The 142,631-nt window shown below is 47.3% G+C and overlaps 1 protein-coding gene across 1 annotated transcript; it reads left to right on the forward strand.

Moving 5' to 3' along the window:
• The first annotated feature begins 22,043 nt into the window (after positions 1-22,043).
• Positions 22,044-89,009, forward strand: WNT9A (Wnt family member 9A). Its single transcript, XM_071456338.1, has 4 exons — positions 22,044-22,259; positions 64,974-65,233; positions 71,840-72,102; positions 82,200-89,009. Exons 1-4 carry the CDS (start codon positions 22,165-22,167, stop codon positions 82,671-82,673), a joined length of 1,092 nt encoding a protein of 363 aa, XP_071312439.1. The 5' UTR covers positions 22,044-22,164; the 3' UTR covers positions 82,674-89,009.
• The last annotated feature ends 53,622 nt before the right edge of the window (positions 89,010-142,631 follow it).

A 142,631-nucleotide genomic window follows, 5' to 3' on the forward strand; every position in this document is an offset into this window, starting at 1 on the left:
GATGTGAGACCCCTCAGGAGGGGCCTGGTTTGGGGGGGATGGATGTGAGACCCTTCAGGAGGGGTCTGGTTTTGGGAAGGGGTGGATGTGAGACCCCTCAGGAGGGGCCTGGTTTGGGAAGGTGGATGTGAGACCCCTCAGGAGGGGCCTGGTTTGGGGGGGATGGATGTGAGACCCCTCAGGAGGGGCCTGGTTTGGGAAGGTGGATGTGAGACCCCTCAGGAGGGGCCTGGTTTTGGGAAGGGGTGGATGTGAGACCCCTCAGGAGGGGCCTGGTTTTGGGGGGGATGGATGTGAGACCCCTCAGGAGGGGCCTGGTTTGGGGAAGGGGTGGATGTGAGACCTCTCAGGAGGGGCCTGGTTTGGTGGGGATGGATGTGAGACCCCTCAGGAGGGGTCTGGTTTGGGGGGGGGGGGGTGGATGTGAGACCCCCTCAGGAGGCGTCTGGTTTTCTGGTTTTGAGGGGTGGATGTGAGACACTGGTTTGGCCTGGAGGTGGATGCAGAAAGAATGTGGGAATGGGGGAAAGAAAGGCCCTGGGCTGATAAGAAGGGGATTAAGAGCTGCAAGGTGATCGTGATGATTTTTGTGTTTTCCACCCTCGCTGCTTTTGCCTGGCTCAGGCTCACACCAACAAGCACAAGGTCTCCCAGCAGATGACCCAAAGGAGACCCCAGCACATGCTCTGGGTGTCCTGTGCCTTGGCCATGCCTCACCCACACCAATCTCAGGATTGAGAGGTGGTCCTGCAGCAGCTGAGTGCTCCAGGGGCCTCTCTGCAGGAGATTTGTGTCCTTTCCATCACTCCTTTCCAGCACTCCTTTCCAGCACTCCTTTCCAGCACTTCCCATGTCTGAGGCATCTCAGCGTGGCAAAGCTGCACCTCCTGCACCCACAGAACCCCCTGAAAATGCCCTGAGCTCCCCAGAGCCTGGCACCCCACTGCACTTGGGTGAGGAACCACCTCAGGAGGGCTGGGGCTGCTCATAAATCAGGGCATGGTGGCAGGAGATGCTTCAGTGCTCAGCCCCTGACCTGTGGCCTGCTGTGTGTGAGTGCTGACAATGATTTACAGGCCAGGAGAGCTCTGCATGCCCACACACACTCCCAGGGGCCAAAATGCCCTTGCAAACTGCAGCTACAGCCGGCACTCCATCCTCTGGGAACAGGGCAGGGGATGGGTTCTGCTTCTCAACCCAGTGCCAGCAGTGAGAGGAGAGCAGATTGCTTCCCTCGTGCTCCTCGTGGAGGTTAGAAACAACCAAAATAAGAGGGAGAAGGGAAGGGTGATGCCTCAGGTTTGGCTTTTATATTTTCAGATTCTGTGCTGCTTTAGTGTGTGGGTCTGAGCTTCACATCAGGGCATGCTGAGCTCTGTGCACAGAGCAGGGAGACAAAACAATTCCTGCTCCAGCTGGGCACCAAGGACAAATGATCCAAATCTCAGCCCCAGAGCACAAACCCCGTGGGCTGGAGAGAGAAAAACAAGCAGGGTGGGACTGCAGGGGCTAAAGCTGGAATGGGACAATGAACTGCAAGATGCAAATGGAGCAGAACTGATCCCAGGGAGAGAGCCCGGGAGCGCTGGTGCATTTTGGGGCCATTTTGGTTCATCTTGGGTGCAGCCCTGGCTGGGCTTTTGTGCTGCCCAAGGTGGATGCATGGAGGCCTTTGAATAAATCCCTGCTTTATTCTTTAGCTCTGTCCAGTCTCTGTTCTAGGTCAGCCTGCACAAGGTATCAAGGTCAATAATTCTGAGGGGTAAAAATGTGATCAAAACACTCCTGATCCTTTCAGCTGGAATGCTGAGAGCCAGGCCGAGGCCATCCCTGCTCCTCCAGGGCTCTGGATTGTGTAAATCACTGGAATAAGGAGTAGCATGGCCCTGGTTTCCACTCCTGCCCCTTCCCAATTTGTGAGTGAAGAAAAGGCCATGGGCCACTTGCAGTGTTATGGAAAACAAAAAGCAAATTACAGCAGTTTTTCACTCTTTCCATGCAAAGCAGAGCTGGATGGAGGGATATGGGGATGTTGTAAGGCTGAGTGTGTCCCCTGCTGCAGAAGGTGTGGAGCCACCAGCTTTGCCCTCTGAGATCCATCTGGGATCCCTCTGAGATCCATGGACTCAAAGCTTTGCTTATTGGGCTGCACATGTTCAATTTTCCCTCTCTAAATCTATCCCAAACTGGGCAATCTTATGGGAAAAGAATCAGCCAGGGCACCAAGGTGGTCAAAATGCAGCAGAGCCCCTTAAATCTCAACAAAGTGGAGGTTTCCCCACACCTCCCTCCCCTCAGGGATCCCCTCCCTCAACTGATTACAGGACACACAAGAAAACACTTTGAAAGTATCTCATGCAAGAAGAGAAAGGGGGGATTTTTAGGATTCTTTTTCCCCTTTCCCTCTAATTTAGGAAGCTCTAGCACCAATTCTTCACCTTTTTGCATGAAGTGACCTTGAGGTGCCTGCACAGACCTTCAGAGAATCATGGAAGTGTGAAAAGGTTGGAAGGGACCTTAAAGCTCATCCTGCCCCCCCCCCTGGATGGGCAGGGACACCTCCCAATGTCCCAGGCTGCTCCAAGCCCCAGCCTTGGAAATTTCCAGGGATCCAGGGGCAGCCACAGCTGCTCTGGGAATCCCAGCCCAGCCAGGAATTCCCAATTCCCAATCTCCCACCCATCCCTGCCCTCTGGCACTGGGAGCCATTCCCTGGCTCCTGTCCCTCCATGCCTTGTCCCCAGTCCCTCTCCAGCTCTCCTGGAGCCCCTCCAGGCCCTGCCAGGGCTCTGAGCTCTCCCTGGAGCCTTCTCCTCTCCAGGGGAACATTCCCAGCTCTCCCAGCCTGGCTCCAAAGCAGAGGGGCTCCAGCCCCTCATATCCCTCTTTTTCTCTCTTCTGGCTTCTGTTATTGTCCAATCCTTTTGTTCTGGCAACAAAACACATTTCCTTTCACTGATGTTTCCAAAAGCTGGCAATTTTTTTTTTTTTTTAAGTACCTAAAAAGGGAATTTTTTTGCCTCCTGCTTCCATGCACATCCTTCCTGAGCTGTGCTCTGCTCTTGCAAAGCTTTTCCTTCATTGCATCCATCCCATCAAAACAGCCCCTCTGAGCAAACCCAGGCAGGAATTCCTCACATGGAAATCACCTTTTGCTGGTAATTTCATGGAGAATGATGGACTTTATAGTCTGGACCAGAATGCTTTTTTAATACAATTAATCCCAGTGCAAAATCAGCTTCCTTTTGTCTTCATGGCATCCAGACACGTCAGGAATGAAGGAATTTTGTGGGGCAGAGCTCCAGGAGGGATTTTTGAGCTCTGAAGGAGCAGTGCCAAGGAAGCAGGGACTCTTCCCACCTTCAGCCTGTGCTGTAAAACCTGCATTAAGCAGCCATTATTTGAGGGACTGTGAGGACAACTGGAAAATTGTCATTTCCTTCTGAAAATCAGCTGTAAAAGACAGACCTGGGAGGGAGAAACCCCTGTGTGTGAGCTCAGCACCTCTCTGAGCTGATTCATTCTGTTCTAGAACTGAATTAATATTGAAACTCTGAGCTATTCCTGAGCTGTGGCACTCCTGGGCTCATTGGGAGAGCGACTGGAAGGGGGAAATGAAGAAATTGGGGTTGTGGGGGCAGGAATTGGGGGAGAAGAGGGAGAATCAAGGGTTCCAGGGAGGGTAAATATCCCAGTGCTGATCTATAGGGGACCTGGTCAGCTCTGCCCCTCCAGGAGCTCTTGTTTACCTCAGCTGAGGGTGACAGGAGCCCTGTGACCTGTGTCCCTCTGTCCTTAGGGTCACCCACCTCTGTCCCTCTGGGCATGGAGGCAGGGGCCAGGGAGATGCCCCAGTCAAGGCTCTTTGGCCTTGGGCATACATTAAAGCATTTAATGCAGGGTGCCTGAGAGGGGAGAGGAGAGATGAGACAGTGTGGGAGAAAAGGGAAAGGAAAAAAGGGGGAAAAAGGAGGAAAAAAGGAAATAATAAAGGAAGAAGAGGGGGAAAAAAAGGAAAGAGAAGTGGGGAAAAAAAGGAAGGAGAAGCGGAAAAGAAAAGGGGGGGAAAGAGGAAAAAAGGGAGAAGAAAAGGAAAAAAAAAGGAGAAAAGAGGAAAAAAGGGAGAAAAAAAGAAAAAAGGAAAAAAAGGGGAAAAAGAGGAAAAAAGGAAATAAAAGAGGAAAAAACAGAGAAAAAGGAAAATAAAAAGAAAAAAAGGGGGAAGGGAGGAAAAAAGGGGAAAAAGAGGAAAAATAAAAAGAAAAAAAGGGGGAAGGGAGGAAAAAAGGAAAAAAGGGAAAAGAAAAGGGAAAAAAAGAAAAAAAAGAAGAAAAGAGGAAAAAAGGGAGAAAAAGAGGAAAAAAGGGAGAAAAAAGAAAAAAAGGAAAAAAGGGGAAAAAGAGGAAAAAAGGGAGAAAAAGAGGAAAAAAGGGAGAAAAAAAGAAAAAAAGGAAAAAAAAGGGAAAAAGAGGAAAAAAGGAAAAAAAGAGGAAAAAACTGAGAAAAAGGGAAATAAAAAGAAAAAAAGGGGGAAGGGAGGAAAAAAGGAAAAAAAGGGAAAAAAGGGAGAAAAAGAGGAGAAAAGGGAGAAAAAGAGGAAAAAGGGAGAAAAAGGAAAATAAAAAGAAAAAAAGGGGGAAGGGAGGAAAAAAGGGAAAAAAGGGAAAAAAGGGGAAAAAGGAAATAAAAAGGAAGAAGAGGGGGGAAAAAGGAAGGAAAAGCAGAAAAAAAAGGGGGGGAAGAGGAAAAAAGGGAGAAGAAAAGGGAAAAAAGAAAAAAGGAAAAAAGAGGAAAAAAGGGAGAAAAAGAGGGAAAAAGGGAGAAAAAATGGAAAATAAAAAGAAAAAAAGGGGGAAAGGAGGAAAAAAGGAAAAAAGTGAAAAAAGAGGAAAAATAAAAAGAACAAAAAAGGGGAAGGGAGGAAAAAAGGGGAAAAGAGGAAAAAAGGGAGAAAAGGAGGAAAATAAAAAGAAAAAAAGGGGAAGGGAGGAAAAAAGGAAAAAAGGGGAAAAAGAGGGAAAAAAGAGGAAAAAACAAAAAAAGGAAAAAAGAGGAAAAAAGGGAGAAAAGGGAAAAAAGGAAAAAAGGGGGAAAAGGGAGAAAAAAAGAGGAAAAAACAAAAAAAAAAAAAAGGGAAAAAGAGGAAAAAAGGGAGAAAGAAAAGAAAAAAGGAGGGAAAAGTGAAAAAAAGAGTAGAAAGTGGGGAGTAGAAGCTGGAGTTCAGCTGTCCCTGGCTGTGGTCACCGCTGTCACCTTGGAGAGAGGTAACAGAAACCTCTTTAGATCTCTACAAATTCATTTCTGGTTGAAGTTTTGTAACAGTTTCCAACCATCTCCATTGTCTGGGGGTGCTGCATTCCACCATGGGTTTTGGAAATTCTTCTAATTGATTACTGCTCTGATAAAATAATTCCAGTTTAAAAATCCTCTCTCCATTGGATTCACTGGGAAGGGACATGGGATGTTTGGTCAGATTTTAACACAGCAAAGAACAAAAAATCATAAAAATAGATGAGGATGAGGAGCAGGTCTGGGCAGTGCTTTCTCTCTCTCTGTTTCTTTCTTTTTTCTTTTTTTTTTTTTTTTTTGGTTGGTTGGTTGGTTTTGGTTTGTTTGGTTGGTTGGTTTTTAGTTTGTATTTTTTTTTTTAATAGTGAATTTTCTGGGAATGGAGATTGGCAGGGGAGAGAAGATAACCAAAAAAATCCACATTGAAATTGTTTGGGGGGTACAAAAGGTGGGAGAAAATTTCTATGGGGAAAAAATGAAAGTATTCCCAATGCAGGTCCAAAACATCAACAGATTTCCTTGGATATTTGAAAATATGACCTTTTTGCCTGCAAATTACAAGCTGGCTTAAAAAAAAAATAAATCCCAGAGTGCAAAGGAAAGGCTGGAAAAGGAGGAGTGAAATGCCCTCAGAAGGGAACAAAACTGAGCTCCATGGATGTCCTGGGCTGAGCTAAAAGGACATTTGCTGTTCACTGGTTCCATTTTTTGATGGAAAACCTTGGAAAAGAAGAAAAAAAGACCAAATTCCTTTGGTGTCTGCAAACTACCTGAGCTTCCTCCTGAACCCAGGCTGGTTTTGGGTTCTGGGAGACCCCACATTGTCCAAAGCAGCTCTTGGGTGGCAGGAGTGTCCCCAGGGATGTGTCCTCCTGTGCTTCTCCATCCTGTGGGCAGCCACACTTACTGCAACAAAAATGGGAAAACTGCTGCTCCTCAGTCCCACTATTCCCAACCTGAAATTCTGGAGAAAAATGAAGCTTTTTGGCATTTTTAATGAATTGCTCTGAAGTTGTTGACAGTTGCTGTGGCTCAAAACGTTGGCATATTTCTAGGACATTTACCAGGGGAGTTATTCCCTGAGTCCACCACCCCTCCAAGCCTTGTTGGGATGAGCAATCCCATCTTATGGAATGCTGAAGGAAAAGGGATCCAGCTATAGTGGATATTTTTGCTTTTGACAAAGGAGAGGAATGAGGAGGAGGACTTCATCTTATTAGAAGGCTAATTATTATATATTATATATTATATTATATTATATTATATTATATTATATTATATTATATAGTTATATTATATAGTTATATTATATAGTTATATTATATTATATTATATTATATTATATTATATTATATTTAAATTGAATTTTCTAAGCACTTAATTGTCCTTTACTGTGCAGCATCCTGGGACTGTCAACTGACAGTCTTGATACACACACACTTGGATTTCATTGGTTAGTGAATTAAAACACTTACACTACATTTAATTACTAATTTTTTTTTTAGGTAAACAATCTTCTACAATGCATTTCCCTTGTCAACAAACACAGGCACAGCAAATAAGAATTGTTTTTTCCTTTCTCTGAGGTTCAGAGAATATGAAACCCAGAAATATTCTTGGGAAGAATCATGCCTTGCTTTTCTCTGTGAAGAGAAATGTGGCAACATCCAGCCAAGAGATCTGGCAACCCTTCAGCTGCAGAACAGCCAGAAACAAACTGAGCAGAAATATTTCTGTAGCCACAACATCAAGCCCACCCATTGAAAGTGTGTCAGGGATTTTCCAGCCCTGCTGAAAATTCCCTCTCTTTGCTTTTATTTTTGGAGGACGGGTGATGCTGGTGGTGTTATTTCACTTTTTTGGATGTTTCCTGCTAATAAAAGTGTTTTATTTCACAGTGCTCTGCTTTCTTTGAAACTGGGCTTATGATTTCCTGCTGGAACTGAGATGCCATTGTCTTGAAGGCTGTCATCTGCCTGGTCCCCAGCCAGGGGAGTCTCTGGGAGCTGGGTGTTGTCACCTGGCTTGGTTTGTGAGCACTGCCAGGTTTTGGCCAAGTTAGGAGAAGGTTCCTGTGAGTGATTCCTGCTCCTATGAGTAAAATGAGCCTTTTGAAAGAAAGCTCGAGTTCAAAAGTCCTTTTAACAAAGGCCTGGAGTGACAAGACAAGGGGGAATGGGTCCAAACTGACAGAGAGAAGGTTGAGATGGGGTACTGGGAAGGAATTCCTCCCTGGCTCAGGCTCCCAGAGCAGCTGTGGCTGCCCCTGGATCCCTGGAAGTGTCCAAGGCCAGCCTGGATGGGGCTTGGAGCACCCTGGGATAGTGGAAGGTTCCCCTGGGTAAAACTGGATGATCTTTAATATCCCTTTCAACCCAAACTGTTCTGTAATTCTGGAGTTTCTGAGCATAGAGTATTTTTCCTGCTGCTCTACCTGTTTACTGCCAGTGGTTTTGCCTTCCTGCCCAGCCAAAAATACAGAAATAATAATTTTACAAGTTCCAGTTGCTGCTCAAGTTCTTGCAAACCTCATCCCAGCCTGCTGCATCCCTGAAATCCTTTCCCAGGATTGTTTCCAGTTAAGCAGCAAAGCAAAAATTCCAGCTCCCAACAGGTAACTCCCAGCTGGGAAAATTCTGAATATCACTGGGGCCTTCTGGTTTTGCTGTCATCTGTGCAAATCTTTGACCAAACCCAGTTTGGGAGACAACCAGAAGCCCTGGAATCTTGGAGCACCCCAATTTCCGTGCCCACAGGGCTGGGTGAGCTCAGAGTCACAACAAGGCTGTGTTGTCTGGTGAGTGTTTGGGATGTGACATCACCATGGGGGGTGTGGATAGTTGGGGAGTGTTGGAACCCAGGACATTGCTCTGGCTGCCCTGGAGGACTCGAGACCCTGGCAGGGGCTCAGAGACCTTGGCACAGAGTCACAAACACCTGTGCCTTTGATTTTAGCCCATGGAAACAATTCCCAACTTTGTGTGAGGAGTTACAAGCCACAAGGGTTTGAGTAGAATGACAGTGAATTTATCACAGGGTGAAAAAGTAGAATTTTGGGGATTTAGAGTGGGGATTCAAGAGGCAAGATGGAGGAATCTGGGCATGTCCTGTCCTTCTTCTTCTTCTTGTCCTCCGTCTTCTGCTGTGGTGGTGGCACTTCTGGATTGGTTTAGAGTAGAGACAGACTGTCTAACATAGGTGATAGGTATTGGGAAATTATTGTAAATAAAGTACAGGTAGTTTTTATTACAAAAAGATAACACCACCCCAAGGGTGGTCAGTGTGCCACAACCCAACCTGCTGGACAGATCTCAGCAGGTCAGAGAAAGAATGGAATAGGTAAGAGAAAATAAACAACCTTGAAAAGCAGAGCTGAGGAACCTCAACTTCTTCTTCGGTCACGGGGCTGGGAAAAAGAGACTTTCTAATACCTTGGGAGCCATTTCAAGCACAGAAACCCAAGAGGGAAGCAGAGCAATGGGAAGCAGGGCCCATCCCCAGGGGAAAGCTGGGATGGACGTGCAGACTCCAGGGCAGGATACTCATCCTAAAGGTAAGGGGTAACTCCAGATCTGGCCCAAAATCTATCATATATTTGGTTCATCTGCCAAGGAATTTTTCAAGGAATTTTATGTGGGGAAGCAGAGATGAAGCTCAATACGTAGGAAAGTTCATCCTTATTTGTTTCAAATAAATGGTTTTTTTCAGAGTTTCAATTTGGGAAATCACAGAGTCATCAAGGCTGGAAGAGAGCTTCAAGATCATCCACTCTAACCATGAACCCAACACCAACATAACCACCCCAAAACTGGATCTCCAAGTGCCACAAAAGCAGGATTTTCACCCATTTTTCACTTTTCTTCCCAGCCTCAAAAGAAACCTTTTGTGTTCTGTTTTCATATTCACTGTACTGAAGAACCTTGGAAATCTGAGTCAAATGGAACTCCAAGAATCTCTGCCTTTGGGGCACTTCCTGTTTCAGGATTCCTGGAAAGCCTGAGGTGCATCAGGGAATGTTCCATGTACCAAATGTGCACATTGCAGAACATCCCCCCAGTCTGTATCCATGTACTAACCTGGGCAGGGGCAAAAAAAGTGGGAATCTTCCCATCACACTATCCAGTTTTTGTGTCAAATCCTGATATTCATGACATCCAGATAGAAGAATTCCTCCCTTGGTTTTATCACATCACCAGTTTTCCTTCTCTTTTGAAATCAGAGGGTTGGGAAATTCTTTTCCCTGATTTTCCAGTGGCACTCACCAAGGAGAATGTCAGGGGGTAAGTATGGGACAGCTGAGCAGGAACAGACCCAAAATAAATCATGGAACTGGATGGTCTTTAAAACACAGGAATGATGGAATTAGATGGTCATTAAAACACATTAGGTGCTCTTTAAAACACAAAAAGAGGGAGTCTGAAACACACATCTGGATGGAACTGGGTGGATTTTAAAACACAGGAGTGATGGAACTGCGTGGTTTAAGGTGTCTCAGGTCCCTTCCAACCCAAGCTCTTCAGTGATTCTGGGATGGTTTGATTGAGGATGAATCTGACAGACACAGCCAGGATGGGATGGAGCACCATAATTCCCAAAGAAGATTTAATTAGACATAATTAGCTAGAGAGAAATTATTAATTCTGTCTCGTGTTCAGCCAATGCCTCCAGATGAGTAAATCTGGCTGACTTAGTGATGCCTCAGGTTTGGCTTTTATATTTTCAGATTCTGTGCTGCTTTAGTGTGTGGGTCTGAGCTTCACATCAGGGCATGCTGAGCTCTGTGCACAGAGCAGGGAGACAAAACAATTCCTGCTCCAGCTGGGCACCAAGGACAAATGATCCAAATCTCAGCCCCGGAGCACAAACCCCGTGGGCTGGAGAGAGAAAAACAAGCAGGGTGGGACTGCAGGGGCTAAAGCTGGGATGGGACAATGAACTGCAAGATGCAAATGGAGCAGAACTGATCCCAGGGAGAGAGCCCGGGAGCGCTGGTGCATTTTGGGGCCATTTTGGTTCATCTTGGGTGCAGCCCTGGCTGGGCTCTTGTGCTGCCCAAGGTGCATCCATGGAGGCCTTTGAATAAATCCCTGCTTTATTCTTTAGCTCTGTCCAGCCTCTGTTCCTGGGCAGTCTCTCAAGGCATCATTAGGATCTCCTCCATTCCCACACAGCATTCCTGCAGCATGCAAAAGGGAGGCTGGAAAACCAGTGGCAGCTCCTAAACCTCCCAGGGTTTGATTTGGGCAAGATCAGCTTCCAAGGTCAGCACAGGGCAGATGGAAAGGTGGGGAACACGGGGCTGGCTGCGTGAGAGCCCAAACTGAGCCATTCCAAGGCAAAATCCACCGGGCTCTGTCAGAGAGGCACTTCCAGGATAGGCAGGCTGGGCTGGTTTCTGTATGGAGCCCATTGTTCAGCCCAGCTCAGGCCTTCCTCCCTGGTTAATGGCTCAGCAAAGTGTGTTGCTTTAATGGTTAATCATCTACTTACATTGTTCAGGAGGAAAAGCAGGCAGATAATGCCCCTTGGCCTGCTGCTCATGTGACAGGCTGACTTCCCAGGCAGCAGGGAAGGGATTTCACACTGGGACAAGGAGGGAGAGGGAAAACGCCAGGCTGGGAGGCTCTGGTGGTTACAAAATGAGCAAAACCACACAAAAATCCATATGTGGCTATAGATACACACATTGCTAAATCCATATGTGGCTGTAGATACACACACTGTGTGCACAAACAAAAATGTGTGTAGAGCAGAAACACACACAGATCCATGAAATGAAATGATGAAATTATTATTTCTACCTTTCACTTGCAAGCTTGGATATTTGGTCAGGGCAGTGAGATTATGATTGATGATTATGATATGATGGCTATGATGATGATGATGATGATTTTATGTTTTATTATTATCTATAGTTGTAGTTATTGGTATGACTCTTGCAGTTATGTATTTTATCATATATTGTTGTCATTATTGGTGTGATGATGATTATTGATGATGATACCAGATTATCATCACCATCTGCAGGAGCTGTGCTGTGGGCACTGCCCCACAAGCTCCTCCAGGAATGCAGAAACCTCTGGCACAAGGGCACATGCAGGAGTTCCTGTCTGGTCATTAAATTATTATTTCCTCCCCAGCTGATTTCCCAACAGTTAAATGAGCTGATGATCAGATATCACAGAATCAGAGAATGGTTTGGGTTGGAAGGGATCCTACAAATCATCTGTCCTTGGGCAGGACACCTTCCCCTAGAGCAGGTGGAATTTCACACAAATGGTTGTGAGCTTACGGGCAAACCTCACTCCAAATTCTTTTAGCAGCAAGTCAGACTGAGAGCCATCACCACTGAGGGTTTCAGGGTCTCAGGAGTTTCTCCTCTTACTCTGATTGCAAGTCCTGATCTTGCACAGCCCACCCTGCACCCTTTGCTGTCTGAATAGATCCACCAGAGTTGTCATGGAGGAGTCAGGGGGCTCAGTTCTACTCTCTGCTATCATTTTGGAGATGTTTCTTGTTTGGACATGTCTCACACAGGGAATACACCAATATTTCAGTTCCTGGAAGACCTTGGAATCACTGAGGTTGGAAAGCCAAGATCATCATCATGAGCCTGGAGAAAAGGAGACTCAGGGCTGCCCTCATCACTCTCTGCAGCTCCTGAAAGGTGCCTGTGCTCAGCTGGCCCTGGGCTCTTTCTGCAGCAGCACTGACACAACCAGAGCACACAGCCTCAAGCTGCACCAGGGGAAATACAGGTTGGATAGCAGGGAAAAGTTTTTCACAGGAAGAGTGAGAAAGTTCTGGAATGGCTGCCCAGGGAGGTGGTGGAGTCCCCATGCCTGGGTGTGTTTAACAAAGCCTGGATGTGGCACTGGGGGCCAGGGTTTGGTTGAGCTGTTGGGGCTGGGTTGGACTCGATGATCTTGGAGGTCTCTTCCAACCTGCTCATTCTGGGAATTCTGGGAATCAAGTCCAACCATTCATCCAGCACTGCCAAATCCCCCTGAATCATGTCTCCAAGCACCACATCTGCTGTGCCCCTGGGGACATCTACCTGACCACCTGGGCTCATCCACGTGAGAAATCAGTTTGTCAGTGTCAAGGAAGGAAACTCTGAGTCAAATTTTCTCCCTCAGTGTACTCAGCAAATATCAAACTTCATCATTGCATCCTGGCCTAAACATCTCTGTGTGACAGTGACAAATGTGCATTTGCACCCCAAGTGGAGGGGCAGGCACTGAGTTTTTCTCTCTGTGACAGTGACAGGACCCAGGGAATGGCATGAAGCTGTGCCAGGGGAGGGTCAGGTTGGATATCAGGGAAAGGTCCTTCTCCAGAGGGTGCTGGGCACTGCCCAGGCTCCCCAGGGAATGGGCACAGCCCCGAGGCTGCCAGAGCTCCAGGAGGGTTTGGACACTGCTCCCAGGGATGCCCAGGCTGGGAATGTTGGGGTGTCTGTGCAGGGTCAGGAGCTGGACTGGATGATCCTTGTGGATCTCTTCCAGTTCAGGAAATTCCATGATTCTATGATTCACCTTAATTTGACAGGAGTTTGATTCCACACATAATCAAAATTAGGCATCCAACTCCACTCCCTTGAGCTGGGTCCTTCCAGAGCATCTGTCCCTTCCCATAGGGAAATGATAAGAGGAAACATCACCCCCAATACACTGGGAACATGTCCTTTATTTATTATTGTTATTAATTATTATTTATTTATTATTATTTATTTTTTATTTATGTCCTTCTTATTTTTAACTTAATAACTAATCACTCATGTCTCGTAATGTGGATGTTTTTTGTCTAATTACAAAATACTCCTGAAATCCTTGAAGAAGAAGGACTAGTTACTGCTCTAAAACTTTTATCTTAGCTTTATATATATATTACTGTATTCTAAACCCTTAAACTCTGAGTTTCCCACCCTGTGATATTACACATTTCTATTCAAACTCCACACCCACAATCCCAGTTCTATCATTCCATTTTGGAAGCTTCTCCAGGGCCTCAGGTCAGTGCAGTGTTCTCTTGGGGGTCAGTGCCTGGCAGCACAGAAATCTGAAATTCTCAGCAGCCAGGGCTCCAACACTTAATAACTCCCTTGATCCATTCCCATCACCCTGAGCAGGATATAACCATTTCCCTATCTCCTAAAACACACAGCCTGGCCCCCCAAGACCAGGAAACAACACCCAGGAGGGGAAAAAAGAGACACCTGAGCCACTCAGGGCAGACAGACCAGACACAGGACTACCCTCAGCAGCCCTGGGGCCTGTGTGACTCAGCAAGGTCAACACACTTCAAGTCCACTCCAGGAACAACAACGCTGACTTTCTGTCATCATCCCAGGAGGAAAGAGGCAGGAGGAGAATGGTCTGCAAACACTTGGAGTATTTGTTCCTCCCAGGAGGACACTTGGCACTTGGGAAGTACTCCCAGCCTTCCAGGGCAGGGATGAGTAACCTTTGAAGTGCAGGTTCCCTTCCCACTTGGAGAGCTCCACAGCCTGGCTGGATTCCTGTGTCATGGAGCTGATTTTGTTGTTGTTAAGCAGTGATGTCACCCAGGATGGTGGGGACAGGTCATGGCCACCAGGCTGGAGAAGAGGATCAGCAATAGGAATTAATCCCTGTCTCCAGGGGAAAAATGTGCTGAGGGTTCTAAAAGCAGGGGGAATGGGGCAGGCTTCTCCTCAAGGGAATTTAGAGTGAGGTAAACACAGCCAGGCTGAGCTGGCAGGGATCTTTTTGGCTGGGTCCAGACAGGAACTCCTCCATGTACCCTTGTGCCAGAGATTTCTGCATTCCTGGAGGAGAGGAGCCTATGGGGCAGTGCCCACAGCACAGCTACTGCAGATGGTGATGATAATCTGGTGTCATCAATAATCATCAATCATAATCACACCAATAATGAGAATACTCTATGTGGCAGTCACATTCTCTGAAAAATCCTTTCCCCCAGGATTTTTCTCCTGGGAAGCTGAGAAACCTCAGAGAAAAAGGAAAACAATTCTGATCTCATTTGCTTCTCCTGTGTTGTGCTCACATGTGGAATGTGTTTGGAGATTGTTTACCCACAGGTGATTGTTTCATTGGATTCTGCTGTGAGTTGTTTTCACTCTTTGGCCAATCAGGGCCAAGCTGTATCAGGACTCTGGAAAGAGTCAGGAGTTTTCATTATTATCTTTTTAGCCTTCTGTCTGTATCCTTTCTGTATTCTTTAGTATAGCTTAGTAGAACATTCTTTAATATAATATAGTATCACAAAATAATAAATTAGCCTTCTGAGGACATGGAGTCAGATCCATAATTCCTCCCTTTGTCAGGGGACCCAGCAAATACAATAAATATATAATAAAACCATAACCATTATAGTCATCCTAATAACTACAACTATAGATAATAATAAAACATAAAATCATCATCATCATCATGATAGTCATCACATCATAATCATCAGTCATAATCTCTCTGCCCTGACCAAATATCCAATGAATACCAAATATCCAAAGATAACAAAGGAAATCTGACATCAAAGGGTACCAGGGATGGCTTTTCTTCTGCTCAGGGACAATAAGTCAGAGCCCTCTCCCCCCATAGTCCTGGATCTGACCTGTCTCAGGACCCCATCCTCATCCCAGCACAGGAATCCACCTGTTCTTCCCAACACAAATCCTTTCTGCTGCTCCAGGGAAGGATGTGCCCCCCTGGAGAAGGTCAGAGCTGGAGAGCTGAGATGAAAAGAGCTCTCAGTTGATGCCCTGTGAAGGGCAGTGGAGGGACAGCCAGCCTTGTTTGGTGTAGGGGACACCGAGAGGTGAGGGGGTCACTGCATCCACTGGGAATAAACTTGTGCAGAGGAGAGGGAAAACAGGCTCTGAATGCAGTGACACAGGCTGGAGTTAAACATTAGTGTGACCTGTCTGCAGGCCTGGCTGGCAGGGCTGGGGGGTGGAGGGGTCACTCAGAAATCACCAGCTTGGCTTCCAACCCCAGGAACCTCAGGACACCCAGGAAATTCACTCAGGAGCTAAAATTCACCAAGGCAAATGGTAGAATAACAAAGAGGATTTTACTCAAAGGAGCAAAGAGAAAATACCTCCTCGTCCTCAAGACAGAAATGCAAAGTAACACACAGAAAAACTTCCCCTGCACAAAAAATGAACCTATTCAGAATAAACACAGTTTATTTTAAATAGACAATAAACTGCCTGTTTGTCCCCTCTGTTTTAGCCCAGCTCCTCTCCATCCAATTCCAACAAACCCTCCATCCTTTGGGATCTCATCCCCCTGAAAGACAGCTGTGCTCTGCTTTGATTTCAAGCCTTTGCTACCAGGCTGATTTTTTTTTTTTTACTGCAGGAATCCAGGAAAAACCTGTCTGAGGAGGAGCTTAAATGCACTTTCATGCCTGGTACAAAATCCCAGGATGGTCTGGGTTGGAAGAAGTGTTGCAGATCATCCAGTTCCAACTCCCTGCCATGGGCAGGGACACCTTCCACTATCCCAGGGTGCTCCAGCCTGGCCTTGGACACTTCCAGGGATGGGGCAGCAGACGAAAATCACAGGAACTTTCTCCATTCTGGCCAGCTACATCTTTTTGAGGCCACTTTTCCCTTTCCTAAGGGCCCAAAAAATTCAGTTTCAATTCAGATCCCAACTCATTTTCTGCAGATGGCATCTACAAGCTACAGAAAACCAGTGTTTCATCCATCCATCAGTCATTTCTACATCATTCCTCCCTGCAGATCACTCTGCTGCTTCCTGAAGCCACTCTCCACTTTCCCCATCTCACTCTTTTAAAGCTTTTTTTCTTTTTTTTTTTTTTTTGTCTCCTTTTGCATTGTCCTAAAAAACAAACTGAAATTCCTGGCTGTGCAAAGGAAGAGAAAGGAGATGATCCCCAAAAAAATGCCCAACACAGACCATTGCAAACCAATAAAAGCAACCAGAAGCTCTGTCCCCAGCCAGGTTTCTCTCTCCAGCAGGTCTAAATTGTTTGCCACGCTAATTTTCTGCTAAATAAAAACTTCAGGGTTTAAATTTCCAGTCCTTTATGAAGCCATTGCTCTTGGCCACGTGATCCCTGCAAAAACAGCTTGGGTAAAACTCTTGACATTGATCCTGGGGGATTCCCCTTCTGAATGTTCCTGCAGCAAATGGTTTTATTTTATCACTTCCCAATAAAACCTGAGCTCTGGGGCTCTCAGGTGTGTGGCCAAAGGAAAATCTGGCAGCAGCCCAGGGCAACTCGTGACTATTGAGGAGACTCTTGGTGCCAGAGTTCATGCCCAAGAAAAGGATGCAGAGGGTGGAAAAGCACCCCCAGGTCCCAGTGACCACAAGTTCACCAGTTTGGCTGCTTTCTTCTCCTTCCCCACTGCCCTTAAACCTCTGCTGGCCACAGGAAGCCTTTGCATTAACCTCCAGACCTTGAAGAAGTGGGATTTGGATGCACATTGAAACATCTAAATCTTGGCATCTGCACCTTGATGGGGTTTGACCATGGGGACTTCCTGCCACCTAAAATCCCCCATGGGCTGCCCCACCTGCATGCAGACATCCAAAAGGTTTGATGGCCTGCAGGTGGATGTCCCAGGTGCCCCACAGTGTCTGAGACAACATTAAACACCCTCATTGTGTCACATTCACATTCTCTGAAAAATCCCTTCGCCCAGGATTTTTCTCCTGGGAAGCTGAGAAGCCTCAGAGAAAAAGGAAAACAATTCTGATCTCATTTGCTTCTCCTGTGTTGTGCTCACATGTGGAATGTGTTTGGAGATTGTTTACCCACAGGTGATTGTTCCATTGGATTCTGCTGTGAGTTGTTTTCACTCTTTGGCCAATCAGGGCCAAGCTGTATCGGGACTCTGGAGAGAGTCAGGAGTTTTCATTATTATCTTTTAGCATTCAGTAAATATCCTTTCTGTATTCTTTAGTATAGTTTAGTTTAGTATTTTTTAATATATTATAGTAACATAAAATAATAAATTAGCCTCTGAGAACACGGAGTCAGATTCATCATTCCTTCCTTTGTTGGGGGTCCCAGCAAATCCAATAGAAGGGGACAAACGCTTTCCCATGGGCAGGCTGCATTCCCAGTATTGTATTGTGGGGTGCCTTGTGGCAGGAAGGAATGATGGATCTGACTCCATGTTCTCAGAAGGCTAATTCATTATTTTATTATACTATATTATATTAAAGAATGCTCTACTAAAACGATACTAAAGAATACACAAAGGATACAGACAGAATGCTGAAAAGATAATAATGAAAACTCCTGACTCTCTCCAGAGTCCCGACACAGCTTGGCCCTGATTGGCCAAAGAGTGAAAACAACTCACACCAGAATCCAATGAAACAATCACCTGTGGGTAAACAATCTCCAAACACATTCCACATGTGAGCACAACACAGGAGAAGCAAATGAGATCAGAATTGTTTTCCTTTTTCTCTGAGGCTTCTCAGCTTCCCAGGAGAAAAATCCTGGGGGAAGGCATTTTTTAGAAAATGTGAATGCCACATTCCCAGCTCCTGTCTGTTATTTCAGCCTCCCTCTTGCGGGCACAGAAATGCCAGGCCCACTTCTAATTCAGGGAACTGAGGAAGGGAAATGTGAGTGGCTCCTCTCGGAGGAAACACCACCAAAGGCTTCTCAGCTATCCCGGGAACGGCCTCGGCCACCCGGCCCAGCCCCAGCCCGGTGAGGTTCCTGCCTCTCCTGCCCTGCTTGGGTTACTCCAACCTGGGAGTGGCTGCCAAATATCTGCTGGGGAATCCATGCAGGACCAGCAGTGAGGGATGAGAGAGATGAGCTCACGGGTATTTTCCTTGCCTCTCACCCTCCTGTGAGTCAGTCGCCCCGCTGAGCTGGAATGGCTGCCCTGGAGAGGCAGAGAAACCTCCATGGGCAAAATCCCCTGCTCTCCAATGGATGTTTTGGATGGTGGGTGGAAGCTGGTGTTGCACTGCAGAGAAAAACACCTGGAGCAAAGCTTTAGGGAGGGAAGGGGGTCGAGATCTCTCACTGCTCAGAGTGACCTCAAGAAAAGTTGGAAAGTCTCTTTTCCCAGCCCGGCGGTCGAAGAAGGAGTCAGAGCTCTTCATTTCTCGGTCTCAAGGTTGTTTATTGTGTCTTATCTATAAAAAATTTTCTCCTGCCCTGCCAAGGTCCATCCAGCAGGACAGACAGAGGCACTCTGCCTGCCCCCAGGGCAATGTTATGTCTTTATACTAAAAACTACCTGTACAATGTTTACAAGTCCTTTCCAATACCTATCACCTATGTTAGACACTGAGCTTCTACTCTAAACCAATCCAAAAGTGCCACCATCACAGCAGGAGATGGAGGCCAAGAAGAAGAAGGAGAAAGGCTGGACATGCCCAGTTCCCTCCATCTTGCCCCCTGAACCCCCATACCAGAAACCCTAAAATCGACTTTTCCACCCCATGATAACTTCACTAATATTCTACCTAAACTGTTGTGGCTTGCAGATCTTCATCTAAGGTTGGTAACTTGCTCCATGGGTCATAATCAAAACCACAGGGGTTTTTGGGCTCTGTGCCAGGGTCCCTGAGACCCCTGGCAGGGCTCTGGGCTGCTCAGGACAGCCAGAGGGATGTCCTGGCTCCTGACAGAAGAGAAGCCCTGGAGAAATGATGAGCTGGGATTCCTGCAAAAAACACAGAGATGGGAGCGAGGGCTCCTCTGGGATGGGGAAACCTCAGGCAGGCTCTGCTCCAGAGCTGAGTCATGGAGCAGGAAAACTTGAAATCACCCTCCAGATCCCCCTGGGAAGAGCCTGCTGGGGTGGACACAGCAGTGCTGGCTGAGACCCTGGGAGCTGAGCTGCTGTGGGATGGTGTCACCCACAGGACAGGGACACAGGGAATGGGACATTGGGACCCTTTGCAGGATGCCACACTTGGACCCTCACAGGTCACTCCCACAACTGCTTTGCCTGCAGGAGCACATTCCAAAAGCACAACGGTGGGGTTGTGGTCATTTAAAAATTCTCTACAAATCCATTTCCCACAGGGTTGGGGTCAGGGTGAGGACACAGGGTTTGTGCTGCTGCCACACCAGAGGTGACAATAACTCTGGGGCTCCTTGTCCAGCATTATCCTTGCACCTGGCATTATCTTTTGCTCCCAAAGAAAACAACTATGACCATTTGGAATTGCCGCTTACACCACCAAACTCCTCGGGTGCTTCCCCCTGGCTCTGCTGTGTCCCTTCCCTCCCGGACAGAAAAATTCCCGTTTTCCAGAGCCGTGGCACTGCTCCTATGTGGCACTGCCCTCTGCTGTCGGTGGCTGCGGGGACAGCGCCCGAGGCCACTGCTCTGAGCACAAACACCGGGATTTATGTCACCTGGAGGACCTGGAAGCCACCAAGCTGTCCCAGGAAGACGCTGCATGCGTGGTCCCCGGGCATGACAAGCAGCAAAGTCCTGGAGGAGTCTCTGCCTGCTTGGGCTTCCCTTTTTTCCCTGGCTGGAAGCAGAAGTGGGGACTATTTTTGGTGCTGCCTCGCTTTGGAAAGAGTCACACACACAGCCAGGGCATCACCCCGGGTCTGGCAGAGAAAATGAGTAACAGCAAGGGGCTCACTGCCTTTCCGTGACCCACAGCTCAACCAGGGGCTGCCTGGAGCAGCTGGAGTTTCCTTCCACGTGCTGGGATCACCAGCTTCTTGGGGATGTGCGTGGAAAATGACTCTTAAACTGCTTTTTCCACCAGAGAAACGCTCAGGAAAAGCCTCCCAGTGATAACATTGCTTGTCCTGGCCTCCACCTACAACCCTGCCTTGCCTTTTCCCAAGCTGGAAGAGCTCGGGTGGCAGGATAAGGACACTCAGCATGACCCTGGCACTGGTCCTATCTCCCAAATTCTCCTCCAGGAAAGGCCTCTAGATGGGGCTTTAATGAAATATTGCTCTGCCCTCTGCTAGATTGTGATGGCCCCATGGGGCTTCTGACCCCCAGAACCCACAGGGGACTGACTCGGTGCCACTTCCCTGGGAGAAGGAAGCTGAGATATTCCCAGATAATGGTGAATCACATGGATTTGAGGAAGCTGGAGTGGATGGGGCACCCACCCCGAGCAAGTTTCAGCCCCCACCCCAAGGGGTGCTGATGCAGAGCCACAGTGGGAGCCCCCACAGCCCATGCACGGGTGGATGTGGGAAGCTTTGAACCATGCTTTTCCACAAGGACACTTTTGTTTTGCCAAAAATGTGGTCAGGGACTGGGCTGAGATGTTTTAAACATTAAAAAATTAAAAAAAAAAATCTTTCTCCTTCTCACCCCAAAAATAAGCAGAATCCACACAGTTTGCACAAGGCTGGGAAGGCTGCAAATGCTCAGGGTGAGAATAAATTTATTGAGCTGCCAGGGAATTTTGTGCCACTCCAGGAGCTATTCCAGGACAGAAGGTTCATCCCCATGAACTGTCCCCCTGTGTGGCTCCTGAACCCGTCTGTCCACACAATCCGGGGGTCAGAAACACCAATGACCCCATTCTGAGCACCTTGCTGCTCATCATGCACCAAATGTCACCTGCTGGGCACAGCTCTGTGGGGCTGAGCTTAAACCCCCAGGGATGGTGGCTTTGGAGATGAGAGCCCAGGGCCAAGTGTCCTCCTGGCTCTGTCCCCACGGGGACACGGGCTGGCTCAGCAGTGTGACACACACATGCTCAGGAGGGGAACCTTCCCGTCCTCGGGCTCTGGAATTACCTCCAGGATGACGATGACAGTGACATCGACAGACCTGGAAAAACGCTGCCGGCCAAAAGGGTGACATTCAGGGCATTAACTGCTTCCTCCCCGGGCTGCTCGGTGTCCCTGCACTGCTCACAGCGCTGTGGGTGTGCACACGAGTGTGCAACGCCGGTGCCTTCCCACATCCAACCTCTGCACGGCTGCCCAGATGTGCCGAACCTCCCCCTTGCCCAGCTGGCACACCCAGCCCTTTCACGATTGCTGCATTCTTGCACAGCTGCCCAGATGTGGCACACCCATCCCTTGCACATCTGCACTGATCCTTGCACCGCCACCCAGCCCTGTCACCTGCAACACCCACGCCTTGCACACCCGGCCCTGCTGCCCGTGCCATGCCCAGGTGCCAATGCCTTGCACACCTGCCCAGATGTGCCAAACCTCGCCCTTGCCCAGCTGCCCACCCCTGGCACACCCAGCCCTTTCAGGACTGCTCCATTCTTGCACAGCTGCCCAGATGTGCCATACCTCCCTCTTGCCCAGCTGGCACACCCAGCCCTTTCACGACTGTTTGATTCTTGCACAGCTGCCCAGATGTGCCAAACCTCGCCCTTGCCCAGCTGCCCAACCCTGGCACACCCAGCCCTTTCAGGACTGCTCCATTCTTGCACAGCTGCCCAGATGTGCCAAACCTCCCCCTTGAACAACTTCCCCGATCCTTGCACGGCCACCCAGCCCTGTCACCTGCAACACCCACGCCTTGCACACCTGGCCCTGCCGCCCGTGCCATGCCCAAATGCCAATCCCTCGCACACCCACCCTGGCACACTCATCCCTCTCTCCCCTGCCCATCTCTCTCCCCTCCTGCCCTCTCCCCTTCCCCACCGTGTCCCGCGCTCCCCTCTCCCCGCTCCGCTGGCGCTCCCCGCTCTCTCCCCGCCCCGCCGCTCCGTGTCCCTCCTCCCGGGGCGTGTCCCCCTGTCCCAGCCCGCCTCTCCTCCGTGTCCCTCCCCCCCCGCCGGCCCCTCCCCGGCCCGCCCCGCCGCCGCTCGGGCTCTCTCCGCCGGCCGCGCTATAAGAAGCGGGGCGGGCGGCGGGGCCGTAGCGGGCGCGGCGGGGGAACGAGATGAGCAGCGCCGGCGCCGCTGCAAGATGCTGGATGGACACGTCCTGCTGGGATGGCTCTCCTCCTGCGCGCTCCTAGGGCTGCTCGCCTGCGCCCCGCGGCCCTCCGCCGCCTACTTCGGGTAGGTGCCTCCTCGCTCCTGCTCTTTAACTTTTGCCCGAGTTTGTTTTTTTGGATGCTGAAGGGGTTTTGCGCTTTGCGCGGTCCCGCCCGAGGTGGGGATGCTGCTGTTCTCCTGCGGGCACCCTCGGGGGTGCGGGCATCCCCTCCTGCAGTGACAGCCGGCCCGGGACAGGGGCAGCGACAGCGCCGTGCCCGCGGCTGTCCCGCGTCCTAGCGCCCGGAATCCCCTTGGATTTGCCAGGCGGGACCGGGCGCTCCGGGAGCTGCCGGGCTGAGTCCCGGGGCTGCGGGCAGGAGCTGCCGGCGGCGAGCGAGCGCTTCGTTCCCCCGTTCCCCGCACGGAGCGGACCAGCAGCGCGGTTGTAACCCCCGTAGCGTGGGACAGCGCGGAGAAAACTCCTTTTTCCCCGCTATTAAAGCGTGGCTTTCAACACCAGTTGCCAGCCGTGGGGTGCTGCCGGTCGGTTTTTGGGGGGATCCGCGGGTGCGGGCGCCGCATCCCCAGCGCTCACCTGTGCGCGGGGCGGGGCGCGGCCGGCAGGGGGCGCTCCCGGCCCGGCGCGCGTCGCGCAGGTGGATCCCGATCCTTTCCCTTCCCGACCCCCGATCCCGGGGATTTATCCCACTTATACCGAGGTTTTATCCCACTTATACCGAGGTTTTATCCCACTTATACCGAGGTTTTATCCCCCTCTTGTTATCCCTCTTATTCCCCTGTCCCGGCTCCGTGCGGTGAGCTGGACCAGCCAATTCAACCCGCTGCCCCGACCCCCTTCAACGCCCCCCGCAGCCGCGTCAGCTCCGTGCGGGTTTTCCCTCTGTGCTTTTTGGGGTGTCGCTGCCTCTTATCCTTAATTTTAAACCGTTTGTCGCAAAATGTTGTCGGTTTGAGAGAGGAGTTTGGCGCGACCACCTGTGTAAGAGGTTTTTGTGTAAGTTTACACGACAGTGGGGATTCTTGCTTCTTTTTTTTTTTTCCCTTTTTTTGGGGATGTTGCGTTGTGACCACTGGTAGGAGCCACTGGACCAGCCCTGGAGAATGTTTTAGCAGGCTTGAGGTTTTCCCCCCTTCTTTCCAGTAAAACAAATCCTGGTGTTGAGGCTTGTCCATTGCTTGTGGTCTGGCAAAGTTTTCCAAACAGTGCTACTTACATCTTCTGTTTCCAACTCCAGAACCGTTTCACTTCCTGCTGCTGGGGCTGGTTTTCTAAGGAAACAGCCTGTCCTGTGTGTGCAGGTTTTTAGGAAAAGCCCTTTTCTCCCTGGGCAGTGTGCAGAGGGCTGTTCCCAGCCCGCTGGCTCATGTGTCTGCCCGGGACCACCGGCACTGTGCAGCTCAATTGTGCCTTGGGGACTGACAGGCTTTGCAAGGAGCTTGGCTGTAACTCTCCTATTAATCCTTGCTGTGCTGCTATCTGCTCTAGAGCAGCAGGTAACTCATTCCAGTTCCTTCTGGGATTTCTCTCTTGGCTTGGAGAGGTTTTAGCTTTAGGAGGGACATTCTGAGCCAAGGGCAGTGTCTGCTGTCTGTCCCGACTGCTTTGGGGTTTTCTGTGTCTTGGTACAGCTGCTGTTTTTGGTTTGAGACTCTCTCCCTGGCAGTGAGGAGATGCTGCCAGATGTGCACTCCTGGGCTGCTGTGCAGTGGAGTTTGCTTATGCAAAGCCTCCTTGTCTCTGGTTAAAGCCCCAGTGAAGGAGCAGCTGATCCCCTCTTTGTTCTTCCAAGAGCAGAGGTTGCACTTGCAGAGCTGCTGGGGCCGCTGGGAATAGTCAGTGCTGAGATCCCACCTCCTGATAATCCACAAGCGTGTGGGGAAGAGCTGAGCCCTCCTCGCTGTGGGTTTCTCTCTGTTGGTAAGGAAAGAAATCCCACCTGGTAAAAAAGCTGGATGTTCCTGCAGAACTCCCCAGTTCTCCCTGCCAGTCCCTGGAAAGGCTGGTATTGATCTTCTTTTTCTTCTGCCACGTGCATGAAGGAGCTGCTCCAGGTGAGGCAGCACATCTGTTCATTCTGAGAAATCCTTGCTAACAGCTTGGCTGAATGACCTGAGCTAAACCACACCTTCCAGGCAGGGAAAGGGATGCTTCTTTTGAGTCCCAAAGCCACCTTTTGGTGGCCTGCTGGCCCCTCTGGGTGCTGGCATCCCTGCAGAGGAGGTGGTGGGGCACAGAGCGAGGCAGTGCTCAGCAGATGTCACGCTGTGGCTGCAGCTTGGCTGCTCCCTTCCTCAGCCTGGAGGGGGATGGAGACAGCTGTGGATGATCCCTTCCCCCCCAAGCCCCAATGTCTTATTTCAGGGAAAGAATTCCACGTCTCCAAATGCGTGGCCTGGTGGGGAATGAGTGCCCAGGGACAGAAACAGGGCATGGTTACAGGGTAATGAGATTGTGTCAGCATGGAGCTATGTCTGTGCCTGTCCCAGGGGGTGGCAGGAGGGGATGCTGGGCTGGGGACACCACGGCTGGAGGCTGCTGTGCTTCCTTGGAACGCTGGCTCTGGTGTTCTTGGAGGGATGCACAAGTGGCTGAGTAGGATAAATGCCCTCTGGAAGCAGAGTTTGGGGTGTGTGGGAGTTAAAGCTGTGGTGCAGGTGGGGCTCTTGCTGCTGTTCTGCTCCATCCCCAGGCTGCCTGGCTGGGAAATGTGATGGTCTGTGGAGGGAGAGAGAGAGATTTTCCCTTTTTCTGAGGGGAATTCTTGCAGCTGGGTGTTGCTGCCCTCCTCCTGGAGCAGGTGCCAGCAGGACCCGGGGTTCCTGCCCAGGGCAGCACCTGCAGTGATGCTGAGCAGAGCTGAGAGCCTGCAGGCACCTGCTCAGGAGGGGTTTTGAGGGCTTTGGCTCAGCCCTAACTCCTGGGAAGCAGCTGGAGAGCCTGGCTGCAGGCATCAGGGATGTGCTGATGCTACAGCTCCTAAACCTTGGCTGATAAGAAACTTTTTGACAGAGAGAAAAAAGCATATCTGTAAAGCTGAGCACAGCCCTGCTGGCTCTTTGTGCATTTAGAGCTGCCCCTCAGGAGGATGGTGATGATGATGGGGGTGGCTGAGTTTTGTGGGATTTTGAATATTTTGGGGGGAGGCATTGCCTGGGGCTCGGTGTCAGCCTGCTGGGATGCACTGGCTGCCCCAGGAGTGAGGCTGCTTTTGTGTCCAGCCACGGCCTCTGCAGCTGGGCTGTCTGAGCACTAATTTGCACCATATTCCATTTGCAGGCTGCTGGGGGGAGTCTGGAGCAGCCCCAGGCTGCCAGGATCCCTGAGAAAGCATTGCATTTCAGTTTTCCTCCCTGCTCTGCTTTCCCGGTGCCTGACACGCTCTGGGCGTGGGTACCTCCCCTCCCTCCCTCCCTTTCCTCTCTCCAGTGTGGCCGGGGGTGGTGGAAATGCCAGAGCAGCATCTGGGAATTGTGTTGGGACTTGCACTTCTGGGCTTTGGAGGTGGTAGGTGACAAGATTAGCCATGCTGGGGTGACAGGGTGGCTGAGGAACTTCAATCCTGCTGTGCCCTGTGCTGGTGGGAAGGGAAACCAACCCATGGGAGCTTCTGCTTTCCTGATCTGTGTGTCTGAGGTGACCCAGGCCATAAACCAACTCCTTCTATTTTCTGTTGTGATTTAGAGTCTGATTCAGTTTTGATGCATCTCTTTTAAAAAAAAAAAAAAAAAAAAATTTTTTTTAATTCTTGCTGGAAGGAATATTTTTGCTGCTGGTTGGGATTTGCTCTGCTTTCCCTCTGGGAGCAGAAGGATCCCAGCAGCTCTGCCCCCTCTGCAAACACTTGTCAAGACAGTAGTAATGTTACAAGTGGCTCATGCTTACATAGTGTTTATATTGACAGATTGCAATGTTCTGCATAAATGTAACTGATCTGTCCCCTGCACGCAGGCAACAGGAACCCTCAAATGCTCACGGGGGGAGAGGGAGGGGAAGCATAGCTTGCCCTAATTTACCAACACACCACTCACTGCGGGCTTTGCAGTGTGGGAAGTGCTGTGTATTTTTATTCCCTTTGGCAGGTGCAGGATAGGTGCTCTGCTCTGGGATAGAAACCTTGCTGTTCAGGGTGTGATTTTATTTTTTTTAGGAGAGACTTAGAAAAGAGCAGGATGTTGGACTTGAAGGGCCTGTTCAGACACCTTCAGGGTTCCTGAGTGGGGCATGAAGTCACCACGAGTTCCAGCGTCAGCTGTAGGATAGAAACCTCATCCTTCAGCGTGTGATTTTGTTAGGAGAGACTTAGAGCAGGATGTTGGACTTGAAGGGGCTGTTCAGGGTGTGATTTTGTTAGGAGGGACTTAGAAAAGAGGAGGATGTTGGATTTGAAGGGGCTGTTCATGTGCTGTGAGTGCTCTGGGGCGTGTTCCTGAGTGGGGCATGAAGTCACCACGAGTTCCAGTGTCAGCTGTAGGATAGAAACCTCATCCTTCAGGGCGTGATTTTGTTAGAAGAGACTTAGGAAAGAGCAGGATGTTAGACTTGAAGGGGCTGTTCATGTGCTGTGAGCACTCAGGTGGGTTCCTGAGCCGGGCATGAAGTCACCCCAAGTTCCAGTGTCAGCTGTAGGACAGAAACCTCATCCTTCAGGGTATGATTTTGTTAGGAGAGGCTTGGAAAAGAGGGGGATGTTGGACTTGTAGGGCTGTTCAGGTGCCGTGAGCACTCTGGAGCAGGTTCCTGAGCAGGGCGTGAAGTCACCGTGAGTTCCAGCGTCAGTTACAGCTCTGCTGTAGGAGAGAAACCTCTCTCATCCTTCAGGGTGTGATTTTGTGAAGAGAGAGTTAGAAAAAAGCAGGATGTTGGACTTGAAGGGGCTGTTCAGGGTGTGATTTTGTTAGGAGAGACTTGGAAAAGAGCAGGATGTTGGACTTGAAGGGGCTGTTCAGGTGCCTTCAGGGTTCCTGAGTGGGGCATGAAATCACTGCGAGTTCCAGTGTCAGCTGTAGGATAGAAACCTCGTCCTTCAGGGTGTGATTTTGTTAGGAGAGACTTAGAGCAGGATGTTGGACTTGAAGGGGCTGTTCAGGGTGTGATTTTGTTAAGGGAGACTTGGAAAAGAGGAGGATGTTGCACTTGAAGGGGCAGTTCAGGTGCCATGAGTACTCTGGGGCAGGTTCCTGAGCGGAGCACGAAGTCACCACGAATGTCCCCTGGAATGTCCCCTCCAGGAGAAGCAATCCCAGGGGCTCTTCCAGCTGGAATGTCCCCTCCAGGAGAAGCAATCCCATAGGCTCTCTGTCCCTGTTTTTCCAGCCCGTGGGCCGCTCTGGGCCACGGCAGGGCCCGCGTGTGTGTGGCTGTCACTGGAGGGTGGTGTGGGGCCACGTGCAGGCCGCTCCAGGCCGCGGTGGCTCCACTGGGCTCTGGCGTGTGTGAGATGGAGCAGCTGCTTCCCAGCACGACCCAAAAAAACAAACCCTGGCCTGGGCTGGCGAGGCAGGAATGCAGCAGGCAGGCAAACACAGCTGGAGTGCCCGGAAAGGACGGCTCGGCCATCCCGCCCTGAGCCGCGCGTTCTGCCGCTCCCACACGGCTCTGCGGGGTTTCAGCTGCTGCTTTTTGGGGTTTTCCTTGGAAAACTGGAAGGGTTTGCCTGGTGTGGGTGGGTGGGGTGGTTTTTTTCCCCACCCTCCCCCCCTCGCTTTTTTGGAGCAGGGTGAGTTGTCACTGCTGTGAGTCCTGCCTGGCTTGGCTCCCAAAGTTGGCCTCTCTGGGTCAACTCAAAGCAGTGTTTAACCTCCATTCCTCTGGAGAGGGAACCCCGTGCCCAGAAGCAGCATTTGCTTTGGAGGTGCCTGGAAGTGGCACTGGATTTGATAAAGTGCCACGAGCGTGGTGACAAAGCCAGGAATATTTGGAAAAATAACTGTGCCGGACCTGCATCTTCATCCCTGGGGAGCAGGATTTGTCCCAGATTGGGCTGGGAAGTGCCTGGAAGCTCCTCCTGCCTGCAGAGGATGGAGCAGCATTAACTCAAACAAGAATTAGTAATTTTTTGGCTTAAGTAGTGGATTGATCACATTGCTTGACATTTTGGAACCACTGCCTTGTGCCTCAGTTTCCCTCGCCTGGGCCTGTTCCTTTCTGAACTCAGGTTAATGATGAGCACTGCTGCAGCCTCCATGTCCAAATATTGCATTTTTCTTTTTCCCAGTGCTGTAAATGACACCTTGGAGAGGGAAGATGGGTTGTTAGGAGAATATTGAGTGGATACCTGGCAAAGCAGGAGGCTGGTGACTTCCTTTAGCCTGACTGGTGATGCAGAACCAGGGACCAGGAATCCACAGGACTCTGGTCTCCTGCTGAAAGGCCTGGTCAATGATTAACTTGATTTCTGGAAGCTGCTGACAACAATAAAAGGGAGTCCAGCCCCACAACCCCAACACAAAGAGCCCCAGAGTGTTTAATAATTAAAGGCCTTGTGCTTTATCGGGGTAATGAGAATGGCCTGAAGGCTTATTTGGTGGCAGGTAATTGAATTAGGCTGTGGGATTGGGAAGGGGAGAGCAGGTTAAGTGGAAAGTCTGGAAGACTGAATGGAGAAGCCTCTGTGATGCAGCTTAGTCTGAATCTTTCTGACCAGAGCAAGTTTTGTCAGTTTTTGCTGCTTTCTTCATTTTTCTGTCAGATTAATTCATGGTGCTGGCAGATTTGGTGTAGTTTCCTCTTGGAGAGTCATGGAATGATTTTGGGTTAGAAGAGATTTTCTAGTTTCACCTCCTGCCATGGACCTTCCACTATTCCAGGGTCTCCAAGCCTTGTCCAGCCTGGCCTTGGACACTGCCAGGGATCCAGGGGCACCCTGTGCCAGAGCCTCAGAGCCCTCACAGGGAAGGATTTCCTCCTAACACCTCCCCTAAACCTGTTTTCTTTCACTTTAAAACACTCCCACTCATCCTATCACCGTGTACCTGTGTAAAAAGCTCTCCCCAGCTCTCTTGTGGATATTCCTGGCTCAGGGATGCTCCATTCTGTTCCCGTCATTTAAGGACATGCTGACAGTGTTTTTATTTCTAATAAATGTTGATATTTAACCATTCTTTAAGGTTTTTTAGTGGAACATATGAGTCAGAAGAAACTGTGGAGGTTAAGCTGTTGTGGGGCTGGCTGGGCAGCCAGAGGAGGTGCTGGACCAGTGACCATCACTGGTGTTCCCACAGTATGAGGCATTTGTGGTCCAGAGCTGCACAGGGGTGGTGGCACATGGAAATCTTGGCTCAGGAGAGCTCAAGACTGGATTTGCCTTCCCTGTCTCCTGTTTCATCCCAGTGCCTTGATGCCTTCTAAGAGGGAGTTAGGTTTTGAAGATGTTAAATCAGAATGTCCCCACTGTGGGGACCACCAGAGGTGGGAGGACTTCTGGAGCCAGAAGCTCCATGTAGATCCCCTCTGCTCCAGTTGCATGTTCACAGAAATAATGTGGCCCCTTCAGGGCTTGTGTTCTGTGGCCACCTGAGTTCTCTAGAAGAGGAAGGGTGATGATTGAGAGGATTTGATGCATTCAAAGTGTCTTGATCTACTCCTTCTCCGTTTCTGTCCCTGTGGTTCCAGCTGCCTTGAGAGACCCCTCTGGGGTGGGATGGTGCTGAGTTCACACTGCAACCTTCTGTTAAACACAAACTTCCCAAGTTCCCAACTCCCAGGGCTGTGTTGGAGCAATCCAAGAACTCTCCTGGACCTGTTTTTCCAACCTGAAACCTTCTGAGCCTCTGGCTTCCCTCCACACTGGAGCAGCCCCTTCTCTCTGCAGCCAGAACAGCTCTCTGGTGGCTTGTGCTGTGTTCCTACACTTGGTTCCTTGACCTGAGGAGCCCTGGAGCACAGGACTTGGTGTTTGCACTCCTAAATGGTCATGGGGGGCCACTGCTCCTCCTGCAGAACGTGGCTGCTGCTTCTGGACCAGCATGATCCAGCTAGGATTTGCTTTCCTGACTTTTTCCAGAGCTCAGGTCAAGTTGAGAGGACCCAGAAATTATTAGGATTATTATTATGGAAAGGGTTAACCCTTTAGAAGCTTTTTTTTTGACGTCAAGATGCAAATTTTTTTCCTCTTCTCCTCTTTGTAACTGTGCTTTATAAGGTTCCTTCATCTGGTGGCTGTAAGTGCTAATGAGCCTTATCTCTGCAGATACTGTCATAAAACACACTTATGAAGTTTATCAGCTCAGCAAGCTTTACATTTTATTGTAATGTGTGTTTGCACTTCCCCAAGTGGAACAGGGAGTATTTTGATTCTGTGGATAAACACAGCACTTACAGGATTTGCTGGAGCTGATAGAAAAATCTATCCTGATTTTTTTTAAATTTTTTTTTTCTTTTTATTCCCTCAGCTCTTACCAGGAACTCTTGTTTCAAATGAATCAAGCAGCTCCTGATTGTGCTCTGTAGCATTCCAGTCTGTTATTATAAACCATTCTCTCAGGTGTGGGGAGCATTTTGTTAATTCAGTTGTTGGAGGATCTTGGGAGAAGGGGAAATGACAAGTTAAAAAAAAACATAAACTCTTTTTTGGGGAAGAACACAGAGGAAAACCTATTTTCTCTCTGTCTACCACAGAAAATGCAAACTCGACAATGTCTGACAGAAATGCTGAGTCTGGGATACAGCTTGGAACACCCAATTCCTGTTGATTCCCAACAGGCTGGATGGCAGTTGGCAGGAATTTCATGAGCAGATCCATTTGGCCTAGCTGGTTAAAACAGCATTAATTGCTCATGGAGTTTGGGGCAAACTTGCTCTGATTTCTGCATTTGCCACGTGCTGGGTGGAGCAATTTCCCAATTGGAGCAAAACTTTCCTTTCTTGGAAAAACTTCTTGGGGTCTCTTCCAGAGAGTGGAGCAGCAAAATTGGCCATGGAGCAGAGCAGGAGGTGGCTTTTGTGGTGTGGAGCAGCAGATGATTTCCCCCTAAATGTGAACAAAGCACTGAAAGAGAACCACAGGGACATCTGGGCTTGGCTGAAAACCTTCCCTGCTTATTGTATTTGTGGGGTGCCCTGTAGCAGGGAGGAATGATGGATGTGACTCCATGTTATCAGAAGGTTAATTTATTATTTTATGATGTTATATTATATTAAAGAATACAGAAAGGATACTTACAGAAGGCTAAAAAGATAATAATGAAAACTCGTAGCTCTCTCCAGAGTCTTGACACAGCTTGGCCCCAGTTAGCCATTGAGTCAAAACAATTCACATGAAAGCAATGCAACAATCTCCAAACACATTCTAAAGCAGCAAAACACAGGAGAGAAGCAAATGAGATAATTATTGCTTTCCCTTTTCTCTGAGGCTTCTCAGCTTTCCAGGAGAAAAATCCTGGGCAAAGGGATTTTTCCAGAAAATGAGAATGTGCCACACCTGCTGGCTGGCTGAGGCAGTCCTGGCAGGAATGGGCACAAGTTTCACCAGAACCTTGGTGTGCTGTTGAAATTCTCTGAATTTCTGTGGAGCAGCCTCCCAGCACAAAGAGGGTCAAGCCACTGCTGTTTTCAAGGCCAAATCCTTTTGGAAGAGGTCAATTGATGAGCAAAATAAATGCCAAAAATTAAGAGCCTATTTTGAAGTACCCAGGGAGGTGTGTTGAGTGTGACCCCTGGGAGGGGACACAGGTGGCAGAGATGAATTGTTCTGACTCGGAGCCCACAGCTTGGCACTGGGATTTCTGCTTCTGGATCTTTAGCACCTCTTAACTCTGGCTATGGAGAGCCCTCAGAGCTCCTTCCAGTGCTAAAGGGTCTCCAGGAGAGCTGGAGAGGGACTTGGACAAGGGATGGAGGGGCAGGACAAAGGGAAATGGCTTCTCACTGCCAGAGGGCAGGAAAAAATGGGATATTGGGAAGGAATTCCTCCCTGTGAGGGTGGTGAGGCCCTGGCACAGGGTGTGCCCAGAGGAGCTGTGGCTGCCCCTGGATCCCTGGAAGTGCCCAATGCCAGGCTGGATGGGGTTGGAGCACCCTGGGACAGTGGAAGGTGTCCCATGGCATGTTCTTCTCATGACTTGCTGGGATTTTTGTAGCCTTCCCTCACCTGATCCTAAAAGGAACAGCACAGAGGGATTGCTGTGCCCTGCTCTGCTCCTCATGGCTTTCCTACAGCTAATTCCCAGTGTAGACCTCACTGGGAGCCCCTGTTGTCAGCCCCTGCTGAGCTGGGGGCATTGTTTCTTCACTATCTTACTATAAATATTAATAGGATATAGTTATATAATTACTATAAATATCAATATAATTAACAATGTAATAAATACACTGTAAATATAATAATATAAACATAATACATAAGAATAAATATATAATATGTTATGTTATTATATATTTATTATTATATTTATTATTATATATAAATATATAATACATTATTATTACATGTAATAATAAATAATATATAATCTATATTACATGTAATAATAATATACAATCTATTAATATGTATTATATATTAATATATAATAAGAAAATATATAATATAGTATAAACATAATAAATAAGTATAAATATGCAAAAATAATTTAGTATTATTAAATATATAATTATATATAAAATAATTAACAATAAATAGAATGAATATAATTTCTCATTATCTTTTCAGATTAATGATTTTTTTTTTTTTTTAATCATGTTTGGTATTCCAGCAAAACAAAGCCAGGCAGCCCTGGTGGTGTAACTGTAGTTTTTGTAGAGATGGCAGCTGAAGCTTTTAGGTAGTGGGGAACAGTGGCTGAGGGCTCATCAGACAAGGCTTTGAAAATTACTCAGATAATCAAAGAAAATGTGTTTTCACTTGAGTTAACATTGGAAGGCTGCTGGATTTTGGTGTTTCTCAGCTTTTTTGCATCCTGGATTGAGAAGCTGGGAGCCAGCTGAGTGGCTGCACTGGGGATGAGCATCCACCTTGGACTGGATCCACTGGTGTTGGCTGCAGAGCCTCTCCCAGGGCAGTCCATGACTTCAGGGGACCTTTCCCAGCTCAGGAACATGGAGTTCAGCTGCTCCCCAGTGCTGCCCATCTCCTCTGACAAGAAACCCAATCCTGCAGCCCAAACCCCTCAGGGGACAGCTCACCAGAGCTGATACTCGATTTAAAAGAACTGACTTGTTTGGCTTAATCTTGACAAAATTCTTTTCTAGCCCTAATCCTCTCCCGGTGTAAGGTGAGATCTTGAAATACCTGGCAAACCTGGAGCTCAGCTCTCTCTCTGCATCTCTGGGCCTCTCTGCAATCAAAGGTGAGGGGGGTAGGGGCTTTTTCAGCATTTTCAGCCCCTGCCAAAGATCAATCTCCTGCTGTGGGAGCAAGCAGGGAGTTCTTTCCCAGTCTGTGGTTAACAAGTTGATCTGACAGGCCAGAGGTGAAGCAGCCACTTGAGCTGAATTACAGGGTCTGACCAAAGATCCAACACTTCCTCTGGCTCGTTAGCACAGCTGTGCTGCATCCCTGGGGACTCTTTCTATCTCCTGGCTTGCCCCATGTTGACTCTGGAAATCCAGAGGCTTAGCATGAGTTTGGAGAGAGGACTGGAGCTGAAGAGCTGCCCTTGGGAGGGTGTGAGCTGGACTGAGGAAGGCTTTGAGCAGTCCCTGTGGTCAGTGTTACGAACTGTAATGTCCAAGCTGGTTTGTGGAGCTGAGGAAAATGTGTTTTCAGGCAGATCTGCCCCTCTGCAAGGTGCAGGGCAGGCACTGGGCTAAAGGGATGGTGGTTGCAGGGTGGTGGGACCAGGCATAATCCTGGATCAGCTGAGCTTGCAGAGGGATCCCCAACCACGAAGAAACAAATCTGATGTCGTGGAGATGCCTTAGGAGTAACTGCAGTGGGATTTTGTGTTCCCAGAGCACAGACTGGGCTCACCAGGGCTGTCCCAGCCAGGGCAGGAGAAGGGCATCCTCCCTTAGCCCTGCATCCCTGGGGCTGCTCCAGGCTCATGGAAAATCTGAGAGCTGGTGCTGGGAGGGGGCAGCTGAGCTGACAGCCTGGCCTGGGCTGACTCACAGCCACAAAAACGCCTCAGTTTGGGGCTGACCCTGTGGCACCATGGCTCTGGGGCTGTTTCTGCCTGGATGTGCCCCCTCACAGACTCATGGTGAGCAGTGAGGGGTGACTCCTCTGCTCCCAGAGCCTGCAGAGAGCCAGGACTGAGCTGAGCTGCTCCCAGGGATGCTCTGCTGCTGCTGGCCACATCAGTGGCCTTGTCCAAACAGCTGCTCCTCCTGCCTGTGTGGGGCTGTTTATTCTGCTCCCAGGGCTCTCCTGTCAAGTGCTTTGGGTTGAAGGGGCTCTGGAGCTGCTGTCTGGATGTTCAGTTTTACCCCATTGTGGGTGAAGGGAGCAGAGATTGCACAGAGTCTGAGTGGCTTTGGTGCTTCAGTGTCACATTCACATTCTCTGAAAAATCCCTTCCCCCAGGATTTCTCTCCTGGGAAGCTGAGAAGCCTCAGAGAAAAGGAAAACAATTCTGATCTCATTTGCTTCTCCTGTGTTGCGCTCACATGTGGAATGTGTTTGGAGATTGTTTACCCACAGGTGATTGTTCCATTGGATTCTGCTGTGAGTTGTTTTCACTCTTTGGCCAATCAGGGCCAAGCTGTGTCAGGACTCTGGAGAGAGTCAGGAGTTTTCATTATTAACTTTTTAGCATTTTGTCTGTATCCTTTCTGTATTCTTTAGTATAGCTTAGTAAAGCATTCTTTAATATAATATAGTATTATAAAATAATAAATTAACCTTCTGAGAACATGGAGTCAGATCCATCATTCCTTCCTGCCATGGGGGTTCCAGCAAATACAATAACTTCAGCTGTGGCACAGGGCTGTTCTCACAGGGAGCAGCTCTGAGCTGAGTCAGAGATTTGGTGCACATCCTTTAAAGCCTCAAAAAGGCCTGTTAAACTATGGATTTTATTTTAAAATGCCTTCAATATGTGCCTGACAAAGCAGAACTCACTGGATTGGAGTTTCTCCTTCTGTTGCAGCAATAGAGGGGGATCCCAAGGCAAATTTATGGCGGATCCAAATTTGTAGGTGATCCAAAGACAAATTTCTAGGAATCTTCCTGCTGTGAATTGGTGAGGTCTGAAGTGTTTAAAAGCAGGAAACACCAAGCTCCAGCCCACGAGGTCTGGCTGCAGAACAAGCTGAGTGGTGCAGGCTCCACTTTGGGGGTGCAGCGTTGCACCTGCTCTCCTATCCCAGAGCCTGGCTGGGAGATGCGTGGCTGGATTTCCAGGGCAGCTGCTGCCCTTGCTTCAAGCAGCAGCCACACGTTGTTCCTGCTCCTGTCAGCTGCCCGAGCTCCTCTGTTTGTGTGTCTAAAACTTGAAGGCTGGGAGAAGGAGGAAACCTGACCAGTGCAATGGAAACCTTCAATTCCCCGCGGTCCCAGGAGGAGCGGAGCAGCTCCAGGCTGGAGCTAGCAATGAACTCCGTTTGTACACTGCCTCGCCTCTCCAGGAGGAGCAGCAGCCAGGAAAAATATCAACAGTTCCATTAAAAAGTCTGCTGCTTTGCTAAAGTAGTGGAATAAACATACCTGGAGGTAAAGCAGCCCGAACCGCACAGGAAACATTAACGGCAGCGAACACACGCAGCCTCTCCCTGTGGATGTCCCCGAGAAAAAACACTGCATCCATGGCGATGGGGACATCAAACAGCAGCTGGGGGGATTATTCTTAGCTGGGGAAGCAGTGGCTTGTGTGAAACAGGGGCTCTGTGGTTTCCTAGAAAGGCAAAACCTGGGCTGAGCCTGCCCTGTGCTGCTGGCGGCTCTGGGGAAGGGGGGAACCTGGGGTAAAAATCGAGGCAGGATGTGGTTTGGAGTGGTTGGTAGCCCTTTGTTTGGTTTTATTACCCTTCTTAGCTTTCTGATCGCTGTTTCTGTGGGAATTGTGTGGGGCTGACCTGCTTTTGCTCTAACTAAACTGGGATGAAAAGCAGTGGGAAGTGGGGAACACCCTGGGAGCTTCCAGAAGAACAGGGTGGGTGTGGTAGCACTAAATGGGGGATCCAATCACCCCCAGCCATCAGTGTGGGGTAGAGTTGGCCCCTTCCCACCTCCACAGGCCCCAAATCCATCCCCTGACCCCTTTGGGGCAGGGGGAATGGAGGGAGAGCTGTATTTGATATTTCAGTGAGGGATGGTAGCCCTTTGTTTGGTTTTTTTGCCCTTTTTAGCTTTCTCCTTGCTGTTTCTGTGGGAATTGTGTGGGGCTGACCTGCTTTTGCTCTAAGCAGTGGAGAAGCTGGGATGAAAAGCAGTGGGAAGTGGGAGCTTGCAGAAGAGTGGGGTGGGTGTGGTAGCACTATAAATGGGGGATCCAATCACCCCCAGCCATCAGTGTGGGGTAGAGTTGGCCCCTTCACAGACCCTAGATCCATCCCCTGACCCCTTTGGGGCAGGGGGAATGGAGGGAGAGCTGTATTTGATATTTCAGTGAGGGGACATCAGCATGGCTCGAGTGGGAGATGCTGCCAGCACTTGTTGGAGCAGGGAGCTGCCCATAAAACCCAACTTCCCCTTGGCCATGCCCAGCAAATATGGCCTGCCCGGAAAATCCACGTGGAAAATGCCTTTGGTTGCAACCAGGTGGCACCTGTCAGGCACCAGGAGACATTTCTATTAGTGCTCTTCTTGGAGTGGTTTGGATCCCTCCCAGGCCTGAGCTGTCCTCCCTGGGGCAGATTGATGGGATTATTGCATGCTAGAGACAGTCCCTGTGCTCCCAGGCCTCATCTGCACAGCCACTTAGCACAACTAATCTGAAGTGACTTTTAAAGTGGATTAGTTCAATTACTCTTAACTAGCCCTGGTGGAAACACTCTCCTTGGGGATTAAAGGTCCTTAATTCACTTTAACAGACTTGATTTCAATGCAAAGCAGGCTGAACTGAATTAAGGGCACTTTAGAGCCTTGTTTGGAGGAGGCACTCCAAAGCTGATGTGGTTTCACCACCCCACTTTGCATTCCTGGGCTCCATTCGTTCCAGTTGAGCATTGCTGGAGTGTCCCCTTACCGGTGACTAATGCAGGCAGCCTCTCACACACAGAGCTGCAAACTTCACCTCTGCTCATGTGTGAACCAGCTCCTCCTGCATCTCCTGAGCCACTGCTTAAAATTGGTGTTTTACAGGTGTTTACTCTCCTTAAGGGTTTTTTTTTTTTAACTTTTCCAAATATTTTTTTAAATTTTTTTCCCCCTTTAACTCTTTAACCCAAGCTCTTTTTGCTTTTTCACTTCAAAATGCAGGGCAGTGAGTTACACATCAGCTTTTCCCTGCTGTCCTGAATCTCTGGGTGAACTGGGAATACTTGACCAACAACACACTCCTCCTTTAGCTGGGGAGTTTCTCTGCAGTTGAGGGTGAGCTGTGGTTGTGAAAGACTTTTTGGCTTCGGTTTTCCTGAAGTTTTTGTGAAAAACAGTCACTCCATGTGGTGCACTGGATAATTCTTGCTTTGGAGGGAGCTGGGTGGGACAGGGCTTTTCCTCTGCATTTGAAGTGTTGGCTGATGTGGGTGTGGAGGAGAAGAGGGGAATCCTGCCAGTGCCAGGGAAGATCCCTGAGGGGAAAAATATCATGACTTTTTATTTCCTTCATGCTGATCCTAAACATTTTGACTGTGAAAGGGAGAAGATGTAGCAGTGACCCTTCTGCAGATGGGGCTCTCCACCCTTTGTCCTCATCCCACACCCCATTCTCTGACTTAATACCATCCTGACCCCTGTCAGATCCCTGCTTTGCATCCAAATTTAATCCCTGAGGAGCAGATTGTGGAGGGAATGGCTGCTGGGTGCAGCTTTGCCACCTTTCCTTTCCAAGGAAAGGAAGGGTTAAACGCAGTGACTGCAATGAGTGCCAGCATTGCTCTGGGTAAGGCTCCTCCAGCGTGCCAGAGCGAGGTTTATTTTACTAATAGCCCTGTGTAACTTCACCCTCCCCTCCTGCTCAGGATATTTCAGCTCCTCTCCTTAGTTCAGCATCCCTTCAGAACTGGGGGAGCAGTTTGGGTGGCCACAGCAGCAGCTGGCAGCTGTGTAAGGATTTTTTTTTTTTTGGGGGGGGGGGTCAGTGAACAAACCCAGAGTTTCTTTAGGTTGGGTTGTTCATGGCTCTGCTGAAGGGTCCCTGCAGGCTGTGGAGAGGGGAACAGACACTGCACACAGGCAGGACATGGATGCTGCTGCTGCTCTGATGTGCTGGGGCTCTGAGACCTCTCTGTGCTGCAGCTCAGAAATCCCTCAAAGGCCCCTCTGTGCTGCCCTGCAAGGGCTGTGTCTCGCTTACAGCTCTGCCTGAGCCCTAAGCTGATTTAATCTCATTTTCTTGCCACCAAGGAGCTCCTCCTTCCCTTTCCACAGCAGCTGAAGGACATCACCAAGCTGCTCCTCAATCCCTGGTGGCCTTCAGGCTTGGCTGGAGCTTGGCACAAACAGTGACCATGTGGCTGCTGTGGTTCTGCTCCAAGTCTGGTTTCTCTGGTGAACTTTTCTGGAGCGGTGATGGAAATCATGGCCAGATTTGGGGAGCTTATTCTTATTCTTATCATGGAATGGGTTGAGTTGGGTTGGCAGGAACCTTAAAGATCATCTTGTTCCACCCTCTTCCACTGTCCCAGGGTACTCCAAGCCCAGCCTGGCCTTGGACACTTGCAGGGACCCAGGGGCAGCCACAGCTGCTCTGGGCACCCTGTGCCAGGGCCTGCCCACTTTCACAGGGAGAAATTTCTTTCTAACATCTAATCTAAGTCTCTATTCTTGCTCAAAGAGTACCCTCAAAAAGAAATACCTTTTTTAATTTAAATTTTTAGTTATATGACATTGTTTTTAATTACCTGGGCCAAGAGCTCTTTCTCTCTAGGTTTTGGTGGCAGTGCCTGGTGTGTTTAGCACCATGAAGTGCTGGTGTTTTCTTCTTTAAGACACAAAGCCATTAACTTCATCTTTAGCAACTTTTAAGATTTTTGGGGACTTTTTGCTCTGGGAAATAAGGAAAGACTACTGAGAACACATCAATTTTGTGTAAGTGTCCAACTGAGAAACTCCAAGTGTTGCTGAGAACTCTTTCACCTCGGGGTACATTTTTATTTTGGAATGATGCTGGTTTTAAACCTCAGGATCTAGAAAGAGGTGCATTAATACATCCTTCAAAACCTTCTCCTCTCTTAGGGATACCTGGGGGTGCCCCCATCCCTGGCAGTGTCCAAGGCCAGGCTGGACAGGGCTTGGAGCAGCCTGGGATAGTGGGAGGTGTCCCTGCCATGGCAGGGGGTGGCACTGGATGACCTTTAAGGTCTTTTCCAGCCCAAACAATTCCATGGTTCTCTGTCTGTTCTAGGGTAGTTTTTTGAAGGGCTCTTTGAGGTCAGGCTCACAAAGTTTGAGTTTGAGACCATCATCTAAAGAGGGAGCCCAACAAGCTGCCTTCGAGGTGGGAGTTGATCACATCCAAGAGCAGCCCAGTGTTGTTTGCCATCCCTTGTGGCTTCCTGGGGGGATTGTAGATCTCCAGAGCTGCTCTTGTCAGTAGTCAGGAGTGCTGGAAACATAAATGCAAGACATGCTGGGTCCTGGGAGGTTTTCATTTTAGACCCATATTAAATTATTTCACTTGCGTTCCACTTCTTTCATCGTGTGTTGCTGTGACCATTGGGTGGGGGGGATAAAGGATCTGCTGGAGTGGCCCTAAAAATGAGCTTTCAGTAGGCAGAAGATACATGGCAACACCTAAACTGGATTTTTCCTCCTGTAAACTTTCAATCTGATGGATGTTGACCTGGGGCATCCATGGGATTGGTGAGGTTTTCTGTGTAAGTTGCCCCCTTCTTTCTACTCCTGCAGCTTTTCCACAGGGATAGAAACTGTTGTTTGAGGAGATCCTCAACTTCCATCTACAAAAATGAACTAAGCAGTGTCAAAAATTGGGAGTAATGGATTGGCTGAGATGTTGGTGTATGGATTTTATGGCTTTTTGTGGCTTCATGTTGGGAAGAGCAAACCTAGGAAGGTTTGAAGAGCCTAAGAACTTCATGAGTTCTTGCTGTGATCAACTGGTGGTTGGGTGGAGGAGCTGAGCAGATTTAAATCTGGAGTAGAATCACAGCCAAGTCCTGTCCCTTTGAGGATCCAAATGGGAAATTTCTTTGCCCACCAAGCTCTTGTCCAATTAGATGAAGCCAACCTCTTCCCCAGTAGTTCCAAAGAGAAAGATGATGTTCTCAAAATGACTGAAAACTCTTAAAATCACTCAAAATCTCTGCTGTGGGATTTATATACATCCTGCTTAATGGGTTCACACTGGAACACTTCTTGATCTCTTGCTGCCCTGCTTTCAGCAGCCTCTGGACAACCTGAGAGCTGTTGCATTTAGGTGCCAGGATAATTTGGTAAGGATTTGTCCTTTTTAATGGTTTCTTTCCCACCTCACTCTTTAAAGCTGCTCTAATTCCATGTTGCCCTAATTGTGATATGCAAACTTTAAAAGGAAAATCGCAGCCAATGTATTTTAAGATCCTTTTGGGCAAGCAGCCCCCTACTTAACGTGATAAATTTGGACAGCTTTTCTCACTAAGGAAAATAAAAAGCTTTCCAAATCAAGAAAATTATGTAAGCAAATCCGATGAGTGTGCTCTAAAATTAAACCTGCCTCACAAGCTTTGGGACCTTTAGTGTGGAACTAATGTTGGGGTTTTTTGGGGACTTTTTGGTTGGGTTTTTTTTTTTTTTTGGAAGCTGTAAAACCTTGCTGGGGAATGTCCAGTGGTTTCTCTCTGATTCATCCATCCACTTATTATGACCAAATGTGGAAGAACATAGAATTATCAGGGACCATCCTTGCCCCAGACCCACTTGCCATCATCCTAAATGAGCCACAGGAGGTATTGGGCCAGAAATATTCTGGAAGCAGTGGTTGCCTTGTCCTGTTCCTTCATGGATCTCCTGCCGTGCAGCATCCAAAGGCATGACTGTAGAATTCCAGAATGGTTTGGGTTGGAAGGGACCTCAAAGCCCATCTCAATCCAGTCCCCTGCCATAGACAGGGAACCTTCCACTGTCCCAGGTTGCTCCAAGCCCTGTCCAGCCTGGCCTTGGGCACTTCCAGCATGGGGAATCCACAACCTCTCTAGGAACTGCAGTGCTGTTGTAGCTGGGTATGGATTTTCTGTGCTGGAACCAAGTTGTGCTGTCTCCTCACCTGTGACCCAAATTGTCTTGTGTGAGGTTCCTAAACCTGGGGTTTGCAAACTGCTACAGACACTCTATCTAAAGGATAATTATTCCAGGATGAAGATGGGATAGAAAGGTTTTTACTGGTCACTTTTCCATAAATCCCTGTCTCCTCATTCCATGTGCATTGGGGAAGTCTCTTTTCTTGCTGCTGTCTTCATCCTCCCTCCCACAGTATCACCTAAACTCTCCTCCACTTTGTCCAAGGTGTGTTTTTCTGTGGCCAAAGTTGCTTTGGAGACCTTCATTCCCTTGGTGCAAACTCGGAAGGGCTCAGCATTATCCTCCAGGGATAGCAGTCAGCAGCTTCCTCCTGAGGGAATTGGAGGTGCAGGCTCTGTTCTCCTCTCTGTAGTTGATGCCTTGTGCAGGCTGCCCTAGAACAGAGGCTGGACAGAGCTAAAGAATAAAGCAGGGATTTATTCAAAGGCCTCCTTGTGCACCTTGGGCAGCACCAGAGCCCAGCCAGGGCTGCACCCAAGATGAACCAAAATGGCCCCAAAATGCACCAGCGCTCCCGGGCTCTCTCCCTGGGATCAGTTCTGCTCCATTTGCATCTTGCAGTTCATTGTCCCATTCCAGCTTTAGCCCCTGCAGTCCCACCCTGCTTGTTTTTCTCTCTCCAGCCCACGGGGTTTGTGCTCTTGGGCTGAGATTTGGATCATTTGTCCTTGGTGCCCAGCTGGAGCAGGAATTGTTTTGTCTCCCTGCTCTGTGCACAGAGCTCAGCATGCCCTGATGTGAAGCTCAGACCCACACACTAAAGCAGCACAGAATCTGAAAAATAGAAAAGATCAAACCTGAGGCATCATAGTGACCAGAAATAGGACCCAGAAGAACAGCAGGAAACTGTTGAGGGGTTTAGGTTGGATATCTTCTTCCCCCAGAGGGTGGTGGGGCACAGCCCTGAGGCTTCCAGACCTCCAGGAGCATTTGGACAATGCTCTCAGGGACAGGCTGGGATTGTTGGGGTATCTTTGCAGGGCTGGAGTTGGACTTGATGATCCCTGTGGGTCCCTTCCCTCTCAGGATATTCTGTGATTTGAGTGTCTCCATGAGGTTTCCCTGTTGGGACTCTGGTGCCAGATGCCCATTCAGTTTGGAATAGGAGGGAGACTCACAGTTTCTCCATGCAGAGCAGGAGTTAATTGACCTTAACATTTGTTCTGAGTCCTCTTTGGGCTGTTGATAGCCTGGGGTGACCTTTAGGGGTTCATGGCACCTTTCCTGGCCAAAGCCAGATATGAACATCTGTAAAACTTTAGCATTTCACCCTACAGAGTCTCACACTGTGCTCTTCACTTGTTGGCCCCAACAGCTGTGTCAGCTCAGCCTCCCAAGGTGTTTGCATGTGGGGAAAATCTCTCCTGATCCTGTTTTACTCCTTTATCTGCAGCCTGGGGACAGGTTTCCAGCAAACACTCGGAGCAGTTGTTAGCGTTGCTATCCCTCCCCTCTCTCGTTCTTGGCCCTTGGTCCTCCCGAGCTCGTGCAGCCAGGAGACACTGAAATCCCAACTGTGCAGGACACAGCATGGATAAACATCTTAATCTCACAGATCCTTCAATCTAAATGTTTTCTGGGGCCCTCCTTCAGGCAGGATTAGCTGGGAACGGCGTCCCAAAGGTCGCAGCCTTGCTCTGACTCGCGCCGCTGCTCAGGATGCTGAACGTGTGTGAAAGCCTCAGCAGAAAGCCTGAGATGCCATCACTGTTCTCCGAGGAGCATCTGTGTGTCCTCTTGGGCTTTGGACTCAGGTCTTGGAGCTCTGCCTGCCCCTGTTAGCCATTGTGATAGCGTTGCCTGGAGCGCCCAAATGTGACATGTAGCAACTGGCATTTTGGCTACACTTAAGTGCAAGATTTTTCCAGTGTAGGTTTATATCTGGTTTGTTTTTTTTCTTCCCCTCTTCTCTCAAGTGTGTGCATATTACTGTTACGATTTATTTTCAGGCTCTAACTTGGGTTTTATCACTTGAAATGCTTTGGAAACTTTGAGGGTTTTTTTTAAATTAGTGGCATGGCCCATTTTACCTCGGAGGAAAATTCCAGGGTGAAGAATGCTTTTGATTCACAAAGAAATTATGTTAGAAAGGTTTTCCTCTTATCTTTGTGTTCTTTGGGCATTGCTTTCCTCCTTGAAGCTGCCATTTGCTTTGCTAAACTTCACTTTGCTTCTTGACAGCTCTAGAAGGGATTAGGGTTTATTACCATGATGTCAAAGCCCTCAATGTGGACATCCTTCAGCAGAAAGTTGGGTGGGAAGTCATGATCCTGGGAAAATAGTCTTGAGTTCTTGCTTAAAGTGACACAGGGTGGAAGAAATGAATACAAAGAGTATTTTGATGATTAATAGCAATATTTTTGTGCTAGGATGGGTTATTCTTGCTCCCTTCATCCTGCGACCTGTGACAATGAAGTGAACATCTCCCAGTCATTCCCTCCCTATATCTCCATGATTTTGGTGTCATTTTTCATTGCTCCAGCTGCCTGTGAGCAATACATTTTTGGGGCACTGCTATTTTGGGGCTGGACAGGGGTAAACTGGAGGGGTTCCTTTCTCCAGCACCAGGAAAACAAATGGCAAACAAATGGCACCCAGTGGAGCGCGAAGCTCCCGCCGCTCTCATTCCCGCGGTTCAGGCCGCGGCATCGCTCGCGGGGTTTCACAGAAACGAGCTGTGGGCCATGCAGGTTGGTGTCCCTGGGGTTATGAGGGTCAGGGATGGATGCTGGACACCTCCCCAGCCTCAGGGGACGTCTGGCAGGAGGCTCTGGCAGCAGGAGCCACCGAGGCTGGGAGTGGGACAGGGCTCTTGACACGGGGCCAGCGGGAAAGTCTCGGGCTCAGACGGAGAGAGGGGCTGGGGAATGTGATCCCGGCTCCCAGGCAAGGACCTGGCCAAGTTTTGTCACAGAGCTCTTGGGTTTCAGCTGCTGCTTCAGCAACGTGGTTGTGTAGGATTTGCTGAAAGAGCTGGGAATTCTGGTTTGGTTTGTCCAAGAAACCAAAGACCGGTCTCACCCTGGGTCTGCTTAAACTCCCAAGTTTCCTTGAATCTCCTGAATTTCCTTTCAATTTACATTCATACCCTTCCTTTTAAATATGTTTTGCCACAGGATTCAGGGGAAAAATAATGACTCAGGCTAAATTGGAGTGCAAGCAGGGCTCTGACAAATTTTTCTTTTGCCCTGACTTGTCTTCATGTATTGAGTGGGCAGCTCTGGTTCTGCTTGTCCTCCCTGCTGAGGAGATTTATTCATAAGCAAGTTTTTATTTTAATTTTTAATTTGGAATATAAGTCTACTCTTTCTCCAGTATCATTATTAATGTATTTTTTTGAGATTATACTCTATAGCTGATCACCTTTGTGACACTTGGAAATGAATTGAGATCCTTCTGGTTTTATTTTTTTATATTTTTAGCTTGTTAACTCTAATTCTGATAGGCTCCATGTAGCTGTGCCCTGTATCCTCCTGGGAATAATGACTCAGTGTCCAGATCCACAGAAGTAGGTGGGATGTGGGATTTGTACAGCTAAGCCCACGTGCATTTTGGAGACAGATGGAAACTCCATTTCAGGCTGGGGCTGCTCTGGTTGTGATTAGCTCTAATGAGCATCTGTTGATGGAGTAGTTCAAGAATGGTTCTCAGTGTTCTTTATCCCTTCTCGTGTTGGAATATCAAGAGCTGAACTGAAAAGGAGGATTCAGATTGTTTGTGAAGACTTCCAGCAAAGCTGTCTCTCTTATGGAATATACCCAATGTGGGGGTTTTAATATTCATTTTAATTTTTATTTCCCTTGTTGTTGTGCTTCCATATCAGACTAATTCCACCTGCGTTGTTAAAAATATTAACTTTTTATTTATTCACACCCCAGGATTTCCCTGGTGTGTCTGTACCCTCGGGTACAGCCTGGACTCCCTGGAATTTGCTTGTCCCTTGCAGTGCTGGACACAATTCCTGGCAAATCCATGAAAAACTGAGCATAACCACCAAAGTGCATCTGCAAGTGAATCCAGATGTACTCTGTGATTCAATGCCAGCACCTCGGGTATCAGGAGACACCTTTTACTGCACAATTTCTGCTAATTAAGAGCTCAGAGTTTAATTTGGGAAGCTCCAGAGGAGTTACCTCAGTCATCCCCTCCGTGCCTGCACCCTGCCATGGAATTCTGTCCCGTGATTCCATGCGAGGTTTGTTCTGCAATCCCTCTCCCCTTGCAGTGAATGGGCAATTACTGAATATTTCTTTTCTGTTCTCATTAACTGCCTGGCCCCAGGGCTGATTTAGAACACATTATCCATGTTCTGTATTCCATGGAAAACACATTTGGGTCCTCGTGGGTGTTTTTAAGGTGCTGTCTGACACGGAGCTCAGAGAAAGCTGTCAGGAGTTCACTTACTCCAGCATTGCTCCTGATGCTGAAAATCAGATTTCTTTTCATTACTTTGGAGTACTTGGAATTATTGTAGGTCATCCTGTATTTGGTTGTCGCACCAGGGAAACCTAAAGCCTGGAAAATGAGGAATACTGATGACTTGGGAACAACTGTGAATGTTCTTTCCCTGAATTTGCCTTTTATTGTGACACTACGAGAATGAATTTTAATTCTCAAAAATGAGTTTGCTCCTCCCATTGCCCACTGCCTCCTTCCCCTTTAGTTGTCCTTTGGGAATTAAGAAAAGATGGGAATGTGGAAAAGGATTCTGCTGCCTTGCAGAGTATGGCCATTTTTCTATTATTTTTAGTAGAATTGATTTCCTACTGCATACATAGAATTATGCTGATGTTTCCTGGCCCTTGAGTGGCTCAAATTCAGGTAATTTGCCTGTAATGATTTTGTTCCTTTTGCTTCTTCCACTCCTAGTTCCCAAAGGAATTCACGAGGAGTAATTTAGACCCCAAACTTTCAAATCTCTTCATCTCTTTCACAGATGGATTCTGTAGCATTCTGGGTGTTTTCAGAGGAATTTAGGGATGCAGATAATTGTTTCAAATGAGATGTCAGCTCTGAATATTTAGAAAACTGATTGTCCAGGCCTGGGTTGGGAATGGATCCCGTGTTTTCAACACAAGCACTTTGTGTTGTGAGGCAGAACATCCTCCTGGGTCAGTGCTCTGTGCAGAAATTGCACTTGGCTTTTCCCAGATGTGTCAATTATTGGGGTCTCTCTCAGCTGGGACTTCTGGCCTCGCTGTAGCTTCTCACAGATGAAACCCAATGCCTTCCATTCAGCTGAAACCCAGCAATCTTTCCAAAGGAAAAGATTCAAACCCTGTACTGGAGATGGGTTGGGGAATAGACCCCCTCAAATCCCCCATTTCTGAGGCCTAAAGAGTAAAACTCTTTAGACTCAAAGGGAAATCATAGAATCACTCAATAGTTTGGATTAGAAGGGTAAAGGAGAAATCATCTCATGCTGTTGGAAGCCTGGTTACTGAAAATTTTAGACTTTCTGCACTGACAGCACCAAGAGAACGCTGCATTTGACCTGAGGCTGTAGAAAAGCTTCCCAAATTAAATGATAAAACTAAAATTATGAGTGTATAGTTCGAATTAATGTGTATAATATCACATAATGGAGAAGTTAGAATTTAAAATATTAGAATGTAGTAATATATATAAAACAAAATAGAAGTTTTAAAACAGAAATTAATCCTTCTTTTTCATGAGTTTAAGTAGTAGTATAAGATTAGATAAAAAAGTCCACATTGTGAAACATGACTAGTTAGTTATTAAGTTAAAAGTGAAAATAGTTCAAGTATCATTTCTTAATTAGACAATTTGTCCTTAAAAAGCCTTATAGAGAAAAAAAAACATAAAAACTCAACATCATGGCACTATCCTGCTGTGGGCAGGGGACACCTCCCACTGTCCCAGGCTGCTCCAAGCCCCATCCAGCCTGGCCTTGGGCACTTGCAGGCATCCAGGGGCAGCCACAGCTGCTCTGGGCACCCTGTGCCAGTTCCTCCCCACCCTCCCAGCCAGGAATTCCCAATTCCCAATCTCCCATCCATCCCTGCCCTCTGGCACTGGGAGCCATTCCCCGTGTCCTGTCCCTCCATCCCTTGTCCCCAGTCCCTCTCCAGCTCTCTTGGAGGGTACCAGAAACATTTCCCTTTTTCCTCAAGTTCTTTGGGACTTGGAAATGCCCAGTGTGGGATATTGAAAGGACCCAGTGCTGAAAAGACCCAGGATCTCAGTTCTGTTCAGCAGGTGAAGATAAAACCTCATTTTTCTGCATAACCCATGATTTAGGAACTGCCTTTCTGCTCTGCTGCTTTTCTGAGCTTTTGATGGCTGTTCTAGGAAATGGGAACTCACACAGGTTGATTGAAGGTGTTCTGGATGATGTTTACCTGCTGGGATAACTCTAAACCTGTGGACACTCTTCCCGTGAGGGTTTTTCCTCAGGATACCTCCTATCATGTTTCCTTGCACTTTTTAATTAGAATTGAAAATGATTTTCCCTTTAACTGAAGGGATGCAGAGGATTGGCAGAGGAATAACATTTTCCTTCACTTTTTAATTAGAATTGAAAATATTTTTCCCTTTAACTGCAGGGATGCAGAGGAATAACGTTTTCTTGCATTTCTTAATTATAACTGAAAATGTTTTTCCCTTTAAGTGCAGGAGGGCAGAGGAATAACACAGTGTAGCTCTGCTTTTGTTGGGACTTCTTTCTCCAACACCCCCAGCTTGCAAATCAAATGGTTTCTTTACCTGCTCTGCTGCTCCTGAGGTCACCTTTTTTAGGCAGTGGTTGTAACTCGAGGCTTGCTCCGAGCTGCTTCTTGGAATTGGAGTGGAACAGCCCCAGTTTGATGAAGGATGAGTCTCACAGAGCTGGGCAGCAGCTCTCAGCTCCATGAATATGGATGCAGCTGTGGCATCCCACAACTTCGCATCCAGCCCTAAAGCCGGGCTCTGTCCCCCCAACAGTGACCCAAAATCTCCCAAAACCCAGTGAGGAACAGCTGCCACATTCAGTGGGGATTGGGCTGGGGTGGCACACGGTGACATAATGTGTCCTTGCCCTCTGTAATCTTTTACCCCTTCCACCATCCAGGCACACAAGAGCCGATTCAATTCTTAATCTTGGTGTAACGAAACCACCTCGTGGTTTTGTGTGTTTGAGTTGATCTAAATTGGGATGGCAGGGGCTCCTGAATCCGACAGCTTTAGGCTATTTTAGGTGGTGAAAATCTGCCATTGGCACTATGGGAGGCATTTATAAGCAACAAGCTAATTATGTAAAATGCACACTGTCCACTTGTTAAGATCTTCTTAAAGTTTCATAATCTAATCAGAATTTGCTATGTATAACACTTGGCTTGTTGTCCTCCCCTCTCTGCCTTTTTAATGCCACTTTGTGGGGTAGGTGGGTGATCAATACAGGAAGGAAATGCTTTCCTTAATACTGGTTGGTGGAGTGTGCCCCACGTGCTGCTTTAATGCACAAAGGATTTGCCTTTCAATTACTGAGCACAAATGCATTGCTTTGGAGTGGATCAGCAAACCAGAGCTTGGGTTGGGTTGGGTTGGGTTGGGTTGGAAGGGGCTTTAAAATTCCACCCTCTGCCATGGGCAGGGACACCTCCTGCTGTCCCAGGTTCCTCCAAGCCTCACCCAGCCTGGCCTTGGACACTTCCAGGTGTGTGGTGCCTTGCAGGGAAGAATTTCTTCCCTGTATCTAATCAAAATATCTCCTCTTTTAGTTTAAAACTCTTTCTGCTTTTCCTATCACTGTATTAAAAAAAAAAAAAAAAGGCTCTCCCTCTTTTTCCCATTTTTTATGGATGCTGTGCAGTCCACAGAATAAAACTGTATCTTTCCCTGGCCTGGGGTATTTTGGCTAATGTGGCTCTTTGTTCAGACAGACTTTTTGTAGTATTAAAAAAACCCAGGTATGTGCTGAACTCAGCAAGGATCCTGAGGGTGTTCACCTGAAGTGTTGGCCAGGGTAGCTCTGGCTGAGGTCCTTGCCAGTGTTCTGTAGTCAAGTCACACTGGAAAGGGAGCTGGGGTCTGTTAAAAACATCAATATTGATCTGTTTGTCCCCTCTGATTAACCCCAGTCCCAGCCTCTGCTTCCCTTCCCCAGAGCTGGGCCTGGATGCAGCCCTTGGAGGAAGGTGGTGAAGGAACATCAGGAGGCTGGGGGCAGATGCTCACCCTGTTTGTTCTTGAGCAGTGCTCAGGGTGGGTGGAAGGTGGGGAAGGAAGGACCACACAGTGCCCCTGAGTCTGGAGCAGAGCTTGGTTCCTGGTGTTGGTAACAGAATGGAGCAACAAGAACATTCCCCTGCATTGATGGCTCGTCCTTACCTGAGTTTGAAACCTTTGCCAGGGCTGCTTTGTTTAGCTGAGGTTTGACCACTAAAGCCCCATTTGAAGCCTCAGGGCTGCAGGGCTCCTCCAAGAAGTCATTCACAAGACACCTTTGGGCATGGGATGAGTTTCCTGCAAGAGCCTTTGAGTGTCTTCCTGTTGGGTTTTGTAAGGAATCAACCTCTGTGCTCACAAGGGATTCCCACAACCTGTGCTGGGCCTCAGGATGAGGATAAACTTCCACCACCCCATCACCCCAAAGCCTCTGGTGCATCCTGCTCTGTGCAGTGCCCTGAATGTTTGTTTTTTCACCTGTTTAGTTTTGAAACCTGCCACGAGGATAATGTGACATTAGAGTGGAAAAGCTATCGGGGCTGTGCAGGGGAGGAATTGCAGACCCGTAAACTGCTCCCAAAATAGCTGAGATGATGTGTCAAACCGCCCAACCATCCCAATCCTCCATGAGCTGACCTCCCAGGGATATCTAATAGGGGCTGGTAACGTTGGGAGGGGAGGGGGAGCTGACACCCCTCCTCCCTGAACCCACATGCTTGTTTCTAGAAGTTGTCATTTATCCAGAAGTTGACCAAGAGCCAGTCCCTGCTTCCAGCTGGGACCTCCAGGTCCTGGATGTAAAGCTAGGGCTGGGCAAGGAGGAAGAAGCTCATTCTCCAGTTGTTTTTCTGTCCAAATGAACTCGATGAGCTCTTTGCACTCAAAGGTTTAATTTCATTTATGTTGTCTGGCGAGTAAACTTGATTTTCTCTTTAGCTGCTGTGCTGCTGGAGCGTGTGTGTGTGCACAGGGAAGCTGCTGCCTTGGCTCCAAGGAGTTTCTTGCCTGGCTGCCAGGCTCTGTGGTCTGGGCAAGGGCAGCTCTGTGGCTGCAGCATGGGCTGGGAACAGACCAGGCAGTGTTGGGGATGGACGGCACCATTTATCCCCCAGATGGGACAAGGCAGGGACAGCCCCAGCCAGACCCTGCTGCTGCAGAGCCGGGCAGCCTTCACCCCCTGTCACAGGCATCTTTTATGGAAAATCCTTTCTTTAGGATTTTTCCTCCTGAGAAGCTGAGAGGCCTCAGGAACAAAATGTAACCAATGGTTATCTGCTGCTGTGGAATGCAACAGGTGCATCTGGGATTGGCCCATGTTGGATGTTTCTAATTAATGGCCAATCACAGCCCAGCTGGCTCAGACAGAGAGAGCCCGAGCCACAAACCTTTGTTATCATTCCTTCTTATTCTATTCTTAGCCAGCCTTCTGATGAAATCCTTTCTTCTATTCTTTTAGTATAGTTTTAATGTAATATATACCATAAAATAATAAATCAGCCTTCTGAAACATGGAGTCAGATCCTCATCTCTTCCCTCATCCTCAGACCCCTGTGAACACGGTCACAACCCCCCAAAGTGGACAGAAGGGCTGGCTGAGGTGTGAGGGAGACAAGCAGGAATTCAGTGGGAAGTCAGATGCATTCCCTGGCAGGGGGAGACTGACACTGACACATGGCTGTGGGAGCTGTGCCCACAGCCCAGCGTGCCCGGGGCTGCCGTGGGTGGGAGCCCTGCTGGGATTGCTCCCAGCCCCATCCAGCCTGGCCTTGGACACTTCCAGGGGTGGGGCAGCCACAGCTTCTCTGGACAACCTGGTTTTCACCAGCCAAGAATTTTTTGTAGCACCTCATCTAAATATCTTTATTTAAAGCCATTCCCCATTTGTCCTGTTCCTGTTGGAGCCCTGGCTGCTGAGAATTTCAGATTTCTGTGCTGCCAGGCACTGACCCCCAAGAGAACACTGCACTGACCTGAGGCCCTGGAGAAGCTTCCAAAATGGAATGACAGAACTGGGATTGTGGGTGTGGAGTTTGGATAGAAGTGTGTGAGATCACAGGGTGGGAAACTCAGAGTTTAAGGGTTTAGAATACAGGAATGGATATAAAGCAAGATGGAGGTTTTGGGGTGGAGGCTGATTCTTCTTCTTCCCCTTCTTCTTCCCCTTCTCCTTCTCCTCCTTCTCCTTCTCCTTTCTCCATGGGTTTGGGTGGTTTTGTGTAATTGGATAAAAAGTCCCCATTGCAGCCATGGGTGGTTGGTTATTGGGTTAAAAATGAAAATAATTTCAGTGTCATTTCTGAATTGGACAGTTGATCCTTCAAAGGCCTTGCAGAGAGAGAGATGGGCTCCATTTTTAGTTTGTTGGAGTGAAGCGCTGCAGAACTCAGGGTTTGTGAGAGTGTGACAGAGATAAGAACTGATAAACATCTGAGTGCCAACAAGAAATTCCATCTCACACATTTTAATCCTGACCCTGGCAAAAAAGAAGATGAGATTTGACTTATTCCTTTATTATTATCTGTAAAAAGTCTCTCTCTCTCTCTCTCTTTTATCAGACTCCTTTAAGCCCTGGAAGGCCCCAGTTGGTAAAATATCAGTGTGCTGTGTGCTTGACACCTCTGGGGCCATTCCTGCTGCCATCCAAAGGGTTCCAGAGTGCAGATGGGTTCAGTGTTAAATGTCCAAATGCTGTGACTGCAGCAAGAAGCATCTTGCAGGTGGTTGGGAACACAACAGCTGCCATTTGGGGTCAAATCAAAGGTTTCTCCAACCACTTGTGGATCTCTGGGGGTTCCAAGGAGAGCTGGGAGCAGTGATGTGGCTCCTGACGTGTCCTGCTGGCTGCCTGTGGTTTAAAGGCTTCCTGAGCCCTCGTGTTTCATCACCCAGCTGCCTGAACCTCCCTTTCCTGAGTTTGTTTAATCCATTTTGGAGTCTGTTCATCGTTCTGGGCTCCACAACATCCGGTGGCAGCGAGCCTTGACGTTTAATGATGTGCACTTTGGAAAAACCGCTCCCTTCTCAATGGCTGCCATTTATTATTATTATTATTATTTTATTATTTTTTAATGCTGTGCCTGGTCTGAGTCAAAAGGTCTGATCCCTGCACTGGCCTGAGCCGAGCTCTCCCTGTGGAGCTTCCTGCCCTGGCTGGATCTGCAGGATTTGGTTCTTCTTCTCCTCCTCCTCCTCCTTCTCCTTCTTTCGTCTCCTTCTTTCCCTTCTCCTCCATGGGTTTGGGTGGTTTTGTGTAATTGGATAAAAAAGTCCCCATTGCAGGGCATGGGTGGTTGGTTATTGGGTTAAAGGTAAAAATAATTGAGGTGTCATTTCTTAATTGGACAGTTGATCCTTCAAAGAAGGATGGGCAGGAGGTGTTTTGAGAGCTGGAATTACCCTTTTGAAGGAATGTCCTTACCCCCTGCGTGGTGCTTTCTGATTCCTTCTTGGTAAAATAAATTAAAAAAAAGCAGCATCAGTGCAAGAAGCACAGGGAACAAACATTTATGGGGCTTTTGGGCCTCTTTGTTTAGATTTCAAATGCCAAATATCATTTATTCTGTGCAACTCTTCCCAGATGAGGGAAGCTGGTGAGAAAGATCATGAACTTGGATTTTCTTTGCTTGGAACAGAAAATCAAAGCTGTTTCTGAAGCATTTTGGCCTTTAGGAATTTGGGATTTGTGGTAGGAGCAGATAGGTTTCCATGGGGCTCAAGACCACTGAGCCCCTGGGCCACCTCCTTTGGTCTCCTGTCTTTAAAATCTTGTATAAAATCTTTTGCTGTGTTCTGTCGTGTGATCCATGACATTTGTTGTCCTTTTCTGGTCCTGAATCCCACCAAAAACTGCTGAAAAGCAAGGCAGGGTGATGATTCTTATCTTCTGTAAGTGGCACCTAGAAATGTCCTTTGTCTTCTATGTCATTTTTGGCCCAATTTTAGATTAAAAATCATGAAATATCTTGAGTTGGAAGGGACCTGCAAGGATTGAGTCCAGCTCCTGGCCCTGCACAGGACACCTCAACAATCTCAGCCTGTGCTTGAGAGCGTGAATTTCTCTAACCCTGTGTCAGGGATGGAGCTGAGATCCTGGGATGAGAGGATATTCAGTAGTGTTAAAAAAAACCCAAAACCCACAAAATATTCCCCCCTCCCCCCAAAAAACCCCAACAAAAGCCCCAATATTTTAAAAATCTGTCCCTTTTTGGGCTTTTGATTTTTTTTTCCTCCCCTCTAGACCGCGTGGAGTTAATGGGTTAAAATAAACCTTTTATTTTCTTCTCTGGGTTAATTCTTCATCTTCCATTGCACTTTTCCTGCTTCCCTGCATCAAACTCCCAACTCCTCATTGCCTATGCTGCAGCAGGCTACAGGCCAAAAGAAATTATGTTAGGCTAAAAAATTAAAATAAATAAAATAAAAAAATCAAATAAATAAATTAAAATAAATTAAATACAAATGATCAGTGGCTGGCCAAGGAGCAGGGGTTTGGACTGGGGCTCCAGGAGCTGTCCAGCCAAGGAGGGGATGGTGTGGGGGGATAATTCCTGGCACAGGCTGCCAGGGGCAGAGCTAATGCCTCTTAACTCAGCACTGAAAGCCCCTGTTGCCGCCTGGCCCGTGCATTCCACTGGCACCGTTGGGTTGAAAATCCTTTGTAAATCTCCCTGATTGCTGTTTCATTCTTGAGAGGATGAAGGGGAGAGGAAACAACCTTTCCCTCCCCGCCCTCTTTCTCTGCTTCTGCTTGTTTGTGGACAGAATGGGTCCTTCCATGGCAATTATGTCTTGGGGCTGAGGTTTTTACCTAAAATCAAATTGTCTTTTGCTCTGATGGGCTGGAAACTTCCTGAGGAAGGTTTGGTGTAAGGAGAGGAGGGGGGAAAGAGGAGAAATTCTTCAGCCTTGTGGTTCAGGTGCGCCACCAAAGAGCCAAAATTGATTCTTTCCTCTGCTGAGTTTGTTCCCCCTCACTGGGGAAGGGAAGGCAAACCCTCCCTTCAGTGAGTTTTAATTCATAACCTGTGCAGCCTTCCTGCTTTGCAGGAGAGGGGAGTGCTGCAGCAGCTTGGAGGAGCTCCTTGTGGTTCTCCAGTGGAGCTGTTCCTCAAGGCACCTCCATCCCATGAAGTCCTCTGCAGGAATGGGAGCATCTCCAGCCCTCCACAGCTGAGCTCTGTCACATCTCTACCCTGCTCATCCACTGAGAGCTTTTTTCCTTTATATGTCACATGCCAGACTTTTTGGTAATTTGTCCAGGGGAAGGTGAGGACCTGTTTTGGCAGGAAGTTGGATGAAAGTTTATGTATACACGCAGCAACTGTCCTGTATCTGGCAGAAAACCATCCATGTTTTGTCCCATTCCCAAGGAAATCCCTTCTGAACTGGTTTAAAAACCTGCTGGTGGTTGGAGTCCAGTGTTCTCCCCAGTGCAGGCCTGGAGAAATCTCCCAACTTCCATATGAGCTTCATCTACATCTGAAATAGGAAACTCTGTGGTAGCACCCAAAAAGAACTTTGGGATCAGAGTGGCAGCTGAGTGCTGGAGGCCATCAGGAGAGCTGTGCTGGAGAGGGCCAAGCAGGAGGTTTGCACCATTGGTTTACTTTGTCCAGAAGCAGCTGTTGTTTTCCCTTTTTGCTGGATGCTGGAATAACTCTGGGTAGGACCTGAGGTTTTGGATCCTTCCATGTCCACGTGTCCATCCTGAGATGGCTCAGAGGAAGCCACTGCATGGATCTATCCAGGCATGGTTGAAGAGAGCTTGAATGATTGAAACCTACAAGAATCTGCACCTTTTCTCCCTAAAAAAAAACCCCAAAAATCTGTTTGAGCAGATTCCATGAGGAGACTGGTGCTTCCTTCCCTGGTGAGTGGGATCTCCTGGGTTGGAAGTTCCCCTGTGCTGTTGCTTTTATCTTCTTTCCTCCTCCTCCCCATTGCTCAGAAGCTGATCCAAGGACCTTAGAGGATTTCCCTCTATCCCCAAACCCCAGAAACCTCCACTAGAAAAACCCATCAAGCACATGCTCTCCTTTGGAGCAGGGCTGTGGGGTTTGGCTGCTTCCCACCTTGATGCTGTGAGCTTGGAAGGGCCTCTCACCCCTACTTGGTGTTTTTGGGAGTGTGTAATGTTGTAGTAAGCCCTGTGAGGAAGCCCTGAGGGAGCTGGGGGTGCTCAGCCTGGAGCAAAGGAGACTCAGGGCTGCCCCCATCACTCTCTGCAGCTCCTGAAAGGTGCCTGTGCTCAGCTGGCCCTGGGCTCTTTCTGCAGCAGCACTGACACAACCAGAGCACACAGCCCCGAGCTGCACCAGGGGAAATACAGGCTGGATAGCAGGGAAAAGTTTTTCACAGAAAGAGTGATAAAGTTCTGGAATGGCTGCCTGTGGGAACCCAGGAAATTCCTCTGGCTGCCCTGCAGGACTCGAGCCCCTGCCCAGGGGGCTCAGAGACCCTGGCACAGAGCCCAGACCCCCCTGTGCCTTTGACTGAGCCCTTGGAAAAAACAATTGCCAACTTTTATATGCAGAATTACAAGCCATGAAAGTTTAAGTAGAATGATAGTGAATTTATCACAGAGTGGAAAAATAGATTTTTGGGGTTTTTAGACTGGGGGTTCAGGGAGCAAGACGGAGGAATCTGGGCATGTCCAGCCTTTCTCCTTCTTCTTCTTGGCCTCCATCTTCTGCTCTGATGGTGGCACTTTTGAATTGGTTTAGAGCAGAAGCTCAGTGTCTAACAAAGGTGATAGGTATTGGGAAGTAATTGTAAATATTGTACATGTAGTTCTTAGTATAAAAAGATAACACCGCCCTGGGGGCAGGCAGAGTGCCTCTGTCTGTCCTGCTGAGCGGACCTCAGCTGGACAGGAGAAAGAATTTTATAGATAAGGAACAATAAACAACCTTGAGACTGAGAACTGAAGAGCTCTGACTCCTTCTTCGAGCGCTGGTCTGGGAAAAGAGACTTTCTAACACATCTCAGGGTCACTGTGAGCAGCAAGAGACCCCGAGAGCTGCCCAGGGAGGTGGTGGAGTCCCCATCCCTGGGTGTGTTTAACAAAGCCTGGATGTGGCACTGGGGGCCAGGGTTTGGTTGAGCTGTTGGGGCTGGGTTGGACTCGATGACCTTGAAGGTCTCTTCCAGCCTGGTCATTCTGGGAATTCTGTGTCTCCAGTAGCCTCTGTGTTGGGGCTGTGACTCCTGTAGAAGCTGCAACTGAGATTTGGGGACTGCTGGCTAAGGAGGAAGTGACATTTGAGAGGTTGTCACCTAAAGAAAGCTCTGGCCACGCTGTTGAGAGGAAGATAAGGATCAAAACAGCCATTGAGGCGCAATTGTGATGGGAATTTCTGTGCTCTTTGCTGGAGTTTATAATTGCTTTATTTCGTGGTCTCCCACAGCCAGGCCCCATTGTTTGGGGACAATGACAGGGAGAGGTGAGCCCAGGGCAGAGCTGGCTGGGAATGGACCTGAGGGAGGAGAACTGGCACGGCCATGAGGGACGGTGGAACTCGCAAAGATGAGTTTTAGCAAAGCTGGGTTCGGTTCCTGGCTGGGGTTCAGCTCTGTCCTGTAAAGGCCTGTGTGGTTTGGATTCCCTCAGGCTGGGAGTAACGCTTTTCCTCCTGTCACCTTCCTCGACCCTCGCAATGTCGCAGCATCTTGTCAGGGGATCACTGGGAAAATTACACCGGGAAAGGGGTGAGGTGGAAGTGGGGAATTCTGACAGAACAACCTTTGTGGACACTTGCTGAGATTTCATTTTGGAAGCCTGAGGTTTGGAGAATCCATAACCTTATTTTTATGGATTAACCTTATTTTAATCTAAGGAGATCTGGGATATTTTAGAGTTCACGTGGACACTTAAAACTGTAAACATTTAAAAGCCCGAACAGTGCAGAATGTGGTGGTTGAGCCTTCCATGTCCAGCTCTTCCAAATATCAAATCTTCACTACTTACCTTGAAATTCAGATTATTTTCTTGGACTTCTGGGTTTTTATACTTCAAATATTCCATAGCCTTTGTGGGAGGATGAGTGTGATAAATCAATTTAGGAAAGATTCACGGAGTAGGAATGTGATGAAAGGAGAGAAAGAGAGCAACTGGAGGTTATTTGGTACAAAATAAAATAATATAGGCCTGGTATTCAGCATAACTCAGACTCCTTGAGCTATGCAATCATTAATTTAGGTGTTGTGGTGAAGACTCGTGGTCAAGCTGTCAATTTTCCAGAAGATTTTTTAATTATGAAAGGAAAAGTGGTGGAAAGAGAAGAAAAAGGGCTGAAAATGTGGCAATTCCACAGGAAAAAATTAGTGTGGAAAGTGGAATTAGAATTAATCCAGTCATTGTACTGATGGACCAAAGAGAAATTTCCTAATCCAGGAGGAAGTGGGGTAGGAATGCAGAATTTCAGCAGCCCTGTCATTCCAGGTGGGAGCAGCAGAGGAAACAGCTCCAGTGGCACTTGCAAAGGAAACTCTGGAGCACCTCAAAACTGAGGGTGCCCTCACAGGTCTGTGTAGGTGCCTTAAATCTGCCTCATCCTGCTCCAATCCCCGGCAGGAAAGTCCCCACTTCAACAAGGGAAAATCCAGGGGCACTGATGGAAGTGTGAGCTGATGAGGCCATAAAATCTCTTGACCCCTGAGATGAGTGGGAAGCAGGATCTGTCTTGAGTTGCCTCTTGGAAGGTCAGTAATTCCATGATGTCACAGATAAAACCTGGCCTGTGTAGTAGAGCCAGGGCTCTGCTTGGGATCTCTCCCAAATCCTTGGGTGATTGAACTCCAGGAAAAAAAAAAAAAGTAATTAGCAATGTTTGAGATGAAGTTCACGACCAAGGAAGTGACAGGAATAGAGTGTGTGCAAACCAGATGGGTCTTGCTTTTTACATCAATTCATGATAAATATGGAAAGTGGAACTAGAATTAATCCAGGCATTGTACAGATGGACCGAAGAGAAATTTCCTAACAGAGGAGGAAGTGGGATGGAAATGCAGAATTTCAGCAGCCCTGTCATTGCAGGTGGACACAGCAGAGCAAACAGCTCATCTTGGATCCCAGCTCCAGTGGCACTTGATTTAATTATAAACCTTCTGATTTCCTGGCTTCAGACTGGTGGAACTGGAATGGGAATAGCACAAAGGATGCTGCAATGGTTCCTCTCAGGGTGCTGGGGCAGCCAGGTCCTTCCTGATTTTTGGATCTTGCACTCAGAGCAGAAATTGGAGAAGATTAGGTCAAAACCCACAGAATATCCTGAGTTGGAAGGGACCCACAAGGTGCAAAATTCTGCAGCAGAAATTTAGAATCCTGAATTCTATGAGCAGTCTCTTGACTCTGGAGGTTGATGTTGCTCTCAGAGTCAAATTCCAGAGGGGTAAATCTTCCTGGGTTGTGTGCAATGAGCTGTTTGCTCTCTCTCCAGGTTCCTGGTGGACACACACACAGAACCCTTTGGAATCTTGGAATCTAGCTTAAAACAGTTTGGCTTAGAACAGCTGGTTCTCAGCTTAGAACCAGCTAAGTTTGGCTTAGATGGTCTTGGCTTTAAGACCATCCAGTTCCTACCTTTTTCCACTTAGAGGTGTCCACTCCATCTCCCACTCAGCCCCTTCTTGGAGCAAAATTACACAATCACAGGGTTCTGGCTGGCACTTTAATTGTAACAGCCATGGCTTGGGTGTGTAAAAAACAAAAAAAAAACATAGACACACACAGCCCCTGAAAGATTTCCTTGGCAGGAACAGCTTGGCCTTTGTGAGGAGCTGAGAAAGCGTCCGACTGACACCGTTGCCTTACAGGACCTCGCTCAGCTGAGGTTGCATAAAAGGGCTTTATGGGATTAGAAGGGCTCCATGCAGCAGCGTGTCAGGTGGGGCAGCTCTCCCTGCCTCTGCCTGGCCTTTGTTATTGATGCCACGCTCTGCAAAGTGCCACCTCACCCCTGTCCCCAGGGCCTCTGGAATGTGCGTGCGGAGCCGAGGGCCCCCGAAGGGAAAACGTGTGTGTGGGTCTGTGTGTGTGGCTTCTGCTCTTCACCTGGCAGGGTTTCTGTGTGCTGGTCAGGGAAAACCCCTTTTCCCCCTCAATTTACTCCTTGGCTTGTTCCAGGGGTGCTTCTGAGTAGTAATGGGTGCATCTCTGTAAATCGTGGTGTCACCCAGGTTGTTCTTCTACCAGATGTGGGAGAGTTGTGGCACTGTGAAGAACCTTGAATCCCATTTCCTGCCATCTGCTGGTTTCTGGATCTTTAGTTTGTGTGTGTTTAGGTGACTTTTGTCACTTAAACACCATTGCTATCAGCCAGTTTTCTGGCCAGTTGATCTGTGAGAAACTGGACTTTGAAATATCCCAAAGCCAAGCTTCTGCTCTTCACCTGGCAGGGTTTCTACATGCTGGTCAGGGAAAACCCCTTTTCCCCCTCAATTTACTCCTTGGCTTGTTCCAGGGGTGCTTCTGAGCAGCAATGCAGGCAGTGATGGGATCTCTGTTCATTGTGGTTTTACATGGGTTGTTCTTCTGCCAGTAGTGGCACTGTGAAGCACCATGAATCCCATTTCCTGACATCTGCTGGTCCCTGGATCTTTATTTTGTGTGTTTAGGTGACTTTTGTCACCTAAACACCATTGCTATCAGCCAGTTTTCTGGCCAGTTGGATCTGTGAGAAACTGGACTTTGAAATATCCCAAAACCAAGCTTCTGCTCTTCATCTGGCAGGGTTTCTGTGTGCTGGTGAGGGAAAACCCCTTTTCCCCCTCATTTTAGTCCTTGGCTTGTTCCAGGAATGCTTCTGAGTAGTAATGGGTGGATCTCTGTAAATCGTGGTGTCACCCAGGTTGTTCTTCTGCCAGTTGTGGCACTGTGAATCTCTATGAATCCCATTTCCTGCCATCTGCTGGTCTCTGGATCTTTATTTTGTGTGTGTTTAGGTGACTTTTGTTGGAGATACACACCATTGCTATCAGCCAGTTTAGGAAGGCTGATCTGTGGGAAAGTGTAATTTAAAGTATCCCAAAGCCAAGCAGCTGAGGGGGAAAGGTGGGAAGAGGGTGGGAATCACCAATTGCTCTGCAGAATTCTTGGCTGCAGCATCAATTCACATCTCCCTCCTCACTCCAAGAGAATCTGCTACAGCATCCTTGGAGCTTTTTCCCAGACCATTTAGGTGAACAACCCCTGCTCAGCTGGAAAGAAAAAAATGGGGAGAGGGAGCTTGGGAAATGTTTGGATGCCTCCCTCCCTCTGCTTTGCCAGGTGAGGGACTCTGGTGCCAGCCATCAAAGTTTGCAGGAGTGAATCTTTAGGGTACCAGGAAAGCCAGGAATTAACGTCCTGGAGATCTTGTTACAGATCTTTGCTGCAGTGGAGCTCAGGCTGAGGCACCTCTCTCCTGAATGAGCCTCCTGGGAGCTTTGGCTGAGTTTTGGGAGGCACCAGGGCTGGGTGATGTCCTCTTCTCCTTGGGGAGGAGCTGGGACAGGCCAGGAATGAAAGGGTTAAAATATGCTTCAAACAGACCTTGCTGTTTGGCCTTTCAGATTTTACAACAACAACAACAACAACAACAACAACAATAATAAATTATTATATATTATATATTATATATTATATGTTATTATATTATTATAATATAATAATAAAGACAATATAAAATTATATAAATATATTATATAATAATATAATAATAGATACAATATTATTCTAGATTATTATTATTATTATTATTATTATTATTATTATTATTATTATTATTATTATTATTATTATTATTTTGGGGGGAGCAAAACTTGAGGGAAGATATTTTTCCATGTTTCCCACCAGTCCCTCTGTGCTTTTATCACTGCAGGGTTTTTCTGGAGATATCAACACCTTTGAGTGTAACTGAAGGAGAACATTTTCCTGCCCACCTTTGTCTTAAAAGTCCCACCTCAGCCATTTTTGCTCCCTCCCTGAGATATATCTGATATTAAATCACCTCATCAATGCCTCAGTAATGACTGGATCTGTACTGGATGTGCCTGGCTGGGACTCAGGGCAGGATTTTGTGCCCATTGTGCACCAAGGTTTGGGAGTTAAAGCATCCTGAGCCCCTGTGCTGCTGGCAGGATGCATCCCATTAATTAGAGAGAAATACTCATTAAAACCAGCAAATCACTGCTCCTGTCTTGGGTTTTTAGTGGTTGAAATGGCTTTTGAGGTATTAAAGAGTCTTTTTTTCTAGCCCTGCATCTGAAGAAGTTGAGATGCTTTGGTTTTTAAGGTTGTTTATTTATTTTTTTATCTATTACATTTTTTTCTGACTCGCTGGGGTTTGTTTGGTGGGTCTGTTTGTGGCACACTGACTGTCTTTGGGGTGGTGTTAGTTTTTTATACTAAGAACTATGTGTACTTTATTTGCAATAATTTAAAAATACTTATCACTTATGTTAGACAGTCTGTCTCTAATTTAGAAGTGTCACTATTAGAGCAGAAGATGGAGGACAAGAATAATAAGAAGAAGGACAGGACACACTTAGATCTCTCTATCTTGCTTTTTGAAGTTTTATTCTAAATCTTTAAAATCCTACTTTTTTCACTTTGTGACAAATTAACTGTCATTCTGCTTAAACTCTTGTGGCTTGTACATCTTCACACAAAGCTGGCAATTTTCTCTGTGGGCTAAAATCTCTTTTTAACCTCTTTGCCAGGGTCTTGAGCCTTCCAGGGCAGTCAGGGGAATGCCCTGGGTTCCCACACTCCTGCAGGACAGGTGGGGCTTTAAGGGGTTTCCAGCATTTCAGCAAATTGGGTGAAGGAGCTCCTTTCTCATTCCCATCACCCCATTTTTCCCAGTGCCATTAATTAGAGAGAAATACTCATTAAAACCAGCCAATCACTGCTCCTGCAGGACGGGTGGGGCTTTAAGGGGTTTCCAGCATCTCAGCAAAGAGGGGTGAGGGAGCTCCCTTCCCATTGCCATCACCCCATTTTTCCCAGTGCTCCTGCAGCACTGGAGATGTCCCAGCAGCACTGGAGATGTGCCCAACCTTCCCCAGTGCAGGACTGCAGCATTCCAGTGTGTTCCCAGCCCTGGATTCCCAGATTTTCCCAGCCATCTTTTCCTTTCTGGCTGTGGAATGTGTCTGCAGGTGCTGTGTGAGCCATTCCTCCCATTGCCATCACCCCATTTTTCCCAGTGCTCCTGCAGCACTGGAGATGTCCCCAACCTTCCCCAGTGCAGGACTGCAACATTCCAGCGTGTTCCCAGCTCTGGATTCCCAGATTTTCCCAGCCATTTTTTTCATTTCTGGCTGTGGAATGTGTCTGCAGGTGCTGTGTGAGCCCTGGTGGTGCTTCCCATGGACTGTGGGACTGGCACCTGGCCGGAGCAGGGCACAGCCAGCACTGTGGGGCACAGCAGCCTGGCCAGCAGAGCTCTCCTGAGCCCAGCAGATGTTCCTGCAGCCTCCCTGCTCCTGGGGACCATGCCAGCCTGGTCCTTTGCCAGCAGCTGTCACTTGACACCAGGAACAGTCCCCTGGCATCTTTTGTTGCCCACTGTTGAGTCAAGAACCTTGTGCTGGTGGAGGGAGGGGACGAGGCAAAGGGACATGAATTTCTTGGGGTTATGGGATTTTTTTTTTTAGGTTTTGAGCTTGTTCTGTCCTGTAAAAGCTTTTGGCAGCATCTCCTGGGAAGTGTGTCCTGCTCTCCAGCCTCGGGCTGTGGCTTGCTGGGTTTTGTGTCAGGATCTCCTCTGCTGAGGGCAGGGTGGCTTTCTGTGCATTCTCAGGGTGTCTCTTGGGCTCTGATGGGACAAATCATCCTCTGTGCCTTCCCCAGCTGGGTTCTGGCTCTGCTTGGTGTGCTAAAATGATTTTTTGTTTATGCCCAGGACAGTGACAGTGGTGTTCATGTATTTTTGCCAGTTCCCCAAGTTCATGCAGTGAGGCACCTGAAATGATTTCTTTCCACTTTCAGTTTTAAACACAGTCCTGTGGTGGAGGTGGCCAAGGGTTTATGCCCAAACAAGCTCTGTGAGATCTGCTAGGGAGCATAAATCCAAATATTTCCTCTTAGCTTTTTCCTGCTGCCACCTTGCACACACACTGCGAGGAGCCTCACTGTAAATCAAATCCACAGGGATGCTCAGCCAGGAGATCCTGATCCCGCCAGTGACCCCATTTCTATCACTGCATTTCATGGAATCCCAGAATGGTTTGGGTTGGAAGGACCCTAAAGACCATCTAGATCCAAGCCCCTGCCCTGGCTGGGGATGCACTCACTAGATCAGCGTCCAGCCTGGCCTTGGACACTTCCAGGGATGGTGCAACCACAGCCTCTCTAAGCAGCCTGTGCCAGGGCCTCACCACCTTCATGGGGGAGAATTTCTGAGCTGGGGGTGCTCAGCCTGGAGCAAAGGAGACTCAGGGCTGCCCCCATCACTCTCTGCAGCTCCTGAAAGGGGCCTGTGCTCAGCTGGGCCTGGGCTCTTTCTGCAGCAGCACTGACACAACCAGAGCACACAGCCTCAAGGGAAATACAGGCTGGAAATTAGGAAAAAGTTTTTCACAGAAAGAGTGATAAAGTTCTGGAATGGCTGCCCAGGGAGGTGGTGGAGTCCCCATGCCTGGTTGTATTTAACTGGCTAGGGTGTTGGGTGATTGGTTCAGGGGCCAGGGCCCCACCCGCAACTATCTCCCGTTGGCTATTTACTATTGTCAGTCTTCAATGTATCTTCTGTACCCCTCTCCTGATTTGTTGTTCCAAATCCCGCCCTTTCCCTATATAACCTGAGGCTTTTCCCTGCCTTGGGCTCCGACTTCAGCTCCCCGTCGGCCCGTGATGTTAAATTCATGCAGCAGAGGCCCTCAAACTCCTCACAATGATGGTTGTGCAGGAGCAGCATTTAACAAAGCCTGTATGTGGCACTGGGTGCCAGGGTTGAGTTGAGCTGTTGGGGCTGGGTTGGACTCGATGGTCTTGAAGGTCTCTTCCAACCTTGTGTGATTCTGTGATTCTGTAATAAAGTAGGGATTTATTAAAAAGCCTCAATGATGGTCTTGAAGGTCTCTTCCAGCCTGGTCATTGTGGCAGTTCTGGGAATTCTGTGGAAGGAAGGGGCTTTAATGGCAGGGCAGAAGCACTGGCCAGAGCACACAGGTCTCCTCCCCGTGCCCAGCCAAGGCTGCAGCAGGAGTGTCCCCAGCCCAAAAGGTCTCTCTTAACCCATCTCTGCTTTGCTGTCTCTGCCAGCCTTGTGATTCTGTGAACCCTTGCAGCAATTTTTTGTTTCCCCTGCCCTCACCATGGTGTCCCTGTGTTTCTCTGCAGGCTGACGGGGAACGAACCCCTGACCATCCTCCCTCTGACCTCAGAAATGGAGGAGGCGGCCGTCAAGGCCCACTACAAGGTGTGTGACCGCCTGAAGCTGGAGAAGAAGCAGCGCCGGATGTGCCGGCGCGACCCCGGCGTGGCCGAAACGCTGATGGAGGCCATCAGCATGAGCGCCCTGGAGTGCCAGTACCAGTTCCGCTTCGAGCGCTGGAACTGCACCCTGGAGGGCCGCTACCGCGCCAGCCTGCTCAAGAGAGGTGGGGCTGGGGGCGTCTGGGGTGTCCTCAGGGGAGGGGAGTCTGGGGGATTGGGGGGGTCCTCAGGGGAGGGGAGTCTGGGGCCACCTCAAGAGAAATGAGTCTGAGGGGGCCTCCTCAAGGGAGGTCTGGAGGGGAGGCCTCTTCAAGAGAGGTGTGTTTGGGGCCTCCTCAAGGGAGGGGAGTCTGGGGGTCTGGGGGCTCCTGAAGAGAAATGAATCTTGGGGCTCCTCAAGGGATGTGAGTCTGGGGTTGTGAGGGGTTTCCTCAAGGGAGGTGAATCTGGGGGCCTTCAGGGGGCTCCTAAAGAGAAATGAGTCTGGGGGGCTCCTCAAGGGAGGCGAGTCTGGGGGGCTCCTCAAGACAGGTGAGTCTGGAGGGCTCCTCAAGGCAGGTGAGTCTGGGGGGATTCAGGAGGCTCCTAAAGAGAAATGAGTCTGGGTGCTCATCAAGGGAGGTGAGTCTGGGGGGTCTTCAAGGGAGGTGAGTCTGGGGGGGTCTCAGGGGTCTCCTCATGAGAAGTGAGACTGGGGGCTCCTCAAGGGAGGGGAGTCTGGGGGGGTCTCTGGGGGCTCCTAAAGAGAAATGAGTCTGAGGGGTCTCCTCAAGAGAAGTGAGCCTGAGGGGTTCCTCAAGAGAGGGGGGTCTGGGGGGGCCTCCTCAAGAGAAATGATTCTGGGGGGCTCCTCAAGAGAGGGGGGTTTGGGGGGCCTCCTCAAGAGAAATGATTCTGGGGGGCTCCTCAAGAGAGGTGAGTCTGGGGGGGCTTCAGGGCCTCCTCAAGAGAAATGAATCTGGGGGGCTTCCTGAAGGGAGGTGAGTCTGGGGGGTTCTGGAAGAGAGGTGAGGCTGGGGGTCTTCTCAAGAAAGGTGAGTCTGGGGCTGCTCAAGAGAGATCTGGAGGGGAGGCCTCCTCAAGAAAGGTGAGTCTGGGAGACTCCTCATGGAGGTGAGTCTGGGGGATGAGTCTGTGGGGCCTCCTCAAGGGAGGTGAGTCTGGGGGATGTCAAGGTCTCCTCAAGAGAGGGGAGTCTGGGGGGCTCCTCAAGGGAGGTGAGTCTGGGGAGTCTTGGGGGTCTTCTCAAGACAGGTGAGTCTGAGGGGTCTCGGGGCTCTCTGCTCTCATCTCCTGCCCTGATGGCCAATCTGGGCCATCCTTTGCTGGTGGTTCTTCCCCTGAGGTCCACCAAGAGCTCTGTGCAAGGCCTGAGCTCATCCCTGGAAGTGCAGGGCAGGCAGAGAATGTGCTAATGGGGGTAATTTATGGGCTTGCCCTCTCTGCTTCCCACTGCTGGCCCTGGCTGCTCCCCTTGGAGGCTGGAGGTGTTTGTGCAGGTCTCTGCAGTTCCATTTTCTGCCCATTTCTGCTGGAAACTGAGCTGCTGCTGGAGGAGAGCATTGGGAAGCTCTCAGAGCTGTCCCCTCTTTCTTTATTATTTCTCCTGTTTATTTCTCCTATTTATTTCTCCTGTTTATCATTGCCAGTCTCTCAGGAAAGAAGTTGAGAACATGCCTTTTTTAAGGAAATAAGGCAAACCAGACTGTTCTGTGCTGTCCTGTTAGAGGGGACAAGGGAAGCCCTGTCACAGTGCAGGGCAAAAGTGGCTGTGTGCTGTTACTGCCATGGATGTGAGCAGTGAGTAATTAATTCACCTCTTCCCAGCAGCTCAGGTGGAGATGGCCAGAAATTAGGATTATTGGAGGAGAAAGTGATATTTTTAGTTCTTTTCTTTGTACCACCACATATAATCCAGTTTCTTCCACCCTCCCAGTAAAATCCAGTTGTTATTTCCAGGCTGCAGCACCATTTTACAGACAGCATTCGAGGGGCTCCAGGGCTTTGGTGACTTCCAGAAAACCCCACGCTCAGCAATGGGCCTGGACCTGGAAAAGCCAGGGTGTGAAAGGCTTTAAAGATAAGAGCAGAGGTTTGCAGGGCTAATTAGTGAGGAGGAGTAATTCAGAAGCACCGGGGCTTAACTAATGCACTGTCACTGACTGGTGGAAACAAGGAAAGTCCTTATGAAACCCAAGAGGTCCGGGCCAGAGCTGCAAGACATTTAAAAATATCCCTGCATGCCAGAGGAGTCCCTGGATTAGTGGTGCCTTGGGGAAGCCAAGCACTTTCTCATGCTGACACCTGGAGGCCACAGCTCGTTCCTTCAGACCTGCCTGTCCCCTGGGCAGGGCAGCCTGGAGTTAAAACCCCACAGAGACCCCCCCATCTCAGCCCTTGTCAGGGATCTGGGTGATAAATGAGAGCTCTGAGGGCTGCGGGGCTCTGCTGCTGTCTCATTCTGCCGTGGTTTATATCCCTGCAGCATCTCTGCCCTGCCCCGCTGCTGTAAATCCTTCAGGTGGTGTTCCTGAGCAGTAACACAGTGCTCTGTAAATCTTCCTCCTCCTCCTCCTCCTCCTCCTCTGCGGGAGCTGCTGGTTCCTGGCTCAGCATTGCAGCAAGTGGTACCCCAGGGCAAAGGCTGGCATGTATCACCCACTAGGACACAGCTTTCCAAATCCATCACTGAGGGCTTGTTTCTCCTCCTCGTCCAGGGAGAAAGGAAAAAAAGGGGAAAAAAACCACACTTTTTTCACTTAAAAGCAGAAACTTTTTTTACACTTTGGTCACCAGACCAGCCCTGGCTGCTGGTTTGCAGCTTGGGCTGATGCAGCCCCCGTTTCTTAAAATAACAGGGGATTGTTTAAGGGACTCGTTATCCTCTTTGGATACTCGTGCACAATTTTGGAAATGGCTGAAACTGGATAGCCAGGCCCGGCAGACTGTCAATGCACCGGGGCTTAGAATGCCTGCATTGATTTAAAGCTCATTATCTTGTTACAAAATATCTTGGTGCAATCAAATAGTGCGTGGTGGAGATGGCTTTAAAATCTGGCCAGAGCCAAATGTCACATGGAGCTCGTTGGGAGCTGTGAGATGATCCCCGTGCTGATGGGCACAGGGAATCTGGGAAGCTCTCAGTGCTGGAGAAGGGGAGGAGTGGAGAGAAAGCTGGTGCAAGGGGAGAAGCTGGCAGATGAGCTGCTCCTGCTGGCTTTCTGTCAGGTCTGGAATGCGTCGTGGTCGCACGGCGCTGACTTTCTGCTGGGATTCCACAACTGCTCTGGATTCAGCAGGGTGGAGAGCTGGGCTGCCCAGTTCAGCAGTTCAGGCTGGTGGCTGGGAGCTGAGTGTGCAAGGCCAGCTTGGATGGGGTTTGGAGCGACCTGGCATAGTGGGAGGTGTCCCTGCCCAGGACAGGATGGATCTCAGTGTCCCTTCCAACCCAAACCACAGGCTCAGAGCTCCAGGGCAGGGTTTGCACACCCCATCCCAATGAGGATTCTCTGTTTGACATTGGTGCCTCTTCATTCTGTCTAGCTGGGCAAGAATTCTCCAATCCAGGAGCACAGCTCTCTTTGGTAGTGGCATCCCTCTGGCAGGCATGTGGGCAGTCTGACCTGGGGTGTAACCTAGAAAAAATCCAAAGTATTTTAGTGAAAAATCATGGTTACAAAGAATGAGAGATGCTTAGAAGGCTGATGGCTGGTAGTTAAGTGTGCAAGGCCAGCTTGGATGGGCTTTGAGGTGACCTGGGATAGTGGGAGGTGTCCCTGCCCAGGACAGGATGGATCTCAGGGTCCCTCCAACCCAAACCATGCCATGATTGCAGGCTCAGAGCTCCAGGTCAGGGTTTGCACACCCCATGCCAATGAGGATTCTCTGTTTGACACTGGTGCCTCTTCATTCTGTCTAGCTGGGCAAGAATTCTCCAATCCAGGAGCACAGCTCTCTTTGGTAGTGGCATCCCTCTGGCAGGCATGTGGGCAGTCTGACCTGGGGTGTAACCTAGAAAAAATCCAAAGTATTTTAGTGAAAAATCATGGTTACAAAGAATGAGAGATGCTTAGAAGGCTGATGGCTGGTAGTTAAGTGTGCAAGGCCAGCTTGGATGGGCTTTGAGGTGACCTGGGATAGTGGGAGGTGTCCCTGCCCAGGACAGGATGGATCTCAGGGTCCCTCCAACCCAAACCATGCCATGATTGCAGGCTCAGAGCTCCAGGTCAGGGTTTGCACACCCCATGCCAATGAGGATTCTCTGTTTGACACTGGTGCCTCTTCATTCTGTCTAGCTGGGCAAGAATTCTCCAATCCAGGAGCACAGCTCTCTTTGGTAGTGGCATCCCTCTGGCAGGCATGTGGGCAGTCTGACCTGGGGTGTAACCTAGAAAAACCAAAGGATTTTAGTGAAAAATCATAGTTTACAAAGGATGAGAGATGCTTAGAAGGCATTTTCTACCCAGGGGAGTCATCTGGGTACCCATGAGTTTTTGTTGTTGTGTGAATTGAGAATTCTCTCACTACCTCCAATGGAGTATTTGCAGTGCTGCAGGTGTTTCTGGGCTGTCAGAATATTAAAATAACAAAATTTGTTATTTTAACCCTCACCACTCTTTGCGGTGTCCTCAGTGAGTGTAGAGCTGAATCTTCTTTATTTTAGTGTCGTTTCTTGTGAGGAAAAGGTTCCTGTTCTCCTTTTCCAGGTGAGGAGTAGAATGATTGGATAATTCCTACCACAGTCTGGGAGGAAGTGGAACCTCAGAACCCTTGGAAGGACCAAGCCTCAGTCTCCTGGGGTGGATTTTCCTCAGTCTTCCTGCTCCTGGGAGTGTTTTGGGAAGGCAGACTCTGGGAATGGACACATGAGTTTGCTTGGAGTGTCATAAACCTCCCAAGGAACAGTTCCAAAAATGACCTGGCAGTGTCTCTGCATGTCCTTGGTTGACACACCAGCTCACAGATATATCCACTACTGTCACCATCCACTTGTGTTATTTTTGAGTGGGGGATTTCTTGAGTCCCATCCAAAGCTGTTCTGGAATTGCATCTCAAATATGCAGTCGTTTACAGCTTCCATAGCTGGGGAATGGGCAGCTATAAATACTGCCATGTTTGCTTTTTATTTCTGGCTTTTATAATTTGGATTGAAACCGTGGCTCCCTCTGGGTGTCATTTGCCTGTTGGGAGTGTGGATGCTGTCACATCCCTGTAGGTGAGTGTGGAGGTGTAAAGAAAGGCCGTGCATGGGAGGTTTGAGGTGTAAACTGGGTTTTTTTGAGTGAGGTGCTGTGTTAGGTGACACATCTCCTGCTTCCCAGCCCTCAGGTGTCATCTGTCAACAATTCTGCCAGTCTGGAGTAGGACCCAGTGATTCAGGAGGAGAGGGAAGAGTGAGGAGGACTGGAAGCCTCTGCTGGGCTCCTGCAGTTTGGTGTCCCCTTAGTAGCAGCAGTGGTACCTCCATGTCCTGTCCAACACTTCATGGAGTCAAAGCTTTGGCTTTGAGGGGACCTTAAAGCTCATCCAGTTCCACCCCCTGCCATGGGGAGGGACACATTCCAGTAGACCAGGTTGCTCCAGGCCCTGCCCAGCCTGGTCTTGGATGCTTCCAAGGATGGGGCAACTCTTGCTTAACTCTTTCCATTTTCAGGCAGAGACTGTGAGTGACACAGAGTGACAGCCACCGAGCTGGCCAGATTCCATGTGTGTTCCTGAATCCTTGTGCCACCTCTGTCCGTCATTCCTTGCCCTCCCCCGTGCCCTCTCCACCATCAGTGATGCAAATAGAGCTTCCCATGCTGTGAGGGAGTCAGGAGGGCACAGCCCAGGCTTTTCCCAGAGGTGCCCAGCAGTGCCACAGGAGGAACAGGCAGGAACGGGTGCCCAGGGAATTCTACCTGAACTTGAGGAAGAACTTCTTTCCTGGGCAGTGACTGAACACTGGTGTGGAGTCTCCCTCACTGGAGATATTCCAGAGCAGTCTGGATGTAATCCTGAGCCCTGTGCTGTGGGATGGCCCTGTTGGAGCAGGGAGGTGCCACCAGGTGCCCCACCATGGTCCCTTCTGTCACCGGCTGGGGGCTGTGTACAAATCACGAACAGGACGGGGCTGCTGTGGAACGTGCCTTGAGCTGTTTTATTTTCCAGCATCAGTCTCATTCCTTGATTATGACAATGGGAAGATGCCACCAGCTCACATCCCAAGCAGCAGACCAAGAACTTAATGATACAACTCACTTTTTAAGTTTTTTGACCAATCACACAAAGCAAAAGCACATTGACAGTAGTTCCATCCAACCACTGTAAGCACAGGTACCTTTGGTTAACCAGTGCTTGCTTATTTCAAATACAATACCTGCTGGTAAGCCTTAAAACACGATGCACAGAGCTCCATTATTAAGCTTCAAACTTCCTAATATCTCGCTAGATAAACTTTTCTGCAGCTTAGAGAGTTATTCTAGACAAGCATTAATACACAGACCGTTGTTCTATTTGTCTTTGCTTTTCTACAGTTTAAATAATTTTTCTGCTGACCTATCTCATGGCTGCTGCTTAGCTCCAATCACAGTTCTACTGCCTCTGAGGTCTGCTTTTTGCAGCTTTCCCAAAACCCTCTGATTTTGTGAATTCCCACACCTTCCAACCTTACCACTCTCTTACTCCATGACGCAACTCACGCTCTTCTCCCGATAGGTTTTACCTCCATTTCCTGGGTGTTTTTCCTTTCTTTAAGCTGAAATTAGAGCCTGTCCCTGCTGTCCCTGCAGGTTTCAAGGAGACAGCCTTCCTGTACGCCATCTCCTCGGCAGGGCTGACCCACGCCATGGCCAAGGCGTGCAGCGCGGGGCGCATGGAGCGCTGCACCTGCGACGAGGCCCCCGACCTGGAGAACAGGGAGGCCTGGCAGTGGGGAGGCTGTGGGGACAACCTCAAGTACAGCAACAAGTTCGTCAAGGAGTTCCTGGGGAGGAAGCCCAACAAGGACCTGCGAGCCAGGGTGGACTTCCACAACAACCTGGTGGGCATGAAGGTGCGTTGAAGGCGCCGCGGGGTGGTGGTGGTGGTGGGGGAGGTCAGGCTGCTGTGGGGTTTTGGGGGGAATGATGCTGGTTTTGGGTGTGGAATAGGAGTGTTGGAGGTGAAATGGATGGAGTGGTGCTCCTTCTGGAGGAGAGAAGGCTGAGCTGTGGGATCATGCCCTGGTTTTCACTGTGCAAAACCGTCAGAGAGAGACCAGAGGGAAATAAATGGGACTGGCCAGGTTTAGGAAGTATGAGGCGGAGACAAAGATTGCTGGTTTCCCACAGGAAGGAGAGGGTTTCACACCACAAAGGGATGGAAAGACAGGTTTCTCAGGCTTACATGAGGCAGAACATGGAGGAAAGGTTTTATGCTGCTACAACATGTCCTTGAGGGACGCTTCTCTTGCAGCAGTTCAGTAGAGCACAGAGAGTGTAGTATCTCCTTGGCCAGGTTTCTTTAAAACTGGCTGGAGAAACAGCTGGCAGGGAACCAGGGTGGAGAGATTAATTTCTGGCTGACCTCAGACCTAATGGTCCCTTCAGTTTTGCCTTCTGGCAGAAACCTTCTGTGTCACCTAGAGCACAGAAACCTCCTGTGTCACCTAGAGCGGGAGACGGTGCTTGGTTGTAGAGTCCCTTTTTTCTTTTCCCATCTTTATCCTCTCTTCCTGCTCTTTACACCTCCTCTGAGGCTGCCTAGGGGCCTCCCTGCAGGACTGCCAGAGTTCAGGAAGCATTTGGACAATGCTCTGGGGCACATGGTGTGATTTTTGAGTTTGTCCCATGCAGGGCTGGGATTTGGACTCGATGATCCCTGTGGGTCCCTTTCCAGCTCAGCATTTTCCGTGACAGATGTAAAGGACAAAGTGTCTGTGAGTGCTGGGTCATCCCAGCACGGGGAAAAGGAAGAGGCTTTCCACCTTCTCCCATAAAATGCTTGGCTGTACCTAGCCTAGAGTTGCTCCAACACGAAAATCCCTCAGATTGGCCAGCACAGGTGCTTAGGATCAGTGTTTCATTGCACCAACCTCCAAGGGGGACATACTGCAAGGCCAGAAATAGCCCTCGAGCCTTGTTATTGTCTGTGTGATTGGATGCAGGCTTGGGGCTGGGATGGGGGACCTGGGTCTCCAGTTTCCCAGGCAAATGCAGCCCAGCCAGTTGTGCATTCTAGGAATGGCCACCCCAGCTCAGTTGTTGCTGTGTCTATGTATAAAATGTCATTCCTCGCAACGGAATTGGGGCATCGGGGAATGCCACCAGCCAGGGCTGGCCAGCAGAGAGTCTCCCCCTCTCCCCACTACCAGATGCTCCTAGACAGCGCTGAGATCAGGATTAGAAATATCCTGGATTTAGCTGGTGTCTGGTTTTGGCTGACAGCTTTCCTGCTCTGGATTAAAGGGCTCAGTGTCTCTGAACTCCTGTGGCAGCTCTTTGACGTGTCAAACAGGCTTTGCAGGGAACTTGTCTCAACCCTGGTGTTGGTTGCTCTGTCCCATCTTTTGCAGTTGAGTGTGTAGCAGATGGGATGGCAGTGGAGAAGGCGGCCCTTGGAGGCTGTGTTTCCATGCTGGATGTTTCTGTGAGATGTCCTGGCTCTCCTCTCATTGTCCTTCCATTCCCATCTTTTGCAGTTGAGCGTGTAGCAGATGGGATAGCAGTGGAGAAGGTGGCCCTTGAAAGCTGTGTTTCCATGCTGGATGTTTCTGTGAGATGTCCTGGCTCTCCTCTCATTCCAGAGTCACACAATACAGTCTCATCAAAACCTCCAAGGATGAGACTTTGGCTGCCACTGGCACATCCTTGTAGCTCCAGGGATATCCACCAACAGTGGCAGGGCTAAAAACCTCCCAGATGGGTTTGGCCCAACTCCCAGTGTTCCCAACCCCAGGAGCTGCAGTCAGGATGTCCATATGGCTGAGGCCACTCTTGGATTTAGGATTTGTGTCCTTAATTATCATCTGTGCTCTGCACTGCACGACTCTGAGCTAAACAAACTCCAAGGATGAGCGGGAGAGGTTGAACATTCCCCTCCGTGTCCTGATCCTTGCGAGTTAGCTCCCAGGGGAAGATGCAGGACTCTCCAGCATCCTCTGCCTCCACTCCCCTTGGCACAGTGGGACTGTGGCCACTGGCAGTGGTTTCTCAGTGTGGTATCTGCAGCTGAACAGCTGAGTAACAGTTGTGACGGTTGTCCAGACACCCAGAGCCCTCCTGGCAACCCAAGTCACAGACCTCTGCTGCAGGTCAGTGATCCACTGCTCCTATTTTTGTCCACCCACAACGTCCCTGTCGAGTTGGGATTGCTGTGTGACAGCTTTCCTTTGCCTGTTTGCAGCAGCAGTTGAAATGATTTCTCTGTTTGTGCTGCTGGATATAATAATTCATCGGGCCGTGGCGTGGTTGAAAGCCAAGCCAAGCAGCCCAGCAGGCTCACAGCTCCACCATGGAGCCAGGCAGAGAGGGAGGGAATGTTGAGGAGGAAGCTTTCAGGAGGGTGGTGGTGGAAGATCAGGAGAACACATCTGTACGGTTGGGATACGTGGCCCTAAACCCCTGGCACAATTCAGTGTCACTAAGATGATGATCAGAGATAAGGACCCAGGCTGGCTTTGTGACTACAAAGTCAAAACTTGCAGTGCTTGGTTCAGATTCCAGAATATTGAAACCAGTTTGACCCTCTTGATGTGGTGGATGGATTATCTTTGGCACTGCTTGCTCTCAGGTGTGGATTAATACCAGGTTTGATCTCTGTTCCTCCTCCTGTTCCCACTGCAAGTGCAGGGATGAGAGGATGGAGGCTGAGGGCACTACTGCATTCCTTGCTGAGTTTGTGGATATTTTCCTTGAGGAAGGTAGTGAGTTAAAGACGATTCTCAGCACATTTTCTGTGCCTTTAAAGAAGCTGCCCACCAACCAACTCCTGCCATAAAGACTTTGCCACTATCAAGCAGGGTTTGCTCACCCAGTGACTGCAGCAGTCTGAAACCCCTTTGGACTCACCTAGTGTAGTTATTGGAACAATAACCAATCTAGATTTGATTTTGGGTGGATCAGAGGCAGTAGAGGGGTGCAGACAGCCTTGATTTTTGTGCCATTTTGGAGCTGAGCAGTTTGGAGCTGGAGTTCTTGCAGCGTGTGGATGTGTGTGTTCACTGAGGGAGTGGAGAAGTCTCTATGAGTGATACAGCACAAGCTTGGTGGTCTCTCACTGATTCTTTACGTGTCATTTCTCCCATCTAATTACTCCCCACCATGGCAAAACATACAAATAGTCCCTTGAGACCCAGCAAAAAAAAAGGACCTGTGCTGGACTGACTAATTTGGCAAGCAACCCTCTCCCCTCCTGGTCACCACACCAGTTTCTCCATGGTGTCACACCAGCAAACAATCCCTGTATTTCTGCAAGGGTGACATGATCCTATCCCGCCTAGTTTTAGTGTCTCTTGGTAGACGTTCTCATTTAATTATGAATTTACTTCTGCTTTTTTACAACCTTGATGGGCTGCCTGTAATTTTGCTGCCACCAGTGAAATAATCACTGAACATGTTGTGCCCATGGTGGCTCACCAAGTTATATGATATGACCTCAGTGGTTAATGAAAGGGTGAGCTTGTCTAGTGTGAGGATGAGGTAATTAGACCAGGACTTCTCCAGCCTTCTCTTTATTGAAAAGCGGGAGTTCTGAATAGACCACTTATTAAAAAAGCAATTTCCCTTCCTTTGCCAGATCTACTCTCCCTCATTCAGCCATTCTTTCCGAGGGGTCTTGGGTGGAGAGGGTTTTTTGGGGGGAGATGTGTGTGTGGAGGGGATGGGGGAGAAGTCAACTGTATTAAAGCTCCGTGGCCAGCAATGAAGTTTCTGAGTTATATTAAATGAAGCCCAGGCAGCCTTGCTAAAGCTCTCATCTTCTCTCCATCCTCCCCCCTTTTCCCCCTTGTACACACAAGTGCAGCCCTCTTTTGTAACCCATTAATGAAAAGGCGGAATATTAGAGCACTCAATTAGTTCCACTGGGCTTGAGTAAGTGATGTTTTAATTAAATTTGCCCAGTTTCTCAGCCAAGTATCATTAAACATGACTTTCCAACTCCCTCTCTGGAGCGTTGCTAAGTTTCTTAATCCCAGGAGTGCTGACCTCTTCCTGAGGTATGTCTGGTCAAGCATGTCTTACAGATCCAAGGGGCACAATTAAAAGGGGCTGCTGTTACCCTAGGAAAAAAAATTATCATGTTCTCACTGCCTTTTCCCTTCATCCTTCCACAAACCTTTGCCTGAAGTCCATGTATAACCACAGTTGTCTTGAGTGTTTAATACAAAATTATGGGGATGTAGAGATGGAGAAGAAGAAAAGGTCTCTCTTCCAGCAGTTTTCCTGCTTTGAAACTGGTTCCTTTCATGAGGCTTCATTGTTTTTTGCACAAGATGCTTTGGTGTGTGCAGAGCAAGTGTTTCTGAAGGATCACAGAATCCTGGAACGGCTTGGGTTGGAAGGGACCTTAAAGGTCGCCTTGTCCCAAGCCCCTGTCATGGTCCTTGTCACCCTTGTGGGCTTCAAGTCCAGCCCCACCCTGAGACAGCTACACCTGGAACCATCTGGGATGCTCTGGAGAGGATAGTGGGAGGTGCCTGGACTCTCCCTTGCTGTTGACTTGCTTATTTTGGAATTCCATCTGAGGAATGGCTTTTCCCCCCCAGGCAGCACTGGCAGGGATCTCTCTGGAGGGCTGGAGATGCACTCTCCATATCAGGGAGATGTTTGCCCAGCTATCATCTGTCTGAGGAACTTCATGAGCTATCACATAACACGTTATCAGAGCATGCCACCCTCTTCATTTCTGGAGCTCTGTTGGGCAGAGGGGGGAAATTGAGACCCAGAAAGATTAAGTGACTCACTAAAGGTCACACACAGGCGGAGTGAGGCACAACTCTCCCGTTGCAGGGACAGTGTTTACAAGCACTGACCATCCATTCTCACACAGTTCCTGCTCATTAACACAGTTCCAGTCCAACTCCAGCTTTTGCTGCACCCTCATGATGTATAATAATTGCTATTTTGGAGTTTAATCCACTTGGTGCATGCAAAAAACCAAAAGACATAAAGCATCCTTCTTGGCTGTTTTTTAGGGATGTGTTTGCAGTGAGAAATGGGGCATCACATGTTTACCAAGGTACAAATCAAACCCAGCAAATAACAGCCTGAGAAGAGCTCTTAATGTACAGATCAGTTTTCAGGGCCACCACTGGTATTAATTGCTGCAGGTTATGACAGGTAGGAATGCCCAGGCGTGCTCTCTGGATTTTCCACTTCTTTCAGGCTGAGAATGGCTCAGCCAAAGCCTTTCTTAGGCCTGGAAATCAATACTCTGGAAAAAAAATTGCTTGCTGTGTCCCATAAGTGATTGCAGTTGGTTGTTTATGTGGAGCTTTTTTAGCATGGGAAGCATGCTAGGAATACTGAGCATGGGGAAAATACTTCTGAAGTTCTCAGTTTTAAGTAGGGTTATGTTGTTCTATGCTTAAATGTTTGTGTTTTAATACCTATGTCACAGAAATATGAATGTTCCCATTTTTTAAAGAGGGAAGGCTGGTGGGAGGGGAAAACTGTTCTGAAACAGCAGGTTGAGAATAGCCTGAAAAGAAGGGGATTTTTTTAACAAGGTAGAAGAAAAAAGAAAGGACAACTTCTAGCAATCTGTGAAAGTTTTATAGTTCAGCCAGTGGCATTGGCCAGTGTGAAGGGACAAGTCTGGTCCACTGCTTGTGTGTGGGGACCGTGGCTGCTGTCCAAACAAACGTTAATACTTGAGCTGGGAGAATGACTAAGCCTATTTAAATTGGAGAGGGCTCCGTGTACGGGGCGACGGAGGGGATTGGATTTGTGGGGAAGCATCCCAAAGCCCTTCCCAAAGCCAGGCAAGGCTTTTCCCTGGATGAGCTGCCTGCGAGGAGGGTTTGCTGCCTCCTCTCCCCCAAACCATAGCGAATGGTTTGAAGCCCTGGAGCCGCAGCCCAGCCATGACGACAGCGGAGCAATGAGTGCGGAATTCCCACGGCCGGGTGTCCGCCCTGGGCTGCTGCTGCCCAGACAAGAGTTGTCTGAAAAAAAAAAAAAAACCAAAAAAAAAAACCCCACTGCCAGAGCCCCGTGACCCAGCTGGGAATGAATGGGAATCCTGTCCTCGGCGTTTCAGCTAAAACACTGAGAAATTGTGTGTTGCAGCATGTCTGAGACTGATCATGACGGGGGCACTCAGTCTGAGCTTCGCGGCGCACCATTGTTGGGAGGAAGGATTACATGTTGCATAGCAATGCTCTGCTGTGATCCCTTTGCCCCATGTAAAGCCAGTTGGGAAGGCAGTCCAGCAGAGCTATCTGGTTTCCTCCGAGCAGGAAAACCCCAGGAAAAAACGGTTCTGTCTTGCTTTGTGTTTCCCTCATTCTGTGTTGGTCAGTATTGGGTGTTCTCACGGCAAGGTCAGTGGGAATTTGTGTTCCTAAGTCAAGCTAAAAATCCTTATTTTCCTCCCAAACTGTTCTGTTTGATACTGCCATACCAGGTGGTTGTTCAGAGAAGAGTGGGAGGACAGAATTCCCATGTGTGATGCCACCCCTGACCCACCACTTATCTTTGTTTGGCTTTGTTTTCATGGTAGGAGCTCTCTAGAGCACACAGTACAAAAATGATGCTCCTTCTTGCTGCTACTCCTGAGTTACTACAACACTGCTGCTGTCTGGTATCTGTGGAGTTGGGGCCATGGGGAGCATGAAATATTTTGTGCCTTGGATGGAAGCTGAGCCAGTCTGCTTCACATCTGTGACAAAGGTGCAGGTGGCCACCCTTGGTGTGGATGAAGTGATTATTCAGTGGTGAGCTCAGAACAGGTTCAGGTCTGTGTAGGATGGAGGTAAATCAGGCTCTGAACTGTGATGAGCCCTGAAAAGAAAGCAGGAGCTGCTACAGCTCTTGAAATATGATTTTATATGGTAAAACCTTATTCTTCCTCATCTAACCAAGACTTTTTTGGGAAAAAAAAAACCTGTGTTTTTCTATCCTGGAAGAAGGATAGAAGACCTTCAGGTTTGAAAGCATGATCCAGACATTTGTCCTAGGATCCAGCCAGCAAAGCTTTCTCCAAGCAACCTGCTGACTTGGATCAGTCTTGCTCTGCTTCCTGAAGAAATGAGGTGGATTTAAGTGTCTCTGACAGGAGCTTGCAACAAGAGGAGGAAAGGTCGTTGTGGAAGCTGGGGAGCGGGACGGGAACCTGAAGGGCTTTGCCAAGATTCATTTTGGCTCGTGGGTGGCTGGGGCTGCAGGCAGCAGTTCCCCATCACGCAGCGCCTCGAGGAGCTGCAGCGTGACTGACAGCAGCAGGGGAGGCTGCCTGGGCAGGGAATTTTTCTAGGATTTTCACTCTTGCTGCCTCGTAACATTCTTGAGCCCTTCCCGGTCCTTCCAGGAGAAGCTTTACGGGGCGGTTGGGAGGCACCGCGCTTGCACGGCAGCCACAGGAAAATCCACGCTGAATTTCATAAACTGCTGCATTCATGGGGACATGGGCAATGGAAACCTTTCATGCTTTGGTCCAGCAGAGCTGTCCCAGCCACTGCTTAACAAGGAGCTAGAAGCGAGTCAGGAAAATCCACACTGGGGCTCATGTGGAACTTTGTTTGAGCCCAGATGAGAATAAAATTAATCTACCCAAATACACTAATTAGTACCCCTTGAGGGACCTTTATGCTGCTGGAGGGACAGCTGGCGTGAGGAGAATGTTTTAAAGCACCTCAGTTAGTGCTAGGTAGAGATATTTAAACACCCGAGTTTGGCCCAAAGGGCAGGATTCTGCTCACAGACTCCCCTGAACTGAGGTGCCTCTGTGTGGGCTGGGTCCCCAGGCTCCTGTTGGTGATAGAGATGTGTTCAGCTGTCAGTGGGAGCCTGGAGAGCTGTTCAGTGGAGCAGGTGTTTGCCTCGCTGCAGGGTCCTGCCCTGCTTTGGCTGCCCCGACTGCGATGAGAGTTCTGAGGTGTTTCTCGAACTGAGGTGTTTAAACTCGAGTGTTTGCCTCGGTGAGGTCAACCCTGGCTGGCTGGTGCAATTCAAGTGCCTAAACCTACATGCTTACACCTGACTGAGGGTCCTGTGCCATCAGCCAGCTGCCAGTCCGTCAGGATCAGGTTTTCCAACACGTGTTGGGCTGTATCCACCAGCCCCACGTGGACGCCTTGGCTGCAGTGCTCCTGCAACGTCAGCACTCCCGCAGAGCTCCAGAGAGGTGGCTCCTGACAAGAACAGCCCCGACTCCAGGTTCCCTTCCTGAGTTTCATGACCCTGTCTTGTTCAATCAGCTCCAAGCCCAGGAGCAGGACTACAAGCTGAGCCAGTTCCTGTTGGTTTCTTGCTTTCCCAACTTCTGGGCAATGGGGGTTGTCTCCTTTTCCAGGTGGAGCAGATGCAAATGCTCTGGGGGAGGAGGAAAGGTTGAGGAAAGCCTGAAGTGATGAATGACTGCAGTGTGCAGCCCTTTCCCAAGTATCCCAGCAATTTCTGCCCGGTTTGCTGATGGTGTGGGCGTGAAATCAGGTGGAGGAGCTTTGTTTCACACGAACTCAGCTCTCACTTCTGGACAAGCAGTGAAACGGGACTTTACACGAGGGAGGGGACGGGTGAGGGTTGGGGTTTTCCCCCCTCCCCCTCGGTGTTGAAATGTGTTCTGCACGCTCTTGTCTGACATTGTGGGATTTCTTGTGGACTTGGCGAGACACTTTGGCACACAAAGCGTGACAGCCCTTACCCAAGCCATCCCAGCTGAGCGCTATAACCAGCAACACATCTCCCCCTGTAACCCGCCACCGCTCTGAATGCTACTGTGTATTATTGGATTGCACTTGCAAAGGTCTTTGGCTGTCACAGGAATGAAGTGTGACCATTGGACAGGCTCTGCTGAAGGCTGCATTATGCATATTGTCTTTCTAAAAATGTTTCTGGAATATCACAATTGGGCCAGGCCCCAATTCCGAGTCCATGACCTATTGCACGGTTGCACATGGGGCTCAGCAGGATTTGTGCAGCCAAATAATTAAGAACCGGATGGTCAGGAAATGGACTGCAGCCAGTCCTCTGCTGTCAGGAGGCCACAGCAGAGCCAGATGCCATCATGGGCACGGGGGGAGGTTGTTTTCTTCTTTTTTAGGTACCGTAGATGCCCAAAGGAAGGGCACTTTCAACAGTACTTTGGTGCCTTGTCAGGACCCAGCTCTGTCAAACAAACTCTGTCCTCACCTGCTGTTTTAAGGGGTGGTTGTACCTTACCCATTTAAAGTCAACAGAACCTAATTTTGGGGAAGGGGCAGGGTGAGAGAATTAGAAATACAAATTTGTGTTTATAATCTGTGGGCAAAATGTGGGGTATCTGTGGCTGTCCAAATAACATCTCTGCTCATGTGTTGCCCATGGAGGTGCTCCAGGTGTAAATCTCTCTCTGGAGAAGGGGAGCTGGAACATTACAATGCTGCTTCTACGTAGATGGATGTGGTTTTGTGCTGTGAAACTTCTTTATTGGAGTTGATTTGAAAAGAATGGGATCCTTTGTTTAGCATCAGTCAGCGGATGGTGCTAAACTAAGATTGCTTCTTGTACTTGGGTTTGGGGTCCTGTGGTATGGAGAAGGTTCCTATCATCCACATTTCTGTTCTGGAGCATGTGCCACCCCACCTCTTTCCATTTCTTCCACTTTTATATCTTACCTACTTATTATTGACAAAGATAAATAGGTGTTAAAATATGTATTAATCTCTTAGTTGTATCACAATTTCAGATCTCTATCTACACGATGAGTGGCAGCACTGGACAATCTTTGTGCACCTTTTCGATATCTTTAATTAGCCAATTAAGCAAAGTTTTTGCAGGTGAATGTCATAGTCTGGGAACTGAGACCTCTTGAAGTATATCCTGTAGGATGCGTTTTCTGTCTGCTTCCAACAGATATTTTTTGGTATTGTCTTCAACTTGGTGTCCCTGAAGCGTCTTCTAGAAAATGTCATGTTTTACTTGATGCTTTGATGACTGATTCTCTTTGGGGCCGTGTGTGTGTCTGCAGGTCATCAAAGCCGGCGTGGAGACCACCTGCAAATGCCACGGCGTGTCCGGCTCCTGCACCGTCCGGACGTGCTGGAGGCAGCTCTCCCCCTTCCACGAGATCGGCAAGCAGCTGAAGCAGAAGTACGAGACCTCGCTCAAGGTGGGCAGCACCACCAACGAGGCCACGGGGGAAGGCGACATTTCCCCCCCTAAAAAATCCATCCCCGGCCACAGCGATCAAATCCCAAGGACTACGGATCTCGTCTACATTGACGACTCCCCGAGCTTCTGCCTGATGAGTCGCTATTCCCCCGGCACCTCGGGACGGAAGTGTTACAAGGACAAGAACTGCGACAGCATCTGCTGCGGCCGGGGCCACAACACGCAGAGCCGGGTGGTGACGCGCCCGTGCCAGTGCCAGGTGCGTTGGTGCTGCTACGTGGAGTGCAAGCAGTGCACCCAGAGGGAGGAGGTTTACACCTGCAAGGACTGACATGACCCGCGGCGCCTGCTGCACGGGCCAGCTTGGAGAACTGCCTATGGAGACAAACAGGGTTTGATTGACCTTCTGGCATCTGGAAGCTATGTTGAGACATAAGCACTTTGTAGGGTACAGGTGACCCAGCTGTGTTGCTGTTTTGTTTTGGGGTTTTTTTTGTTTTGGTTTCTTTGTTTTGTTTATCCTGTAGACTGAATTTTCATGAGGTCCAACCATGTGGAAATAAGTGCCTGTCACACTGGGGTTAGACACCAGTTGACCTTCACCTTCGTCGTCTACGTAGTTTGACGGATCATTTCTCCTTGGAACATTGTTTCAGCCATCCTCCATGAACTCCTGGGCTAAGAGATTCCCTTTGGCATGAATATCCTGTACTTCTTTATTCCTGGAGCTCACCCAGCTGCTTAGAGAGCTGACACAAAAGATCTTTCCGCTTTGAGTGCGGTGGTGCCGGAAGCGGACATTTATTTCTCCTAAAACTGGAGAGGGATTTGTAGGGGTTGATGCGTTCTTCCAGTGGAGTTTCTGCACATGGAGCAAACCAGGCTCTGACAAAGAGACCCACGGGAGCATCAGCTCTTTAATGACAGCTCCGTGTCCGCATCGTGCATTGGCACCACGTACAGCTCGGAAACGTTGGGTCCACCACGCTGCAGACAGAAATAGATCCAAGAAAGAGGTTGGGAAGACAGCAGAACACCAGATGTGCCTGTCCCCTTCAGTCCAATCCCCTTCTTTATTTAAAACACTTCACCCAAATGCAGGCTCTTTAGCACTATTGCTGTCTTAAATTGAATTCACCTTTTTTTTTTTTTTTTTAAACCACTAGATACTTTTGTTTCATTTTCACTTCGCGCATGATTTATTTTTCTCTCCTCTTCCCACCTCTTGCTGATGGAGGTCAACCTGTGGTAACTGCTTCAGAAATCCCAACTGAAACTCGTTGAGTTGAATTTGGACGTGTTTCTCTTGAGTAGGACAAGAGGAATCCGAGTGCCTCTTGGAACCCGGGGCTGTCTTGCCTTGTGGAGCAGCCGTTTTGGCCTGGATCAGACCTCTGGAGGAGTTGACTTTTCTTTCCTAGGTCATCATTCCATTTACTCTAAACCATGGCAGTGGTACATGACACAAGCTGTATGTAAACCCTATGACCTTAAGATGATTTTGGTTTTTGTTTTTTTTTTTTAACCACTAGATCGAGAACTGTACTTTAAAAACACACCTGCTAAATCCTAACAAACTCATGGATTTGGAATAACCGATCGACACAGAGACAACCTGAGAGAAGCCAGAAATTTGACTGCAGGGGTTGATCACTCCAAGGCTGTGAAACACATGACAACCTCCAGCATTTCTTTTTTGCTTGGAAGAGGAGATTTACAATCCAGGACTTGGCGTGCCAATATTCTTCGTATAAAAGTGGATTGGAGGCAGCCAGTGAATTGCCTGAATGAAGCTTTCTAAGGAAAAAATGGGGAGCAGAGGGTGTTTTGTTTGATTTTTGGTAGCAATTTTTGATTGTCCAGTAGTAGCAATTTCCACCGAGTTTATATAAGCCATTGATCTGGTGTTCAAAAGAGGAGATTCTCAAGCATTAGTAAAAATCAGTAAAAAAAAAAAGAGAGCAATTTCCCAAGATGAACCGTTATTTTTCAAAGTATTTTTTTCCTTATTTTTATTTAATTTTAATTTTTCCCCCCCTAATTGTAGCCACTAATATTTAAGCTGTTCATATTCATCTACTGGGAAGAGAAAAGATAGATTTGGGGTTTTCTTAGTAACAAATACCTGCAGTCCAGCCTGGCTCATTGGCATCAAATCTTGAGGAGGGGGCAGGGGGGAGGGACAGGGTGTTGCTGTTTAATAGCACCATGGCTCTGCAGAGGGAAGCAAAATGTCTCTTTTTTGGTGTTTCCTTATTTGCTGTACAATTCTGGAGGTTGGGATAATGCTGGAGGAGTGAAGGTGGAATCCACATGTGGAATTCCCACCTTCCACCCCAGCAAAGCACCAGGAAGGTCTCACAGCTTTTGGGAAAGTCACCCCTGAGCAGTTTATCTAATGGTTTAAAAAAATAAACCACCTAGAAACCTATTATTCAGTGTGTATATATAGATATATGTGCACACCTTGACACATAAATATATATATATATATAAATATTGAACATTTATTTATTGTAAAGCCCTTCAGAAGGACCTTCTTATGGTTTCAATGTGGTATTATGTTAAATTCTCTTTCTCCCTTTGTCTCTCTCTCTCACACATATGTGCAAACTCACTGTTACATTTTTGTGTGTTCTAGAATAGCTCTTCCCCTTCAAAGTAAAGCCAGATCCAAACCTGCTCAAAACAGGAACTTTGGGGTCTGAATTACTATTTCTGGCTCCATTCTTTCTTTTTTTCTAATCTGTTCTTAATTAAAGGATGGGCTGCAATTTATGTGCATTATTATTATTATTATTAATTATTATTATTATTATTATTATTATTATATTTAAACCATGGGCCTCATTTTCCTCCTTTCACTGGTGTCTCTGTCTCCATTGACCTCGCTGGAGTAACTCCACATTGCACTGGTGTGAGAGGAGAATGAGTCCCTAGAAGCAGAAGAGAGGGGAGTGTTGGCATGGATATCCTGGCCAGAAAAATGCTGGGATGGGATGGGATGGGGTAGGGAAGCTTGGTGCATTCAGCAGTGTGGGGGAGAGAGAGATGGGTGGGAAATCAGGCAGATTGTCCAAGCTTGTCTAGAAGGAAGCAGCAAAGAGTGAATGAACTACTGAGTGAAAGAGCTCTTCTGTGTATTATAACTCACGCACTGAAGCCTGGATGCTTTCTGTAAGTATTTAAAAAAAAAAAAAAAAAAGACAAAAAAGAAAAAAAAAAGACAAAAAGAATTACAAAAAAATGAATAACAAGAAAAAAAAAAAACCACCACAAATTGTATTTATGTTCATGTGGATATAGTACTTGCCTGTTATATATTGTAAATAGCAAGGTTTATTCTCCTGTGGTTAAAAAAAAATTATAAATAACTAAATAGTAGCGAGGCACATGTGTTAAATGTATAGGCAGTGTATAAAATATACTAACACTCTGAAATCAGGAGAACTTGTCTTCTTGGCCTTTTGACCTAGGGTGGTAAAACAAATGTGGGTTATTTTTCTTCTGCCCCCTGCACCACGCTGTGGGTGTGTTTTGGGTGGGGGGTCTTTAGTTCCAGCGTTTTCCAATGTTTGCCTTATCGTTGAAGAAGGAATTGGGGCAAAAGCCTCCTTTTGGAAAAATCCAGTGGAGCTTAAGTCAGAGCTGGGAGAGAATCTGTCAAACCATCCCAAATCCCTTTGGAGTGCTAGGCCTGGGTTTTCTGATGGTGAGAGATGCGTTGGAGTTGAATTAACTCATGGAGCACGAGTGCTACTCCATCCACAAGAGTGGGAATTCCTGTATAAAACACTGGGGAGTGTCCTGTAAAACCCTTTTTGTCCCAGCTGGATTAAACTGGATTTTTCCAGAGAGGCTGATCCTGCCACCACACCATTGGATCTCCAGTGCAATTCAGTGAAATTGCTTGGTTTTGTAAAACTACTTCAGCGGTGGCTTTGGGTCCCTGAACTTTTTCATGGTGTCATTTCATATATATATATATAAATATTAAAAAAAAGTGCAAAGCAACTTTCCCCCTTTTTCTTATCCCCAGAGAAATAGGATTTTGCTCAGATGTAACTGGAGAAGGACAGATGGGTGGAGGGGACATCTCTGGTTCCTGACCCCCTTTCACGCCCTGTCCCCCCAAAAGTGTCAAAGTGTTGGTTCTCCTAAGCTGATCCAGCCAGATCAGTTTTGGGGTGGGGGGGTGCAACCATTATTTATATAACTTTTTTATTAATTTTTTTAAAAAGAGAAGTTAGCTGATGGAAGAATATTTTTATTGAATAGTGCATTTTAGTTATGTCAGAAATATAAAAAAAAATATATATAATATTTTTGTAAACAAGGCAAACTGAAAACGTTTGCTGTTTTATATTAGAATTTTCTATTAAAAGAAATAAAAACCCACAGAAATAATTGTTGCACCCGTCATCTGTTTTTTAACAAGCTTCTATTCTGTGTGACTGACTCATTTATGCCGGATGTGGAGAAATGCAAAACAAGTCCTAAACATTATGTTCTCCTTATCTTCCAGTTATCAAAAACTCCAGTTGGTGAAACAAGCAGTGCTTAATCAAAGGGGATTTTTAATTATTATCATTATTAATGCTAAAAATGAGTTATGAAAAATGAGTAGCTTATAATGGAAAGATAAAAAAATCTACCCCAAAATTTCAAGTTTACCCTTTTTTAGCTGAACATCCTGCTTTTGAAATGGGTCTGGATGGAGGAAATCCCAAATCTATTTGCAGTTATTGGGGATTTGCCATTGAGCTCAGTTGGCTGGGGAAGAACAGCTCTTAAAAAGGTGGTTGGGGAAAATAAAATCAAAATCTGAGTACATTGGAAGGTTAAATGAAGAGGACCAAATTCCAGGCTTGATCCAACACAAGCAACTTTTATCTATTTGAATGGGGCAGTATAAAACTGGGGAGCTAGGGATTTGCTCTACTGTGACTCAGGAAGTTTGTCCATCACCTTGGGAAGCAGGGAATGATTTATGGACCCCCTGTTTTCTTAAGAACTTTTGTGATTGCTAGTTTGGAGACCTGAGCAGGGGCTGAAATAATTTCTGAGGAGATTTTGTTGTCAAGCAGCTCGTTGACATCTGCCTTCCTTCAGGCCAGGTCTGGAATTCCTTTGTCCGCGGTTTTTCAGCTGCCCTGTTTTAGGGAACATACAGTTGGGTGTTTTGGCTGGGGTAGGGTTGGATGAGACCCCAGATGAAGGGACAGATTTCTCAAGGGTACTTTCATGGAGTAGATGCTGCTTAAGGTGATTTTCTGGTGGATTATGGTGCCTGTGAAAAATTCCTCAGTTGATGCTGCAGTAAAATCCAGTCTGTTCTGTACCCTGTGGAACAGGTGCAGTAAAGCTCCTCATTCCCAGTTTATCCAGCTCTGTGGGCACATCTGTTGGGTTGAGTCTGGCTTCCGTGGCCAGCTCACCCTGGATTTCAGTTTTTAGGGTGCTAATTAGGTGATGACTTTTAGAAAGTGACGTTTTCCCACAAGAAATACAAGATGTGGCCTTTCTGGACCGAATCACTTAGTACGGCACAGGATCAGGTCCAGGGGAATCATGGAATGTTTGGGGTTGGAGGGGGGTCTTTAAGATCCATCTCATTCCAACCTCCTGGTTAGATCTGATCAACCCCCCTGAAGAAGCCAGGTCATGGGTATTGCCACTGAATAGCTTTTAGATCTATTTTTCACCAACTAACATTGGATTTAACCAAATTATTCGCAAACAGAGTATTTCTGTACAGAGGAAATAAAAGAAAAAAAGGGAATCGTGAGGCTTTGTGGGTGGGGAGGAAAGGAAAATGGATTTGGCAGCACAGTTTTACTCTGGCTTCCTGTAACTACAATTCCTCAGGTGCAGGGAGGGAGTGGGGAGTGAGGCCAGGAATTGTACAGACACATCGAATCCACCTGTCAGGGGAAACATCAGAATTTTGCCTTTCTCTCAGTTGTTGCTGAGTGTTTTCAGAAATGGGATAAAACCCTTCTTAGCACTGGGCGAGATGACCCAAGAGGCCAGGAGATGACTTCCCTCAGGAGTGTTGGGAGAGGTGTTGGCACTGATGTGGGTCTGGAATCATCCCCCTGGGGAAAGGAGCCCCTGGTCTGCAGGTCTGGGGCACCTCTGGAAGGTGCTTGGCCCATCTGGAGGTGCCCGTTTTCCCTGCTGACAGTCGAAGGGGATAAAGACATCCAGGTTAGTAGAGGTGAGATTGAAATCAGGAAAATCAGGAGATGTGTGGATAATCCTTCCAGCTCCCCTTGAGCATGGATCCATCTGAAACACCAATCACCAAATCAGCCCAGGAATTTCCCTTGGACCACCCCACCTTTAATAATTTGAAGCAGGAATGTAAAGTCTAGGATTTGTTTTGCACACCTGGGATGGCATTTCCTTTTAAAGGGAGGTGGGAATACTAACATGAAGGATTAGTATTTTTCTTGTTTTTCTTTTTGTTTTGTTTTGTTTATTTTCCAATGTCTTATGGGAGCCTAAGTTATTTTTCTCTACCTCATATGTACAGCTTGTAGGTATAAATCTGATTCTGAGTGACTGTTGAGAATGTATTTAAGTTATTTAACATCTTTGTATAACAAAAAAAAAAGAAAAAAAAGCAAGAACAAATGAAACAATAAATGTATTTTAAATTATACTTGAAGCGTGCTCCTCTTTCTTCACTTCTGTTGGAAAAGTCTTTGTACAGTGGTTGTGGGAGATCCTTCCTTCAGCCTTATTCATGAACATAAGCCTGGCCTTGGGGCCAATTTAAGCCCCAAAAGTGGTACCCTGAACTGGAGAAATGCCTCTCCATCCATTGCAAATGACATCATTAAAAAAGCTCCAGAGGCTGAGGGACTCCAGCAGCTTCCCATGGGATTCCATGGTCATCATACTTTGCTGGAGAAGTCAGGATACCTTGGCAGAGTGTCCCTGTCAGGATGTGATTCCAAAACAACTGGCTGGAGCTCAGAATAGGTTGGACGTGGCCAAATTTAGTCTGGGGGAATGACAACAATTAAAAAAACCGTTGTTATCCCAGGCTTTGACTTGCTTGACCCGTTGATGTCAATGTGTCCTTGCCTGGCACATTGTCTTGCTTGATCAAATCCTTTTCTTCACAATGGACCTCTGGAGCTGTTCAGTTCCTCATTGCAGCTGAGCTTTAAATACCCAGAGTTGGGAGAGACCCACGAGGATCCTCCAGTCTAACAATCCCACCCTGGGCATCCCTGAGAGGATTTTCCAAACTCTCCTGGAGCTCTGGCAGCCTTGGGAATGTGCCCATTCCCTGGGGAGCCTGGGCAGTGCCCAGCACCCTCTGGGGGAAGAACATTTCCCTGATACCCAACCTAAACCTTGGAACAAGATCATTTTTAAAACCCCTCCAACCCAGACCATTGTATGATTCTGTTACTTTGAGAACTCTCACTTGTGTCTCCAAAGGGTTTCCAAAGTCCCTTTGGTTTTCCAACTCTCTCCTTCCCATGCACACAAAATTCTTGCATTTATTCCTTTATTTTAGCTTCCAGTCTCATTTCCTGCTGTGGGAAAAGCACCCAGGCTTTTAATCCACCCCTTCAGAGCTGGTTCCTTTACACAGAATCAGCGCTGCCATCCTCAGACAGAAATGCTGGAGCTTTACCCAGATTGTGCTGGTGTTGGGATGGTGTCCCAGTGCTGTTCTCCTCACAGATGATTATTCACCCAAGGAATTGTTTGCTAAATCAGTGAAAACTCTGCTCAACCAATGCTCCTCCTGCTTTTGCTTTGCTTTGTCCTTTCTTGTGGTGAGAAACATCAGCTTGAAGCTCTGAGGAACCAGGCAAACACTCTGAGCCAGGTATTTTCCATACCATCATGGAATGGGTTGGTGTTGGAATTCAGGACATCCCTCTGGCTGTCCTGGATTGCCCAAACCCCTGCCAGGGGGCTCAGAGACCCTGGCACAGAGCCCAACACGCCTGTGACTTTGATTATGAGCCATGGAAAAAATTACCAACCTTATATGAAGTCCTGCAAGACACAAAAGTCTAATTAGAATAATAATTAGTTTCTCACGGGGTGAAAAATAGATTTTTGGAGTTTATAGAATGCGGGTTCAAGGGGCAAGATGGAGGGATCTGGGCATGTCCAGCCTTTCTCCTTCTTCTTCTTGGCCTCCATCTTCTGCTGTGATGGTGGCACTTTTGGGTTGGTTTAGAGTAGAAGCTCAGTGTCTAACATAGGTGATGGGTATTGGGAAGTTATGGTAAATAATGTACATGTAGTTTTTAGTATAAAAAGATAACACAGCCCTGAGGCAGGCAGAGTGCCTCTGTCTGTGCTGCTGAGCAGACCTGGGCTGGACAGGAGAAAGAATTTTATAGATAAGGAACAATAAACAACCTTGAGACCGAGAAATTAAAAGCTCTGACTCCTTCTCTGAGCACTGGGCTGGGAAAAGAGACTTTCTAACATATCTCAGGGTCACTGTGAGCAGCAGAAGTCCAAGAGGTTGGGTTGGAAGGGAGCTCAAGGATTACCTAATTCCCATCCCCCTGCCCATGGGCACCTCCCACTAACCCGGGCTGCTCAGCTTTGGAACCAGAAGAGTGAACAACTGGAGATGCTGGGATGGGAGATGGATCTACCTCGGCTTTGCTTCCCACCAAACCCTGCAGGGCAACCCCCTGCCTTCTTCAGCTTCCCACCCGGCCTCCCATTTGCACTTCCTGGCAGCTGGGTAATGGGAACTGGCAGGTTTGGAACCTCACAGGCAGCCCCTTAAGGAGCTGCTAATGGGAGTTGTAAAGCCGCAGGAGCCCGAGGATGTGGCAGGGTTTTGACAGCTGTTCCCGCAGAGGAAGTGGGTGACTCAGAATGCATTGTAAGAATCTGGGATTAAAACAAGGATCAGATGAGAGATTTCACCTCCAGAAAAATAAAATAGGTTTCTTCTCCCTTTTCTCTCCTGTTGTTTCCCGTGGTGTCACTGAGATGCCTTGAAGGTGGTTTCAGGCTGCAGCTGGGGATGTGCTGAGCAGGAGGGGAGCATGAGAAGTAAAATCCAGTAAAAACAGAGCTGCCTTTAGCTTAGAAAGAAGTTATGACTTGCCTGAATCTCTTAAAAGCTTCAGGTACACTGAGGGATGTGTTTTGTGTGGAATTTTGTGTAAGCCAGCTGGGGAACCAGAGATGGAGCACAGATGAGTGGAGAAGAGCATGTGAGGAAAAACACAGAATGAAGAGAAAGAGAGAGAAAAAACAATGAGAGGGCAAATTTTATACTAAGCTTCCTCTTAAACAGGCATGAAAGACTAAAATTTGACTGTTATTTAGAGAAAAATAAAATTAATCACCAAGAGATGAGATGAAAGAGTCAGGTCCCAAATCACAGAATGGTTTGGGTTGGAAAGGACCCTAAAGTTCCTCTCATTCCACCTCACTGCCGTGGGCATGGACACTTTCCACTACACCACGTTGCTCCAGCCTGGCCTTGAACACTGGATATTGATTCATCATCATCATCATAATCATCATTAACATCATTAGCCCCATTAACATAGCTCAAGCTGTGTAGTGGTTTTGAACATCTCCTTTTTAGGTTCTAATTGAGCTGCTTAAGGGATAGAAGCAATGCCTAAACTTTTTTAGTCTAAACAGAATGACAAACAGAGGGCCAGAGAGATCAAAGAGGGCCAGAAATGAGACATGACTTGGCCAAGCTCATCCCTTAATCTCTCTGAGAGCTGGGGCCAGGTCATGGGGAGTGGCCTCAAAGCTGTTTGAGATGTGGAGGCACCACAGGTGAGCAGGGCAGAGCCCCAGGCTGGGCCACATTTCAGAGCTCACCTCCTGCTCTGTGCTGTGGGATGTGGGTGGGAGAGCAGCAGGGTTTTCCTGCTTCCCAAGGGATTTATTTCAAGCTGTGCCCTCCATTTCTGCAGTGGGGAACCAAAGCTGGAGGTGATGGGGAAGGTGCGACTCCCTCGTGTGCTGGTGGCTCCAGGGTGTAACTGCTGCCAAATGCAAAATGGGGAATTTCCCTCAGGATCTGGGATATCCAGGGGGTGGGAAGCTGCTTGGAAAAGAGGAGGAGCCATCCAGCCTTCCTCATCCTCTCCCAGGCCATCTCTGCTCCCGTTTCCAGGACTTATTGTCGGTACAGGGAGTGGATTGGACTTTTTGGCTACAGCTCCATGAATTAATTAAACACAGCCCTCCTGCTGATGCCACCTGGCCTAAACCAGCCCACATCCAACCTGTGACATGTCCTGGCCTTCCAGAACAAGGTGGCTCCATCCAGAATGTCTCCTGGGAATGGCCCTTGGCCCGTGCCAAGGAATTGCTTGGGAGCGTGCTTGTACCTGAGCCAGCAGCACGCCAGGGATTTTCTAATATTTTAACAATATATTTGAGTGAGTTCCACTGCCCAGGAATGTTCCTTGCCACTTTTTAAATGGGCTAAAATTGATGTAGAAATTCAAGTGCTCTGCAAATAACCCTCACAAGCCAAGCCTGAAGTGTTTTGGGTTGGTTCTTTGATTCTGCTGGTGGAGAAATCACATTTCTGGAAGGATGACCCTCCTGGTTGGACTTAAAGAATTAACTAAAGGAATTAAAGCAAGGAACAAGTCCACGGAGCTGCTCCAGCACATCAGCCTCTAGGTACCCCTGAAGTAATAATGAGTATAATTGGACCTTACAAAACTCATAATATTTTGTACAAAACATGGCCAGACCTTGAAAAAAGCCTCATATCACATGACAAAGTGGGGGTGATCCATTTGGGGGCTCATCAGTGTTTGTGGGCCCTTAAAACCCTTCCATGGCTTTATTCCACATCCTCAAGGACTGAACAGCCACAGCTTCCCTCAATTATTTACATGAGGTCCTATCTAAGGAATGCAGGGGTGCCACCTCCACCTGGGGTTAATGGGGGACAATCAGTGGGATTTAGAGGGAGGTGGTGCCTTTCATCCTCCTCTTCCTCCACTCTTTGTGCCTTGGGTTGTTGGTGTGTCTGGCCTCACACTCATTTATTTCTTTTTTGTTTGAATTCCCCGAAATTGGTAAAAAAAAGCGTGGCTGTGGCACTTGGGGTGTGGTTAAATGGTGAATATGGTGGTGCTGGGTTCAGTTGGACTCGGTGATCTTAAAGGTCTTTTCCATCCTAAATGATTCCCATTAATGATTTACATTCCCATATCCTACAAAGTTAAAGGCTGGCAGCATTCCCTGCAGAATTCCAAACTCAGCGATTGGTACAAAAACCTTGAGTCAACAGACAGACCCTGATGGCCCCTGACCAGACCAGAATCCCAGATCCACATAACTAATACCAGAATGTCAATTATGAACATCAGAATGTCAATTATAAATACCAGAATATCAATTATAAATACCAGAATATCAATTATAAATATTAGAATATCGATTATAAATATTAAAATTCAAGTCCAGAGCCTGCTTTTTAAACCATTTCCCACCTCTCCTTCGAGGATGAACTCCCCAGAATGGCATTCCTGTCCTGGCTTCTCTTTCATTCCTGCCCTTCTCAGCTTCCCAGGGCAGTGTTAATTTGCAAGGTGCTAATTACGAGGGCACTCAGCCTAAATTAACACTCGTTTCTCCCTCTCACTTGCAGGGAAGAATCTCTCAAAGGATTAGGACAGGTTGGATGGGGCTTGGAGCAGCTTGGTCTGGCAGGAGCTGTCCCTGCCCAGGGGACAGGGATGATCTTTAAGGTCCTTTCCAACCCAAACCAAGCTGGCATTCTCCTTTTTTAAAGTAAATTCTACTTTAAAGCTTTTCAGGCTCTCCCTGAGTGATGTCCCAGGAGAACTGGGCAGCCTTTTGGGAGGCCCGAGGGGAGAAAATGAAAATAAAGTGTTTGGGCCCTGAGGTGTTGACCAAAGGGATCTCCAGCCTAAAGAAACCCCCCAAAACCTGCTGGGAAATTCTACCAGTTAACCCTGCTTGGTGAAGCCTCTGCGTGTCTGAAATTTCACTTATTTTTGTGAGAATTAAGGATGAAAAAAATGGGGTTTGATACTTCTAAGGTAGCATAAAATTATCATGGTCAGAGCTTAAAAAAAGGCATAAAGAACACATTTTGGACATTTTGTCTGATTTGGTGTTTTGGTTATGAAGGGCCAAATGTCCCAAACATCAAGGCTGGTGTGGAATCATGTTTTCCATGAGCCACCCCTCTCTTGTTCCTCTATTTGTTGTCTCCTGAGGCAAGGAAACTCCAATAAAACCGAAGTTTTCCCCTCCTCAGGTGGGAATGACCTCACTTGTGCCTGTTTTCCTTTGTAATTCCTTGTGACAGTCACTGGGACACAAACCCAGCTCCAAAACTACAGGGCCACAGTGAGGAGGGGGTTTGCTTGCAACTGAGTTTTATTTCTGGATTGCATTTGCCTTTAACTTTGAATTTTCTCTCTTAAAAATCCTACTTCAGCTAAAAATCCTCTCTATCAGCTACCATTTGGGGAAAAAAAAAAAACAACCCAAAGAAGCCATTCCTGACTTTTTTTTGGATGCTCTGGGCTGGTGGTGACCTTGCCCAAACCATGTTTGGTTGAGTCTTCCTCAGTTTATTGTGGCAATAAATTGGATTTTGAGTTGAAAGTGGGATCTGCAGTGGGAGGGCTTTGCTGGGGAGAAGCTGGGCTGAAGGTTTCCTCTTTCAGCCATGGTTTGAGGCTACAAAGGTGGGAGAAGCAGGCACAGGTGAATTTTTCTGAAGCTTTGGCAAGGTTTGGTGACAGGAAATGAGCTGGAGCAGGTTATTTCAACAGCATAAACACAACCCAGGTGAGAGTGGCTGCTGTGGATTGGATAATGTTTTGGGTTGATTTCTTTTTATCTGTGGAAAAAAACCAATTTTTTTTTGATTGAAAAACTGAGGAAATAATTAGAAATTCAGCTCTGACGCCTCAAAAATCAGAGTTCAATGATTTCTATTCCCCCTTTCCCCAATGGATTGGTCTCCTGAACACAACAGATTATCCTGATGCATGAAATGTCCTCTCCACGGGAGATGAATTGGCCAGGAAGTTTGGGCTGTGTCTTAGCAGTGAAGAGATATTTGTGTTTTAATTCTCATTTAAAAAAAAATAGTACTTTCAGTGCATTGAAGTACAAAGGAAAGGACAGCAGGGAGGAAATCTAATGAAAAAGCAATATTTTTTCATGAAAATCAGAATATATTTTATAAAAAAAGGTAGCTCCACTGCAAGAATTTATGGGAAATTTTAGGTTTTTCTGCAGATGAGAGGATTCTCAGAGATCATCAGGACAATCCTGAAGATTCCTGATCCAATTTCTTGGCTCCCAAGGCCAAACTCACCCAAACCACCCCAGTTTTACCTCTCACTCTTCTGAAATCACATCTGAGATGTGCTGCAGCACTGTCAGGGGGGGAAGGTTGTTTACGTAAATCCATATTTCATTTTTATTTTTGGATTCTGTGTTGGGAATTTCTGAGAAATCCAGAGCCAGTTCTAGCAGGCTAAACACACTCAAAATGCAAAACAAGCAGCTGTGTGGGAGGCCTGATAATTTAAGTATTCAGGAGTTATAGAACTGAAAATACGGTTCATAATTTAATTATTGTTCATTTTAGATTAGTTGTTTTTAAAATTCCTGTAATTTTCTGTACAAATGATCCTTCTGGAATATTCTTGCTTTACACAGGGTTTTTAATTCCCTGTTTAAAGTATCTGTGTGAAACATTTGCTGTAGGAATCACCAGTGGAAGGAATATGATAAGAGTTATTCCTGATTATTTTGAGGAAAGAAAAGCATAAAATGGGAGTAGTATCTGAATTATTTATTTACTTAAAACCTTTTTTGCTGGATGCCCTCCCCAGCTCTCTGTCCAGCCTGGCTCCCATTGGACACCCACCTCAACTGGAATGGAAATTATGATGACACCTGTCAAATATCCTTGGGAATCAGTCAGCAATTCCTGACTTCCCTGTGGTTATTCCCAAGCATTTTCTTTTATTCTGGAGTTGGGGCACAAAGTGTGGCTCCAACAATTCCTTTTTTCAGGGTGGGAATTCTCCCCATGCTCTCCCCTGCCCCAGGGAAGAGCCAACTGCACATTTGTCTTGGTTTGAACAGACAGGTGTCTGCTGAGGGAGGCAGGAGCCTCCCTTGAAATGGAAAATATAAACCCCTCCCTCTGAATTATTATAGTTTTGAAATTATGTTTTTCTCTTGTTATTTTCTCAGGAATATATTCTGCGATGCATCTTCAAATATCAAATTTCTAGGATGCAAAAAAAAAAAAAAAAGAGAGCCATTATTAATTCCTGCTTTTAGACAAAGATAAGGGAGTAGGAATAACAGCTCTTTACTAGGAAAACTAAAAATACAAATGCAATAGCACAACCAAGAAAAAAAACCAACAACAACAAAAAAAACCCAACTAAACCAAAAAAAAACCAAAACCAGGGCATGTTCTGACACAGAGTGAGAGCAGTCCCTGTCCCCTGTGTGTCAGGGGGTGGCACAGCCCCATCCCATGGGGGCTCAGCCCTCCTGCAGTGCCAGCTGTGGCTCTGCTGGAGCAGGGATCCTGCACAAGGGGGGAGTTTTCCTCTGCAGCTCCAGGGCTGCTGCAGATGGGCCTGGGCTCCCTCTGGCCATGCAGGGCAGCAGAAGCTGCTCCTCTGGCAATGCACTGGGCAAAGGCTGCTGGGCTGGGCCAGGCTCAGATTGGATCCAGGGAGGAATGCTTGGCTCCTCCCCTGGGCGGAGCATCTCCCCATGGGATGCTGGGATTGGCTCAGCCCTGCAGGGACACTCAGTGGCCATGGACAGCAGAGATCTCCTGCAGGGAGGATTGGCTGGGGGAGAGAGAAAGAAAAAACTGCCCCATGGACAGAGAGAACTGCCCCGGCTCTGACAGATGGCAAAAGGGATGCACACAAATCTTACACCCCAGGACAACATTCCATGTTCCATCCTGGCATGGACACTTCTCCCTTCCCACAGGGATGTGCCCAAGCGGGTGGAGGACATGGAGCAGCAGGAAACACCCCTGGAGATGCTGATGGGTGGGGATTGGATTGGGACATCTGCTCTGCTGGTCTCCACGTGGCCTGAGCTCACCCTGGGGTGATTTACAGAATAAATGGGATTCTGTGGGATGCAGAGTTTTAGGAACTGTTGCCATGGCTCTGCCTCCCTTCCCCACGCTTCCTGATTCCATATTGTCTCTCCACAGCTTCACCAGTGCTTCCAAACCCGGAATTACCCCCTATAGCTCCCATAACTCCCTAGAAAGGCTCCACTTCCCACACCCTGATGTTTTTTGCGCCAGTGACCTCAGCTCCTGGCATGTAGAAGCCAGGGGAAGATCCCAAATGGATGCACCCAGCATTCCCAAGCCACTTCCAGCAACCATAAATAACTGTGTTTGGAATCAGCTTGATGATAGAAGTCAAAGCCTTGCATGTTTGGGGCTGTGACATCTTAATTAGCCATGAGCCAGGCCCAGGAATTTTTGCCAGCTCACAATTTTGGAAAATTTACGATGTCTAGAAATTAGATATTTAATATTTAAGAAAAAGTTGGGACTTTTTCTATATTCCTTTTTCTTTATTTTTTTATTTTCTCAGGAATATATTCTGTTATACATTTCAAAACATCAAATTTCTAGTATGCAAAAAAAAAAAAAAGAACCATTATTAATTCCTTCTTTTAGGGAATGTCTTGCATTTCTGCAGCTACCTGGATTTTCTTTGCAATCTTCTTCCTCTCTTTCTGGTTTCTTTCTCTCCATTTCTCTTTTTTATCCTTTCTCTCTTTCCTTCTCTTAGTTGGTAACAGCAAAACCCAGACAATGATGTTGCTGCTGCTGTCTGGGGAAATTTGTGTTAAGGCCTGGTCTGAGCTGTATTTTGGACCAGGAACTGACCTGATCCTGCAGACATTTTAATCAGGATTTATTTTTTTTAGTCATTCAAAGAGCTTTGACGGGTCCTGCACTGATCCAGTGTTATCTCATGGTGTCTATATCTGCATCTTATCTTTTTACAACCGCTTATCATTACTGCCATGTGATAAAGCTGAAGTCATCTGCACCAGCGTGAGGCAGAGGTACAACCTCCACTCCTTCAAGGACAGGTGAGACCCTTCAGGTTATCTCAGAGGACACGAGGTGCCCAGTTGTGGGCAGCTGAGTTCAGTCTTGGACATCCCGAAGGCCAACCTGGGAGATTTCACTGCTCTGGTCCCACTTGGAGAAGCCTTCATGGAATCACAGATTATCCCAAGTTGGAAGGGACCCATCAGGATCATTGAGTCCTGACCCTGCTCAGAGCATCCCCAAGAGCCACACCCTGCACCCAAGGGTGTTGTCCAAACTCTTCTTGATGGTCTTTCAGGTCAAGGAAAACTCAACCCCAAGGAAAACACTGGGAACAGCTGCCAGCCCCAGGCTCCCTCTGCTTTCTTCCCGAGTTCCTTCCTCCCATGGTGCTCACCACGGGGATGGAATTTGCTTCCCTGTGCAGTGAAGGGCTGTCCCCACCCCACAGGAGGAGTCGCATCAGTGCCACCCAGAACGAGGGACTCAGCAGAAACAATCCCTGCACCCTTGGAGCCCAACCTGATGACCACAGCAATGGCCCAAATGTCCTTTTTGCCACCAGGTGGAGCTGGGAGAGAATTCCTTGGAAGGGGCCAGCTGACAGCACCCCAGGATGGAGGCACAAACAAAAAGAGGAATTTTTGTTTGCTCTTCTGGTTGATTCCGGGGCTTCTCACAGAAAATTCTCATCTTTCTCACAGGGAAATTTCCTCATGAAAAGCAAAAAAGGGGAAATCACAGACTGTTTAATTTGCAATGAATAAACTGGCCCCTCAGCTTGGGAAGGACCTGGGGACACTGAGCACATCCAGAGGGGACAAGGAGGCTGGAGAGGGGCTGGGAACACAAACCCTGTGAGGAAGCCCTGAGGGAGCTGGGGGTGCTCAGCCTGGAGCAAAGGAGACTCAGGGCTGCCCCCATCACTCTCTGCAGCTCCTGAAAGGGGCCTGTGCTCAGCTGGCCCTGGGCTCTTTCTGCAGCAGCACTGACACAACCAGAGCACACAGCCTCGAGCTGCACCAGGGGAAATACAGGTTGGATAGCAGGGAAAGGTTTTTCACAGGAAGAGTGAGAAAGTTCTGGAATGGCTGCCCAGGGAGGTGGTGGAGTCCCCATGCCTGGGTGTGTTTAACAAAGCCTGGATGTGGCACTGGGGGCCAGGGTTTGGTTGAGCTGTTGGGGCTGGGTTGGACTCGATGACCTTGAAGGTCTCTTCCAACCTGGTCATTCTGGGAATTCTGTGGACTCATGCATGGCTGGTTGGAACTTGATGACATTTAGGATCTCTAAACCCCAACCTCTGTGGGATTCTGGGGTTCTCTGGCTTCAGAGGAACAGCAGGCACCGCGCTGTCATTGTTCACCTCATGCACGACTTCTTGTTCAGTGTTCACTCCTGCCTGTGGTCACCTCACGGCCCAGGACTGTCCAGGCTTTCTGGGAACAAGGCTGGCTTCAAGCTATTCCCATGGAAATTCTGTCCCCACGCCTTGGTGACTGCTCAGGGAATGGCAGCAGCATTCCTGGGCATCCTGTTGGATCAGCCCTGGGCCAGTGGGTGTGGAAATGCTCTGCCCTTGCTCTTCTCCCATCCACGAGAGGCTCTCAAGCCCAGGAGACACTGAGACGGTTTCTCCCACCCAACAGCTCATGGGAGCCCTTCTGTAGACAGGTGGGGTTGGTCTTTTCTCCCAGGCATCAAGGAGAAACCTCCCCACCAGCAGCTAAACATCCCTCCCTGGGCAGAGCAGAGCAATGTTTTCCCAGAGCGCTCACCAGATCACAGAAACCCAGAATGGTTTGGGTTGAAGGGACCTTAAAACTCATCTCATCCCACCCCTGCAACCTTCCCTTGCTCCAAGCCCACCCAGCCTGGCCTTGATCACTTCCAGGGCCATACACGATTTCCCTGAGCAACCACCACCTTCACAGTAAAGGGTTTTTCTCTCTCAGTTTTACTTGCACCCAACCAGGGTGTTTCTAGCCTGTCTTTTTTTGTTTCCCCCAGCTGTGCCATTCCTTCCTCAAGCTGGTTTATGTCTTTTCCATACACTCGGCATCTTTCACAGGGCTGCTGGAAAGGCTTTGCAAGCTCCCATGGAGGTACCCTAGGTAATAAAATTCATGTTACTGAATGCTGTGCAAACAAGTGAGGTCACCCTGTTTAGTAAATCTGTTTTTCCCCCGACTGAGGATAAAACCTTGTTCTCTCAGAATGCTGGAAAGTCTTAACACCTTCCTTTTTTCCCTTTTTTTTTTTCTTTTTTTTTTTTTTTTTTTGCTTCTTTTGCTCATTTTCAATTCCCTCCGTCGGTTCCCCTTGTGAGTATCCCACCTATTTATCCAATGCTGTTATTGTTGTTGGATGGCTGGAAAAGATCTGCCTTTGGTGAGCAGTCTCCCAGCCCACAATGCTGCCTTTTTCTCAGCAAAGACGCTGAGGATCACTAATACCAGCTTTATTTTCCTTGGCACTTCCCAGAGCTGGAGCCACCCAGCCTTTCCTTGCCGAGTGCTTCTTAATCAATATTAAAGGGCTGAGAGTGCAGGCAGCTTCCCTCTGCAAATAATTATTAATCAATGGTGTGGGGCTTTGGTGGGGAAGGGAGTTCAAGAAGCCTTTGGGATGGGGAGGGTGCCTGAATTGGGTTTTGGCTGAGGGGATGGGTGTTTATGTCAGGTATTGCTGTTTAGATTAGATAGAAAAAAGGACATTATTTTCACAATGAGGGTGGTAAAATGCTGGCACAGAGAGGTGGTGGAAGCCCCATCCCTGGAAACATTTAAGGACAAGTTGAACAGAGCTCGATTTAGTTGAAGATGTCCCTGCTCTTGTCAGGGAGGTTGGAGTAAATGACCTTTAAAGGTCCCTTCCAACTCAAACCATTCTGTGATTCAAGAATCCACCTCAAGCCCAGACTTAATTTGAAATTCTGGAGTAGCTCAAGTTGTATATTGACATTTCTTTAATTTAAGGAACATGTAGGTTCTTAATTGAATCAATATATTTTGAAAACCAAGGGTACAAGAATTTAAATTCTCAGAAAATAAAGAATTGGCTCAACGTAAACACTGTTTGAATTTAGTCATTGGTCCTGCACTGCTCCTGAATGCACTGATTAAAATATTTAAATCCTTTCAATTTAAAAGGATTCAATTCCAATATAATAATTTTCTGTGAAATGCATCTTCTGGGAAAGCAACAGTTGGGCAGTTGAAATTCTTGGAGAGCAGAAACAAAACCCACTCTTTATGACCTTGATAGTGCCCTGCTTGCGAGCCAGTGGGAAATTTTCTGCAGGAATGTTTTCCCATTGGAAAAAGCCAATTTGATAGAACTGATATGGTTTGTAAACAGCAATTCTGACAAGCTTTCTCTAAAAAGAAAAGTTTTGGTTTTCAGTTTCAGGAAGTTTTTTTATTCCTGTATTTTTTTAGATGCTGCAGCACGTTGCTTACATAAAAACAATAACCCTCAACTCAGTCCCGAATTTTGTCTTTATTGACATTAATATCAGCTGCAAGTGTCCTTTTCCCTCAGAGCCCTGTTTAGTAGGAAATCTTGAAAATATTTTGCTTTCCCTTGCATCCAGACTGGAAAGATATTTGAAAGCATGGGATTTACCACAGAATGGAAAGTTGGATTCCTCTCCAGCTCCAGCACTCGCAGGTAACGGGTGCTTCACGGTGCTTTTGAAAAGGACACGGGACCAGATTGTGGAAAAGCCTTTCCAGGAACGTGGTAGAACCCCCTGTTGCTTGAGGAATGTTGAAGCTGATTTGACAAAGCCCTGGAGAATATGTTCTTGAGGGCAATTTGGGATTGGCAGGCAAGTGGCCGGGTTGCCTTGAGACATTCTTTATGCTTCCATGAAGGGAGGACAAAATGTTTATTTTGGTTTCAGGGTTTAATAGGTTTGGAGATATTTCAAGCTACTGGAGGCTTCAAAATTATTCAGCCCAGAGACTTCTCCTTAGCTTTCTATATTTTTTTTTTTTTCAGTACTAAGAGCAATCTGGGCAGTAACAAAACTCCAGCTCTTGACACAAAACCTCTCTCGTGTCACAGCTGGGGTCAAAAAGCACTTTTCCACCTGAAAAATGAGATTTTAGAGGGCAAAGTTTTCTCCTTCTGTCAATGCGCTACTAAATTTCCTGGAACCTTCAGTCAGATGGACTTGAGAAAAGTTCAATCTGAGAAATAAAATGCCTGAAATGAACATTAATTCCTCAGATGAACGTTCCCAGTTGTTTTCTGCAGGAGGGCGAGTGTCTCACGGCCTCCTCGTCTCCGTTTCCGTTGGCTGTTGACGTTTCCGTGAGGCTTTGCAAAAGAGGCAAAGGTTTTTTTTTTCTGTTTTCTCCAGAACGTGGAGACTTTCTTGCCTTTCAGTTTTCCAACTGCACGTCAGGGAGCCAAAGCTCCCTTGGAAATGTCAACTCCAAGGGGAAACAGGTGATGTGAACTCGCCATGAGTAAGGCTGGAGGGTGGCTGCAGGAATATGACATTCCAAGAGTTTTACATAAAAATGCCGATCCGCTGGAGCATGAAATGACCCCGCTGGTCTCTTTTTTTTTTTTTTTTTTCTTTTTTTTTCCCCTTTTCCCTTCTTTTCCTGCCTCTTTTAATTGTGTGTGTCCTTTTCACTGTGCTGTGGGTTGTGTGTTTTGGATGAGGAGGAACCTCCTGCTCTCTCGTGCGATGGGATCCAAGGACGGGCCCACCAAGAGCAGATAAAACCTCGGGAAATCTCTGAATCCAAGTATGAGTCACCAGAAGAGTTGATTTGAAAGGACAGCTGTACTAACATTGACTAAGATGCCTATTAAAAATATTGGCAGCCATGGAGGGATCACTCAGTATTTGATCATCCATTTTGGAAATTAGTAAAACAATCCACAGAGATTCTGAATAATATTTTCATGTCAAGATAAGAAGTTTTAATTTGTGGGTGTTTTTTAGCATTTTACGATTTCCTCCCAATTTTGCTCAGGAAATCATAGAAACACAAAATACTCCTACTTTGGTGGAACTGATATTTGAAACAAAAACAGAAGCCTAGGCTACGTTTGGTGAACCTAATTATGATTTTCCCCCATGATCCATTATTCTCTTTATGTCTGTGACAAACTGCCTGAGGTTTCTGGGAAATGAGGAATTAATTCCATGTCCTCGGGGGCTCAGTTTGTGTGTGGTTTAATGCCTGGGCAATGCACAAGGTTTTGGGGGCACTTGGAGCCTTTCTGGGAAAATCCTCAGTGATGAGGATGCCTTTCCCGTGGGACCAGATGGACATTGCAGGATCTGCTCCACCCACCAAAGCCTCATGCTCAGGTGTGGTGTTGGGACCACAAGGTTTGTCCCTGTACCTGGCAGTCCTAACCCTCCATCAGGAGGATTGTGTCCATCAGGAATGGCTTGATAAGGCCAGGAATGTGTGCACTCATTCAGAGAACCTCTGCAGCCAAGGTAGATCCTCAAATCCTTGGGAATAAGGAGCTGGTTGTTCTTCTGCGTGAATCCCAGGGTGGGATAAACCTGGCTCCTCCTAAAGTCAGGCAGAAATGCAGGGAGAGGGTGAGGATGATTTTGGTGAGGAAGGACCCACAGCCAGATTCCTGGAATCCCCAGAAGGGATTTTCCTTGAGTTTCCTTCCAGGGAAACTCAACCAACCTTCAACCTCTGTCTGTCAGTCCGTCCTGCTTCCCCCCTTGGCCCCTCATCCCTTGCCAGAGTGGGCTGCAGCAGTGTAGGGGCTTTGCTGTTTGCTCTCTCCAGAGGCTGGGATAAATGGCAGCACTGGATTAAGTGTGGAGACCTCTTGGGAACTAGGGAATCATGGAATATCCTGAGTTGGAAGGGAACCACAGGGATCATCAGAGTCCAGATCTGTAGATGGAGAAATTCTATTTCAGCTCACATTTCCTCAGCTCTCTGCTGTGTTGGGGGCTTGGGGGACACCAAGGTTGCTTTTTCTACTTGTTGATCATTTTGATGAGAACAAAATTAATTTTTAATATGGAAATCTGACTGAAATTTTAATTGAAACTTGTAATTCTTGGGGGTTTTGTTTTCAGGTTTTTTGGCACTTTCTTTTTGATTTGGTTTGGGTTTTGTATGTTTGTTTGAGGTTTTGTTTTGTTGGGTTTTTTTTCTTCTCAAAGGAGAGAGGGCCAAAACCTCTTTGCTTTTGTCAAAGTTAACAGTTGAACTTCATGCTCTCAAAGGCCTTTTTCAACCCAAATGATTCTGTGATCCTGTGATTCTACATTTGTGCCAGCCTGTGTGAAAATGAAAGCAGAAGGTATCAATAATAGGAGTAGGAAAACACATTTTTTTCCCAAGTGCCATAAATATGATCCTTTCTTAAGAGCTTTCACATGCTTTTCTTACCTCAAGACAAAACTGAGCCCTTGAGCCCTTGTTAAAAATATCAGAGGCATGAGGGCCATGGGAGAGCAGCCCAAGAACTGGTACCAAGAAGAGTGACCAAGGATATGCTGAAATTGGAATTTAGACTTCCAATGTCCAAGATGATTTGCAGCCTCACACAGGCCAGTGCTGGAGGGAGGGTGATGGGTTGGTGGTGCTCATGCCATGACAGCAAAGCCTGGATTGTCCTCTTCTCTTCTCTTCTCTTCTCTTCTCTTCTCTTCTCTTCTCTTCTCCTTCTCTTCTCTTCTCTTCTCTTCTCTTCTCTTCTCTTCTCTTCTCTTCTCTTCTCTTCTCTTCTCTTCTCTTCTCTTCTCTTCTCTTCTCTTCTCTTCTCTTCTCTTCTCTTCTCTTCTCTTCTCTTCTCTTCTCTTCTCTTCTCTTCTCTTCCCTTCCCTTCCCTTCCCTTCCCTTCCCTTCCCTCTCCCTCTCCCTCTCCCTCTCCTCTCCCTCTCCCTCTCCCTCTCCCTCTCCCTCTCCTCTCCCTCTCCCTCTCCCTCTCCTCTCCCTCTCTCTCCCCCTCTCCCAATAACTGTTATTTTCCAGTAATTGTTATTTTCCACTCAGGCCCTCAGTGTCTGTACATAAATTCTGCCATGCACTGATCCTTGTCTTGTCCTCCCTATTCCAGAGGAGGGGATCAAGGGACAGGAGAGATTTCCACCCATTCCTTGTCCCTGCCTGTGCTAACAATCAAGGAAAGTCCCGTTTTTCACCAGAGATGATTTGCACTGCTCTGGCTCGAGCCAGGCTGTCAAAACCTCTCTCCATGAATCCATGTGTTGCAAAAAGTGGGGGAATCTTCTGCCTTTCCAGCCTTTGAAGGAAAGGGGAATGACTGGTGAAGAAAACCATCGAAAGAGAAGCAGAACTTCATCCTTCTCCCCAGAGTCATTCTCCCTCTTGCCACCGTGGTGCCAGATAAAATTCAGATTTGTGCTGCTCCCTGATGAAAATCCATTTCCCCCTCGTGCTCCTGTTGACAACCTGCCAGGAAAGGTTATTGATACCATCCCTAAAGCCTGTGCACACTGACCTGTTCTGAGGGAATCAAATAAAAACCTATTCCTGCCCCAGCCTGGGCCCACCCAGGGAGAAGCAGGCTGGTGGCTTGACAAAACTCAGATTATTCTGTCCAGAAAGCTGCACTTTTAATGGATTAAACATCTCTGTCTTTTGTGGTTGCCTGCTTAAGAAAGAAAATCATTACAAGAAGAAAATGTTGAAGTGGTGTATATTTTCATCTTTTGATTCAGAGTCATTTTTCTTTCCTCCCTGCCTTCCTCCTCTCTTGCTTTTCTCTGTACAGAGGAGTAAATTTTGCCTCCGTGATGTTTCTTTGGCTGAACATGATTCAGCACTGCTGGTGCTCTAAATCAAGGTAATCAAAATAATCCTGTTCTTTTAATCCAGCCACTGGACCCAACCCTGTGTACTACATATATATTTTTTTCTGAACGTTTGGCTCTGACATCACTGAAATATTGCAGCAAAATATCAGGAATAAACCAGCATTGTTCGTTCCTGCTTTCATCCCCAGCCAAACACCCGCTGCTCTCCACAGGCCTCAAAGAAGACCTGGCTGCCTAGAAATGCCCAAGCAGGATTCCTTCCCCAGTGCTGGAGGAAGAGGATTCATTAAGGGGAAAAGCTGGAATTAAAGATTCCAGGAGAATTGTACTGTTTTGGGTTGGAAATGCCAGATGTGGCAGGGGCTGTGTGTTCTGTTCCCATCTGTCAGAGCTGGGGCAGTTCTCTCTGTCCATGGGGCAGTTTTTTCTTTCTCTCTCCCCCAGCCAATCCTCCCTGCAGGAGATCTCTGCTGTCCATGGCCACTGAGTGTCCCTGCAGGGCTGAGCCAATCCCAGCATCCCATGGGGAGATGCTCCGCCCAGGGGAGGAGCCAAGCATTCCTCCCTGGATCCAATCTGAGCCTGGCCCAGCCCAGCAGCCTTTGCCCAGTGCATTGCCAGAGGAGCAGCTTCTGCTGCCCTGCATGGCCGGAGGGAGCCCAGGCCCATCTGCAGCAGCCCTGGAGCTGCAGAGGAAAACTCCCCCCTTGTGCAGGATCCCTGCTCCAGCAGAGCCACAGCTGGCACTGCAGGAGGGCTGAGCCCCCATGGGATGGGGCTGTGCCACCCCCTGACACACAGGGGGACAGGGCATGGTCTGACTCTGGCAGTGATGTTTTGTATTACTGCAATTTTTTTTTTTAATTTTTATTTCTCCTAGTAAAGGACTGTTCTTCCTACTCCCATATCTTTGCCTGAGAGCCCCTTAATTTAAAAATTGTAATTAAAAATTAAATTTTATTAAATTTAAATTATAAACTTATAATTATTATTAATTTATAAGTATTATTAATTATTAAATTATAATTACATTTTACTTATTTAATAAACAATCAAATTACTATTAAATTTAATTAAATTATAATTATAAAAAAATTAGTGTCAAAATTATCATTTAGAGGGAAGGAGTTTACATTTTCCATTTGAAAGGAGGCTCCTGCCTTCCTTAGCAGACAACTCTCTTTTCAAACCAAGACGTGTACAGAGGGAAAAACCCCACAACACCAACACCAACACAACACAAATCAGCGATGATCCTGGGCCAGCTCTGGGCTGATGTCAACCAGCAAAGCTCTCACAATGTCCAAAGATATCCCTGCTTAATCCAGATGGAGATTTGACCCAGGATATTCCATCTGAGGCTCCTGTTTGCCATGCAAGGATGTGGAGTCAGTGGTGGTTTTTCCCATGAAGGCCTAAAAACGAGCTCCTGGGTTCACCTTCTCCACATCCACCGAGCTATGCTGATCCATCCCAAGCTCTGCTGTGCTCTCTCTCTCCCCTCTCCAGCCCACCCAGGCTGCTGGAGGTCACTTCCACCAGTGGGAATGGTGCTGGTGGAATGGATTTGCCTCTTGAGGGACTGAGAGGCTGATACAGAATTTGGGAACTCCACCAGCAAGGCGGGTCATATCTGATATCCCAGTTTTTGGTCTTTGCTCGTGCTCTAAATCTCTTCTTTGCTGCATGAGTGGCTTTCTCCTCTTGTTTCCACATCTAAACCTCCTGGAAAGCAGAAGTTTCCTGCTCAGATGCAACATTTAATCCCAGCTATGTTGTTTAAAGGATTAAGCTGATATCTCACGTCGTGCCAGAATGGATTATATGAGGAAATTGGACAAAGCTAAGTATCAGTGTAAGGTTCCATTGCTCACTGGAGATGTTCCCAAGTTTTGGACCTTTTTTAGGAAAGGACACACCTGCTGCCTTCCATGTGACCTCTACAGGTGATTACCACTGTTAAAAATAGATGGTTTGGTGCCTAAATCTTAAAATGCAGAACATTATAGATATAGATGTACCTAAATCCACAGCTTCTGAAAGCTCTGCGTGCATTCTTCCTGATTTTTTTTTTTTTTTTGGGGACATGAGGTCTGGAAATCAGCATGAACAGTTAAATTTTGCACCCAGTCTCTCTCCACTGATATCAGGGAGGCTGCATCAATTCCTCGTTTGAAACTTTGGCTCTGGGAAGTTGCTAAAAGTTCCTGGGAAGGAACCAGCTCAAAGTTTCAAGGAATCTCACTGAGGAGTTATGAGTAACAGGAAAAAAACCAAAGGCCAAAGCTGGCTTTCCAGCTAACCATTTATTTTCCCAGAGAAGTCCCTTATTAATTTTTATGGTGCATAAATACCAGAAAACGAGACACCATTAATTAGTGACTGGTTTTGGTCTTCATACTCAACTCAGTTCAATCCAAGCCAAACTGGGATTTTTTTCCTTTAATTTTTTTTTTAAGAGTAAAAGAAAAGTTCAGATGTGGATTGACAGATAGATTTTGGTGTTTATTTGATTTTCTGAGCAAGTCTGATCCTAATTTAAATTAGTGCCGTTTTCTTTTTGTTCCAATCACTGGGACCCTCTCTCAAAAAACATTTCACTTCACCTCCACCCCAAATATTCCAGGATGTGCATCATGGTGCTTTAGGGATGGATGCAGTACCTGGAAGAGTGAATTCCATTTGGTTTAGATCTTGGTCCAAAATCTATTGGCTCAACTCAGATATCCACGGGCATCTTTGGGGAGGTGAGAGAGCCCTTTGGGAAGTGCCGGGCTGAGATGGATGACTGTTGGATGTGCAGTCCCTCTCAGACAACATTCCCACACCAAAATAAGACAAAAAGGGCGGGAGATGATCCCCAGCAGATCCCTGCACAGCCCAAGAAACATTTTGGCTGACAGAGTGCCACCAATAACATCTTCCTCCTCTGAGAGAGGAACCCTTGGAGCTGACCTTCATCCCTCATCTTTCACAAGGGCTGTCACCCCGAGGATTGGGTTGGGCCCCTCGCTGTGATCCAGGGAGACAGATATTCCATTGATCCTGATTAGCAAGAGTTTGGAGAAGACATCCCTGACAGACCTGGCCAATCTGTAGTTTCTCTTTGCTTTCAGTTCCTAGCAGGTGTTTTCCTCACATGGAGCTTGTTTTTAGGCTTCTATGAAAGACCCATCTTCAAAAAACTGCAGATAATCACACCAGGAATCTGCTCTATGAAATTCCTGAGCCTGAGAGGATTTGATGATGCCTCAGGTTTCGGCTTTTGTATTTTCAGATTCTGTGCTGCTTTAGTGTGTGGGTCTGAGCTTCACATCAGGGCATGGTGAGCTCTGTGCACAGAGCAGGGAGACAAAACAATTCCTGCTCCAGCTGGGCACCAAGGACAAATGATCCAAATCTCAGCCCAAGAGCACAAACCCCGTGGGCTGGAGAGAGAAAAACAAGCAGGGTGGGACTGCAGGGGCTAAAGCTGGAATGGGACAATGAACTGCAAGATGCAAATGGAGCAGAACTGATCCCAGGGAGAGAGCCCGGGAGCGCTGGTGCATTTTGGGGCCATTTTGGTTCATCTTGGGTGCAGCCCTGGCTGGGCTCTTGTGCTGCCCAAGGTGCATCCATGGAGGCCTTTTAATAAATCCCTGCTTTATTCTTTAGCTCTGTCCAGCCTCTGCTCTGGGTCAGCCTCTCAGGGCACCATTGAGTGCCTTGAGCTATTGGCCACTGGCACTGGTAAAGGATGATGTTCCTCTGAGCCTGCATCTGCCAGTAAATAACACAGAAGTCTGACTTTGAACCATTTGCATTTTGGAGATGTGCCTTAGGTGCTGTGTTAACCCTTCTCTTGCCAGGCTGTGTTTCAGGGCTGGCTGCAGAGCCGGTTCCAGCACGACTTCCAGAAGTCCATAAGAGGTTTAGAAAGAGCATTCACTGAGTCTTCAGCACCTAAACCCACTTAGATACCAAGAAAAAAACAAATAAAATCTAAATATCTAAGCCCATTTTGGTTTGAAAACCTTGGAGATTGGATTCACTGGCAAGATCACACACTGCTATGTCTGAACAATAAATCCTCAACCCAAAGCAACAATATCCTCCTGCAGAGACCAAGCTTTGGCTTTTGTGTCAAGGTCTCATTGCAGATCCAGCACTTCTGCTCCAACTCCCACCAAGTCAGGAAAAGAAATTCACCTTACGAGGTGTTTCTCTGTATCCTCTACTGTCCCTCTGGATGAAAGATTAGATTGGTTACACCTCATGCTGGTTTGAGGTGTAAAATTCTTTGGAAATCTCTCCATCTGGAACAGATTTGCTTCATTTAGGGTGAGGGTAATGCTGGAATGTGACTGGGTGCAGCTGAGAGATGAGTTACATTGGTCACTGCACAGATGGTCCAACAGCCAAGCTACAAATTTACCTTCCAAATAAAGAATTCCTCCTTTTTTCCCCATCCTTTTAAAAATTTTGATTACACAAATGACCTCTCTATCAGCTGAAGGAGTGCTCATGTTTGGCTTGAAAAGATGGGTAAGGACTGAAAGTTTCAAAGATTTCTTCAACCCCCAAAAGGAGGGGGTGGAAAGGATTTAGAATGGGCATTTTCTGCCTCACTCCACTGTGGTTTCCTCTCCAGCTCTCAGTGTCCCACCTCCCTCACAGCTGTTGTGTGGTAAAACCAACATGGAACATCCATCAACCCATCCATGTCATTGCTTGGGTGTTTTTCACCACTTTCTGCTTAATGAGATAATTATTAAAGAGAAGAATTGACTCCAGAAGCCAATATAAACCAGAGCAAGAAGCACAGCACACTGACAGCGCTCTGCCTCCAGGCTCTGCCAACCCTTTGGAATGAGAAGACAATGTAAAACTTGGAGATCTGGGTGTTCAGACCGCAGAGCTGGGAAAACGGAGCTGTCTGAATGTAGGGTGGTGAGAAATGGTGTGAAAATTACAGGTCTTAGGCTGGAGCACAGCTGTAGAGCACCCAGGGGTATGCGCTGCTCTGGCTTTCTGCTATTCTTGGCTCTCTCAGTCCCTCTGAAGTGGCAGATGACATCTTGAGAGTCCCCATGATCCGTGTGCCCCGGGAAAACTCCGTGCAGGGTTTGCTGTTTGCTCAGGAGGAAACCTGGAGGTCCTGGGGAGGCCAAAACTCGGTGGCATCCAGGGGAATTCATTCCCAGGAGCTGCCTGAGTGCAGCAGCAGGGATTTGGGAGCCTTGGGAAAGGCTTGTGGGTGTTCAGAGGCGCTTTCAGTCCTTACCCACCTTTTCAAGCTAAACATGCACACTCCCCCAGCTGACAGAGGTAGAGAGGTCATTCGCGCAATCAAAATTTTAAAAAGTTAAATGTTTAAAATGTTCTCTCTGGGCTCTTCCTGCCTTCCCTGCTGGTCCACCCCAGTGCTGGGGAACGTGTGTGGGCAAGGAGAGCTTTTCCAGAGGCTGGTTTAGAGCCCGGCGCCTTTACCAGTAAAACTAGACTGATTTTTCAATATTTGCCTGAAATCACTGTTGATGTTGCAGTTTAACTGAAGACAGACTCACTTGTGGCTTAGGAGATGTAGGTGCAAGTCCCAAGTGGGATTCTGGACAAGCCACTTGAACCTCCCCCGTGCCTTGGGTTTTGTTGGGTTTTTTTTTTTTTTTATTTCTCAGAAATGAAATGTTTTGGTTTGAAGCAAAACTGTTTCCCCCTCTATAAAATGTTTCTCCCTCCCATTTTTATATTTTAGATGGAAAATTTCTAAAAGTTGGGGTTTGTTTTGTTTTGTTTTTTCCCGGTTCCAGTTCCTGTTGGAGAATACTTTTTTGTGGAAAACACAACTTTTCCCATAAAGTGTTCTGAACTCCACCAGAGGAAAGCACAATATGAGTCCTATTATTCTTGTGGTGCAGCTGGGGTCAGGACACATTCACTGGTCACGTAGCCTTACCCAGTGTGCTCTCCTGGAATGGGAATTCTGATGGGAGAGGAGCCCTCAAGGACATGGTTTGGGGTTTTTTGGGTCTATTTGCTCTTTAAACATTTCTAACCTCTTCTTAAATGCAGCCTTCTGCTCCCTTTTTTCAACTGTTTCCAAAGGGAGGCATCCCAAATCCATTCCTCAGGAGTTTTTGTTTTTTTTTTCCTGTGTGGAAGTACCACACACAGCTCTTATTACCCTCCTTTGCCTCTCCCCATCCCCACTCCTCATCCTCTTCCCTCCCAAACACTTGGGCTTGGCTCATTCCCGAATCCAGCTTGGTTTTCCCTCAAGGAGCCTTCCCGCAGCTCCTGTTGCAAACCACACATTAGCAAAGCAACGAGCTCCTCCAAGCCTCTGGGCTCTTGTGAATCCAGGAAAAAAATAATAAAATTCCTCAAAGAATAACAAACATCCCTTCCCCCCCCGCCCCTGCAGACCTGGTGAAAAATCAGGATGTTCCCATCCCGAAGTTCATGGGGTCGGCATCCCTAAAATCCACAGTGTGAGGGGGATTTTCAGGGAACACTGAACTCTTTCACCGACCCCTTGGTGGATTCGCTGTCTGGTTTGGAGCAGAACCCACGACCTGGAAGGGAATGTTTAATTTAAAAGGGAACCTGGAGTTTAATTGTCCTTTGGTTTTGGCTGTGCTGCGAGCAAAGCCCTGGTGTGCGTCTTGCGGAAAGGCAGCAAACCCAAATCTAGTCAGGGCTGATTGGCTTGGGTTTATTTTGTTTAATTCACATGAACATAAACCAAAAATGGTTTAGAAGTGGGGTGTCTGAGCGGAGGAGCCGGGATGGGATCAAGGAAAGGGACCAAGGGGTGATTTTCCAGCAGCGTGTTCATCCCCAGCTCTCAGATCTCCAGCCACAAACTTTGATTCTCACTCGCCCCCAGACAAGAAGGGGAGTCAGGGCTCTAAGAAAGACACCAGGAGCCTTCCTGAGGCTGCAGTAATGAACTCTAATTATTAGTTGGATGTCTGGGTTTCTACGTGGGGATGGATCAGCACAGAGAGGCAGACTGGAAGGCACACAAAATGTGTGGGATCTGCCTGCCCCTGGCTTTGAAGAGAATTCTGTAACTTAAAAAACACTGTAAACTTTCCCAAGAAGTTAATCCTCTTCCTTACCCTCTCCCTCCCCCAGATTGCTTGAATAACATGAATCATTCCACCCTGCACATGGCAGACGAGGAAATTTTATTCTTAAAGCATCAATTTTCTATTGGGTTTTTTTTCCCTAGAATAAAGCGTTATCAAAATCAATTTGTTTTCACACGATATTTCCATCTTTTTACATGAAAAACAAACTTCCAGATTAAAACCTCTCAGGAGCTCGACAGCCACCAAGATTCTAACAAATTGTGCCACCGTTCCTGGCTTTGTCACTGTTCCTTGCTTTGTCACTGCTGCTGGTAAAAAAGCCCTGCTAAGAAATAACCAGCCCGTGGTCAGACAGCCCGGTCAGCACCAGTGGGAAAGGCTGTGCTGGAAACATCCCTGGCTCTTTTCTGGGTACAAACCAAATTTTGAGATGTTCTTCAGGTCACAGGTATCAGTGTTGACTTTCAAATGTTATAAATTCCCTCCTTTTTTTTTTTTCTTCTTTTCAACTGATGTCTTATTGGTTTTTTTAGGGTAGCTCTGCCCAAATCCCTCTTTTCCCCACCTCCTTGCTTATGTGTGTAACAGAAGCAAGAATTTCAATGATGTTTTGCTCAGACATGCAGGGACTGACAAAAGCAGAATTTAACATCCATACAATGTACAAGGAGGGAAATATTTTGGGGAGATAATGGGGACAGAGCTGGCTTGTCCTGGGCACTGTCACCCTTTGGGATGGACTGGTGGGGTGAGCCTGTTTGCTCCCTGGACAAAGGGAGAAGGTTTTGTCTTTCAGCATTTCCCACAGGAAAAAACAAATGGGGTTTTGCCACTGTTCCTCCATAAGGGCTGTTCATACAGTGTTAGAATGGTTTGGGTTGGAAGGGACCTTAAAGATCCTCCAGTTCCACCCCTTGCCATGGCCAGGGACACTTTCCACCATCCCAGGCTGCTCCAAGCCCTGTCCAACCTGGTCTTGAGCAATTCCAGGGATCCAGGGGCAGCCACAGCTTCTCTGGGCACCTGTGCCAGGTTTCTTCATCTTTAGAGTGAAGATCTTCCTAATATTTAATCTAAACCTACCCACCTCCAGCTTAAAATCATTCCCCCTTCTCCTGTCACTCCAAGCCCTTGTCCAAAGCTCCTCTCCAGCTATCTTGGAAGTTCCCTTTAGGCTGGAAGGGTCTCTTGGGAGCTTTCCCTTCTCCAGGATGAGCAGCTCCAGCTTTCCCAGCCTGTATTCATCATTACCCACCTCCTTTCCAGCTCCTCCCTGGCTCTTGTTGGGCAGCCTTTGCCCTGTCCTCACCTCCTGGGTGATAAATGCTTGATAAGAGTCACAAGCAGATGAATTTTGGGAGGGTGTGGGCAGGGATGTGAAGTCAAGGAGAGGAAATTAAATTCCCATTATGGTAAATCGTTCCAGAGCTCGTCTGTGCATCGGAAATTTCTGTACATCCCCAGAAAAAAATCCACCCAAATCTAATTTTGTTCCATTTTATTTTTGCCGCGTCTCTGCCCCTCCCTTGCAAGGATCTCCATTTCCTTCAGAGCATTTTGCACAATGAGTGCCATTTTCTCTTCTGCCCATCCTCTCCCCATTTTCCAGCCTGGAATGTGGGATTAGATGTTGTAACGTGGCATTAGGAGCCATAAAGGTCAATATCCTGCCTCCCAAAGTCACTCTTGGGCTCACAAGGCTTTGTTAATGAAAACCCCACAACCCTCCCCTGCTTCCCTCTCCCTCCCGAGAAAAAGGATTTAGGAAACAGCTCAGAAAGGGTGAGAAAGGGGGAGGAAAATAATAATGACCAATAAATTAAATAAAGACCAAGCCTCGTCCTGCCATGCACAGGAGTCAGGAGCCCTTTTGCATTTGAGACACCCAGCAATTACCAACTAATCCATTGGGCAAATGCAAGATGGTGCCTCCAGCCATTCTTCCCAGCCCAGCTGCGTTGTGTGGGGAATGTTTGCCAACAGAATTAAGGGACAAGCAGAGAAAATGCCTTTCTTGTTCCCCTCAGGGCAGCACAAGAGCGGCTGCACAAAGCCTCGGGCTCTCTGGGCTGCAGCTTTTGGGAGGTGGAGGATGTCTGGGATGTCTGGGAAGGCTGGAGGAGTCCTGGAGCTTTTGGGGGAAATTCCTGGGTGCTCCTTGGCCCCCTCCCTGCTGGGGGAATTCATCCTCTGCAATTCCATCTGCTGCTGGCCACGGTGCAAGGCAGGCTTGGGCACAAGTTGTGGTGGGAAAAAGGAGAATGGGAAAGCCCAAGATGCCACAGCCATGGAAGAATTTTTGCACCCTAACTCAGGGATTTGGCTCTGGAAGATCTGGACAGGTGTTGGCATGGGGAGGGGACTCCAGACTCCATGGTGAGCTTCATTTGCCTGCCTGTCTTGGTTTGAACAGACAGGTGTTTGTAAGGAAGGCAGGTGTCTGCTAAGGAAGGCAGGAGTCTCCCCTGAAATGGAGAATGCAAACCTCTCCTTCTGAATTATTATAATTTTGAAATTAAGGGGCTCTCAGGCAAAGATATGGGAGTATCAAAAGTATGGGAATAACAGCTCTTTACTAGGAAAACTAAAAATACAAATGCAATAGTACAAACAAAAAACCCCAAAACCAACCAAACAAAAAACCAACAAAACATCACTGCCAGAGTCAGACCATGCCCTGTCCCCTGTGTGTCAGGGGGTGTCACAGCCCCATCCCATGGGGGCTCAGCCCTCCTGCAGTGCCAGCTGTGGCTCTGCTGGAGCAGGGATCCTGCACAAGGGGGGAGTTTTCCTCTGCAGCTCCAGGGCTGCTGCAGATGGGCCTGGGCTCCCTCTGGCCATGCAGGGCAGCAGAAGCTGCTCCTCTGGCAATGCACTGGGCAAAGGCTGCTGGGCTGTCCCAGCACCTCAGATTGGATCCAGGTAGGAATGCTTGGCTCCTCCCCTGGGCGGAGCATCTCCCCATGGGATGCTGGGATTGGCTCAGCCCTGCAGGGACACTCAGTGGCCATGGACAGCAGAGATCTCCTGCAGGGAGGATTGGCTGGGGGAGAGAGAAAGAAAAAACTGCCCCATGGACAGAGAGAACTGCCCCAGCTCTGACAGATGGTAATTAAAATGCACACATATTTTACAGCTCAGGACCCTCCCCCTGGGGATTTTTGGGAGACGGAGGCTCCTGAGCACCCAAGGAGGATGTGTGGTGTCATCCTGATTGCATCCAAGTTTGGAATGGCTCCTTAGCCTTCCTCTGCTTGTTCCTCCCCCAGGAGCCCTCTCCTAGGACTGGGAACTTCCATTGGCATTTGGAAGAGTGTCCTTCACACTTGTGTCTAAAAATGAAACAGGTGAAATTTGGAATTACCACGAGGGTCTGAACTGCAGGATACAGAGCACAGGGCCAAATTCAGCTTTTCTCTTAAAATCCATGGCAGTCAGAACGATGCTGCCAGTAATCTTTGTGTTCTTCCTGGATAACTGAGAAATTTGATGTTTCTTTGTCTGAAGTCAGCGGAACTTTTCAGGAAACCAAGGACTCCCAAAGGCAAAGAGCTAGGAAGGAAGGGTGCCTACAGGATAAAATTCCTGCATCATCATAAATCCCAGAAATTGGTCACTGACTCTGGTTTTCTCATCCAATCTGTTTTCCCAAGCTTGGGAATATTTTTCAGGCTCTGATGGGAAATTTCACCCTGAACCTGACACGGTCTAAGGTAGTATCTTCCTGAAATAACAAATTTTTCTGTGATGGGATGACATTTTTCCATTAGAAAATTTTCCATTACAAACAATAGTGTAGGAGCCCTTTGAAACCAAGCAAATTTCCAAGCAATCTTATCTGAGTGGCATTTACAGTTTAATCAAGCAGGATTGTCATGCTCTAAATAAGAAGTTATAATTTTGCTAGGTCAAAAATATTTTGAAGGGAAAATCCCAATAAATGATAATATCTCCAAAGCATTAGGAGATAATAACCACTTCTGTTCTGGTTATTTCTTGAGTAATTCCGTAAAAAAGAACAGTCCTTACCCTTGCTCTGGACTAGGTAGCTTTGTGCCTGTTGTTATTTGAATTCCTATAAAATTCTAATTTCTAATATCCAAAGATGCCCCAGTAAAGTCTGAGAATAAGCAACTGTAGGGAATTTAACTATTATCATATTATTTATAATTTATATATAATATAATATAATATAATATAATATAATATAATATAATATAATATATTATTATGTTTGTTATGTTATGTTATATATATTATATTATATTATATTTTATTATATTATATTATATTATATTATAATTATAATTATGATTATTTCAGGTTTTTTACTAGTTTCTATTCTTGGTTAAGGTATTTGAAAATGGAGAATATCCCCTGAGATTATAATTAATAATCTCTGCATTGGTGTCTAGAGCTGTTCAAGTGATAGATGAAACAGTAGATAAATAAATCAATATATTGATTTATATTGAATAAATCAATAAATTGAAATACCTTGGATATTAGAACCATGTCCCATAGACTCCCATCTATTACTGCCCTGGATTGTTTTAGGGGAATATCTGCACAACTTTATCCTTGAGAAACCCTCCACCCTAACACTAAGTCACACAAATCCTGTTTTACACTAAGTTTGGATTGAGCTGGAATATTTGAGAGGTCTCTTTCCATGCTCAGATTTCCAAAATCCTCATCAGGAATCTGCTGGAGGCTCCACACTGAGCATTAAAAATAAGTTTAGCACCCAGCCCAGCAGCTCCAGTGAGCTGCAGGGATCTGCTGGGAGTGACAGCATTTCTCCTGCCCAGCCCCAAAAACTACGTTTTTCTCAATTTATTCTGCTATTGCCTGTCTTGGATGCACTGGCAAGGACAAAAGTCAAATCTTTTCAGGGGTACTAATTGGGATAATAATAACTAAAAAATTACTGCTCATCAGAGAGCAGAACCTCCCCCCCAGATCTTTCACCTATTCCAAATCCTGGATTTTGCATAAAACCTGATGTGAGTCATTGGCTGTTTTTCTCCTTGGGAATTTCCTAGGGACAACTGAAGACACAAAAATAATTCCAGCTGTGATGGACCACGTTGAGTGATGAAAAGGAAGGAAACAGAATACACCATATTTGTTCTTTGCAGAAGATTTTGTAGTGGGGCTCCTTTCCTTTCCTTTCCTTTCCTTTCCTTTCCTTTCCTTTCCTTTCCTTTCCTTTCCTTTCCTTTCCTTTCCTTTCCTTTCCTTTCCTTTCCTTTCCTTTCCCTCTTCTCTTCTCTTCTCTTCTCTTCTCTTCTCTTCTCTTCTCTTCTCTTCTCTTCTCTTCTCTTCTCTTCTCTTCTCTTCTCTTCTCTTCTCTTCTCTTCTCTTCTCTTCTCTTCTCTTCTCTTCTCTTCTCTTCCTCTTCCTCTTCCTCTTTCTCTTTTCTCTTTTCTCTTTTCTCTTTTCTCTTTTCTCTTTTTTTCCTAAACAAGGCTCATGTATTTTAAGGAAACATTTGTGAATCTGAACACAATCCTCCTGAAGCTGCAAGATACAGGAAATGTATCAAAGTGCAAAGGAGATCAGGGAGTGCAGTGAGTGTGTCATGGTCTCAGCAGCACCAGGAGATCTCAGGAAAATGTGATTTTGTGTGGTGCATCCTGGTCATGGTGGGGGCACTTTGTCCAGGATGATTTTAGGAATGGAATTGTGGGACAGTTTCAGTTGGAAGGGATCTTAAAAATCACCCAGTGTTGTATTTGTACTTTTGAATGTTTGTGTTTGAAGGGGAAGGGTGTGAAAAGATCCTGAAAGAAGTCCCAAGAATCTGAGCAGGAATGGCTCATGAGGCACGGCTGCCATCAAGGGCCTCTTCTGCTTCTCCATTGTCCAGACTGGCTCCAAACTTCTCCTGCCTTTGATCCCACTGCAATTCCCAGGTCCATCCTCACCCAGAGAGAGCACAAAGCACTTTAATGAAGTAATTAACATCCTCCTCTGATCACTTTGCGTGCAGCTCAGCACAGGCTCAGCAGTGTTACTGTGGACGATGGGAAGAGTGAGGTGTAACCTTTGCTTTAATCCCAATTGATCCCACACTTCCCATAAAAAGTGGAATCTAAGAAAATACTCTCAAGAACCAGCTCTAAGTCTAATCTTAGCCTTTCTTTCAGATTTCTTGCTTTGCTGCTTTGTTAGATTTGTGTTGCTTATCACACCCAGTGTCACTGAGTTGGGATCCAGCTGGGAATTCCAGGGCTGGATCTGGCCCTCAGGAGAATTCCCTCTAACTTGCATTTGCCTTGGAAAGGTGGCTGTGAAAGCAATTCATGAAGTCCACCAGATAAACACATCCTGTTATTTCTCTGGATTAGAAAAGAAAGGTCAGTGTTTGTTTTTATTCCGTCTGTGGAGATTCTAAGAAAGGGTCCTGGTATTGACAACCAAGGAGTGCTATTGAAGAGGCTGGATCCACTTTTATTGTGAAAAATAGAAAATATTCCTCTCCTGTTTTTCTTCTAGCTTGGAGCAGCCTGTTTTGGTAGCAGTGGCCAAAGGCTCTGGAGTGTTGGTGGTGACTGACGTGAAACAAATTTGTGGTCTCAGCCCATTTCCCAGTACACTCAGGGGCTGTGTCATCCTTAACATCTTTAATTGTCCAGGGATTCAGCGGAGCAGCCAAACCCTGCTCTGGTGCAGCGGTTAATTGATGGTGTTCTGCAGAGCAGAGGCAGCGGTTGGGAAGTGGGAAGAGGCACGGTGCTCTGACCCTGATTAAGTGTGGATTTGCGGAGAAAGCCATCCCCATTTCTGAACCTCGAGGAAAACCAAAGCAAACCAAATAAAGGAAAGCAAAGAGAAATCACAGAATCATTCTCAGCTGGAAAAGAGCTCCGAGATCATTGAGTCCAACCATTCCCCCAGCACTGCCAAGGCCATGACTAAACCCTGTCCCCAAGTGCCGAATCCACACATATTTTAAATACCTCCAGGAATGGCTGCTCAACCACTTCCCTGGGCAGCCTGTTCCAGGGCCTGACAGCCCCTTCAGGGAAAACATTTTCCCCAATATCCGACCCAAGCTCCCCTGGCCCAGCCTGAGGCCGTTCCCTCTGCTCCTGTCCCTGTTCCCTGGAGCAGAGCCCGACCCCCCCAGCTGTGCCCTCCTGGCAGGAGCTGTGCAGAGCCACAAGGACCCCCTGAGCCTCCTTTGCTCCAGGCTCAGCCCCTGCCCAGCTCCCTCAGCCTCTCCTGGGGCTCCAGAGCCTTCCCAGCCCTGTTTCCTTCTCTGGACAAGCTCCAGCCCTTCAATGTCCTAAATCACTTCCTCTTCCCCTTCTCCCATCCCAAGGCTGGGAAAAGGTGGAATGTAGCTGTTCAAGCCTGATTTTGGTTTTCACCCCAGTCTGGGGTGTTTTATCCTCATCCAGATTTGCCCTAGATTTGCCTCCCAGGACAGCTGAGGTTGGATTTTATCCCCTGGCTCTTTGGATGGGCGGTGTAGTTAATGGCTGATGTCCTCAGGCCCCTCATGGATTGTTGTTGGGTTTTAGGGAAACCATAGTGACAGTTTTGGGCCTCTTTTTTTCTACCTCTGTCAAAGTAGGGATTGAAGCTCTCAAGACAGGATTTCACATTCAGGCTTAGATGTTTATTTTCTCTTATCTGTGTCACAGTCTCACAGCAGTGAGTTCTGCAGCCTTTCATTAAAAAGGCACAAAATGGCAAACTGGCTCTTTTTACGAGGTCTTTTAAGGCTAAACTGTCCAATTAAGAAATGACACCTCAATTATTTTCACTTTTAACACAAGAATTAATCACTTATACTCCAAAATACGGACTTTTCTGTCCAATTACACAAAACCACCCAAACCCATGGAGAATAAGGTGAAGAAAAAGAAGAGGAAGAAGAAGAAGAGGAAGAAGAAGAAGCAAAGAAGAAGGAGCAGCCCCCACCCCAAAACCTCCATCTTGCTTTATATCCATTCCTGTATTCTAAACCCTTAAACTCTGAGTTTCCCACCCTGTGATCTCACACACTTCTATCCAAACTCCACACCCACAATCCCAGTTCTGTCATTCCATTCTGGAAGCTTCTCCAGGGCCTCAGGTCAGTGCAGTGTTCTCTTGGGGGTCAGTGCCTGGCAGCACAGAAATCTGAAATTCTCAGCAGCCAGGGCTCCAACACCATAGGATTTAGATGATGGAATCAATGTTTGGGTTGGAAAGGACCTTAGAGGTCACCTTGTTCCATCCCCTGCCATGGCCAGGGACACCTTCCACTATCCCAAACAATTAAATTAGAAGTCATTGTTAGTAATATTCCTGCTCACCCATTTATCATTTGATTTATAACCAAGATAAAGGATTTAGGGCATTGAAGTGGCTTTAAGCCTCCTTCTGACAAGTCAGTTGTCTTGCCTCAGTTTCCCCAATGTGAATAAAAAGTCTGTCATTCCTGGTTTTCTAATATCCATGGTTTTAAGGGGCTTTTCTTTATTGTCCTTAGCAGCTTGCCTGCTGTGCCAGAAGTGTTCCAGGCCCTCAGCACTCCACTCTTTGTGGTGACAAATACATTGTGGGCAAGAGCACTAAAATCCCAGCAATTTAGCTGACTCCTGTGTCCTGTCCTGTTATTTCAGGAATTATTTCTCTGCTGTTTAGCACTTTTATAATAAGTTGATTCCACTGGTGGCCAAAGGAAGGGAAGGAGACAGTTTGACCAGGACAAAATCAAACCCAGGACTCAGCCCAAAATAGAGCCGTATCTATTTTTGAGAATCTGATTTCTAGTTTTAATTAAGGAAACCTTCAGATGGTCAGAGAGCCCTGTGGCTTTGCAGCCAGCACAGGAGGTTCTTGGTTCAGGGCTGGGAGAGCTGAGCCCTCCTCTGGGGCGCAGTGGTGGGATGGGGATGCTTGCAGGGAGAGGTCATCCCCACATCCCGAGGGTTTGTGGGCTGCCTCTGAGTGCCAGGGGTTGGCCTGGAGGGTTTTTGGGATGGTGTCACCCAGGGAGGGTGGCAAGCCCTTTGTGACACACACAAGTGATTTGTCAGGGCTTTGGGACGAGGGCGACTTGAGAGGGATCCTTTGTGTGGTTGAACACAAGGTTTATTCCAGCCAGGAGGGTTTTCCACTTGGGAAGGAGCCCAGCGGCTTTGGGAACATCCTGTGACAGAGCCCACGGGTCATTGCTGCCCCTGGAGCGGCCCTGGCACCCCTGGCTGCAGCTGGATGCTGGGTTTGGAACTGCCTGAGCTCATTCCTGAGGGATGGATGGACACAGTCCTTGGATCCTGGCCATTCCCATGGGATGGACACAATCCTTGGATCCTGGTCATTCCCATGGGATGGACAGGACAGAATCCCTGGCTCCTGGTCATTCCATGGGATGGACACAATGCCTGGCTCCTGGACATTCCCATGGGATGGACACAATCCTTGGATCCTGGTCATTCCATGGGATGGACAGGACAGAATCCCTGGCTCCTGGTCACTCCTGTGGGATGGACAGGACAGAATCCCTGGCTCCTGGTCATTCCATGGGATGGACCAGGCACAATCCCTGGCTCCTGGTCATTCCCATTGGATTAAATGGGACACAGTCCCTGGCTCCTGGTCATTCACACAGCATGGACAGGACACAATCTCTGGCTTCTGGTCATTCCATGGGATGGACAGGACAGAATCCCTGGCTCCTGGTCATTCCATGGGATGAACACAATCCCTGGCTCCTGGTCATTCCCATGGGATGGACACAATCCCTGGCTCCTGGTCATTCCCATGGGATGGACACAATCCCTGGCTCCTGGTCATTCCCATTGGATTAAATGGGACACAGTCCCTGGCTCCTGGTCATTCCCACAGCATGGACAGGACACAATCCCTGGCTTCTGATCACTCCTGCGGGGTGGACAGAGGACACAATCCCTGGATTCCAGTTATTCCAATGGGATGGACACAATCCCTGGCTCCTGAGCATTCCCATGGGATGGAGAGGACACAATCCCTGGCTCCTGGTGAACCCTGCCAGAGACTGGGGCTGTGCTGGGTCACTGCCTGAAGGGACACTCAGGGTGACAAACAGCCAAAGGCTGAGGATTTTTTGGGAGGGAAAAAGGCCATGGAAGCAGCACTGGAGAGCCTGAGGATTTGATGGGAGGGAAATAATTCATGGAAGCAGTGCTGGAAAAGGCAGCCTGAGGATTTTTTGGGAGGGAAAGAACCCATGGAAGCAGCACTGGAATGGGGAGCTGAAGTTTTGATGGGAGGGAAATAAGTCATGGAAGCAGCACTGGAAAAGGGAGCCTGAGGATTTCTTGGGAAATAACCCATGGAAGCAGCACTGGAGAGCCTGAGGAATTTTTGGGAGTAAAAGAGCCCACAAAAGCAGCACTGGAATGGGGAGCCTGAGGACTTTTTTTGGAGGGAAAGAACCCATGGAAGCAGCACTGGAAAGGGGAGCCCGAAGATTCAATGGCAGGGAAATATTTTCTATGGAAGCAGCACTGGAGAGCCTGGAGATTTTTTGGGAGGAAAAGAGCCCACAAAAGCACTGGAATGGGTAGGCTGAGGATTTTTTTGGAGGGAAATAACCCATGGAAGCAGCACTGGAAAAGGGAGCCTGAGGATTTTTTGGGAAATAACCCATGGAAGCAGCACTGGAAAAGAGAAGCTTGAGGATTTTTTGGGAAATAACCCATGGAAGCAGCACTGGAGAGGGGAGCCTGAGGATTTTTTGGGAGGGAAATAACCCATGGAAGCAGCACTGGAAAAGAGGAGCCTGAGGATTTTTTGGGAAATAACCCATGGAAGCAGCACTGGAATGGGGAGCCTGAGGATTTTTTGGGAAATAGCCCATGGAAGCAGCACTGGAATGGGGAGCCTGAGGAGCTGTGGCTGCGCTGCCGTGCCTGTGCCAGATGTGACTGGGGTGGATGCAGGGGCATCCAGCTGTTGCTCTGCTGGGAAATGCTCCCTCCAGCTGCTCCTCCTCACCAGCACGGACAAACCCAGCCCTCAGCCTCCAAATGGATCAATAATCCCGGCCTCTCCTCCCGTTCCTCAGAGCCCCTTGGCCAAGGTGGCAGTGGGGAAACCAGCTGGGTGGATGTTTTGTTTCACGATGAGGATATATTTGTGTCATGACACGTTCAGGTCTCAAATAATGAGCTCAGATTTTTCTTTCCCTCCCCCCCTCCTCCTCTCCCTGTTCTCCTTGCTTTCCAGGGAATGCTGGCAGGTTTGGCTCTGTGCATCATACCACAAAAATCTCACTCCTCCAGAAGAAGCCTAATGCACCAAGGAGCTTTCTACCAGGCTGATGTGTCCCACATGCTTTCTATCTCAGCTTGGATTTCTTCAGGCCAGACAAAAGGATCAAAGGCAGGGAGGGGCAGGGCTGGGGGGAGCTTTAATCCTTGCAGGCGTGGAGAGCAGGGCAGCAGAGCAGGGCTAGAAAGGCTCAGACGTAGCCAAATTTAAGGGCTGGTATTTATGAGCTGTGCCTAGAAATTGCCTCTGAGGATTGCAGAGCAGCTGGTGTCCCTTTCAGCTGCCATTTGCACGGCTGGAGCACAGCACAGGCATCAGCAGGGAAGACAAATCACGGATGGAATTGGGGGATGCAGGAGCAGGGAATCAGTTGTGTGGTCCAGGTTGCCTTTTTATGGGGTTTTTGTCACGTTATCTTCATGGGGCTAAGGCAGGTATTGATCCCAAGGCTGAAATGCTGCTGGGATGGGAGGAAATTTAAATGTCTTCAGCTAAATCAGTCTTCAGGGGACACCAGAGAGGGTCTGCTAAGGGTGTTCACCTTTCAGCAGGTGAATATCTGAGATTCTGCCATTCTTCTCCAGCTCCAAGGGTGTCCTGCAGTCAACTCTCCATTTGGATGAGTTACCTGGGAAGGAATATGAGTGGAATTCCAGCAAGGGAAAGAAGGATGCCTGCAGGAGGAGCTACCCAAGAGTAGTAATTTAAAATATATTCCAGCTCACAAATATTTGAAGGACTTTTCCAAACATAACTCACAAGGGTTTCTGTGCTTATTAAATGCTTGTTAAGAAACTGCACAGTGTTTCTTACACAGAGTCTCTGAGTTTTGACTGGGGATCATTAACACCCACTCAGTAACATTTCACATTCCAGGCTCTGCATTTTTAGGCAGTTTAATGTATTCAGGAAACTCCAGGAAAGAGGAGAAGCTGGTGACAAATGAACATCATCCTGGTGACACACATGTCATTGTCCCATAACTGTCCCCCAGTGAAGAAATTCTTTTTCCTGGCCTCTCAGAAAACCGAAAAAACAGGTTTTATTCTGAGGTGCCCTGTGAGGGTGAGGGATTCAGCAAGGCACTGTTGTCCCCAGGTGAGCAATGAGGTGACATTGCCAACAAGGGTTGGGAAAAGACATCATTTCCTTTAAAGGTGGTGGATCAGGAGTGTCACAGCCCACAAATGTCCTGCAGCTCTTAGACTGGAGTTGTGTCTTTGACTGGGTTTATGTGACAAAGGATTGTGTCCCATGGATGCACTGGATCATCTCCATGGTAGGATATCATTCCTGAGTCAATAAAGGCTCCCCCATCTCCAAAACTGCCACCAAACATCAAAATGGATGTCCCAGAGTGTGGGAACCCAGGACATCCCTCTGGCTGCCCTGGATGGATCAAGCCCCTGCCCAGGGGGCTCAGAGACCCTGGCACAGAGCCCAGGACCCCCCTGTGCCTTTGATTTTAACTCATGAAGAAAATTACCAACCCTATTGTGGAGATTTGCAAGCCACGAGAGTTTAAGTAGAACGATAGTTCATTTGTCACAAGATAGAAAAGCAGAATTTTGGAGTTTTTAGAATGGGGGTTCAGAAGCCAAGATGGAGGGATTTGGGTGTGCCTTGTCCTTTTTCTTTCTTCTTGTTCTCCGTCTTCTGGGTGATGGTGGCACTTTTAGATTGGTTTAGAGGAGAGAAAGACTGTCTAATATAGGTGATAGGTATTGGAAAATTATTGTAAATAAAGTACATGTAGGTTTTAGTACAAAAAACTAACACTGCCCTGAGGGCAATCACTGTGCCACAGACTGACCCGCCAGACAGACCTCAGCAGGTCAGAGAAAGGATGGAATAGATAAGAGAAAATAAACAGCCTTGAAAGCCACAGCCGAAGAATCCCAACTCCTTCTTCAATCTCAGGGCTGGGAAAAAGAAACTTTGCAACCCCTCGGGGTCATGCTGACCACAGAGAGCCCGAGACCAGAGGTGGGAAACCAGGGTCGTGTCATGGCCAGCCTTGGGTGGGGCTCTGTCCTGCCTGTCCAGCTCTGGAGGCCTCTCAGCACATCCATGGGGGTTGTGTTGTGGCCTTGGGGCTCAGGATCTCCTCATTCCCTGGCCCTGAGAGTGATGATCCCATTCCATGGCCAATGGCCACATTCCCCCTTGCTGGGACACCCTGGATCCAGAGAGGGATCCAGAGAGGGTGAGAAGGGACAGCACACGTGTGGAAGAGTCCTGCAGATCTCCTGAGCTTTGGGCTGCCTCCTCCTTCCCCATCCCCTCACACAACAGGCATCCCTCCACCCCTATTTACATTTATATTATTTATATTTACATTTATATGTCTTATATTTATATGTCTTATATTTATATTATTTATATTATCATTTTAATTTTTATTTTAAATTTTTTTATTTTATTTTTATCTACTTATATTTATATTTATATCTATTGTTCTATCTATATAGTGATACTTATATAGTTATAGTTATTTACATTTCTAATTTTTATATTTGCATTTGAATTTATTTTTATTTTTATTTTTATTTTTATTTTTATTTTTATTTTTATTTTTATTTTTATTTTTAAATTTTTAAAAATTTTTTTTTATTTTTTATTTTTATTACATTTGTGCCACTTTTACTGAGGACAGAGGTTCTCTGGACCCCAAATCAGACTTGCCAAGTCCAAGAAGACAAAGCCAGGCTTATGCTGACAGCATGGAAAGAGGGGAAGAGGGAAAGAGGGAAAGAGGGAGTGAGGGAAAGAGGGAAAGGGGAAAAGAGGGAGAAAGGGAAAGAGGGAAAAAGGGAAAGAGGGAAAAATGGAAAGAGGGAGAGAGGGAAAGAGGGAAAGAAGGAGAGAGAGAGAAAGAGGGAAAGAGGGAAAGAGGAAGACAGGGAAAGAGGGAAAGAGGGAGAGAGAAGGAAAGAGGGAAAGGGGAAAAGAGGGAGAGAAGGAAAGAGGTCCTGCTCCGCCTCCTCCCCGTCAGCCCAGCCCAGGTTTTACCGTTCCTTGCCGCTTTATTTTCCTTGCAGGAAGGGCTGGAGAGCTCCCCACACATTTTTGTTCCCTCTGCCCCTGCCTGGGCTGGCAGGAGGGGTTGCTAAGCACTCATTGTGAGTGTTTGTACACACTCGCACCAGGTTACCGCGAAAATTTGGGAAAGACTCAGCCTGGAGGTGACGTTTTCATGGATACAAGGTGACTCCCTGAGCAGTTTTCCAGGGGTGCAGGGAAATTCTCACTCTTTGCAAACATCAATAGGATTTTATTTTATTTTTTTTTTTCAGATAATGCCAGTATTTTTGTTGTTCTTACAGCCTGCCCTATGACAAGTCATCAGCAGGGATTGGGAAAAATCCTACTTGGAGTAAAAGTGGGAAGAAGCTGTGCTTTCAAGGGCTGCACATCATTAAACAAATTCATTTGCATCACCCAGGGACAGGGAGGGGGCATGGAGAAAGTTTATCCCTGCCATTTGTTTGGAAATTGGGAGCGGATGCAAACCAAGCCCCTCTCTCGGGTGCTCTCAGCCTGGAAGAAACCAAAACCCCCACCCATCCAAACCTGACTCCAGTGCTGCTTTCCAGGGGTGTCTCACCAGCTCTGGAAAATCCTAATTCCAGTGTCTTTAAGGGCTGCACTGGGAGATGGGAAGGGATTCTCAAAACACAGGCTCCTGGAGCCACGACAGGACTGAGTGCGAGAGAGGTTCAGGGGAAGTCTTAAGCAGCAGGAGGGCAGAACAACAGCCCTGGTGCTGTATCCTGATCCTGCTCCAGTGGATTTACAGCTGGTTCCTTTCCTGGAATGAGAAGATTAGGATCACTGGAGCTGCGTGTGCGTCTTCCAGCGAGGAGAAGTAGGTATGCAGCAGCTGTAAAAATAAAGAGCCCTCTCAGGCCGTCGTAGTAAAAAGGTTTGGAAGTTGTTGAAAGTGGGGTGGGGTGGGAAAATCCTCAAATTTCCTACCTTTTCTTTTTTTTTTTTTTTTTATTCTTCTTTTCTTTTTTATTTTTTTTGGGGGGGTATTGTGAATTTCAGCCTGCGAGTTTTGAACTTGGTTTGAAAGAACAGAAAGAGATTTACATGAAACTGGGAGGGAAAGGCTTAAAATTACAAAAAGGCTTCTAGACTTCCTTGAACACTCACAAAAATCAGGGATTTTTGGCTTTTTTGTCTCATTTTGATTTTGTCTCATCTTGCTGCCTTTCCCAAGGGCCCAGCTGGTGTTGGAGGGCCTGGCTGTGAGGAATCAAGGCCACAAAACCTGATGAGAGGAATTCCAGAGCAACTTGACAAGGCTGGGCTGGGTGCTTGGTTTTGTGCTTGGTTCAGCTCATATCCATGCTTTGGGAGCTGAAAACCCATGGGAATCGTGGAGGGACAGTGCAGGTGAGCGGGGATTACCCACCTGTGACTGAACTTGTGATTCCCACTGGAGGAAGCAAAGTGGAATCATGGAATCATTGAGGCTGGCAGAACCCTCCAAGATCATCACCCAGCAGTGCCAAGCCCACCAGTAACCCACGTCCCCAAGTGCCACACCCACAGACCCTTTGGACACTTCCAGGGTTGGATTTGATCTCCCAGTGGTGAGAGATGACACTGGGATAAATGAGACCCATTTTTTTTCTGGATCTGGATGACTGGCACCACCATGAACTTTCCTCCCAGTCCAGATCCAGAATCAGGGGATTCCTCCTACCTGGGGAGGTCCCCAGCCCACAAGCTCCAGGCAATGGGATGGTGCCTCCAAAGCTGCCAGGCAATGCAGGTTTTCTTGGGATAACCAACCCATGATGGTGTCCATCATTAATTTGGTGATTTTTCTGGCGCAATTAGGCTTTTCTGGAATTTCACATTTAGGTGAAACTCCCCCACCTAAATGCAAATTCTTAAGTCCAAACCCCTGAATTTCCTCATTTGATACCAAAACCAGGGAGGAACTACAGGGAAAGCAGAGTGGACTGAAACGGTTTCTTCTCAGAGAAGAAAAGTTTCATAAAATGTTTTCATTAAAAAATTTTCATTAAAAATGTTCATAAAATTTTCATTTCATGAAAATACCCCTCTTGCCTACCAGTAACTGAACTCTGTCAATGTCTTTACACGCTGAGGTGAAATTATTAATTCTGAACTTACTGGCTTGCTTATTCTGCCTAATTTCGAGTCCCCTGGGCCTCTTCCACCTCTTTATTTACCTCTGGGCGTGCTCCCTTGCTCAGGTGGATGTGGTAACTTCTTCCAGGAAGGTGCTCCTGGTTCTGAGCTCCATGAGGCTCCACACGGGCAGGAGACACCACAGCACACGGTTTTCTTTCTCTCATCTTGGTTCCATTTATTTCCTGGGAATGGGGGCTGATATCCTGACTCAAATACACATCCAGAACCTCTCCTGACTCCCAAAGTACCATCTTCTACAGGAAAAATATTCATAATAACACTTTGGGAAAGCTGCCCATGCAAAGTTTCTTCCTGACTTGTGTCAGCAAGAAATCAGTTTATTTTGGGAATTTCCATGCTGTCCCAAAAGTCCATGTTAAAATTCCTTATTAATCTTCTTACAAAGTTATTAATCAACATTTCCTTTAAATACACAAGGACAATACTGGAGTTTGCAGAATTATTTGTTGTGCAAAGACTTTTTTCCCCCCCGTGCTTTATAACTTTTCACAGCCCCTCACAGAATTTGTTGAGCAACCCCTGAGATTCCAGGCTGGTTTGGACTCAGTCCTAGAAAACAAGCCAAGTAGGATAAATAAAATAAAACATCTGGAAGTCTAGCCATCAGAATATCATCAGATATCCTCTGATTCCGAGGGTATCTTGTGTATGGAAGGTAATAATCTGAGGCATTGGGCTGTTCATAACACATAACTCTCCCAAAGAATGTGGAATGAGACACGAAATAATGTTGATCTGTGTTGATTGTCTCGAAAATTTACTGTGGAAAATCATGAGGTCTGTAATGAATAGTTGGATCGCTCAAACAAATGTCTGTGCCAATAAAACCTAAACATATATTTAAAAAACAAAGATAACAGAAGTCAGTCTCGCTGAGCAGAGATGGAGGGAACAATGTGAAGGATAAACACTGTTGAAAGGGGGGAAAAGGCAAATAAGGTTCTAATTAGGGGGGAGGCACTGAATAGATTACACAGAAAAAGATAAAAGCGAGGAAACCTAATTGGAAACACAGAAGTGTGGTATCAAACAATCCAAAATATGTTATCTGGGACAAATGGGGGTTTGGATCTTTCCACAGCGAGGAAAAAAAGGTTGATGCTCTGGAGTTTAGGAGACAGGAAGCAGAGGGAAGAAAAAATATTAGTCAGGACTAAAATCCCATTTCCCAAATTGAGAAAGGCCGTGCAACCCTTCCTCTGTGTGCAAAACTGCTGTTTCTTCCTCAATCCTGATGGAAATTCAAGGACATGGAGTGATGTTCCATGGCCAAGGCGCTCATCAAGGACCTGCTCTTTCTTCAGGTCTTTCAGTGCTGGTGGAAGCAGAACCCAAAGTTCAGCCTGGCCACAGCTCCCACACCATCTCTCCGTGGTGGCCCAGGAACAAAGAGTATTTCCCTGAATTTATTAACCATGATATTAACCGTGCACTTCATGGTGTGGCAGCAGGAAAGATCAGTGGGGTGTTGGCTGGAGATGGTGAAAGAGATGGAGAAAGGATGAGAGAAAGATGGAAAAAGGGTGGAGAAGAGATGGTGAAAGGCTGGAAAAAGACCTTGTGTTCAGTTTGGGATGGTGTCTGAACAGACGCCTTATCAAGGGCTTTGAGGGTCCTTTTGGGATCCAACCCTAAATCCAGATTCTGAGGAAGGATGGACAACTCAAGGAGCAGGAAATTGCTTTCCTGGGATTATGGCACCCATGTTGAGCTTATGTGCTGCACCTGGAGGCTTGAATAAGTTTGTTCTCTGGAATATGTTCTCTGGAATATGTTTGTTCTCTGGAATATGTTTGTTCTCTGGAATATTTTTGTTCTCTGGAATATGTTTGCCTTCTGGTATATGTTTGTTCAACCCCCAGCACTCTGTGGAATTTCCCTCCGTGGTGTCCTTATTGTCAGCTCCAGAATAAAAAGCACCAAAAAAAGAGGTCCATTTTCCCCTAGATTCTTTATATTTAAAGAGAAAGGGAGATACCAGATCTTGGAAAACTTTCTGGTTAATACTGACTGCCTTTCCTCACTTTCTGTCTCCCAGGTCGTGATTTCCTTGAATCAAGGCTCCAACTTTGAGATTTAATCCACTGAGAGTGAGCAGAGGTTCATGAGACCCTGCAGGTGCCCACAGCAGTGGGCTCCTCCTTTGAAGGGCCGTACACAGCTTTGGAAAGTTCTTTTGTAAGAAAAGAAAATCCCATTTCCAAACATCTCCAGGCAGGATTGATTTGGACGCGCGGCCGCGCTCGGCAAATTTCCCCCCCCCTTGCCGAGGATGCTCCCCATGGATTTGGCTGCTCCCTCTCCAACCAGCACTGCCAGCAGTGCCAGCTCCTCAGGAATTTCCAGCACAGGCATTTTTGTGGTCATTTCTCCTCGTTTCATAGGGCCTTGCTCAGCAGTACTTGGAACACGTTGGCCCCGTGGATTTCTGGCTGAGAGCTGTGATCCCTCTTGGAACAGTCTGTCTGTCTGTCTGTCTGTCAATTCTATCTGTATTTTGAGCAAGCTCAGATGTGCCTGGGGTGGGCCTTTCCTTCCCAGGGATACCCATCCAAAGGCCCATCTCCTCTCCGAGAAGCAGCTGCCCTGGTTTTCCTGATTTTATTTTTATTTTAGTAAAGAGGACCATGGCAGCATCTTTGCCATGAGTCCCCTTCTACCTGCTCCATAGACAACTTAGCTTGCTCCTGGAGAGAAGCTGCATTTTTAATCTTCTAAAAAGGAAATATATTCAAAATTTTGAATGTGGCCTTCTCTGCTCTGCTATTCATAGCAGAAGTGTCACAGATGCTTTTCACTCCTTCCCCCTTCTTCCTTTTTTCCCCCTAAGTCTTGATGAATAAACAAGAAAAAGAGGACAATTTTAGCCTTCCTTACTGTGTTTTTGAGGGTCAGCGAACAATTAAAACTTGCCAGTGCAGTTCACAGCACCTTTGGGGTTGTGAAAAGATCTGATTAATAATGTGGAAATAAAAGTTCACTGTTCTGTTTGCTCCATGATGGCACCAAGTGACCCAACCACCCCAGAACTGACAAAAAACCCCAAGGAGCCAATGGTGAAACATCTCTAAATAAGGAGAGAAAAGACAGATTCTAAAAATGAACGATGCCTCATCTCAGCATGTGGGAAAATTCTGAGGTTATTGCTGGGGGCCAAAATATAAAAAGCAGCTCTCCATATGTTCTCTTGATGGATTTGAAGCAGGGGACCGGGCTGTGGTTGAGGTTTGCAGCTCAGATATGGAGTGATACAGTCACAGAAAAATTTGGCACGGCAGCCGAAGGTCGGGAGCGGCGGCGCAGACACAAATGGAAAGTTGGGAGGCAGGACAAAGGTTAGGAAGTAGCAAAGGGATCAAAAACAGCCTCAGGAGCAAGACCTGAATGCAGCCTCTGGAGTGACTCATCCGTGTGCTGTTCCCAGCAGGAGATGGGATGCAGTTTGTTTTTTACATTGGATATTTGGAAAAATTTGTCCGCGGAAAGGGTGCTCAAGCATTGGGCCAGGCTGCCCAGGGTAAGTGGTGGAATCACTGTCCTTGGAAGTGCTGAAAGATTCATGGACAAGGTTCTTCTTGGCCATTTCTGGACAAGAAATGATCTAGTGGTGGACGTGGCTGGGCTGGATGATCTGAGTGGTCCTGCCCCCTGTCCAACCTTCCTGATTCCATGGTTGTCCTCTCATGGTTCAGCCCCTCCAAGCTTTTCCCAGATTCCAGGGAGCCTGGATTCCTGATGGGAATCCACCATTTCTCTCTTTATTTTTAGCATTGGATGAGGCTGCCCAGGGAAGTGGTGGAATCACTGTCCTTGGAAGTGCTGAAAGATTTCTGGACAAGAAATGATCTATTGGTGGACGTGGTTGGGCTGGATGATCTGAGTGGTCCTGTCCAGCCTTCCTGATTCCACGGTTGTCCTCTCATGGTTCAGCCCCTCCAAGCTTTCCCCAGATTCCTGGTGGGAGCCTGGATTCCTGATGGGAATCCACTGTTTCTCTCTTTATTTTTAGCATTGGATGAGACTGCCCAGCGAAGTGGTGGAATCACTGTCCTTGGAAGTGCTGAAAGATTCATGGATAAGGTTCTTGGCCATGTTCTTGGCCATTTCTGGACAAGAAATGATCTATTGGTGGATGTGGCAGCGCTGGGGCAGGGGTTGGGCTGGATGATCTGAGTGGTCCTGTCCAGCCTTCCTCATTCCATGGTTGTCCCCTCATGGTTCAGCCCCACCAAGCTGAGTTTTCCTGGATTCCTGATGGGAATCCATCTTTTCTCTCCTTATTTTTAGCATTGGATGAGGCTGCCCAGGGAAGTGGTGGAATCACTGTCCTTGGAAGTGTTAAAAGATTTCTGCAAGAAATGATCTGTTGGTGAACATGGTTGGGCTGGATGATCTGAATGATCCTATCCAACCTTCCTCATTCCATGGCTGTCCCCTCATGGTTCAGCCCCACCAAGCTGAGTTTTCCTGGATTCCTGTTGGGAATCTGTCTTTCCTCTCCTTAATTTGGTTTGCCAGGCTCCCTCCAAGTCCCTGCACACGGGAGCCTCAATCACCAGCACTGATTGTCTCCCTTCCTTCCCATTCCCAAGACAATTTTCCCTGGAAAATTGTCCATAAGATGGAGCAATTCAGGTCAGAGGAGGCTTCAGCTCACCTTGTCCAAACTGGTGCCCAAAGCAGGGTCAGAGATGAGAATTCAGGGCTGGGTGGATGAGCTCTCACCTCACACCCAGTTTTTGTGAAAGGATGAAGAAAAGGGACACGGGAAAAGATTTTTCATCTGACATTGAGGGATGGCCTTTCATGAGCCAAGCAGGGTGGCACGCCACTTGTCACCCCAGCCCTGGGACAAGCAATGATGTCAGGCTGGCAGAATTCCTCTGAGCCTCTGGAAAAGCCACTGGCTTCAAAATGACCCAAAGCTGTGAAGGAGGGCCCTTGTTTCTCTTGTTCCAGGGATTCTGAGTTCAGCATTGCTCATCATTTGAAGGGAATGGAATCAAAAGATGGAATTCTGGGAGCAGAGTGGCTGATCCAGAGCTAAATTAAAGAACAGTGCTCAAGACAACACTGGGTAAGTCTGGCTGCTCTAGGAAGTGGTTTCAAGGTCTCCACTGCTTCAAAATTACCTTTATTTTTGTGGCTTATTGCACCATCTGAAGTGTGCAATTGCACCATCCCCATTCTCTGAGTGAAAACTGGGGTTGGTACAAAGGAAAGAGGAGGTGCAATGTTCATTTCAGTCAATATTACCCATCTAAAATTAGATATCTTATATAAAATATTTAAAAATATTTTTTTAATGTTTTCCTTTAGAGGGAAAATGATCTGATTCCAGAGGATCCTGCCATAAGTGAATCCATGTCAGAGGATCATTCTGAGGATTAGGAATGGAAGAGGGGTGAATCAAAGTGAGCTAAATACTTCATTTCAGAATATTACCTCTGATCTGCAAACCTGTTCTGCTGAGAATTCTTTTCCCAACATTAAAGCAGTAATTTACTCAGCAATAACAACAACAAAAATCTCCAAATTAGTTAATTATTAGGCCTTGGACACTCCAGATTCTGATATAAACTAATTTTCCCCTTTGAAGCCTATAATTTTTATTCCCTGCTCTTGATCACAGGCTTCTCGCTGGGAGCAGAGGAGGCTTCAGGATTAATTACCAGGCTTAGTGTGATGGGTGCCCTTAATGACTCCTGCTCAGTGATTTTTCCAACTTTGTTAACTCCCCTTGACGTCCTGACCTGCTTCTCCCAGATCCACGAAGCTGCCACATCTCCTTGGATGTCTGTCTTTGCAGAGAGCCCTAAGAATTCCCTGAGGCTGAGTTATCAGCTGGTTTTCATCTCATTTCCATCTTTTTTATTGTTAATTTTTTTGTTGTTGTTGTTTTCCCGCCGCCCCTGCTTTCCTGGGCTTTTGTTTAGATCCAGAAAAATCAATAAATATCCCAGCAAAAGGCATTCCTGGAAGGTTGGGGTGCATGGAGCCACAGGAGCCATTAAAAGTGTCTGCAGGGCACAGTTCCCAGGCCGTGCTTGTGGGGGTGGGATTTCTCTCATTTTAATATCAGATGTCTGCAAATTATTGAAGTCTGTGCAAGTCACTCAATTTCTGCCTTTACAGCCTCCAGACACCCCTTCCCTCCCTGGCCTCCAGCTTCAATTTCATTCAAGGCCTCTAGAAACCTGTTAGAAAGAAAAATAAAAGCAAAGCCAACCAACCAAAACACCCCAAATGGGTTTTCCTTAGCAGCAGGTAGAATTTGAAGGCTGTCAGACAGGGCTGTCTCTGAGCATCTCAGGGATTTTTAAAAATCTATTTTACTTCCAGCTGCTCTCTCCTCTCCTCTCCAAATTTTCCTCACCAGAGACTCACTTAACCCCAGCCCATTACGGCTGACTTAAAGCCCTGCAAGTCAAATAAAGAGCAGCCACATTTCCAGCAAAGTAGGGTCAGTTCTGGTTTAATTCAAAATGGAAAGCCAGGTGCTTTAAGTGCACTTTGCAAGAGGGGGTTAAGTTACAAAAATAAACTTCCTCGCACTGGCACAAGCTCGTGGAGAAGGAGCAAGAGAAAAATTATGCTCATCCAATTCTATACAGCTTGGCAGGAGATGGGAAAAGCAGAGCAGGGTTTCTAGGAAAGCTCAGGGAAAGTCACTGCTTAGAAAGCTGATCTGGTGAATTTTGCTTTTTACCTTTTTTTTTTCTCTCTTTTTTTTTTCCTGGATTCTCACAAAACCACACAGGCCAGGAGGGATTGACTTCAGTGTCTGCCACAGTGCACTGGTCCAGGAAGAAGCTTTGTGCAGATGATTCTGTGTGTGCTGAGTGTTTCTGTGGCCCTGTTTGAAGAGATAAAAAGAAAGCCCCAAAGTGCAAAGAGCACCTAAATCCTCTTAAATGTTCCAGCCACGAAAAGCCAGACACAGCTGATGTCTTTATCTATATTTGATTTAAAAATCATTTATGACCTTAAAATGAGAGTTATTATCTCCAGATCCCTTGGAAAGACAAGGATTGGATTTGGAGATGTGAAAATGATCCCATCCCACTTTTCTCTCAAGCCCTTCTCATCCTGCAAAGCACCTGGACCTTCTCCAGGTGTCCACGGTCCTGGTTATCCAGGAGCACTGATCCAGGCCTCTGCTCCTGCTTTTCCAAGGGATTTGGTGCACACTGATAAAGAGGGTTGGGATCCTTGTGGGGTTTTGCTTCACATCCCTGAGCTCTGGATGATGGGGCTGGGACTCTTCCTCTGGTGCAGACATTAACTGTGATTTCACTCTGGAATGGGTGGAATTAAGGGAAACAAGGATTCCTTGAGCATTTCTTCCTTTGTGATCCCATCAGCAAAATGGAGACTCACAGAGAATTAATTTATGGATACTTAAAATTCAGGAAAAAAAATATTCAGTGTGAATAAATCAGGAAATTCTGATGTTTAAAGACAGCTGTTCACAAAAATAAAACTGTTGGTGTTTTGGTTTTCAGGAGCATCTCAGATGGTGTTGGACATGGTGTTGGTGTTTGGGAAAGGGAATAAAGGCCTTCAATCACCCATGGCCAGCTTGGAAAAAAGGAAAATGACTCTCCCTTTAAAAAAGCTGAAAGGTTTAAAATGGTTCCAACATTTTGAAGGTCTGACCACGCCCTCAGTTCCACTGGGAAGATGGAGCAGTAATCACATGATTTTTTCACTTGCATATTCCCCATAATGAAGGAAAAACAAGGTAAGAACGCATGGATCCAACCAAAATGGGGAAATCCAAGGATTGCAGGAGTTGTCGTCCCAGTCTTTACCTGGAGGGATTTTTAGGCATCCCTCACTCTGGAAGACAAGTAAATAGGAGGAAACATCAGACTTCTTTTAAAAAGAAAATATAAATTCCTAATCCTCAGAGGTGCAGAAGAAACCTTAAAGAGGCAGAATGGAAAAAATTCCAGTATGAAAAGGCAAATAAAGAGCCTACATTTATTTTTGCAGAAGTCTGATGAAGTTTAAGTCCATAATAAGCCCGGGGTGGGAGGGGGGAAGGCAGTGAGAGGGGCTGACTCATGTTTTTTGAATGTTTGGGGTTAGCACCAGTGTGTTTGGCGCATTCTTCTGTGTACTTAATACGTGTGAAGGAAATTATAATTGGTCCATAGATGATTTGTTAACTAAAAATAGGGGCTAAAGCTGTAAAAATATTTGTAACATAAAATTTCAGCAGCTCTTCATCATTCTTTAGTGCTTTTCCCCAAGCACGTTGTGAGCTATGGGGTCTCTAAACACCTCTCCAGGGTAATTTATTGGAGAGCTGATGGCAAAGCTGAAGATGAATTTCAGCACTTGGGGTGAGATCTGCAAAGGCAGCTGAACCAGACGAGGACCTACCAAGGAAATGGAGCAACTGCTTCTCCATCACAACTTGGAATTCCCTCGCTGACCTCGGTGTTGTCACCCTGCCAGCACCTTTTGGGCTGGTAGGGATTTGTGTTTCTGAGTGAGGGTGCAGCAGCTGAGGTTTGGCTGTCTGAACAACCTTGAAGATGTCCCCAAAGCCAAAAACTCATCCCATCATTTGCTGTCATCTTTCCAGTCCTAATTTTTCATGTTCTTTCCATATTTTGAACAACTTTCTGCCACTTCTTCCTTTGAAAAAACAGCAAAACACCTTTTTGGATACCCCTTTTTCACGCAGCCCAGACAGAGCATTCCCAGATGTCCTCAGCAAACTTTGCCTGAGAGAGGAGCCCTGAGTGAGTCAGCCCTGTGTGGTCTCACTCGTTACGTGGCACGTCACCTCATTTTTTTGGGTACACGTAGGGAAAGTCACAGGGTGAAGCTGGAATTGATTGAAAGTCCAGTTGAACTCGGTGGAAAAATTCCTCTCTTGACCTTCCCAAGCTTTGGCTGCTTTCCAGGCTCATGATGTTCACACCTCCTTAATGCAACCCCCGGCGCTTGAGTCATGTCGAGCTGGGGCGGGGGAAATGTCAGGTAATGTTGCCTCAGCAGCCACCCTGGAGGGGACTCAGCCTTTCCCAGCTCTGCCCCACTCCAGCCTGGAGTTTATGACGCGCTCCTTGTCCCCGTGCATCCCAACCCAGCAGCGGATTTGGTCTCCATGCGACGGGAGCTGCCCCCAACACCTCGGCCTTGACCTCGGCCCTGCTCCCGCTCCTCTCCATGAGCTCTGCCCCCTCCCCAGCCATCCCCCTCCTCCTCTTCCTCTCCTCAATCCCATGACAGAGCCATGGCCGGCTCCAAAAATCTGTCAGCTGGAGTTCCTGCTCCCTGAAATTATGGGGGATGTTCTGTGGGATGGCCGAGGCCTGCTCAGTGTTACCTCCCTGTCACTTCTGGTTTGCCCTTTATTAGTCAGTGGATGAACTTGAGCAAATCCCACAAATTCCTCTGCTTTCCTCTTTTTGCCTTCCCAGCTCATCTCTCCTTTGCTGCTCTGCAACTCTCAACCAACCCCTTCTCTGTGACATTCACATTCTCTGAAAAATCCCTTTGCCCAGGATTTTTCTCCTGAGAAGCTGAGAAACCTCAGAGAAAAAGGAAGACAATTCTGATCTCATTTGATTCTCCTGTGTTGTGCTCCTTTGGAATGTGTTTGGAGATTGTTTACCCACAGGTGATTGGCCAAAGAGTGAAAACAACTCACAGCAGAATGCAATGAAACAATCAGGGCCAAGCTGTGTTAAGACTCTGGAAAGAGTCAGGAGTTTTCATTATTATCTTTTCAGCCTTCTGGCTGTATCCTTTCTGTATTCTTTAGTATAGTTTAGTTTAGTATTCTTTAATATAATATAGTATCATAAAATAATAAATTAGCCTTCTGAGAACACGGAGTAAGATCCATCATTCCTTCCCTCGTAAATACAATACTTCTCTCCCTCCAAACTCAAGTCAAAAATCAAGATTAAAACCACTGCTCCTTAAGCAGTTTTCACGTGTGTGAAAACACCTCAAGGTTATTCCTTGTTGCAGAAGGAGTGGAGACCTTGAGAGGGAATTTATCTGGCAATGGGAGCACCCTGCTGACAGTCAGTAAATTTTATTTTTAATTTCTGCACATGAGGGCAAAACCAAGAAATCCTTGTCCCCCTTGCTGTCACCTATCCCATAGGTCCAGAGCAGATGCCTGCACCAGAGACAAGGCACAGCCTCCACACCCAGCATTCAGAAATGGAATTTATTTTTTCTCCTTAGGGGAATGCTGCTGCTTGAAGGTGCTGGATTGAATTACAGGTCACATCTTTATTTGGGATGAAATCAGCAGTTACATGGATCCCCATCACCTGACAAGCCAATTTTCATTTATCCAGGTCATTATCCATCCATTTCCTCCCTGCCTTTCCAGCATGGTCTGGTTTGAGTAGAACATGACCGATGTGAAAACATGGAGGGATAATTTGGAGGAGAGAAGTTGGGATCATGGATGGATCACAGGCTGGTTGCCCCATGGATGGAATATCTCAGCAGTGTGGGAAGCCAGTGTCCAGCAGTGCTGGAGTCAATGGTTTCCTGCAGTCAGGAATCACAAGAAAATTTTATTTTTTATTTTTATTAAAAATAAAAAAATACTATCATCAAAAATTTTTTTTAAATATTTTTATTTAAAATTTTATTTTTTATTTTTATTTAAATAATTTTTATTTTTGTCCCAGATTAACCCATTAGATTGTTGTGACTCTCAGTCGTTAGACTGAGAATAAATGGATGTTTTATTAAATTAAAAAAAAAATTAATTAAACAAAAATTTTACTAAATAAAAAATCCCTCATATCACCATTTTATGTTTGGCCCAATTTTTCAAGAAGCAAGGCCACCATTATCCACCTTCTTTGCATTGACCTAAAAAAAAAAAAAAATTAACTAACACTAAAATTAAGAAAACACCTCATTGTTTTCTTTAGAAAAGAAACATCACCCAGCCACCAGCATCCCCATCCCTGGAGGTGTCCAAGGCCAGGTTGGATGGGGATGAGATGAATTTTGAGGTCCCTTCCAACCCAAACCACTCTGGGATTCTATTAAAGGTGTCACTGTTAGGGTTGGACAAGATATATGCACACATGATCAGGGTCTAAGAAGAAAAAAGTTTTTATTCTGTGTGTTCTCCAGCTTATATTCTCTTAACAAAGTGTGATCTTAAGTCATTAACTACATCACAATAACTTATTAAATTCATTGGTGCAAAGCAATTAACATCAATAAAATTGGCAAAAATTTTACAGAAATTTATTAAGGCATGTATACACAGCTACTTATGCACATAGTCTAGCTTACAAAAATTGTCATGTATTTTTTCTGTTTCCATGCTGACAGCCTTGTCTTCTTCCTTGCTATGGATACAAAATCATCATTGTTATTTCTTTTATTAACTCAGCTTTGCTTGCAGGCCAGCTGTCAAGCCCCTCCATAAAAAGGTGATTTTTAAGTGCAGCACTTGGTTCTGGATTTCTGCAGTCATGACTCATCCAGAGATCCCATCCCATTGATCCCATTGATCCCATTGATCCCATTGATCCCATCCCCATCCCACTGATCCCATCCCATTAATCCCATCCCATCTCATTCCATTCCATCCCATCCCATCCCATCCCATCCCATCCCATCCCATCCCATCCCATCCCATCCCATCCCATCCCATCCCATCCCGTCCCTATTCCATCCCACTGATCCTATCCCCTGAGGAAGGAGGGAATTCAGCCCATGGGTTTTGTCCTGCTCAGCCTGTGAGAGCTTATTGGGATTTTTGGAATCTGAGTTTGTTGGAGGAGTGTGATGAAGGGCTTTAAAAATCCATTTGATCTTTGGTTGAATTTATGAGGGTTTGAGAACTCACCTGGGTACAAATCAAACCTCAGAGATCCTTGTGGGTCCCTTCAGCTCAGGAGATTCCAGGACTCAGGGATTGCCTCAACAACACGGCTGCTAAATATTGAATTAATTATTTCATTAATCAAACCCCAAAAAAGTTTCAGTTCTTTTGCCATAAATGTGACATTTTCTTCTGTAATTAATTTGACTTTCATGTGAGCTCTTTAATGTGGGCTTAACCTGCAGCTCATTTCCAGATCCTTCTCTGAACCAAGGCTTTGATTTAAATTATTTTTCTGCTTCTCCCTCATCATTTCTCACCCCTTTTCTCACCTGCTCCTTTTAATCTCACCTTGTTTTGTATAAATAAATCCTAAATCGATGTCATTTTTTGTCCTATAGATAATTGTTTATGTTGAACCAATTTTGCTGTTTTTTTAGAGTTGAAGGCAAACTGTAAGATCCAGGTGCAGAACCCCATAGCTCAGTGGATTAAATTCAATATTTGGATGGATCCAGTCAAATTTACATTAATTAAGTGCACTCCTCAACTGTTCTCCTGCATTTTATCCTTCCACCTGTTGCTCCTTTGTTCAATAAAAAAACTTATCTTGGTCCATGCTGCTTAAATTTGAGCACAGAACTGAGGTGGGTTTTGCTTGGCAAAGGAAGATATTGCAAAGGTTGCTGAAAACTGTGATTTCTATGTGATTTTGTTTTTGAAATTTTGCTCTCATAGGTGAATTCAACCCAGGTCTACAAATGAGGTGAGTCTAATTTAAACTCCTAACTACTTTATCAGTGAAGTGACAAATTTGCTGGGACTGTTTCCTGAGGATATTTGTTTTCTTTTCCTCACTTATGCTGAGAGTTGGGGCCTTATTTTTCTGTAGAAAGGCCACTTCCAGCTGAAACAGCTCCAGGCTTTGCTAAAATACAAATTTGTTTCAATGACTTCTACAGAAAAAGGAATAATAACAATATCCCCTGAAAAGAACAGGACCTCGATCAACATTTGGTTTCTCAGGCTTCATGAGC

The sequence above is a fragment of the Agelaius tricolor genome, unplaced genomic scaffold, assembly GCF_023055355.1.
Source record: "Agelaius tricolor isolate 1412-34295 unplaced genomic scaffold, bAgeTri1.0.p SCAF_58, whole genome shotgun sequence".
Lineage (NCBI taxonomy): Eukaryota > Metazoa > Chordata > Aves > Passeriformes > Icteridae > Agelaius > Agelaius tricolor.

Excerpts from the sequence above, each read along its gene's own strand:
- WNT9A (XM_071456338.1), top strand. The coding sequence starts at position 22,165 with ATGCTGGATGGACACGTCCTGCTGGGATGGCTCTCCTCCTGCGCGCTC. Across the intron at positions 65,234-71,839 it reads CGCCAGCCTGCTCAAGAGAG|GTTTCAAGGAGACAGCCTTC; the intron begins GTGGGGCTGGGG and ends CTGTCCCTGCAG. Across the intron at positions 72,103-82,199 it reads ACAACCTGGTGGGCATGAAG|GTCATCAAAGCCGGCGTGGA; the intron begins GTGCGTTGAAGG and ends GTGTGTCTGCAG.